At 43.5% G+C, this 143,463-nt stretch overlaps 47 non-coding genes across 47 annotated transcripts; all 47 read left to right on the forward strand.

The window, feature by feature from the left end:
• The first annotated feature begins 1,392 nt into the window (after positions 1–1,392).
• trnav-aac (transfer RNA valine (anticodon AAC)) lies at positions 1,393–1,467 on the forward strand. Its single transcript has one exon. It is a non-coding gene; the product is annotated as a tRNA-Val (tRNA).
• A 2,676-nt stretch (positions 1,468–4,143) lies between these two features.
• On the forward strand, positions 4,144–4,216 carry trnav-aac (transfer RNA valine (anticodon AAC)). Its single transcript has one exon. It is a non-coding gene; the product is annotated as a tRNA-Val (tRNA).
• A 2,674-nt stretch (positions 4,217–6,890) lies between these two features.
• trnav-aac (transfer RNA valine (anticodon AAC)) lies at positions 6,891–6,963 on the forward strand. Its single transcript has one exon. It is a non-coding gene; the product is annotated as a tRNA-Val (tRNA).
• Positions 6,964–9,637: 2,674 nt separating this feature from the next.
• On the forward strand, positions 9,638–9,710 carry trnav-aac (transfer RNA valine (anticodon AAC)). Its single transcript has one exon. It is a non-coding gene; the product is annotated as a tRNA-Val (tRNA).
• Positions 9,711–12,384: 2,674 nt separating this feature from the next.
• On the forward strand, positions 12,385–12,457 carry trnav-aac (transfer RNA valine (anticodon AAC)). The gene has a single exon. It is a non-coding gene; the product is annotated as a tRNA-Val (tRNA).
• A 2,674-nt stretch (positions 12,458–15,131) lies between these two features.
• On the forward strand, positions 15,132–15,204 carry trnav-aac (transfer RNA valine (anticodon AAC)). Its single transcript has one exon. It is a non-coding gene; the product is annotated as a tRNA-Val (tRNA).
• A 3,064-nt stretch (positions 15,205–18,268) lies between these two features.
• trnav-aac (transfer RNA valine (anticodon AAC)) lies at positions 18,269–18,341 on the forward strand. The gene has a single exon. It is a non-coding gene; the product is annotated as a tRNA-Val (tRNA).
• A 2,673-nt stretch (positions 18,342–21,014) lies between these two features.
• Positions 21,015–21,087, forward strand: trnav-aac (transfer RNA valine (anticodon AAC)). The gene has a single exon. It is a non-coding gene; the product is annotated as a tRNA-Val (tRNA).
• Positions 21,088–23,764: 2,677 nt separating this feature from the next.
• On the forward strand, positions 23,765–23,837 carry trnav-aac (transfer RNA valine (anticodon AAC)). Its single transcript has one exon. It is a non-coding gene; the product is annotated as a tRNA-Val (tRNA).
• Positions 23,838–26,510: 2,673 nt separating this feature from the next.
• trnav-aac (transfer RNA valine (anticodon AAC)) lies at positions 26,511–26,583 on the forward strand. Its single transcript has one exon. It is a non-coding gene; the product is annotated as a tRNA-Val (tRNA).
• Positions 26,584–29,260: 2,677 nt separating this feature from the next.
• Positions 29,261–29,333, forward strand: trnav-aac (transfer RNA valine (anticodon AAC)). Its single transcript has one exon. It is a non-coding gene; the product is annotated as a tRNA-Val (tRNA).
• Positions 29,334–32,006: 2,673 nt separating this feature from the next.
• On the forward strand, positions 32,007–32,079 carry trnav-aac (transfer RNA valine (anticodon AAC)). The gene has a single exon. It is a non-coding gene; the product is annotated as a tRNA-Val (tRNA).
• Positions 32,080–34,755: 2,676 nt separating this feature from the next.
• Positions 34,756–34,828, forward strand: trnav-aac (transfer RNA valine (anticodon AAC)). Its single transcript has one exon. It is a non-coding gene; the product is annotated as a tRNA-Val (tRNA).
• Positions 34,829–37,503: 2,675 nt separating this feature from the next.
• Positions 37,504–37,576, forward strand: trnav-cac (transfer RNA valine (anticodon CAC)). The gene has a single exon. It is a non-coding gene; the product is annotated as a tRNA-Val (tRNA).
• A 2,675-nt stretch (positions 37,577–40,251) lies between these two features.
• trnav-cac (transfer RNA valine (anticodon CAC)) lies at positions 40,252–40,324 on the forward strand. Its single transcript has one exon. It is a non-coding gene; the product is annotated as a tRNA-Val (tRNA).
• Positions 40,325–41,861: 1,537 nt separating this feature from the next.
• On the forward strand, positions 41,862–41,934 carry trnav-cac (transfer RNA valine (anticodon CAC)). The gene has a single exon. It is a non-coding gene; the product is annotated as a tRNA-Val (tRNA).
• A 2,675-nt stretch (positions 41,935–44,609) lies between these two features.
• trnav-cac (transfer RNA valine (anticodon CAC)) lies at positions 44,610–44,682 on the forward strand. The gene has a single exon. It is a non-coding gene; the product is annotated as a tRNA-Val (tRNA).
• Positions 44,683–46,219: 1,537 nt separating this feature from the next.
• trnav-cac (transfer RNA valine (anticodon CAC)) lies at positions 46,220–46,292 on the forward strand. The gene has a single exon. It is a non-coding gene; the product is annotated as a tRNA-Val (tRNA).
• A 1,537-nt stretch (positions 46,293–47,829) lies between these two features.
• Positions 47,830–47,902, forward strand: trnav-cac (transfer RNA valine (anticodon CAC)). The gene has a single exon. It is a non-coding gene; the product is annotated as a tRNA-Val (tRNA).
• Positions 47,903–49,439: 1,537 nt separating this feature from the next.
• On the forward strand, positions 49,440–49,512 carry trnav-cac (transfer RNA valine (anticodon CAC)). The gene has a single exon. It is a non-coding gene; the product is annotated as a tRNA-Val (tRNA).
• A 1,537-nt stretch (positions 49,513–51,049) lies between these two features.
• On the forward strand, positions 51,050–51,122 carry trnav-cac (transfer RNA valine (anticodon CAC)). Its single transcript has one exon. It is a non-coding gene; the product is annotated as a tRNA-Val (tRNA).
• A 1,537-nt stretch (positions 51,123–52,659) lies between these two features.
• trnav-cac (transfer RNA valine (anticodon CAC)) lies at positions 52,660–52,732 on the forward strand. The gene has a single exon. It is a non-coding gene; the product is annotated as a tRNA-Val (tRNA).
• Positions 52,733–58,603: 5,871 nt separating this feature from the next.
• Positions 58,604–58,676, forward strand: trnav-aac (transfer RNA valine (anticodon AAC)). The gene has a single exon. It is a non-coding gene; the product is annotated as a tRNA-Val (tRNA).
• Positions 58,677–61,349: 2,673 nt separating this feature from the next.
• On the forward strand, positions 61,350–61,422 carry trnav-cac (transfer RNA valine (anticodon CAC)). The gene has a single exon. It is a non-coding gene; the product is annotated as a tRNA-Val (tRNA).
• A 6,246-nt stretch (positions 61,423–67,668) lies between these two features.
• On the forward strand, positions 67,669–67,741 carry trnav-cac (transfer RNA valine (anticodon CAC)). The gene has a single exon. It is a non-coding gene; the product is annotated as a tRNA-Val (tRNA).
• Positions 67,742–70,413: 2,672 nt separating this feature from the next.
• Positions 70,414–70,486, forward strand: trnav-cac (transfer RNA valine (anticodon CAC)). The gene has a single exon. It is a non-coding gene; the product is annotated as a tRNA-Val (tRNA).
• A 2,669-nt stretch (positions 70,487–73,155) lies between these two features.
• On the forward strand, positions 73,156–73,228 carry trnav-aac (transfer RNA valine (anticodon AAC)). Its single transcript has one exon. It is a non-coding gene; the product is annotated as a tRNA-Val (tRNA).
• A 2,674-nt stretch (positions 73,229–75,902) lies between these two features.
• On the forward strand, positions 75,903–75,975 carry trnav-aac (transfer RNA valine (anticodon AAC)). Its single transcript has one exon. It is a non-coding gene; the product is annotated as a tRNA-Val (tRNA).
• A 2,674-nt stretch (positions 75,976–78,649) lies between these two features.
• Positions 78,650–78,722, forward strand: trnag-acc (transfer RNA glycine (anticodon ACC)). The gene has a single exon. It is a non-coding gene; the product is annotated as a tRNA-Gly (tRNA).
• A 2,677-nt stretch (positions 78,723–81,399) lies between these two features.
• On the forward strand, positions 81,400–81,469 carry trnav-aac (transfer RNA valine (anticodon AAC)). Its single transcript has one exon. It is a non-coding gene; the product is annotated as a tRNA-Val (tRNA).
• A 2,672-nt stretch (positions 81,470–84,141) lies between these two features.
• trnav-aac (transfer RNA valine (anticodon AAC)) lies at positions 84,142–84,214 on the forward strand. The gene has a single exon. It is a non-coding gene; the product is annotated as a tRNA-Val (tRNA).
• Positions 84,215–86,888: 2,674 nt separating this feature from the next.
• trnav-aac (transfer RNA valine (anticodon AAC)) lies at positions 86,889–86,961 on the forward strand. Its single transcript has one exon. It is a non-coding gene; the product is annotated as a tRNA-Val (tRNA).
• A 2,674-nt stretch (positions 86,962–89,635) lies between these two features.
• On the forward strand, positions 89,636–89,708 carry trnav-aac (transfer RNA valine (anticodon AAC)). Its single transcript has one exon. It is a non-coding gene; the product is annotated as a tRNA-Val (tRNA).
• A 2,564-nt stretch (positions 89,709–92,272) lies between these two features.
• Positions 92,273–92,345, forward strand: trnav-cac (transfer RNA valine (anticodon CAC)). The gene has a single exon. It is a non-coding gene; the product is annotated as a tRNA-Val (tRNA).
• A 2,674-nt stretch (positions 92,346–95,019) lies between these two features.
• Positions 95,020–95,092, forward strand: trnav-cac (transfer RNA valine (anticodon CAC)). The gene has a single exon. It is a non-coding gene; the product is annotated as a tRNA-Val (tRNA).
• Positions 95,093–97,768: 2,676 nt separating this feature from the next.
• trnav-cac (transfer RNA valine (anticodon CAC)) lies at positions 97,769–97,841 on the forward strand. The gene has a single exon. It is a non-coding gene; the product is annotated as a tRNA-Val (tRNA).
• A 2,675-nt stretch (positions 97,842–100,516) lies between these two features.
• On the forward strand, positions 100,517–100,589 carry trnav-cac (transfer RNA valine (anticodon CAC)). Its single transcript has one exon. It is a non-coding gene; the product is annotated as a tRNA-Val (tRNA).
• Positions 100,590–111,482: 10,893 nt separating this feature from the next.
• trnav-cac (transfer RNA valine (anticodon CAC)) lies at positions 111,483–111,555 on the forward strand. Its single transcript has one exon. It is a non-coding gene; the product is annotated as a tRNA-Val (tRNA).
• Positions 111,556–114,228: 2,673 nt separating this feature from the next.
• Positions 114,229–114,301, forward strand: trnav-cac (transfer RNA valine (anticodon CAC)). The gene has a single exon. It is a non-coding gene; the product is annotated as a tRNA-Val (tRNA).
• A 2,674-nt stretch (positions 114,302–116,975) lies between these two features.
• trnav-cac (transfer RNA valine (anticodon CAC)) lies at positions 116,976–117,048 on the forward strand. Its single transcript has one exon. It is a non-coding gene; the product is annotated as a tRNA-Val (tRNA).
• A 5,409-nt stretch (positions 117,049–122,457) lies between these two features.
• Positions 122,458–122,530, forward strand: trnav-cac (transfer RNA valine (anticodon CAC)). The gene has a single exon. It is a non-coding gene; the product is annotated as a tRNA-Val (tRNA).
• Positions 122,531–125,205: 2,675 nt separating this feature from the next.
• Positions 125,206–125,278, forward strand: trnav-cac (transfer RNA valine (anticodon CAC)). Its single transcript has one exon. It is a non-coding gene; the product is annotated as a tRNA-Val (tRNA).
• A 2,674-nt stretch (positions 125,279–127,952) lies between these two features.
• trnav-cac (transfer RNA valine (anticodon CAC)) lies at positions 127,953–128,025 on the forward strand. The gene has a single exon. It is a non-coding gene; the product is annotated as a tRNA-Val (tRNA).
• A 5,419-nt stretch (positions 128,026–133,444) lies between these two features.
• On the forward strand, positions 133,445–133,517 carry trnav-aac (transfer RNA valine (anticodon AAC)). Its single transcript has one exon. It is a non-coding gene; the product is annotated as a tRNA-Val (tRNA).
• A 5,405-nt stretch (positions 133,518–138,922) lies between these two features.
• Positions 138,923–138,994, forward strand: trnav-aac (transfer RNA valine (anticodon AAC)). The gene has a single exon. It is a non-coding gene; the product is annotated as a tRNA-Val (tRNA).
• A 2,672-nt stretch (positions 138,995–141,666) lies between these two features.
• Positions 141,667–141,739, forward strand: trnav-aac (transfer RNA valine (anticodon AAC)). The gene has a single exon. It is a non-coding gene; the product is annotated as a tRNA-Val (tRNA).
• A 1,393-nt stretch (positions 141,740–143,132) lies between these two features.
• On the forward strand, positions 143,133–143,205 carry trnav-aac (transfer RNA valine (anticodon AAC)). Its single transcript has one exon. It is a non-coding gene; the product is annotated as a tRNA-Val (tRNA).
• Positions 143,206–143,463: the final 258 nt, after the last annotated feature.

Here is a 143,463-nt window from a genome sequence, read left to right on the forward strand (position 1 = left end):
CTTCGGGGATCTGTGGACAAGCAATCCCAGTTACCTTTATCCTCTACACTTCTCAATGTCATACCAGTTGATGTGTATTCCCTTTCCTTGTTAGCCCTCCACAAATGCGCGATCTCTCACATCTCTGGATTAAATTCCATTTGCCACTGCTCTACCCCCTTATCAGTTGATTGATATCTTCCTGTAGTCTCCAGCTTTCTTCTTCATTATCAACCCACTGCCTATTTTAATAACACCTGAAAACTTCTTGATCATAACACCTATAATCAAGTTTAGATCATTGATAAATACCATAAAAGCAATTGATCTGGCACTGAAAACTGTGGAACCCCACTGGAAACATCCTTCCAGTCACAAAATCACCCATCAAACATTACCCTTTGCTTCCTGCCTCTGAGCCAAATTTGGAACCAATTTGCCACTTCGCCCTGAATCACATGGGCTTTTATTTAGAAAATGCATAATCATTAAATGTTATCCTGCCTTCATGGGAAAACATAATTAATTGACTGATGATCTTCATTTGCACAACTAAAGAAATGTTAACTGAAGGAGAATCCTTAATTGAATAACTTATCTGTGCTCTGCACTTTACCTCTGAATCCATAAACCATATTGGACAGTGTGCTTTAGAAGTCTGCTTCAAAATGTTCCTTGCTGGTAACATGTACATGGGACGTTGGAAACAGTGAGATAGACTGCAGTGCAAGGGACTGGTTATTGTGAAACAGCAAAGAAAATATACATTCTGGAAAAATACCATCGAAAAGAAGTGTGGCCCTAACAGCCAAAAAGAAGATAAAGTGCTGAGCCCTTTTCAGCAAAAAATTATTTTTCAAACATTTCTCTGACCGAATCTTCATAAAAGAAAAATGATGCTTTTAAAGTCATTAAACCCGAATTTTCGTGCACCCGAATCTTCTGAATCAGATGCCTCTCGTTGTGTCGACTGAATCCATGTCCCTTTCAATATTCTGCTGACATGCACACTATTAAATGTGCCACTAACTTATAGAATCAAAGAATAAGGGAATGGATGCAGCCCGTCGAGCCCATGCCAACTCTCAACAAGTCTCACTCCCCTGTCATTTACCCACAGCTGTGCAATTTTTTTCATTCGGATTCTTATCCAACTCCGTTTTGAAAGATAAGATTGAGTCTGACTCCACCGCCCTTTAGAGAAGTGTATTCCAGATTCTAACCACTTGCTGAGGAATGGCCACTCCTGTTCCTATGTATAAAGGCAGAGAAACACGGGATCAATTCCTGCCACACTCACAACCTTGCTAAATATCGCACCGTTATTCGATTCTCGTGACACAAGCTCCAGAAGTGTAGTCCAGCTGTTGAGGTTAAAGCTCTGGTTATGTTCCCAACGATGTTATTGCACCAGTTTTTCCGTAGTGTAGTGGTTATCACGTTCGCCTAACACGCGAAAGGTCCCCGGTTCAAAACCGGGTGGAAACATTATGCAAACGTGTTCAATTAATGATTAGATAAAATTAAATCATTCATATTAGTGGTTCAATGTTAACAGAGTGCAGTGTCTCACGATGCTGTTCCATTTGCTGATTTCTCTCTACAGTTCTGTTCACACTCAAATTCTACACAGTGTCTCTCACTCCCTCCCGCTTCCAGCCCTGACGCTGGAGAAACCATATCTCAAAGCTGCACATTCCGTGCATTCAGGTCAGCTGTGAGAGATTATTGAAGGATCCTGCCACGCCACCACGCTTCACAACAGAAAATTAAAGCCACAAACAAACCCATCGACTAATCGCTCTTCCTCAGCTCCAGAGTGAGTGAGGGCGGGACAAGCCCTAACTTCCGCTCCCACACTCTCCAATCAGCCGCTGCCGGCGGAAAGCGGAGAATGCAGCATCAAACAGCGGTTTACCGCCCTTCACTGGGCTGCAAAATGCCACCGTTCCAGACAACGCTCCCCGTGCTCCGAACAGCAGCCTCATAAGATGCTTCATCTCAGCTTCCTGAGTTCGAGCCCCAGCTTGCACGAACACTTCTTCACTGGAAACAGCATTAATTATCTGATTCCCACGTTTTGCATCATGAAAGTAATCCTAACCGATAATTATATAATCATAGAGGTTTACAGCATGGAAGGAGTCATTTACGCCCAACGTATCTGCACCGGCCAACAAATGCCCAGTTTCAGGTGTGTCCCCCTGCACCTTATTGCATTTCATGTGCACATCTAAGAACTTGTTAAAGGTGGTGAGGGTTTCTGCCTGCACCACACTTTCAGGCAGTGAGTTTGAAACCCCCACAAACATCTGCATGCAGAATGTTCACTTCAAATCCCCTTTAACCCTTACACTAATTACTTTTAAATTATGCAGCCTGGTTGTTGACCACTCCACTATGTGAAATAGACCCTTTTAATCAACAATATCTAGGCCTCTCCTATTTTTATACACCTCAATGCGGTCGCCCATCAGCCTCCTCTGTTCCAAGGAAAACAAACCCATCCTATCCAATCTGTCCTCATAGCAAAGTTGCTCCACTCCCGGCAACATCTACGTAAATACCTCCTCTGTTCCCTCTCCAGCGTATTCACGTTCTTCCTTCAATGCGGTGACCAGAACTGCACGCAGTACTCCAGCTGTGGCCTAACCAGAATTTTATACAGTTCTAGCACAACCCACTTGCTGTTCTGTTCCTTGCTTCTGCCAATAAATGCAATCATTCCACATGACTTCTTAATCAACTTTTCCAACTGGTCAGCTACTTTCAGGGATCTGTGGACAAGCAATCCCAGTTACCTTTGTTCCTCTACACTTCTCAATGTCATACCAGTTGATGTGTATTCCCTTTCCTTGTTAGCCCTCCACAAATGCGCGATCTCTCACATCTCTGGATTAAATTCAATTTGCCACTGCTCTACCCCCTTATCAGTTGATTGATATCTTCCTGGAGTCTCCAGCTTTCTTCTTCATTATCAACCACACTGCCTATTTTAATAACACCTGAAAACTTCGTAATCATAACACCTATATTCAAGTTTAGATCATTGATAAATACCATAAGAAGCAATGGATCTGGCACTGAAAACTGTGGAACCCCACTGGAAACATCCTTCCAGTCACAAAAACACCCATCAAACATTACCCTTTGCTTCCTGCCTCTGAGCCAAATTTGGATCCAATTTGCCACTTCGCCTTGAATCACATGGGCTTTTACTTAGAAAATGCATAATCATTAAATGTTATCCTGCCTTCATGGGAAAACATCATTAATTGACTTATGATCTTCATTTGCACAACTAAAGAAATGTTAACTGAAGGAGAATCCTTAATTGAATAACTTATCTGTGCTCTGCACTTTACCTCTGAATCCATAAACCATTTTGGACACTGTGCTTTAGAAGTCTGCTTCAAAATGTTCATTGCTGGTAACATGTATATGAGACGTTGGAAACAGTGAGATAGACTGCAGTGCAAGGGACTGGTTATTGTGAAACAGCAAAGAAAATATACATTCTGGAAGAATACCATCGAAAAGAAGTGTGGCCCTAACAGCCAAAAAGAAGATGAAGTGCTGAGCCCTTTTCAGCAAAAAATTCTTTTTCAAACATTTCTCTGACCGAATCTTCACAAAAGAAAAATGATGCTTTTAAAGTCATTAAACCCGAATTTTCATGCACCGGAATCTTCTGAATCAGATGCCTCTCGTTGTGCCGACTGAATCCATGTCCCTTTCAATATTCTGCTGACATGCACACTATTAAATGTGCCACTAACTTATAGAATCAAAGCATAAGGGAATGGATGCAGCCCGTCGAGCCCATGCCAACTCTCAACAAGTCTCACTCCCCTGTCATTTACCCACAGCTGTGCAATTTTTTTCATTCGGATACTTATCCAACTCCGTTTTGAAAGATAAGATTGAGTCTGACTCCACCACCCTTTAGAGAAGTGTATTCCAGATTCTAACCACTTGCTGAGGAATGGCCACTCCTGTTCCTATGTATAAAGGCAGATAAACACGGGATCAATTCCTGCCACACTCACAACCTTGCTAAATATAGCACCGTCATTCTATTCTCGTGACACAAGCTCCAGAAGTGTCGTCCAGCTGTTGAGGTTAAAGCTCTGGTTATGTTCCCAACAATGTTACTGCCACAGCGTTTCCGTAGTGTAGTGGTTATCACATTCGCCTAACACGCGAAAGGTCCCCGGTTTGAAACCGGGCGGAAACATTATGCAAACGTGTTCAATTCATGATAAGATAAAATTAAATCATTCATATTAGTGGTTCAATGTTAACAGAGTGCAGTGTCTCACGATGCTGTTCCATTTGCTGATTTCTCTCTGCAGTTCTCTTCACACTCAAATTCTACACAGTGTCTCTCACTCCCTCCCGTTTCCAGCCCTGACGCTGGAGAAACCATATCTCAAAGCTGCACATTCCGTGCATTCAGGTCAGCTGTGAGAGATTATTAAAGGATCTTGCCACGCCACCACGCTTCACAACAGAAAATTAAAGCCACAAACAAACCCATCGACTAATGGCTCTTCCCCAGCTCCAGAGTGAGTGAGGGCGGGACAAGCCCTAACTTCCGCTCCCACACTCTCCAATCAGCCGCTGCCGGCGGAAAGCGGAGAATGCAGCATCAAACAGCGGTTTACCGCCCTTCACTGGGCTTCAAAATGCCACCGTTCGAGACAACGCTCCACCTGCTCCGAACAACAGCCTCACAAGATGCTTGATCTCAGCTTCCTGAGTTCGAGCCCCAGCTTGCACGAACACTTCTTCACTGGAAACACCATTAATTATCTGATTGCCACGTTTTGCATCATGAAAGTAATCCTAACCGATAATTATATAATCATAGAGGTTTACAGCATGGAAGGAGTCATTTAAGCCCATCGTATCTGCACCGGCCAACAAATGCCCAGTTTTAGGTGTGTACCCCTGCACCTTATTGCATTTCATGTGCACATCTAAGAACTGGTTAAATGTGGTGAGGGTTTCTGCCTGCACCACACTTTCAGGCAGTGAGTTTGAGACCCCCACAAACATCTGCATGCAGAATGTTCACTTCAAATCCCCTTTAACCCTTACACTAATTACTTTTAAATTATGCAGCCTGGTTGTTGACCACTCCACTATGTGAAATAGACCCTTTTAATCAACAATATCTAGGCCCCTCCTATTTTTATACACCTCAATGCTGTCGCCCATCAGCCTCCTCTGTTCCAAGGAAAACAAACGCATCCTATCCAATCTGTCCTCATAGCAAAGTTGCTCCACTCCCGGCAACATCTACGTAAATCTCCTCTGTACCCTCTCCAGCGTATTCACGTTCTTCCATCAATGCGGTAAACAGAACTGCACGCAGTACTCCAGCTGTGGCCTAACCAGAATTTTATACAGTTCTAGCATAACCCACTTGCTGTACTCTTCCTTGCTTCTGCCAATAAATGCAACCATTCCATATGACTTCTTAACCAACTTTTCCAACTGGCCAGCTACCTTCAGGGATCTGTGGACAAGCAATCCCAGTTACCTTTGTTCCTCTACACTTCTCAATGTCATACCAGTTGATGTGTATTCCCTTTCCTTGTTAGCCCTCCACAAATGCGCGATCTCTCACATCTCTGGTTTAAATTCAATTTGCCACTGCACTACCCCCTTATCAGTTGATTGATGTCTTCCTGGAGTCTCCAGCTTTCTTCTTCATTATCAACCACACTGCCTATTTTAATAACACCTGAAAACTTCGTAATCATAACACCTATATTCAAGTTTAGATCATTGATAAATACCATAAATAGCAATGGATCTGGCACTGAAAACTGTGGAACCACACTGGAAACATCCTTCCAGTCACAAAAACACCCATCAAACATTACCCTTTGCTTCCTGCCTCTGAGCCAAATTTGGATCCAATTTGCCACTTCGCCCTGAATCACATGGGCTTTTACTTAGCAAATGCATAATCATTAAATGTTATCCTGCCTTCATGGGAAAACATCATTAATTGACTGATGATCTTCATTTGCACAACTAAAGAAATGTTATCTGAAGGAGAATCCTGAATTGAATAACTTATCTGTGCTCTGCACTTTACCTCTGAATCCATAAACCATTTTGGACACTGTGCTTTAGAAGTCTGCTTCAAAATGTTCATTGCTGGTAACATGTACATGAGACGTTGGAAACAGTGAGATAGACTGCAGTGCAAGGGACTGGTTATTGTGAAACAGCAAAGAAAATATACATTCTGGAAGAATACCATCGAAAAGAAGTGTGGCCCTAACAGCCAAAAAGAAGATGAAGTGCTGAGCCCATTTCAGCAAAAAATTCTTTTTCAAACATTTCTCTGACCGAATCTTCACAAAAGAAAAATGATGCTTTTAAAGTCATTAAACCCGAATTTACATGCACCGGAATCTTCTGAATCAGATGCCTCTCGTTGTGCCGACTGAATCCATGTCCCTTTCAATATTCTGCTGACATGCACACTATTAAATGTGCCACCATCTTATAGAATCAAAGAATAAGGGAATGGATGCAGCCCGTCGAGCCCATGCCAACTCTCAACAAGTCTCACTCCCCTGTCATTTACCCACAGCTGTGCAATTTTTTTCATTCGGATACTTATCCAACTCCGTTTTGAAAGATAAGATTGAGTCTGACTCCACCGCCCTTTAGAGAAGTGTATTCCAGATTCTAACCACTTGCTGAGGAATGGCCACTCCTGTTCCTATGTATAAAGGAAGAGAAACACGGGATCAATTCCTGCCACACTCACAACCTTGCTAAATATAGCACCGTTATTCGATTCTCGTGACACAAGCTCCAGAAGTGTAGTCCAGCTGTTGAGGTTAAAGCTCTGGTTAAGTTCCCAACGATGTTACTGCACCAGCGTTTCCGTAGTGTAGTGGTTATCACGTTCGCCTAACACGCGAAAGGTCCCCGGTTCGAAACCGGGCGGAAACATTATGCAAACGTGTTCAATTAATTATAAGATAAAATTAAATCATTCAGATTCGTGGTTCAATGTTAACAGAGTGCAGTGTCTCACGATGCTATTCCATTTGCTGATTTCTCTCCACAGTTCTGTTCACACTCAAATTCTACACAGTGTCTCTCACTCCCTCCCGTTTCCAATCCTGACGCTGGAGAAACCATATCTCAAAGCTGCACATTCCGTGCATTCAGGTCAGCTGTGAGAGATTATTAAAGGATCCTGCCACGCCACCACGCTTCACAACAGAAAATTAAAGCCACAAACAAACCCATCGACTAATCGCTCTTCCTCAGCTCCAGAGTGAGTGAGGGCGGGACAAGCCCTAACTTCCGCTCCCACACTCTCCAATCAGCCGCTGCCGGCGGAAAGCGGAGAATGCAGCATCAAACAGCGGTTTACCGCCCTTCACTGGGCTGCAAAATGGCACCATTCGAGACAACGCTCCCCGTGCTCCGAACAGCAGCCTCATAAGATGCTTCATCTCAGCTTCCTGAGTTCGAGCCCCAGCTTGCACGAACACTTCTTCACTAGAAACAGCATTAATTATCTGATTGCCACGTTTTGCATCATGAAAGTAATCCTAACCGATAATTATATAATCATAGAGGTTTTCAGCATGGAAAGAGTCATTTACGCCCATCGTATCTGCACCGGCCAACAAATGCCCAGTTTTAGGTGTGTACCCCTGCACCTTATTGCATTTCATGTGCACATCTACGAACTGGTTAAATGTGGTGAGGGTTTCTGCCTGCACCACACTTTCAGGCAGTGAGTTTGAGACCCCCACAAACATCTGCATGCAGAATGTTCACTTCAAATCCCCTTTAACCCTTACACTAATTACTTTTAAATTATGCAGCCTGGTTGTTGACCACTCCACTATGTGAAATAGACCCTTTTAATCAACAATATCTAGGCCCCTCCTATTTTTATACACCTCAATGCGGTCGCCCATCAGCTTCCTCTGTTCCAAGGAAAACAAACCCATCCTATCCAATCTGTCCTCATAGCAAAGTTGCTCCACTCCCGGCAACATCTACGTAAATCTCCTCTGTACCCTCTCCAGCGTATTCACATTCTTCCTTCAATGCGGTGACCAGAACTGCACGCAGAACTCCAGCTGTGGCCTAACCAGAATTTAATACAGTTCTAGCATAACCCACTTGCTGTTCTGTTCCTTGCTTCTGCCAATAAATGCAACCATTCCATATGAATTCTTAATCAACTTTTCCAACTGGTCAGCTACCTTCAGGGATCTGTGGACAAGCAATCCCAGTTACCTTTTTTCCTCTACACTTCTCAATGTCATACCAGTTGATGTGTATTCCCTTTCCTTGTTAGCCCTCCACAAATGCGCGATCTCTCACATCTCTGGATTAAATTCAGTTTGCCACTGCTCTACCCACTTATCAGTTGATTGATATCTTCCTGGAGTCTCCAGCTTTCTTCTTCATTATCAACCACACTGCCTATTTTAATAACACCTGAAAACTTCGCAATCATAACACCTATATTCAAGTTTAGATCATTGATAAATACCATAAAAAGCAATGGATCTGGCACTGAAAACTGTGGAACCACACTGGAAACATCCTTCCAGTCACAAAAACACCCATCAAACATTACCCTTTGCTTCCTGCCTCTGAGCCAAATTTGGATCCAATTTGCCACTTCGCCTTGAATCACATGGGCTTTTACTTAGAAAATGCATAATCATTAAATGTTATCCTGCCTTCATGGGAAAACATCATTAATTGACTGATGATCTTCATTTGCACAACTAAAGAAATATTATCTGAAGGAGAATCCTTAATTGAATAACTTATCTGTGCTCTGCACTTTACCTCTGAATCCATAAACCATTTTGGACACTGTGCTTTAGAAGTCTGCTTCAAAATGTTCATTGCTGGTAACATGTATACGAGACGTTGGAAACAGTGAGATAGACTGCAGTGCAAGGGACTGGTTATTGTGAAACAGCAAAGAAAATATACATTCTGGAAGAATACCATCGAAAAGAAGTGTGGCCCTAACAGCCAAAAAGAAGATGAAGTGCTGAGCCCTTTTCAGCAAAAAATTCTTTTTCAAACATTTCTCTGACCGAATCTTCACAAAAGAAAAATGATGCTTTTAAAGTCATTAAACCCGAATTTTCATGCACCGGAATCTTCTGAATCAGATGCCTCTCGTTGTGCCGACTGAATCCATGTCCCTTTCAATATTCTGCTGACATGCACACTATTAAATGTGCCACTAACTTATAGAATCAAAGCATAAGGGAATGGATGCAGCCCGTCGAGCCCATGCCAACTCTCAACAAGTCTCACTCCCCTGTCTTTTACCCACAGCTGTGCAATTTTTTTCATTCGGATACTTATCCAACTCCGTTTTGAAAGATAAGATTGAGTCTGACTCCACCGCCCTTTAGAGAAGTGTATTCCAGATTCTAACCACTTGCTGAGGAATGGCCACTCCTGCTCCTATGTATAAAGGCAGAGAAACACGGGATCAATTCCTGCCACACTCACAACCTTGCTAAATATAGCACCGTCATTCTATTCTCGTGACACAAGCTCCAGAAGTGTCGTCCAGCTGTTGAGGTTAAAGCTCTGGTTATGTTCCCAACAATCTTAATGCCACAGCGTTTCAGTAGTGTAGTGGTTATCACGTTCGCATAACACGCGAAAAGTCCCCGGTTCGAAACCGGGCGGAAACATTATGCAAACGTGTTCAATTAATGATAAGATAAAATTAAATCATTCATATTAGTTGTTCAATGTTAACAGAGTGCAGTGTCTCACGATGCTGTTCCATTTGCTGATTTCTCTCTACAGTTCTGTTCACACTCAAATTCTACACAGTGTCTCTCACTCCCTCCCGTTTCCAGCCCTGACGCTGGAGAAACCATATCTCAAAGCTGCACATTCCGTGCATTCAGGTCAGCTGTGAGAGATTATTAAAGGATCCTGCCACGCCACCACGCTTCACAACAGAAAATTAAAGCCACAAACAAACCCATCGACTAATCGCTCTTCCTCAGCTCCAGAGTGAGTGAGGGCGGGACAAGCCCTAACTTCCGCTCCCACACTCTCCAATCAGCCGCTGCCGGCGGAAAGCGGAGAATGCAGCATCAAACAGCGGTTTACCGCCCTTCACTGGGCTGCAAAATGCCACCGTTCCAGACAACGCTCCCCGTGCTCCGAACAGCAGCCTCATAAGATGCTTCATCTCAGCTTCCTGAGTTCGAGCCCCAGCTTGCACGAACACTTCTTCACTGGAAACAGCATTAATTATCTGATTGCCACATTTTGCATCATGAAAGTAATCCTAACCGATAATTATATAATCATAGAGGTTTACAGCATGGAATGAGTCATTTACGCCCATCGTATCTGCACCGGCCAACAAATGCCCAGTTTTAGGTGTGTACCCCTGCACCTTAATGCATTTCATGTGCACATCTAAGAACTGGTTAAATGTGGTGAGGGTTTCTGCCTGCACCACACTTTCAGGCAGTGAGTTTGAGACCTCCACAAACATCTGCATGCAGAATGTTCACTTCAAATCCCCTTTAAACCTTACACTAATTACTTTTAAATTATGCAGCCTGGTTGTTGACCACTCCACTATGTGAAATAGACCCTTTTAATCAACAATATCTAGGCCTCTCCTATTTTTATACACCTCAATGCGGTCGCCCATCAGCCTCCTCTGTTCCAAGGAAAATAAACCCATCCTATCCAACCTGTCCTCATAGCAAAGTTGCTCCACTCCCGGCAACATCTACGTAAATCTCCTCTGTACCCTCTCCAGCGTGTTCACGTTCTTCCTTCAATGCGGTGACCAGAACTGCACGCAGTACTCCAGCTGTGGCCTAACCAGAATTTTATACAGTTCTAGCACAACCCACTTGCTGTTCTGTTCCTTGCTTCTGCCAATAAATGCAACCATTCCATATGACTTCTTAATCAACTTTTCCAACTGGTCAGCTACCTTCAGGGATCTGTGGACAAGCAATCCCAGTTACCTTTGTTCCTCTACACTTCTCAATGTCATACCAGTTGATGTGTATTCCCTTTCATTGTTAGCCCTCCACAAATGCGCGATCTCTCACATCTCTGGTTTAAATTCAATTTGCCACTGCTCTACCCCCTTATCAGTTGATTGATATCTTCCTGGAGTCTCCAGCTTTCTTCTTCATTATCAACCACACTGCCTATTTTAATAACATCTGAAAACTTCGTAATCATAACACTTATATTCAAGTTGAGATCATTGATAAATACCATAAAAAGCAATGGATCTGGCACTGAAAACTGTGGAACCCCACTGGAAACATGCTTCCTGTCACAAAAACACCCATCAAACATTACCCTTTGCTTCCTGCCTGTGAGCCAAAGTTGGATCCAATTTGCCACTTCGCCCTGAATCACATGGGCTTTTACTTAGAAAATGCATAATCATTAAATGTTATCCTGCCTTCATGGGAAAACATCATTAATTGACTGATGATCTTCATTTGCACAACTAAAGAAATGTTAACTGAAGGAGAGTCCTTAATTGAATAACTTATCTGTGCTCTGCACTTTAGCTCTGAATCCATAAACCATTTTGGACACTGTGCTTTAGAAGTCTGCTTCAAAATGTTCATTGCTGGTAACATGTATATGAGACGTTGGTAACAGTGAGATAGACTGTAGTGCAAGGGACTGGTTATTGTGAAACAGCAAAGAAAATATACATTCTGGAAGAATACCATCGAAAAGAAGTGTGGCCCTAACAGCCAAAAAGAAGATGAAGTGCTGAGCCCTTTTCAGCAAAAAATTCTTTTTCAAACATTTCTCTGACCGAATCTTCACAAAAGAAAAATGATGCTTTTAAAGTCATTAAACCCGAATTTTCATGCACCGGAATCTTCTGAATCAGATGCCTCTCGTTCTGCCGACTGAATCCATGTCCCTTTCAATATTCTGCTGACATGCACACTATTAAATGTGCCACTAACTTTTCGAATCAATGAATAAGGGAATGGATGCAGCCCGTCGAGCCCATGCCAACTCTCAACAAGTCTCACTCCCCTGTCATTTACCCACAGCTGTGCAATTTTTTTCATTCGGATACTTATCCAACTCCGTTTTGAAAGATAAGATTGAGTCTGACTCCACCGCCCTTTAGAGAAGTGTATTCCAGATTCTAACCACTTGCTGAGGAATGGCCACTCCTGTTCCTATGTATAAAGGCAGAGAAACACGGGATCAATTCCTGCCACACTCACAACCTTGCTAAATATAGCACCGTTATTCTATTCTCGTGACACAAGCTCCAGACGTGTAGTCCAGCTGTTGAGGTTAAAGCTCTGGTTATGTTCCCAACAATGTTACTGCCACAGCGTTTCCGTAGTGTAGTGGTGATCACGTTCGCCTAACACGCGAAAGGTCCGCGGTTCGAAACCGGGCGGAAACATTTTGCAAACGTGTTCAATTAATGATAAGATAAAATTAAATCATTCACATTAGTGGTTCAATGTTAACAGAGTGCAGTGTCTCACGATGCTGTTCCATTTGCTGATTTCTCTCTACAGTTCTGTTCACACTCAAATTCTACACAGTGTCTCTCACTCCCTCCCGTTTCCAGCCCTGACGCTGGAGAAACCATATCTCAAAGCTGCACATTCCGTGCATTCAGGTCAGCTGTGAGAGATTATGAAAGTATCCTGCCACGCCACCACGCTTCACAACAGAAAATTAAAGCCACAAACAAACCCATCGACTAATCGCTCTTCCCCAGCTCCAGAGTGAGTGAGGGCGGGACAAGCCCTAACTTCCGCTCCCACACTCTCCAATCAGCCGCTGCCGGCGGAAAGCGGAGAATGCAGCATCAAACAGCGGTTTACCGCCCTTCACTGGGCTGCAAAATGCCACCGTTCCAGACAACGCTACCCGCACACCGAACAGCAGCCTCATAAGATGCTTCATCTCAGCTACCTGAGTTCGAGCCCCAGCTTGCACGAACACTTCTTCACTGGAAACAGCATTAATTATCTGATTGCCACGTTTTGCATCATGAAAGTAATCCTAACCGATAATTATATAATCATGGAGGTTTACAGCATGGAATGAGTCATTTACGCCCATCGTATCTGCACCGGCCAACAAATGCCCAGTTTTAGGTGTGTACCCCTGCACCTTAATGCATTTCATGTGCACATCTAAGAACTGGTTAAATGTGGTGAGGGTTTCTGCCTGCACCACACTTTCAGGCAGTGAGTTTGAGACCTCCACAAACATCTGCATGCAGAATGTTCACTTCAAATCCGCTTTAAACCTTACACTAATTACTTTTAAATTATGCAGCCTGGTTGTTGACCACTCCACTATGTGAAATAGACCCTTTTAATCAACAATATCTTGGCCTCTCCTATTTTTATACACGTGAATGCGGTCGCCCATCAGCCTCCTCTGTTCCAAGGAAAATAAACCCATCCTATCCAATCTGTCCTCATAGCAAAGTTGCTCCACTCCCGGCAACATCTACGTAAATCTCCTCTGTACCCTCTCCAGCGTATTCACGTTCTTCCTTCAATGCGGTGACCAGAACTGCACGCAGTACTCCAGCTGTGGCCTAACCAGAATTTTATACAGTTCTAGCACAACCCACTTGCTGTTCTGTTCCTTGCTTCTGCCAATAAATGCAACCATTCCATATGACTTCTTAATCAACTTTTCCAACTGGTCAGCTACCTTCAGGGATCTGTGGACAAGCAATCCCAGTTACCTTTGTTCCTCTACACTTCTCAATGTCATACCAGTTGATGTGTATTCCCTTTCATTGTTAGCCCTCCACAAATGCGCGATCTCTCACATCTCTGGTTTAAATTCAATTTGCCACTGCTCTACCCCCTTATCAGTTGATTGATATCTTCCTGGAGTCTCCAGCTTTCTTCTTCATTATCAACCACACTGCCTATTTTAATAACACCTGAAAACTTCGTAATCATAACACTTATATTCAAGTTGAGATCATTGATAAATACCATAAAAAGCAATGGATCTGGCACTGAAAACTGTGGAACCCCACTGGAAACATGCTTCCAGTCACAAAAACACCCATCAAACATTACACTTTGCTTCCTGCCTGTGAGCCAAATTTGGATCCAATGTGCCACTTCGCCCTGAATCACATGGGCTTTTACTTAGAAAATGCATAATCATTAAATGTTATCCTGCCTTCATGGGAAAACATCATTAATTGACTGATGATCTTCATTTGCACAACTAAAGAAATGTTAACTGAAGGAGAGTCCTTAATTGAATAACTTATCTGTGCTCTGCACTTTAGCTCTGAATCCATAAACCATTTTGGACACTGTGCTTTAGAAGTCTGCTTCAAAATGTTCATTGCTGGTAACATGTATATGAGACGTTGGTAACAGTGAGATAGACTGTAGTGCAAGGGACTGGTTATTGTGAAACAGCAAAGAAAATATACATTCTGGAAGAATACCATCGAAAAGAAGTGTGGCCCTAACAGCCAAAAAGAAGATGAAGTGCTGAGCCCTTTTCAGCAAAAAATTCTTTTTCAAACATTTCTCTGACCGAATCTTCACAAAAGAAAAATGATGCTTTTAAAGTCATTAAACCCGAATTTTCATGCACCGGAATCTTCTGAATCAGATGCCTCTCGTTGTGCCGACTGAATCCATGTCCCTTTCAATATTCTGCTGACATGCACACTATTAAATGTGCCACTAACTTTTCGAATCAATGAATAAGGGAATGGATGCAGCCCGTCGAGCCCATGCCAACTCTCAACAAGTCTCACTCCCCTGTCATTTACCCACAGCTGTGCAATTTTTTTCATTCGGATACTTATCCAACTCCGTTTTGAAAGATAAGATTGAGTCTGACTCCACCGCCCTTTAGAGAAGTGTATTCCAGATTCTAACCACTTGCTGAGGAATGGCCACTCCTGTTCCTATGTATAAAGGCAGAGAAACACGGGATCAATTCCTGCCACACTCACAACCTTGCTAAATATAGCACCGTTATTCTATTCTCGTGACACAAGCTCCAGACGTGTTGTCCAGCTGTTGAGGTTAAAGCTCTGGTTATGTTCCCAACAATGTTACTGCCACAGCGTTTCCGTAGTGTAGTGGTGATCACGTTCGCCTAACACGCGAAATGTCCGCGGTTCGAAACCGGGCGGAAACATTTTGCAAACGTGTTCAATTAATGATAAGATAAAATTAAATCATTCACATAAGTGGTTCAATGTTAACAGAGTGCAGTGTCTCACGATGCTGTTCCATTTGCTGATTTCTCTCTACAGTTCTGTTCACACTCAAATTCTACACAGTGTCTCTCACTCCCTCCCGTTTCCAGCCCTGACGCTGGAGAAACCATATCTCAAAGCTGCACATTCCGTGCATTCAGGTCAGCTGTGAGAGATTATGAAAGTATCCTGCCACGCCACCACGCTTCACAACAGAAAATTAAAGCGACAAGCAAACTCATCGACTCATCGCTCTTCCCCAGCTCCAGCGTGAGTGAGGGCGGGACAAGCCCTAACTTCCGCTCCCACACTCTCCAATCAGCCGCTGCCGGCGGAAAGCGGAGAATGCAGCATCAAACAGCGGTTTACCGCTCTTCACTGGGCTGCAAAATGCCAGCGTTCGAGAGAACGCTCCCCGTACACCGAACAGCAGCCTCATAAGATGCTTCATCTCAGCTTCCTGAGTTCGAGCCCCAGCTTGCACGAACACTTCTTCACTGGAAACACCATTAATTATCTGATTGCCACGTTTTGCATCATGAAAGTAATCCTAACCGATAATTATATAATCATAGAGGTTTACAGCATGGAAGGAGTCATTTAAGCCTATCGTATCTGCACCGGCCAACAAATGCCCAGTTTTAGGTGTGTACCCCTGCACCTTATTGCATTTCATGTGCACATCTCAGAACTGGTTAAATGTGGTGAGGGTTTCTGCCTGCACCACACTTTCAGGCAGTGAGTTTGAGACCCCCACAAACATCTGCATGCAGAATGTTCACTTCAAATCCCCTTTAACCCTTACACTAATTACTTTTAAATTATGCAGCCTGGTTGTTGACCACTCCACTATGTGAAATAGACCCATTTTAATCAACAATATCTAGGCCCCTCCTATTTTTATACACCTCAATGCGGTCGCCCATCAGCCTCCTCTGTTCCAAGGAAAACAAACCCATCCTATCCAATCTGTCCTACATAGAAACATAGAAACATAGAAAATAGGTGCAGGAGCAGGCCATTCAGCCCTTCTAGCCTGCACCGCCATTCAATGAGTTCATGGCTGAACATGAAACTTCAGTACCCCCTTCCTGCTTTCTCGCCATAACCCTTGATCCCCCGAGTAGTAAGGACTTCATCTAACTCCCTTTTGAATATATTTAGTGAATTGGCCTCAACTACTTTCTGTGGTAGAGAATTCCACAGGTTCACCACTCTCTGGGTGAAGAAGTTTCTCCTCATCTCGGTCCTAAATGGCTTACCCCTTATCCTCAGACTGTGACCCCTGGTTCTGGACTTCCCCAACATTGGGAACATTCTTTCTGCATCTAACCTGTCTAAACCCGTCAGAATTTTAAACGTTTCATAGCAAAGTTGCTCCACTCCCGGCAACATCTACGTAAATCTCCTCTGTACCCTCTCCAGCGTATTCACGTTCTTCCATCAATGCGGTGACCAGAGCTGCACGCAGTACTCCAGCTGTGGCCTAACCAGAATTTTATACAGTTCTAGCATAACCCACTTGCTTTTCTGTTCCTTGCTTCTGCCAATAAATGCAACCATTCCATATGAATTCTTCATCAACTTTTCCAACTGGCCAGCTACCTTCAGGGATCTGTGGACAAGCAATCCCAGTTACCTTTGTTTCTCTACACTTATCAATATCATACCAGTTGATGTGTATTCCCTTTCCTTGTTAGCCCTCCACAAATGCGCGATCTCTCACATCTCTGGATTAAATTCAATTTGCCACTGCTCTACCCCCTTATCAGTTGATTGATATCTTCCTGGAGTCTCCAGCTTTCTTCTTCATTATCAACCACACTGCCTATTTTAATAACACCTGAAAACTTCGTAATCATAATACTTATATTCAAGTTTAGATCATTGATAAATACCATAAAAAGCAATGGATCTGGCACTGAAAACTGTGGAACCACACTGGAAACATCCTTCCAGTCACAAAAACACCCATCAAACATTACCCTTTGCTTCCTGCCTCTGAGCCAAATTTGGATCCAATTTGCCACTTCGCCCTGAATCACATGGGCTTTTACTTAGAAAATGCATAATCATTAAATGTTATACTGCCTTCATGGGAAAACATCATTAATTGACTGATGATCTTCATTTGCACAACTAAAGAAATGTTAACTGAAGGAGAATCCTTAATTGAATAACTTATCTGTGCTCTGCACTTTACCTCTGAATCCATAAACCATTTTGGACACTGTGCTTTAGAAGTCTGCTTCAAAATGTTCATTGCTGGTAACATGTACATGAGACGTTGGAAACAGTGAGATAGACTGCAGTGCAAGGGACTGGATATTGTGAAACAGCAAAGAAAATATACATTCTGGAAGAATACCATCGAAAAGAAGTGTGGCCCTAACAGCCAAAAAGAAGATGAAGTGCTGAGCCCTTTTCAGCAAAAAATTCTTTTTCAAACATTTCTCTGACCGAATCTTCACAAAAGAAAAATGATGCTTTTAAAGTCATTAAACCCGAATTATCATGCACCGGAATCTTCTGAATCAGATGCCTCTCGTTGTGCCGACTGAATCCATGTCTCTTTCAATATTCTGCTGACATGCACACTATTAAATGTGCCACTAACTTATAGAATCAAAGAATAAGGGAATGGATGCAGCCCGTCGAGCCCATGCCAACTCTCAACAAGTCTCACTCCCCTGTCATTTACCCACAGCTGTGCAATTTTTTTCATTCGGATACTTATCCAACTCCGTATTGAAAGATAAGATTGAGTCTGACTCCACCGCCCTTTAGAGAAGTGTATTCCAGATTCTAACCACTTGCTGAGGAATGGTCACTCCTGTTCCTATGTATAAAGGCAGAGAAACACGGGATCGATTCCTGCCACACTCACAACCTTGCAAAGTGTAGCACCGTTATTCTATTCTCGTGACACAAGCTCCAGAAGTGTAGTCCAGCTGTTGAGGTTAAAGCTCTGGTTATGTTCCCAACAATGTTTACTGCCACAGTGTTTCTGTAGTGTAGTGGTTATCACGTTCGCCTAACACGCGAAAAGTCCCCGGTTCGAAACCGGGCGGAAACATTATGCAAACGTGTTCAATTAATGATAAGATAAAATTAAATCATTCATATTAGTGGTTCAATGTTAACAGAGTGCAGTGTCTCACGATGCTGTTCCATTTGCTGATTTCTCTCTACAGTTCTGTTCACACTCAAATTCTACACAGTGTCTCTCACTCCCTCCCGTTTCCAGCCCTGACGCTGGAGTAACCAGATCTCAAAGCTGCACATTCCGTGCATTCAGGTCAGCTGTGAGAGATTATTAAAGGATCCTGCCACGCCACCACGCTTCACAACAGAAAATTAAAGCCACAAACAAACCCATCGACTAATCGCTCTTCCTCAGCTCCAGAGTGAGTGAGGGCGGGACAAGCCCTAACTTCCGCTCCCACACTCTCCAATCAGCCGCTGCCGGCGGAAAGCGGAGAATGCAGCATCAAACAGCGGTTTACCGCCCTTCACTGGGCTGCAAAATGCCACCGTTCGAGACAACGCTCCCCGTACACCGAACAGCAGCCTCATAAGATGCTTCATCTCAGCTTCCTGAGTTCGAGCCCCAGCTTGCACGAACACTTCTTCACTGGAAACAGCATTAATTATCTGATTGCCACGTTTTGCATCATGAAAGTAATCCTAACCGATAATTATATAATCATAGAGGTTTACAGCATGGAAGGAGTCATTTACGCCCATCGTATCTGCACCGGCCAACAAATGCCCAGTTTTAGATGTGTACCTCTGCACCTTATTGCATTTCATGTGCACATCTAAGAACTGGTTAAATGTGGTGAGGGTTTCTGCCTGCACCACACTTTCAGGCAGTGAGTTTGAGACCCCCACAAACATCTGCATGCAGAATGTTCACTTCAAATCCCCTTTAACCCTTACACTAATTACTTTTAAATTATGCAGCCTGGTTGTTGACCACTCCACTATGTGAAATAGACCCTTTTAATCAACAATATCTAGGCCCCTCCTATTTTTATACACCTCAATGCGGTCGCCCATCAGGCTCCTCTGTTCCAAGGAAAACAAACCCATCCTATCCAATCTGTCCTCAAAGCAAAGTTGCTCCACTCCCGGCAACATCTACGTAAATCTCCTCTGTACCCTCTCCAGCGTATTCACGTTCTTCCTTCAATGCGGTGACCAGAACTGCACGCAGTACTCCAGCTGTGGCCTAACCAGAATTTTATACAGTTCTAGCATAACCCACTTGCTGTTCTCTTCCTTGCTTCTGCCAATAAATGCAACCATTCCATATGACTTCTTAACCAACTTTTCCAACTGGCCAGCTACCTTCAGGGATCTGTGGACAAGCAATCCCAGTTACCTTTGTTCCTCTACACTTCTCAATGTCATACCAGTTGATGTGTATTCCCTTTCCTTGTTAGCCCTCCACACAAATGCGCGATCTCTCACATTTCTGGTTTAAATTCAATTTGCCACTGCTCTACCCCCTTATCAGTTGATTGATATCTTCCTGGAGTCTCCAGCTTTCTTCTTCATTATCAACCACACTGCCTATTTTAATAACACCTGAAAACTTCGCAATCATAACACTTATATTCAAGTTTAGATCATTGATAAATACCATAAAAAGCAATGGATCTAGCACTGAAAACTGTGGAACCCCACTGGAAACATCCTTCCAGTCACAAAAACACCCATCAAACATTACCCTTTGCTTCCTGCCTGTGAGCCAAATTTGGATCCAATTTGCCACTGCGCCCTGAATCACATGGGCTTTTACTTAGAAAATGCATAATCATTAAATGTTATCCTGCCTTCATGGGAAAACATTAATTGACTGATGATCTTCATTTGCACAACTAAAGAAATGTTAACTGAAGGAGAGTCCTTAATTGAATAACTTATCTGTGCTCTGCACTTTAGCTCTGAATCCATAAACCATTTTGGACACTGTGCTTTAGAAGTCTGCTTCAAAATGTTCATTGCTGGTAACATGCACATGAGACGTTGGAAACAGTGAGATAGACTGTAGTGCAAGGGACTGGTTATTGTGAAACAGCAAAGAAAATATACATTCTGGAAGAATACCATCGAAAAGAAGTGTGGCCCGAACAGCCAAAAAGAAGATGAAGTGCTGAGCCCTTTTCAGCAAAAATTTATTTTTCAAACATTTCTCTGACCGAATCTTCATAAAAGAAAAATGATGCTTTTAAAGTCATTAATCCCGAATTTTCGTGCACCCGAATCTTCTGAATCAGATGCCTCTCGTTGTGTCGACTGAATCCATGTCCCTTTCAATATTCTGCTGACATGCACACTATTAAATGTGCCACTAACTTATAGAATCAAAGAATAAGGGAATGGATGCAGCCCGTCGAGCCCATGCCAACTCTCAACAAGTCTCACTCCCCTGTCATTTACCCACAGCTGTGCAATTTTTTTCATTCGGATACTTATCCAACTCCGTTTTGAAACATAAGATTGAGTCTGACTCCACCGCCCTTTAGAGAAGTTTATTCCAGATTCTAACCACTTGCTGAGGAATGGCCACTCCTGTTCCTATGTATAAAGGCAGAGAAACACGGGATCAATTCCTGCCACACTCACAACCTTGCTAAATATAGCACCGTTATTCTATTCTCGTGACACAATCTCGAGAAGTGTAGTCCAGCTGTTGAGGTTAAAGCTCTGGTTATGTTCCCAAGAATGTTACTGGCACAGCGTTTCTGTAGTGTAGTGGTTATCACGTTCGCCTAACACGCGAAAAGTCCCCGGTTCGAAACCGGGCGGAAACATTATGCAAACGTGTTCAATTAATGATAAGATAAAATTAAATCATTCATATTAGTGGTTCAATGTTAACAGAGTGCAGTGTCTCACGATGCTGTTCCATTTGCTGATTTCTCTCTACAGTTCTGTTCACACTCAAATTCGACACAGTGTCTCTCACTCCCTCCCGTTTACAGCCCTGACGCTGGAGAAACCATATCTCAAAGCTGCACATTCCGTGCATTCAGGTCAGCTGTGAGAGATTATTAAAGGATCCTGCCACGCCACCACGCTTCACAACAGAAAATTAAAGCCACAAACAAACCCATCGACTAATCGCTCTTCCTCAGCTCCAGAGTGAGTGAGGGCGGGACAAGCCCTAACTTCCGCTCCCACACTCTCCAATCAGCCGCTGCCGGCGGAAAGCGGAGAATGCAGCATCAAACAGCGGTTTACCGCCCTTCACTGGGCTGCAAAATGCCACCGTTCCAGACAACGCTCCCCGTGCTCCGAACAGCAGCCTCATAAGATGCTTCATCTCAGCTTCCTGAGTTCGAGCCCCAGCTTGCACGAACACTTCTTCACTGGAAACAGCATTAATTATCTGATTGCCACGTTTTGCATCATGAAAGTAATCCTAACCGATAATTATATAATCAGTGAGGTTTACAGCATGGAAGGAGTCATTTACGCCCATCGTATCTGCACCGGCCAACAAATGCCCAGTTTTAGGTGTGTACCCCTGCACCTTATTGCATTTCATGTGCACATCTAAGAACTGGTTAAATGTGGTGAGGGTTTCTGCCTGCACCACACTTTCAGGCAGTGAGTTTGAGACCCCCACAAACATCTGCATGCAGAATGTTCACTTCAAATCCCCTTTAACGCTTACACTAATTACTTTTAAATTATGCAGCCTGGTTGTTGACCACTCCACTATGTGAAATAGACCCCTTTAATCAACAATATCTAGGCCCCTCCTATTTTTATACACCTCAATGCGGTCGCCCATCAGGCTCCTCTGTTCCAAGGAAAACAAACCCATCCTATCCAATCTGTCCTCAAAGCAAAGTTGCTCCACTCCCGGCAACATCTACGTAAATCTCCTCTGTACCCTCTCCAGCGTATTCACGTTCTTCCTTCAATGCGGTGACCAGAACTGCACGCAGTACTCCAGCTGTGGCCTTACCAGAATTTTATACAGTTCTAGCATAACCCACTTGCTGTTCTCTTCCTTGCTTCTGCCAATAAATGCAACCATTCCATATGACTTCTTAACCAACTTTTCCAACTGGCCAGCTACCTTCAGGGATCTGTGGACAAGCAATCCCATTTACCTTTGTTCCTCTACACTTCTCAATGTCATACCAGTTGATGTGTATTCCCTTTCCTTGTTAGCCCTCCACACAAATGCGCGATCTCTCACATTTCTGGTTTAAATTCAATTTGCCACTGCTCTACCCCCTTATCAGTTGATTGATATCTTCCTGGAGTCTCCAGCTTTCTTCTTCATTATCAACCACACTGCCTATTTTAATAACACCTGAAAACTTCGCAATCATAACACTTATATTCAAGTTTAGATCATTGATAAATACCATAAAAAGCAATGGATCTAGCACTGAAAACTGTGGAACCCCACTGGAAACATCCTTCCAGTCACAAAAACACCCATCAAACATTACCCTTTGCTTCCTGCCTGTGAGCCAAATTTGGATCCAATTTGCCACTGCGCCCTGAATCACATGGGCTTTTACTTAGAAAATGCATAATCATTAAATGTTATCCTGCCTTCATGGGAAAACATCATTAATTGACTGATGATCTTCATTTGCACAACTAAAGAAATGTTAACTGAAGGAGAGTCCTTAATTGAATAACTTATCTGTGCTCTGCACTTTAGCTCTGAATCCATAAACCATTTTGGACACTGTGCTTTAGAAGTCTGCTTCAAAATGTTCATTGCTGGTAACATGCACATGAGACGTTGGAAACAGTGAGATAGACTGTAGTGCAAGGGACTGGTTATTGTGAAACAGCAAAGAAAATATACATTCTGGAAGAATACCATCGAAAAGAAGTGTGGCCCTAACAGCCAAAAAGAAGATGAAGTGCTGAGCCCTTTTCAGCAAAAAATTCTTTTTCAAACATTTCTCTGACCGAATCTTCACAAAAGAAAAATGATGCTTTTAAAGTCATTAAACCCGAATTATCATGCACCGGAATCTTCTGAATCAGATGCCTCTCGTTGTGCCGACTGAATCCATGTCTCTTTCAATATTCTGCTGACATGCACACTATTAAATGTGCCACTAACTTATAGAATCAAAGAATAAGGGAATGGATGCAGCCCGTCGAGCCCATGCCAACTCTCAACAAGTCTCACTCCCCTGTCATTTACCCACAGCTGTGAAATTTTTTTCATTCGGATACTTATCCAACTCCGTATTGAAAGATAAGATTGAGTCTGACTCCACCGCCCTTTAGAGAAGTGTATTCCAGATTCTAACCACTTGCTGAGGAATGGCCACTCCTGTTCCTATGTATAAAGGCAGAGAAACACGGGATCGATTCCTGCCACACTCACAACCTTGCAAAGTGTAGCACCGTTATTCTATTCTCGTGACACAAGCTCCAGAAGTGTAGTCCAGCTGTTGAGGTTAAAGCTCTGGTTATGTTCCCAACAATGTTTACTGCCACAGTGTTTCTGTAGTGTAGTGGTTATCACGTTCGCCTAACATGCGAAAAGTCCCCGGTTCGAAACCGGGCGGAAACATTATGCAAACGTGTTCAATTAATGATAAGATAAAATTAAATCATTCATATTAGTGGTTCAATGTTAACAGAGTGCAGTGTCTCACGATGCTGTTCCATTTGCTGATTTCTCTCTACAGTTCTGTTCACACTCAAATTCTACACAGTGTCTCTCACTCCCTCCCGTTTCCAGCCCTGACGCTGGAGTAACCAGATCTCAAAGCTGCACATTCCGTGCATTCAGGTCAGCTGTGAGAGATTATTAAAGGATCCTGCCACGCCACCACGCTTCACAACAGAAAATTAAAGCCACAAACAAACCCATCGACTAATCGCTCTTCCTCAGCTCCAGAGTGAGTGAGGGCGGGACAAGCCCTAACTTCCGCTCCCACACTCTCCAATCAGCCGCTGCCGGCGGAAAGCGGAGAATGCAGCATCAAACAGCGGTTTACCGCCCTTCACTGGGCTGCAAAATGCCACCGTTCGAGACAACGCTCCCCGTACACCGAACAGCAGCCTCATAAGATGCTTCATCTCAGCTTCCTGAGTTCGAGCCCCAGCTTGCACGAACACTTCTTCACTGGAAACAGCATTAATTATCTGATTGCCACGTTTTGCATCATGAAAGTAATCCTAACCGATAATTATATAATCATAGAGGTTTACAGCATGGAAGGAGTCATTTACGCCCATCGTATCTGCACCGGCCAACAAATGCCCAGTTTTAGATGTGTACCTCTGCACCTTATTGCATTTCATGTGCACATCTAAGAACTGGTTAAATGTGGTGAGGGTTTCTGCCTGCACCACACTTTCAGGCAGTGAGTTTGAGACCCCCACAAACATCTGCATGCAGAATGTTCACTTCAAATCCCCTTTAACCCTTACACTAATTACTTTTAAATTATGCAGCCTGGTTGTTGACCACTCCACTATGTGAAATAGACCCTTTTAATCAACAATATCTAGGCCCCTCCTATTTTTATACACCTCAATGCGGTCGCCCATCAGGCTCCTCTGTTCCAAGGAAAACAAACCCATCCTATCCAATCTGTCCTCAAAGCAAAGTTGCTCCACTCCCGGCAACATCTACGTAAATCTCCTCTGTACCCTCTCCAGCGTATTCACGTTCTTCCTTCAATGCGGTGACCAGAACTGCACGCAGTACTCCAGCTGTGGCCTAACCAGAATTTTATACAGTTCTAGCATAACCCACTTGCTGTTCTCTTCCTTGCTTCTGCCAATAAATGCAACCATTCCATATGACTTCTTAACCAACTTTTCCAACTGGCCAGCTACCTTCAGGGATCTGTGGACAAGCAATCCCAGTTACCTTTGTTCCTCTACACTTCTCAATGTCATACCAGTTGATGTGTATTCCCTTTCCTTGTTAGCCCTCCACACAAATGCGCGATCTCTCACATTTCTGGTTTAAATTCAATTTGCCACTGCTCTACCCCCTTATCAGTTGATTGATATCTTCCTGGAGTCTCCAGCTTTCTTCTTCATTATCAACCACACTGCCTATTTTAATAACACCTGAAAACTTCGCAATCATAACACTTATATTCAAGTTTAGATCATTGATAAATACCATAAAAAGCAATGGATCTAGCACTGAAAACTGTGGAACCCCACTGGAAACATCCTTCCAGTCACAAAAACACCCATCAAACATTACCCTTTGCTTCCTGCCTGTGAGCCAAATTTGGATCCAATTTGCCACTGCGCCCTGAATCACATGGGCTTTTACTTAGAAAATGCATAATCATTAAATGTTATCCTGCCTTCATGGGAAAACATTAATTGACTGATGATCTTCATTTGCACAACTAAAGAAATGTTAACTGAAGGAGAGTCCTTAATTGAATAACTTATCTGTGCTCTGCACTTTAGCTCTGAATCCATAAACCATTTTGGACACTGTGCTTTAGAAGTCTGCTTCAAAATGTTCATTGCTGGTAACATGCACATGAGACGTTGGAAACAGTGAGATAGACTGTAGTGCAAGGGACTGGTTATTGTGAAACAGCAAAGAAAATATACATTCTGGAAGAATACCATCGAAAAGAAGTGTGGCCCGAACAGCCAAAAAGAAGATGAAGTGCTGAGCCCTTTTCAGCAAAAATTTATTTTTCAAACATTTCTCTGACCGAATCTTCATAAAAGAAAAATGATGCTTTTAAAGTCATTAATCCCGAATTTTCGTGCACCCGAATCTTCTGAATCAGATGCCTCTCGTTGTGTCGACTGAATCCATGTCCCTTTCAATATTCTGCTGACATGCACACTATTAAATGTGCCACTAACTTATAGAATCAAAGAATAAGGGAATGGATGCAGCCCGTCGAGCCCATGCCAACTCTCAACAAGTCTCACTCCCCTGTCATTTACCCACAGCTGTGCAATTTTTTTCATTCGGATACTTATCCAACTCCGTTTTGAAAGATAAGATTGAGTCTGACTCCACCGCCCTTTAGAGAAGTTTATTCCAGATTCTAACCACTTGCTGAGGAATGGCCACTCCTGTTCCTATGTATAAAGGCAGAGAAACACGGGATCAATTCCTGCCACACTCACAACCTTGCTAAATATAGCACCGTTATTCTATTCTCGTGACACAATCTCGAGAAGTGTAGTCCAGCTGTTGAGGTTAAAGCTCTGGTTATGTTCCCAAGAATGTTACTGGCACAGCGTTTCTGTAGTGTAGTGGTTATCACGTTCGCCTAACACGCGAAAAGTCCCCGGTTCGAAACCGGGCGGAAACATTATGCAAACGTGTTCAATTAATGATAAGATAAAATTAAATCATTCATATTAGTGGTTCAATGTTAACAGAGTGCAGTGTCTCACGATGCTGTTCCATTTGCTGATTTCTCTCTACAGTTCTGTTCACACTCAAATTCGACACAGTGTCTCTCACTCCCTCCCGTTTACAGCCCTGACGCTGGAGAAACCATATCTCAAAGCTGCACATTCCGTGCATTCAGGTCAGCTGTGAGAGATTATTAAAGGATCCTGCCACGCCACCACGCTTCACAACAGAAAATTAAAGCCACAAACAAACCCATCGACTAATCGCTCTTCCTCAGCTCCAGAGTGAGTGAGGGCGGGACAAGCCCTAACTTCCGCTCCCACACTCTCCAATCAGCCGCTGCCGGCGGAAAGCGGAGAATGCAGCATCAAACAGCGGTTTACCGCCCTTCACTGGGCTGCAAAATGCCACCGTTCCAGACAACGCTCCCCGTGCTCCGAACAGCAGCCTCATAAGATGCTTCATCTCAGCTTCCTGAGTTCGAGCCCCAGCTTGCACGAACACTTCTTCACTGGAAACAGCATTAATTATCTGATTGCCACGTTTTGCATCATGAAAGTAATCCTAACCGATAATTATATAATCAGTGAGGTTTACAGCATGGAAGGAGTCATTTACGCCCATCGTATCTGCACCGGCCAACAAATGCCCAGTTTTAGGTGTGTACCCCTGCACCTTATTGCATTTCATGTGCACATCTAAGAACTGGTTAAATGTGGTGAGGGTTTCTGCCTGCACCACACTTTCAGGCAGTGAGTTTGAGACCCCCACAAACATCTGCATGCAGAATGTTCACTTCAAATCCCCTTTAACGCTTACACTAATTACTTTTAAATTATGCAGCCTGGTTGTTGACCACTCCACTATGTGAAATAGACCCCTTTAATCAACAATATCTAGGCCCCTCCTATTTTTATACACCTCAATGCGGTCGCCCATCAGGCTCCTCTGTTCCAAGGAAAACAAACCCATCCTATCCAATCTGTCCTCAAAGCAAAGTTGCTCCACTCCCGGCAACATCTACGTAAATCTCCTCTGTACCCTCTCCAGCGTATTCACGTTCTTCCTTCAATGCGGTGACCAGAACTGCACGCAGTACTCCAGCTGTGGCCTTACCAGAATTTTATACAGTTCTAGCATAACCCACTTGCTGTTCTCTTCCTTGCTTCTGCCAATAAATGCAACCATTCCATATGACTTCTTAACCAACTTTTCCAACTGGCCAGCTACCTTCAGGGATCTGTGGACAAGCAATCCCATTTACCTTTGTTCCTCTACACTTCTCAATGTCATACCAGTTGATGTGTATTCCCTTTCCTTGTTAGCCCTCCACACAAATGCGCGATCTCTCACATTTCTGGTTTAAATTCAATTTGCCACTGCTCTACCCCCTTATCAGTTGATTGATATCTTCCTGGAGTCTCCAGCTTTCTTCTTCATTATCAACCACACTGCCTATTTTAATAACACCTGAAAACTTCGCAATCATAACACTTATATTCAAGTTTAGATCATTGATAAATACCATAAAAAGCAATGGATCTAGCACTGAAAACTGTGGAACCCCACTGGAAACATCCTTCCAGTCACAAAAACACCCATCAAACATTACCCTTTGCTTCCTGCCTGTGAGCCAAATTTGGATCCAATTTGCCACTGCGCCCTGAATCACATGGGCTTTTACTTAGAAAATGCATAATCATTAAATGTTATCCTGCCTTCATGGGAAAACATCATTAATTGACTGATGATCTTCATTTGCACAACTAAAGAAATGTTAACTGAAGGAGAGTCCTTAATTGAATAACTTATCTGTGCTCTGCACTTTAGCTCTGAATCCATAAACCATTTTGGACACTGTGCTTTAGAAGTCTGCTTCAAAATGTTCATTGCTGGTAACATGCACATGAGACGTTGGAAACAGTGAGATAGACTGTAGTGCAAGGGACTGGTTATTGTGAAACAGCAAAGAAAATATACATTCTGGAAGAATACCATCGAAAAGAAGTGTGGCCCTAACAGCCAAAAAGAAGATGAAGTGCTGAGCCCTTTTCAGCAAAAAATTCTTTTTCAAACATTTCTCTGACCGAATCTTCACAAAAGAAAAATGATGCTTTTAAAGTCATTAAACCCGAATTATCATGCACCGGAATCTTCTGAATCAGATGCCTCTCGTTGTGCCGACTGAATCCATGTCTCTTTCAATATTCTGCTGACATGCACACTATTAAATGTGCCACTAACTTATAGAATCAAAGAATAAGGGAATGGATGCAGCCCGTCGAGCCCATGCCAACTCTCAACAAGTCTCACTCCCCTGTCATTTACCCACAGCTGTGCAATTTTTTTCATTCGGATACTTATCCAACTCCGTATTGAAAGATAAGATTGAGTCTGACTCCACCGCCCTTTAGAGAAGTGTATTCCAGATTCTAACCACTTGCTGAGGAATGGCCACTCCTGTTCCTATGTATAAAGGCAGAGAAACACGGGATCGATTCCTGCCACACTCACAACCTTGCAAAGTGTAGCACCGTTATTCTATTCTCGTGACACAAGCTCCAGAAGTGTAGTCCAGCTGTTGAGGTTAAAGCTCTGGTTATGTTCCCAACAATGTTTACTGCCACAGTGTTTCTGTAGTGTAGTGGTTATCACGTTCGCCTAACATGCGAAAAGTCCCCGGTTCGAAACCGGGCGGAAACATTATGCAAACGTGTTCAATTAATGATAAGATAAAATTAAATCATTCATATTAGTGGTTCAATGTTAACAGAGTGCAGTGTCTCACGATGCTGTTCCATTTGCTGATTTCTCTCTACAGTTCTGTTCACACTCAAATTCTACACAGTGTCTCTCACTCCCTCCCGTTTCCAGCCCTGACGCTGGAGTAACCAGATCTCAAAGCTGCACATTCCGTGCATTCAGGTCAGCTGTGAGAGATTATTAAAGGATCCTGCCACGCCACCACGCTTCACAACAGAAAATTAAAGCCACAAACAAACCCATCGACTAATCGCTCTTCCTCAGCTCCAGAGTGAGTGAGGGCGGGACAAGCCCTAACTTCCGCTCCCACACTCTCCAATCAGCCGCTGCCGGCGGAAAGCGGAGAATGCAGCATCAAACAGCGGTTTACCGCCCTTCACTGGGCTGCAAAATGCCACCGTTCGAGACAACGCTCCCCGTACACCGAACAGCAGCCTCATAAGATGCTTCATCTCAGCTTCCTGAGTTCGAGCCCCAGCTTGCACGAACACTTCTTCACTGGAAACAGCATTAATTATCTGATTGCCACGTTTTGCATCATGAAAGTAATCCTAACCGATAATTATATAATCATAGAGGTTTACAGCATGGAAGGAGTCATTTACGCCCATCGTATCTGCACCGGCCAACAAATGCCCAGTTTTAGATGTGTACCCCTGCACCTTATTGCATTTCATGTGCACATCTAAGAACTGGTTAAATGTGGTGAGGGTTTCTGCCTGCACCACACTTTCAGGCAGTGAGTTTGAGACCCCCACAAACATCTGCATGCAGAATGTTCACTTCAAATCCCCTTTAACCCTTACACTAATTACTTTTAAATTATGCAGCCTGGTTGTTGACCACTCCACTATGTGAAATAGACCCTTTTAATCAACAATATCTAGGCCCCTCCTATTTTTATACACCTCAATGCGGTCGCCCATCAGGCTCCTCTGTTCCAAGGAAAACAAACCCATCCTATCCAATCTGTCCTCAAAGCAAAGTTGCTCCACTCCCGGCAACATCTACGTAAATCTCCTCTGTACCCTCTCCAGCGTATTCACGTTCTTCCTTCAATGCGGTGACCAGAACTGCACGCAGTACTCCAGCTGTGGCCTAACCAGAATTTTATACAGTTCTAGCATAACCCACTTGCTGTTCTCTTCCTTGCTTCTGCCAATAAATGCAACCATTCCATATGACTTCTTAACCAACTTTTCCAACTGGCCAGCTACCTTCAGGGATCTGTGGACAAGCAATCCCAGTTACCTTTGTTCCTCTACACTTCTCAATGTCATACCAGTTGATGTGTATTCCCTTTCCTTGTTAGCCCTCCACACAAATGCGCGATCTCTCACATTTCTGGTTTAAATTCAATTTGCCACTGCTCTACCCCCTTATCAGTTGATTGATATCTTCCTGGAGTCTCCAGCTTTCTTCTTCATTATCAACCACACTGCCTATTTTAATAACACCTGAAAACTTCGCAATCATAACACTTATATTCAAGTTTAGATCATTGATAAATACCATAAAAAGCAATGGATCTAGCACTGAAAACTATGGAACCCCACTGGAAACATCCTTCCAGTCACAAAAACACCCATCAAACATTACCCTTTGCTTCCTGCCTGTGAGCCAAATTTGGATCCAATTTGCCACTGCGCCCTGAATCACATGGGCTTTTACTTAGAAAATGCATAATCATTAAATGTTATCCTGCCTTCATGGGAAAACATTAATTGACTGATGATCTTCATTTGCACAACTAAAGAAATGTTAACTGAAGGAGAGTCCTTAATTGAATAACTTATCTGTGCTCTGCACTTTAGCTCTGAATCCATAAACCATTTTGGACACTGTGCTTTAGAAGTCTGCTTCAAAATGTTCATTGCTGGTAACATGCACATGAGACGTTGGAAACAGTGAGATAGACTGTAGTGCAAGGGACTGGTTATTGTGAAACAGCAAAGAAAATATACATTCTGGAAGAATACCATCGAAAAGAAGTGTGGCCCGAACAGCCAAAAAGAAGATGAAGTGCTGAGCCCTTTTCAGCAAAAATTTATTTTTCAAACATTTCTCTGACCGAATCTTCATAAAAGAAAAATGATGCTTTTAAAGTCATTAATCCCGAATTTTCGTGCACCCGAATCTTCTGAATCAGATGCCTCTCGTTGTGTCGACTGAATCCATGTCCCTTTCAATATTCTGCTGACATGCACACTATTAAATGTGCCACTAACTTATAGAATCAAAGAATAAGGGAATGGATGCAGCCCGTCGAGCCCATGCCAACTCTCAACAAGTCTCACTCCCCTGTCATTTACCCACAGCTGTGCAATTTTTTTCATTCGGATACTTATCCAACTCCGTTTTGAAAGATAAGATTGAGTCTGACTCCACCGCCCTTTAGAGAAGTTTATTCCAGATTCTAACCACTTGCTGAGGAATGGCCACTCCTGTTCCTATGTATAAAGGCAGAGAAACACGGGATCAATTCCTGCCACACTCACAACCTTGCTAAATATAGCACCGTTATTCTATTCTCGTGACACAATCTCGAGAAGTGTAGTCCAGCTGTTGAGGTTAAAGCTCTGGTTATGTTCCCAAGAATGTTACTGCCACAGCGTTTCTGTAGTGTAGTGGTTATCACGTTCGCCTAACACGCGAAAAGTCCCCGGTTCGAAACCGGGCGGAAACATTATGCAAACGTGTTCAATTAATGATAAGATAAAATTAAATCATTCATATTAGTGGTTCAATGTTAACAGAGTGCAGTGTCTCACGATGCTGTTCCATTTGCTGATTTCTCTCTACAGTTCTGTTCACACTCAAATTCGACACAGTGTCTCTCACTCCCTCCCGTTTACAGCCCTGACGCTGGAGAAACCATATCTCAAAGCTGCACATTCCGTGCATTCAGGTCAGCTGTGAGAGATTATTAAAGGATCCTGCCACGCCACCACGCTTCACAACAGAAAATTAAAGCCACAAACAAACCCATCGAATAATCGCTCTTCCTCAGCTCCAGAGTGAGTGAGGGCGGGACAAGCCCTAACTTCCGCTCCCACACTCTCCAATCAGCCGCTGCCGGCGGAAAGCGGAGAATGCAGCATCAAACAGCGGTTTACCGCCCTTCACTGGGCTGCAAAATGCCACCGTTCCAGACAACGCTCCCCGTGCTCCGAACAGCAGCCTCATAAGATGCTTCATCTCAGCTTCCTGAGTTCGAGCCCCAGCTTGCACGAACACTTCTTCACTGGAAACAGCATTAATTATCTGATTGCCACGTTTTGCATCATGAAAGTAATCCTAACCGATAATTATATAATCAGTGAGGTTTACAGCATGGAAGGAGTCATTTACGCCCATCGTATCTGCACCGGCCAACAAATGCCCAGTTTTAGGTGTGTACCCCTGCACCTTATTGCATTTCATGTGCACATCTAAGAACTGGTTAAATGTGGTGAGGGTTTCTGCCTGCACCACACTTTCAGGCAGTGAGTTTGAGACCCCCACAAACATCTGCATGCAGAATGTTCACTTCAAATCCCCTTTAACGCTTACACTAATTACTTTTAAATTATGCAGCCTGGTTGTTGACCACTCCACTATGTGAAATAGACCCCTTTAATCAACAATATCTAGGCCCCTCCTATTTTTATACACCTCAATGCGGTCGCCCATCAGGCTCCTCTGTTCCAAGGAAAACAAACCCATCCTATCCAATCTGTCCTCAAAGCAAAGTTGCTCCACTCCCGGCAACATCTACGTAAATCTCCTCTGTACCCTCTCCAGCGTATTCACGTTCTTCCTTCAATGCGGTGACCAGAACTGCACGCAGTACTCCAGCTGTGGCCTTACCAGAATTTTATACAGTTCTAGCATAACCCACTTGCTGTTCTCTTCCTTGCTTCTGCCAATAAATGCAACCATTCCATATGACTTCTTAACCAACTTTTCCAACTGGCCAGCTACCTTCAGGGATCTGTGGACAAGCAATCCCATTTACCTTTGTTCCTCTACACTTCTCAATGTCATACCAGTTGATGTGTATTCCCTTTCCTTGTTAGCCCTCCACACAAATGCGCGATCTCTCACATTTCTGGTTTAAATTCAATTTGCCACTGCTCTACCCCCTTATCAGTTGATTGATATCTTCCTGGAGTCTCCAGCTTTCTTCTTCATTATCAACCACACTGCCTATTTTAATAACACCTGAAAACTTCGCAATCATAACACTTATATTCAAGTTTAGATCATTGATAAATACCATAAAAAGCAATGGATCTAGCACTGAAAACTGTGGAACCCCACTGGAAACATCCTTCCAGTCACAAAAACACCCATCAAACATTACCCTTTGCTTCCTGCCTGTGAGCCAAATTTGGATCCAATTTGCCACTGCGCCCTGAATCACATGGGCTTTTACTTAGAAAATGCATAATCATTAAATGTTATCCTGCCTTCATGGGAAAACATCATTAATTGACTGATGATCTTCATTTGCACAACTAAAGAAATGTTAACTGAAGGAGAGTCCTTAATTGAATAACTTATCTGTGCTCTGCACTTTAGCTCTGAATCCATAAACCATTTTGGACACTGTGCTTTAGAAGTCTGCTTCAAAATGTTCATTGCTGGTAACATGCACATGAGACGTTGGAAACAGTGAGATAGACTGTAGTGCAAGGGACTGGTTATTGTGAAACAGCAAAGAAAATATACATTCTGGAAGAATACCATCGAAAAGAAGTGTGGCCCGAACAGCCAAAAAGAAGATGAAGTGCTGAGCCCTTTTCAGCAAAAATTTATTTTTCAAACATTTCTCTGACCGAATCTTCATAAAAGAAAAATGATGCTTTTAAAGTCATTAATCCCGAATTTTCGTGCACCCGAATCTTCTGAATCAGATGCCTCTCGTTGTGTCGACTGAATCCATGTCCCTTTCAATATTCTGCTGACATGCACACTATTAAATGTGCCACTAACTTATAGAATCAAAGAATAAGGGAATGGATGCAGCCCGTCGAGCCCATGCCAACTCTCAACAAGTCTCACTCCCCTGTCATTTACCCACAGCTGTGCAATTTTTTTCATTCGGATACTTATCCAACTCCGTTTTGAGAGATAAGATTGAGTCTGACTCCACCGCCCTTTAGAGAAGTTTATTCCAGATTCTAACCACTTGCTGAGGAATGGCCACTCCTGTTCCTATGTATAAAGGCAGAGAAACACGGGATCAATTCCTGCCACACTCACAACCTTGCTAAATATAGCACCGTTATTCTATTCTCGTGACACAATCTCGAGAAGTGTAGTCCAGCTGTTGAGGTTAAAGCTCTGGTTATGTTCCCAAGAATGTTACTGGCACAGCGTTTCTGTAGTGTAGTGGTTATCACGTTCGCCTAACACGCGAAAAGTCCCCGGTTCGAAACCGGGCGGAAACATTATGCAAACGTGTTCAATTAATGATAAGATAAAATTAAATCATTCATATTAGTGGTTCAATGTTAACAGAGTGCAGTGTCTCACGATGCTGTTCCATTTGCTGATTTCTCTCTACAGTTCTGTTCACACTCAAATTCGACACAGTGTCTCTCACTCCCTCCCGTTTACAGCCCTGACGCTGGAGAAACCATATCTCAAAGCTGCACATTCCGTGCATTCAGGTCAGCTGTGAGAGATTATTAAAGGATCCTGCCACGCCACCACGCTTCACAACAGAAAATTAAAGCCACAAACAAACCCATCGACTAATCGCTCTTCCTCAGCTCCAGAGTGAGTGAGGGCGGGACAAGCCCTAACTTCCGCTCCCACACTCTCCAATCAGCCGCTGCCGGCGGAAAGCGGAGAATGCAGCATCAAACAGCGGTTTACCGCCCTTCACTGGGCTGCAAAATGCCACCGTTCCAGACAACGCTCCCCGTGCTCCGAACAGCAGCCTCATAAGATGCTTCATCTCAGCTTCCTGAGTTCGAGCCCCAGCTTGCACGAACACTTCTTCACTGGAAACAGCATTAATTATCTGATTCCCACGTTTTGCATCATGAAAGTAATCCTAACCGATAATTATATAATCAGTGAGGTTTACAGCATGGAAGGAGTCATTTACGCCCATCGTATCTGCACCGGCCAACAAATGCCCAGTTTTAGGTGTGTACCCCTGCACCTTATTGCATTTCATGTGCACATCTAAGAACTGGTTAAATGTGGTGAGGGTTTCTGCCTGCACCACACTTTCAGGCAGTGAGTTTGAGACCCCCACAAACATCTGCATGCAGAATGTTCACTTCAAATCCCCTTTAACGCTTACACTAATTACTTTTAAATTATGCAGCCTGGTTGTTGAACACTCCACTATGTGAAATAGACCCTTTTAATCAACAATATCTAGGCCCCTCCTATTTTTATACACCTCAATGCGGTCGCCCATCAGCCTCCTCTGTTCCAAGGAAAACAAACCCATCCTATCCAATCTGTCCTCATAGCAAAGTTGCTCCACTCCCGGCAACATCTACGTAAATCTCCTCTGTACCCTCTCCAGCGTATTCACGTTCTTCCTTCAATGCGGTGACCAGAACTGCACGCAGTACTCCAGCTGTGGCCTAACCAGAATTTTATACAGTTCTAGCATAACCCACTTGCTGTTCTGTTCCTTGCTTCTGCCAATAAATGCAACCATTCCATATGACTTCTTAATCAACTTTTCCAACTGGTCAGCTACATTCAGGGATCTGTGGACAAGCAATCCCAGTTACCTTTGTTCCTCTACACTTCTCAATGTCATACCAGTTGATGTGTATTCCCTTTCCTTGTTCGCCCTCCACAAATGCGCGATCTCTCACATCTCTGGATTAAATTCAATTTGCCACTGCTCTACCCCCTTATCAGTTGATTGATATCTTCCTGGAGACTCCAGCTTTCTTCTTCTTTATCAATCACACTGCCTATTTTAATAACACCTGAAAACTTCGTAATTATAACACCTATATTCAAGTTTAGTTCATTGATAAATACCATAAAAAGCAATGGATCTGGCACTGAAAACTGTGGAACCCCACTGGAAACATCCTTCCAGTCACAAAAACACCCATCAAACATTACCCTTTGCTTCCTGCCTCTGAGCCAAATTTGGATCCAATTTGCCACTTCGCCCTGAATCGCATGTGCTTTTACTTAGAAAATGCATAATCATTAAATGTTATCCTGCCTTCATGGGAAAACATCATTTATTGACTGATGATCTTCATTTGCACAACTAAAGAAATGTTAACTGAAGTGGAGTCCTTAATTGAATAACTTAGCTGTGCTCTGCACTTTACCTCTGAATCCATAAACCATTTTGGACACTGTGCTTTAGAAGTCTGCTTCAAAATGTTCATTGCTGGTAACATGTACATGAGACGTTCGAAACAGTGAGATAGACTGTAGTGCAAGGGACTGCTTATTGTGAAACAGCAAAGAAAATATGCATTCTGGAATAATAACATCGAAAAGAAGTGTGGCCCTAACAGCCAAAAAGAAGATGAAGTGCTGAGCCCTTCTCAGCAAAAAATTATTTTCCCAAACATTTCTCTGACCGAATCTTCACAAACCAAAAATGATGCTTTTAAAGTCATTAAACCCGAATTTTCGTGCACATGAATCTTCTGAATCAGATGCCTCTCGTTGTGCCGACTGAATCCATGTCCCTTTCAATATTCTGCTGACATGCACACTATTAAATGTGCCACTAACTTATAAAATCGAAGAATAAGGGAATGGTTGCAGCCCGTCGAGCCCATGCCAACTCTCAACAAGTCTCACTCCCCTGTCATTTACCCACAGCTGTGCAATTTTTTTCATTCGGATATTTATCCAACTCCGTTTTGAAAGATAAGATTGAGTCTGACTCCACCGCCCTTTGGAGCAGTGTATTCCAGATTCTAACCACTTGCTGAGGAATGGCCACTCCTGTTCCTATGTATAAAGGCAGAGAAACACGGGATCAATGCCTGCCACACTCACAACCTTGCTAAATATAGCACCGTCATTCTATTCTCGTGACACAAGCTCCAGAAGTGTGGTCCAGCTGTTGAGGTTAAAGCTCTGGTTATGTTCCCAACAATGTTACTGCCACAGCGTTTCCGTAGTGTAGTGGTTATCACGTTTGCCTCACACGCGAAAGGTCCCCGGTTCGAAACCGGGCGGAAACATTATGCAAACGTGTACAATTAATGATTAGATAAAATTAAATCATTCATATAGGTGGTTCAATATTAACAGAGTACAGTGTCTCACGATGCTGTTCCATTTGCTGATTTCTCTCTGCAGTTCTGTTCACACTCAAATTCTACACAGTGTCTCTCACTCCCTCCCGTTTCCAGCCCTGACGCTGGAGAAACCATATCTCAAAGCTGCACATTCCGTGCATTCAGGTCAGCTGTGAGAGATTATTAAAGGATCCTGCCACGCCACCACGCTTCACAACAGAAAATTAAAGCCACAAACAAACCCATCGAATAATCGCTCTTCCCCAGCTCCAGAGTGAGTGAGGGCGGGACAAGCCCTAACTTCCGCTCCCACACTCTCCAATCAACCGCTGCCGGCGGAAAGCGGAGAATGCAGCATCAAACAGCGGTTTACCGCTCTTCACTGGGCTGCAAAATGCCAGCGTTCGAGAGAACGCTCCCCGTACACCGAACAGCAGCCTCATAAGATGCTTCATCTCAGCTTCCTGAGTTCGAGCCCCAGCTTGCACGAACACTTCTTCACTGGAAACACCATTAATTATCTGATTGCCACGTTTTGCATCATGAAAGTAATCCTAACCGATAATTATATAATCATAGAGGTTTACAGCATGGAAGGAGTCATTTAAGCCTATCGTATCTGCACCGGCCAACAAATGCCCAGTTTTAGGTGTGTACCCGTGAACCTTATTGCATTTCATGTGCACATCTAAGAACTGGTTAAATGTGGTGAGGGTTTCTGCCTGCACCACACTTTCAGGCAGTGAGTTTGAGACCCCCAAAAACATCTGCATGCAGAATGTTCACTTCAAATCCCCTTTAACGCTTACACTAATTACTTTTAAATTATGCAGCCTGGTTGTTGACCACTCCACTATGTGAAATAGACCCTTTTAATCAACAATATCTAGGCCCCTCCTATTTTTATACACCTCAATGCGGTCGCCCATCAGCCTCCTCTGTTCCAAGGAAAACAAACCCATCCTATCCAATCTGTCCTCATAGCAAAGTTGCTCCACTCCCGGCAACATCTACGTAAATCTCCTCTGTACCCTCTCCAGCGTATTCACGTTCTTCCTTCAATGCGGTGACCAGAACTGCACGCAGTACTCCAGCTGTGGCCTAACCAGAATTTTATACAGTTCTAGCATAACCCACTTGCTGTTCTGTTCCTTGCTTCTGCCAATAAATGCAACCATTCCATATGACTTCTTAATCAACTTTTCCAACTGGTCAGCTACATTCAGGGATCTGTGGACAAGCAATCCCAGTTACCTTTGTTCCTCTACACTTCTCAATGTCATACCAGTTGATGTGTATTCCCTTTCCTTGTTCGCCCTCCACAAATGCGCGATCTCTCACATCTCTGGATTAAATTCAATTTGCCACTGCTCTACCCCCTTATCAGTTGATTGATATCTTCCTGGAGTCTCCAGCTTTCTTCTTCTTTATCAATCACACTGCCTATTTTAATAACACCTGAAAACTTCGTAATTATAACACCTATATTCAAGTTTAGTTCATTGATAAATACCATAAAAAGCAATGGATCTGGCACTGAAAACTGTGGAACCCCACTGGAAACATCCTTCCAGTCACAAAAACACCCATCAAACATTACCCTTTGCTTCCTGCCTCTGAGCCAAATTTGGATCCAATTTGCCACTTCGCCCTGAATCGCATGTGCTTTTACTTAGAAAATGCATAATCATTAAATGTTATCCTGCCTTCATGGGAAAACATCATTTATTGACTGATGATCTTCATTTGCACAACTAAAGAAATGTTAACTGAAGTGGAGTCCTTAATTGAATAGCTTAGCTGTGCTCTGCACTTTACCTCTGAATCCATAAACCATTTTGGACACTGTGCTTTAGAAGTCTGCTTCAAAATGTTCATTGCTGGTAACATGTACATGAGACGTTCGAAACAGTGAGATAGACTGTAGTGCAAGGGACTGCTTATTGTGAAACAGCAAAGAAAATATGCATTCTGGAATAATAACATCGAAAAGAAGTGTGGCCCTAACAGCCAAAAAGAAGATGAAGTGCTGAGCCCTTATCAGCAAAAAATTATTTTCCCAAACATTTCTCTGACCGAATCTTCACAAAACAAAAATGATGCTTTTAAAGTCATTAAACCCGAATTTTCGTGCACCCGAATCTTCTGAATCAGATGCCTCTCGTTGTGCCGACTGAATCCATGTCCCTTTCAATATTCTGCTGACATGCACACTATTAAATGTGCCACTAACTTATAAAATCGAAGAATAAGGGAATGGTTGCAGCCCGTCGAGCCCATGCCAACTCTCAACAAGTCTCACTCCCCTGTCATTTACCCACAGCTGTGCAATTTTTTTCATTCGGATATTTATCCAACTCCGTTTTGAAAGATAAGATTGAGTCTGACTCCACCGCCCTTTGGAGCAGTGTATTCCAGATTCTAACCACTTGCTGAGGAATGGCCACTCCTGTTCCTATGTATAAAGGCAGAGAAACACGGGATCAATGCCTGCCACACTCACAACCTTGCTAAATATAGCACCGTCATTCTATTCTCGTGACACAAGCTCCAGAAGTGTGGTCCAGCTGTTGAGGTTAAAGCTCTGGTTATGTTCCCAACAATGTTACTGCCACAGCGTTTCCGTAGTGTAGTGGTTATCACGTTTGCCTCACACGCGAAAGGTCCACGGTTCGAAACCGGGCGGAAACATTATGCAAACGTGTACAATTAATGATTGTATAAAATTAAATCATTCATATAGGTGGTTCAATATTAACAGAGTACAGTGTCTCACGATGCTGTTCCATTTGCTGATTTCTCTCTGCAGTTCTGTTCACACTCAAATTCTACACAGTGTCTCTCACTCCCTCCCGTTTCCAGCCCTGACGCTGGAGAAACCATATCGCAAAGCTGCACATTCCGTGCATTCAGGTCAGCTGTGAGAGATTATTAAAGGATCCTGCCACGCCACCACGCTTCACAACAGAAAATTAAAGCCACAAACAAACCCATCGAATAATCGCTCTTCCCCAGCTCCAGAGTGAGTGAGGGCGGGACAAGCCCTAACTTCCGCTCCCACACTCTCCAATCAACCGCTGCCGGCGGAAAGCGGAGAATGCAGCATCAAACAGTGGTTTACCGCCCTTCACTGGGCTGCAAAATGCCACCGTTCGAGACAACGCCCCCCGTACACCGAACAGCAGCCTCATAAGATGCTTCATCTCAGCTTCCTGACTTCGAGCCCCAGCTTGCACGAACACTTCTTCACTGGAAACACCATTAATTATCTGATTGCCACGTTTTGCATCATGAAAGTAATCCTTACCGATAATTATATAATCATAGAGGTTTACAGCATGGAAGGAGTCATTTAAGCCCATCGTATCTGCACCGGCCAACAAATGCCAAGTTTTAGGTGTGTACCCCTGCACCTTATTGCATTTCATGTGCACGTCTAAGAACTTGTTAAATGTGGTGAGGGTTTCTGCCTGCTTCAAAATGTTCATTGCTGGTAACATGTACATGGGAAGTTGGAAACAGTGAGATAGACTATAGTGCAAGGGACTGATTATTGTGAAACAGCAAAGAAAATATACATTCTGGAAGAATACCATCGAAAAGAAGTGTGACCCTAACAGCCAAAAAGAAGATGAAGTGCTGAGTTCTTTTCAGCAAAAAATTATTTTCCCAAACATTTCTCTGACCGAATCTTCACAAAACAAAACTGATGCTTTTAAAGTCATTAAACCCGAATTTTCGTGCACCCGAATCTTCTGAATCAGATGCCTCTCGTTGTGCCTACTGAATCCATGTCCCTTTCAATATTCTGCTGACATGCACACTATTAAATGTGCCACTAACTTATAAAATCAAAGAATAAGGGAATGGTTGCAGCCCGTCGAGCCCATGCCAACTCTCAACAAGTCTCACTCCCCTGTCATTTACCCACAGCTGTGCAATTTTTTTCATTCGGATATTTATCCAACTCCGTTTTGAAAGATAAGATTGAGTCTGACTCCACCGCCCTTTAGAGCAGTGTATTCCAGATTCTAACCACTTGCTGAGGAATGGCCACTGCTGTTCCTATGTATAAAGGCAGAGAAACACGTGATCAATGCCTGCCACACTCACAACCTTGCTTAATATTGCACCGTCATTCGATTCTCGTGACACAAGCTCCAGAAGTGTAGTCCAGCTGTTGAGGTTAAAGCTCTGGTTATGTTCCCAACAATGTTACTGCCACAGCGTTTCCGTAGTGTAGTGGTTATCACGTTTGCCTCACACGCGAAAGGTCCCCGGTTCGAAACCGGGCGGAAACATTATGCAAACGTGTTCAATTAATGATTGTATAAAATTAAATCATTCATATTAGTGGTTCAATATTAACAGAGTACAGTGTCTCACGATGCTGTTCCATTTGCTGATTTCTCTCTGCAGTTCTGTTCACACTCAAATTCTACACAGTGTCTCTCACTCCCTCCCGTTTCCAGCCCTGACGCTGGAGAAACCATATCTCAAAGCTGCACATTCCGTGCATTCAGGTCAGCTGTGAGAGATTATTAAAGGATCCTGCCACGCCACCACGCTTCACAACAGAAAATTAAAGCCACAAACAAACCCATCGAATAATCGCTCTTCCCCAGCTCCAGAGTGAGTGAGGGCGGGACAAGCCCTAACTTCCGCTCCCACACTCTCCAATCAGCCGCTGCCGGCGGAAAGCGGAGAATGCAGCATCAAACAGCGGTTTACCGCCCTTCACTGAGCTGCAAAATGCCACCGTTCGAGACAACGCTCCCCGTACACCGAACAGCAGCCTCATAAGATGCTTCATCTCAGCTTCCTGACTTCGAGCCCCAGCTTGCACGAACACTTCTTCACTGGAAACACCATTAATTATCTGATTGCCACGTGTTGCATCATGAAAGTAATCCTTACCGATAATTATATAATCATAGAGGTTTACAGCATGGAAGGAGTCATTTAAGCCCATCGTATCTGCACCGGCCAACAAATGCCCAGTTTTAGGTGTGTCCCCCTGCACCTTATTGCATTTCATGTGCACATCTCAGAACTTGTTAAATGTGGTGAGGGTTTCTGCCTGCACCACACTTTCAGGCAGTGAGTTTGAGACCCCCACAAACATCTGCATGCAGAATGTTCACTTCAAATCCCCTTTAACCCTTACACTAATTACTTTTAAATTATGCAGCCTGGTTGTTGACCACTCCACTATGTGAAATAGACCCTTTTACTCAACAATATCTAGGCCCCTCCTATTTTTATACACCTCAATGCTGTCGCCCATCAGGCTCCTCTGTTCCAAGGAAAACAAACCCATCCTATCCAATCTGTCCTCATAGCAAAGTTGCTCCACTCCCGGCAACATCTACGTAAATCTCCTCTGTACCCTCTCCAGCGTATTCACGTCCTTCCTTCAATGCGGTGACTAGAACTGCACGCAGTACTCCAGCTGTGGCCTAACCAGAATTTTATACAGTTCTAGCATAACCCACTTGCTGTTCTGTTCCTTGCTTCTGCTATTTAAATGCAACCATTCCATATGACTTCTTAACCAACTTTTCCAACTTTCCAGCTACCTTCAGGGATCTGTGGACAAGCAATCCCAGTTACCTTTGTTCCTCTACACTTCTCAATGTCATACCAGTTGATGTGTATTCCCTTTCCTTGTTAGCCCTCCACAAATGCGCGATCTCTCACATCTCTGGATTAAATTCCATTTGCCACTGCTCTACCCCCTTATCAGTTGATTGATATCTTCCTGGAGTCTCCAGCTTTCTTCTTCATTATCAACCCACTGCCTATTTTAATAACACCTGAAAACTTCGTCATCATAACACCTATATTCAAGTTTAGATCATTGATAAATACCATAAAAAGCAATGGATCTGGCACTGAAAACTGCGGAACCCCACTGGAAACATACTTCCAGTCACAAAAACACCCATCAAACATTACCCTTTGCTTCCTGCCTCTGAGCCAAATTTGGATCCAATGTGCCACTTCGCCCTGAATCACATGGGCTTTTACTTAGAAAATGCATAATCATTAAATGTTATCCTGCCTTCATGGGAAAACATCCTTAATTGACTGATGATCTTCATTTGCACAACTAAAGAAATGTTAACTGAAGGAGAGTCCTTAATTGAATAACTTATCTGTGCTCTGCACTTTACCTCTGAATCCATAAACCATTTTGGACACTGTGCTTCAGAAGTCTGCTTCAAAATGTTCATTGCTGGTAACATGTACATGGGAAGTTGGAAACAGTGAGATAGACTATAGTGCAAGGGACTGATTATTGTGAAACAGCAAAGAAAATATACATTCTGGAAGAATACCATCGAAAAGAAGTGTGACCCTAACAGCCAAAAAGAAGATGAAGTGCTGAGTCCTTTTCAGCAAAAAATTCTTTTCCCAAACATTTCTCTGACCGAATCTTCACAAAACAAAAATGATGCTTTTAAAGTCATTAAACCCGAATTTTCGTGCACCCGAATCTTCTGAATCAGATGCCTCTCGTTGTGCCTACTGAATCCATGTCCCTTTCAATATTCTGCTGACATGCACACTATTAAATGTGCCACTAACTTATACAATCAAAGAATAAGGGAATGGTTGCAGCCCGTCGAGCCCATGCCAACTCTCAACAAGTCTCACTCCCCTGTCATTTACCCACAGCTGTGCAATTTTTTGCATTCGGATACTTATCCAACTCCGTTTTAAAAGATAAGATTGAGTCTGACTCCACCGCCCTTTAGAGCAGTGTATTCCAGATTCTAACCACTTGCTGAGGAATGGCCACTTCTGTTCCTATGTATAAAGACAGAGAAACACGGGATCAATTCCTGCCACACTCACAACTTTGCTAAATATAGCACCGTCATTCTGTTCTCGTGACACAAGCTCCAGAAGTGCAGTCCAGCTGTTGAGGTTAAAGCTCTGGTTATGTTCCCAACAATGTTACTGCCACAGCGTTTCCGTAGTGTAGTGGTTATCACGTTCGCCTCACACGCGAAAGGTCACCGGTTCGAAACCGGGTGGTAACATTATGCAAACGTGTTCAATTAATGATGAGATAAAATTAAATCATTCATATTCGTGGTTCAATATTAACAGAGTGCAGTGTCTCACGATGCTGTTCCATTTGCTGACTTCTCTCTACAGTTCTGTCCACACTAAAATTCAACACAGTGTCTCTCACTCCCTCCCGTTTCCAGCCCTGACGCTGGAGAAACCATATCTCAAAGCTGCACATTCCGTGCATTCAGGTCAGCTGTGAGAGATTATTAAAGGATCCTGCCACGCCACCACGCTTCACAACAGAAAATTGAAGCCACAAACAAACCCATCGACGAATCGCTCTTCCCCAGCTCCAGAGTGAGTGAGGGCTGGACAAGCCCTAACTTCCGCTCCCACACTCTCCAATCAGCCGCTGCCGGCGGAAAGCGGAGAATGCAGCATCAAACAGCGGTTTACCGCCCTTCACTGGGCTGCAAAATGCCACCGTTCGATCGAACGCTCCCCGTACACCGAACAGCAGCCTCATAAGATGCTTCATCTCAGCTTCCTGAGTTCGAGCCCCAGCTTGCACGAACACTTCTTCACTGGAAACACCATTAATTATCTGATTGCCACGTTTTGCATTATGAAAGTAATCCTAACCGATAATTATATAATCATAGAGGTTTACAGCATGGAAGGAGTCATTTAAGCCCATCGTATCTGCACCGGCCAACAAATGCCAAGTTTTAGGTGTGTACCCCTGCACCTTATTGCATTTCATGTGCACGTCTAAGAACTTGTTAAATGTGGTGAGGGTTTCTGCCTGCTTCAAAATGTTCATTGCTGGTAACATGTACATGGGAAGTTGGAAACAATGAGATAGACTCTAGTGCAAAAGACTGATTATTGTGAAACAGCAAAGAAAATATACATTCTGGAAGAATACCATCGAAAAGAAGTGTGACCCTAACAGTCAAAAAGAAGATGAAGTGCTGAGTCCTTTTCAGCAAAAAATTCTTTTCCCAAACATTTCTCTGACCGAATCTTCACAAAACAAAAATGATGCTTTTAAAGTCATTAAACCGGAATTTTCGTGCACCCGAATCTTCTGAATCAGATGCCTCTCGTTGTGCCTACTGAATCCATGTCCCTTTCAATATTCTGCTGACATGCACACTATTAAATGTGCCACTAACTTATACAATCAAAGAATAAGGGAATGGTTGCAGCCCGTCGAGCCCATGCCAACTCTCAACAAGTCTCACTCCCCTGTCATTTACACACAGCTGTGCAATTTTTTGCATTCGGATGCTTATCCAACTCCGTTTTAAAAGATAAGATTGAGTCTGACTCCACCGCCCTTTAGAGCAGTGTATTCCAGATTCTAACCACTTGCTGAGGAATGGCCACTCCTGTTCCTATGTACAAAGGCAGAGAAACACGTGATCAATTCCTGCCACACTCACAACCTTGCTAAATATCGCACCGTTGTTCTCTTCTCGTGACACAAGCTCCAGAAGTGTAGTCCAGCTGTTGAGGTTAAAGCTCTGATTATGTTCCCAACAATGTTTCTGCCGCAGCGTTTCCGTAGTGTAGTGGTTATCACGTTCACCTCACACGCGAAAGGTCCCCGGTTCGAAACCGGGTGGAAACATTATGCAAACGTGTTCAATTAATGATTAGATAAAATTAAATCATTCATATTCGTGGTTCAATATTAACAGAGTGCAGTGTCTCACGATGCTGTTCCATTTGATGATTTCTCTCTACAGTTCTGTTCACACTCAAATTCGACACAGTGTCTCTCACTCCCTCCCGTTTCCAGCCCTGACGCTGGAGAAACCATATCTCAAAGCTGCACATTCCGTGCATTCAGGTCAGCTGTGAGAGATTATTAAAGGATCCTGCCACGCCACCACGCTTCACACCAGAAAATTAAAGCCACAAACAAACCCATCGACTAATCGCTCTTCCCCAGCTCCAGAGTGAGTGAGGGCGGGACAAGCCCTAACTTCCGCTCCCACACTCTCCAATCAGCCGCTGCCGGCGGAAAGCGGAGAATGCAGCATTAAACAGCGGTTTACCGCCCTTCACTGGGCTGCAAAATGCCACCGTTCGAGACAACGCTACCCGTACACCGAACAGCAGCCTCATAAGATGCTTCATCTCAGCTACCTGAGTTCGAGCCCCAGCTTGCACGAACACTTCTTCACTGGAAACACCATTAATTATCTGATTGCCACGTTTTGCATCATGAAAGTAATCCTAACCGATAATTATATAATCATAGAGGTTTACAGCATGGAAGGAGTCATTTAAGCCCATCGTATCTGCACCGGCCAACAAATGCCAAGTTTTAGGTGTGTACCCCTGCACCTTATTGCATTTCATGTGCACGTCTAAGAACTTGTTAAATGTGGTGAGGGTTTCTGCCTGCTTCAAAATGTTCATTGCTGGTAACATGTACATGGGAAGTTGGAAACAGTGAGATAGACTATAGTGCAAGGGACTGATTATTGTGAAACAGCAAAGAAAATATACATTCTGGAAGAATACCATCGAAAAGAAGTGTGACCCTAACAGCCAAAAAGAAGATGAAGTGCTGAGTCCTTTTCAGCAAAAAATTGTTTTCCCAAACATTTCTCTGACCGAATCTTCACAAAACAAAAATGATGCTTTTAAAGTCATTAAACCCGAATTTTCGTGCACCCGAATCTTCTGAATCAGATGCCTCTCGTTGTGCCTACTGAATCCATGTCCCTTTCAATATTCTGCTGACATGCACACTATTAAATGTGCCACTAACTTATACAATCAAAGAATAAGGGAATGGTTGCAGCCCGTCGAGCCCATGCCAACTCTCAACAAGTCTCACTCCCCTGTCATTTACCCACAGCTGTGCAATTTTTTGCATTCGGATACTTATCCAACTCCGTTTTAAAAGATAAGATTGAGTCTGACTCCACCGCCCTTTAGAGCAGTGTATTCCAGATTCTAACCACTTGCTGAGGAATGGCCACTTCTGTTCCTATGTATAAAGACAGAGAAACACGGGATCAATTCCTGCCACACTCACAACTTTGCTAAATATAGCACCGTCATTCTGTTCTCGTGACACAAGCTCCAGAAGTGCAGTCCAGCTGTTGAGGTTAAAGCTCTGGTTATGTTCCCAACAATGTTACTGCCACAGCGTTTCCGTAGTGTAGTGGTTATCACGTTCGCCTCACACGCGAAAGGTCACCGGTTCGAAACCGGGCGGTAACATTATGCAAACGTGTTCAATTAATGATGAGATAAAATTAAATCATTCATATTCGTGGTTCAATATTAACAGAGTGCAGTGTCTCACGATGCTGTTCCGTTTGCTGACTTCTCTCTACAGTTCTGTCCACACTAAAATTCAACACAGTGTCTCTCACTCCCTCCCGTTTCCAGCCCTGACGCTGGAGAAACCATATCTCAAAGCTGCACATTCCGTGCATTCAGGTCAGCTGTGAGAGATTATTAAAGGATCCTGCCACGCCACCACGCTTCACAACAGAAAATTGAAGCCACAAACAAACCCATCGACGAATCGCTCTTCCCCAGCTCCAGAGTGAGTGAGGGCTGGACAAGCCCTAACTTCCGCTCCCACACTCTCCAATCAGCCGCTGCCGGCGGAAAGCGGAGAATGCAGCATCAAACAGCGGTTTACCGCCCTTCACTGGGCTGCAAAATGCCACCGTTCGATCGAACGCTCCCCGTACACCGAACAGCAGCCTCATAAGATGCTTCATCTCAGCTTCCTGAGTTCGAGCCCCAGCTTGCACGAACACTTCTTCACTGGAAACACCATTAATTATCTGATTGCCACGTTTTGCATTATGAAAGTAATCCTAACCGATAATTATATAATCATAGAGGTTTACAGCATGGAAGGAGTCATTTAAGCCCATCGTATCTGCACCGGCCAACAAATGCCAAGTTTTAGGTGTGTACCCCTGCACCTTATTGCATTTCATGTGCACGTCTAAGAACTTGTTAAATGTGGTGAGGGTTTCTGCCTGCTTCAAAATGTTCATTGCTGGTAACATGTACATGGGAAGTTGGAAACAATGAGATAGACTCTAGTGCAAAAGACTGATTATTGTGAAACAGCAAAGAAAATATACATTCTGGAAGAATACCATCGAAAAGAAGTGTGACCCTAACAGCCAAAAAGAAGATGAAGTGCTGAGTCCTTTTCAGCAAAAAATTCTTTTCCCAAACATTTCTCTGACCGAATCTTCACAAAACAAAAATGATGCTTTTAAAGTCATTAAACCCGAATTTTCGTGCACCCGAATCTTCTGAATCAGATGCCTCTCGTTGTGCCTACTGAATCCATGTCCCTTTCAATATTCTGCTGACATGCACACTATTAAATGTGCCACTAACTTATACAATCAAAGAATAAGGGAATGGTTGCAGCCCGTCGAGCCCATGCCAACTCTCAACAAGTCTCACTCCCCTGTCATTTACACACAGCTGTGCAATTTTTTGCATTCGGATGCTTATCCAACTCCGTTTTAAAAGATAAGATTGAGTCTGACTCCACCGCCCTTTAGAGCAGTGTATTCCAGATTCTAACCACTTGCTGAGGAATGGCCACTCCTGTTCCTATGTACAAAGGCAGAGAAACACGTGATCAATTCCTGCCACACTCACAACCTTGCTAAATATCGCACCGTTGTTCTCTTCTCGTGACACAAGCTCCAGAAGTGTAGTCCAGCTGTTGAGGTTAAAGCTCTGATTATGTTCCCAACAATGTTTCTGCCGCAGCGTTTCCGTAGTGTAGTGGTTATCACGTTCACCTCACACGCGAAAGGTCCCCGGTTCGAAACCGGGTGGAAACATTATGCAAACGTGTTCAATTAATGATTAGATAAAATTAAATCATTCATATTCGTGGTTCAATATTAACAGAGTGCAGTGTCTCACGATGCTGTTCCATTTGATGATTTCTCTCTACAGTTCTGTTCACACTCAAATTCTACACAGTGTCTCTCACTCCCTCCCGTTTCCAGCCCTGACGCTGGAGAAACCATATCTCAAAGCTGCACATTCCGTGCATTCAGGTCAGCTGTGAGAGATTATTAAAGGATCCTGCCACGCCACCACGCTTCACACCAGAAAATTAAAGCCACAAACAAACCCATCGACTAATCGCTCTTCCCCAGCTCCAGAGTGAGTGAGGGCGGGACAAGCCCTAACTTCCGCTCCCACACTCTCCAATCAGCCGCTGCCGGCGGAAAGCGGAGAATGCAGCATTAAACAGCGGTTTACCGCCCTTCACTGGGCTGCAAAATGCCACCGTTCGAGACAACGCTACCCGTACACCGAACAGCAGCCTCATAAGATGCTTCATCTCAGCTACCTGAGTTCGAGCCCCAGCTTGCACGAACACTTCTTCACTGGAAACACCATTAATTATCTGATTGCCACGTTTTGCATCATGAAAGTAATCCTAACCGATAATTATATAATCATAGAGGTTTACAGCATGGAAGGAGTCATTTAAGCCCATCGTATCTGCACCGGCCAACAAATGCCAAGTTTTAGGTGTGTACCCCTGCACCTTATTGCATTTCATGTGCACGTCTAAGAACTTGTTAAATGTGGTGAGGGTTTCTGCCTGCTTCAAAATGTTCATTGCTGGTAACATGTACATGGGAAGTTGGAAACAGTGAGATAGACTATAGTGCAAGGGACTGATTATTGTGAAACAGCAAAGAAAATATACATTCTGGAAGAATACCATCGAAAAGAAGTGTGACCCTAACAGCCAAAAAGAAGATGAAGTGCTGAGTCCTTTTCAACAAAAAATTGTTTTCCCAAACATTTCTCTGACCGAATCTTCACAAAACAAAAATGATGCTTTTAAAGTCATTAAACCCGAATTTTCGTGCACCCGAATCTTCTGAATCAGATGCCTCTCGTTGTGCCTACTGAATCCATGTCCCTTTCAATATTCTGCTGACATGCACACTATTAAATGTGCCACTAACTTATACAATCAAAGAATAAGGGAATGGTTGCAGCCCGTCGAGCCCATGCCAACTCTCAACAAGTCTCACTCCCCTGTCATTTACCCACAGCTGTGCAATTTTTTGCATTCGGATACTTATCCAACTCCGTTTTAAAAGATAAGATTGAGTCTGACTCCACCGCCCTTTAGAGCAGTGTATTCCAGATTCTAACCACTTGCTGAGGAATGGCCACTTCTGTTCCTATGTATAAAGACAGAGAAACACGGGATCAATTCCTGCCACACTCACAACTTTGCTAAATATAGCACCGTCATTCTGTTCTCGTGACACAAGCTCCAGAAGTGCAGTCCAGCTGTTGAGGTTAAAGCTCTGGTTATGTTCCCAACAATGTTACTGCCACAGCGTTTCCGTAGTGTAGTGGTTATCACGTTCGCCTCACACGCGAAAGGTCACCGGTTCGAAACCGGGCGGTAACATTATGCAAACGTGTTCAATTAATGATGAGATAAAATTAAATCATTCATATTCGTGGTTCAATATTAACATAGTGCAGTGTCTCACGATGCTGTTCCATTTGCTGACTTCTCTCTACAGTTCTGTCCACACTAAAATTCAACACAGTGTCTCTCACTCCCTCCCGTTTCCAGCCCTGACGCTGGAGAAACCATATCTCAAAGCTGCACATTCCGTGCATTCAGGTCAGCTGTGAGAGATTATTAAAGGATCCTGCCACGCCACCACGCTTCACAACAGAAAATTGAAGCCACAAACAAACCCATCGACGAATCGCTCTTCCCCAGCTCCAGAGTGAGTGAGGGCTGGACAAGCCCTAACTTCCGCTCCCACACTCTCCAATCAGCCGCTGCCGGCGGAAAGCGGAGAATGCAGCATCAAACAGCGGTTTACCGCCCTTCACTGGGCTGCAAAATGCCACCGTTCGATCGAACGCTCCCCGTACACCGAACAGCAGCCTCATAAGATGCTTCATCTCAGCTTCCTGAGTTCGAGCCCCAGCTTGCACGAACACTTCTTCACTGGAAACACCATTAATTATCTGATTGCCACGTTTTGCATTATGAAAGTAATCCTAACCGATAATTATATAATCATAGAGGTTTACAGCATGGAAGGAGTCATTTAAGCCCATCGTATCTGCACCGGCCAACAAATGCCAAGTTTTAGGTGTGTACCCCTGCACCTTATTGCATTTCATGTGCACGTCTAAGAACTTGTTAAATGTGGTGAGGGTTTCTGCCTGCTTCAAAATGTTCATTGCTGGTAACATGTACATGGGAAGTTGGAAACAATGAGATAGACTCTAGTGCAAAAGACTGATTATTGTGAAACAGCAAAGAAAATATACATTCTGGAAGAATACCATCGAAAAGAAGTGTGACCCTAACAGCCAAAAAGAAGATGAAGTGCTGAGTCCTTTTCAGCAAAAAATTCTTTTCCCAAACATTTCTCTGACCGAATCTTCACAAAACAAAAATGATGCTTTTAAAGTCATTAAACCCGAATTTTCGTGCACCCGAATCTTCTGAATCAGATGCCTCTCGTTGTGCCTACTGAATCCATGTCCCTTTCAATATTCTGCTGACATGCACACTATTAAATGTGCCACTAACTTATACAATCAAAGAATAAGGGAATGGTTGCAGCCCGTCGAGCCCATGCCAACTCTCAACAAGTCTCACTCCCCTGTCATTTACATACAGCTGTGCAATTTTTTGCATTCGGATGCTTATCCAACTCCGTTTTAAAAGATAAGATTGAGTCTGACTCCACCGCCCTTTAGAGCAGTGTATTCCAGATTCTAACCACTTGCTGAGGAATGGCCACTCCTGTTCCTATGTACAAAGGCAGAGAAAAACGTGATCAATTCCTGCCACACTCACAACCTTGCTAAATATCGCACCGTTGTTCTCTTCTCGTGACACAAGCTCCAGAAGTGTAGTCCAGCTGTTGAGGTTAAAGCTCTGATTATGTTCCCAACAATGTTTCTGCCGCAGCGTTTCCGTAGTGTAGTGGTTATCACGTTCACCTCACACGCGAAAGGTCCCCGGTTCGAAACCGGGTGGAAACATTATGCAAACGTGTTCAATTAATGATTAGATAAAATTAAATCATTCATATTCGTGGTTCAATATTAACAGAGTGCAGTGTCTCACGATGCTGTTCCATTTGATGATTTCTCTCTACAGTTCTGTTCACACTCAAATTCTACACAGTGTCTCTCACTCCCTCCCGTTTCCAGCCCTGACGCTGGAGAAACCATATCTCAAAGCTGCACATTCCGTGCATTCAGGTCAGCTGTGAGAGATTATTAAAGGATCCTGCCACGCCACCACGCTTCACACCAGAAAATTAAAGCCACAAACAAACCCATCGACTAATCGCTCTTCCCCAGCTCCAGAGTGAGTGAGGGCGGGACAAGCCCTAACTTCCGCTCCCACACTCTCCAATCAGCCGCTGCCGGCGGAAAGCGGAGAATGCAGCATTAAACAGCGGTTTACCGCCCTTCACTGGGCTGCAAAATGCCACCGTTCGAGACAACGCTACCCGTACACCGAACAGCAGCCTCATACGATGCTTCATCTCAGCTACCTGAGTTCGAGCCCCAGCTTGCACGAACACTTCTTCACTGGAAACACCATTAATTATCTGATTGCCACGTTTTGCATCATGAAAGTAATCCTAACCGATAATTATATAATCATAGAGGTTTACAGCATGGAAGGAGTCATTTAAGCCCATCGTATCTGCACCGGCCAACAAATGCCAAGTTTTAGGTGTGTACCCCTGCACCTTATTGCATTTCATGTGCACGTCTAAGAACTTGTTAAATGTGGTGAGGGTTTCTGCCTGCTTCAAAATGTTCATTGCTGGTAACATGTACATGGGAAGTTGGAAACAGTGAGATAGACTATAGTGCAAGGGACTGATTATTGTGAAACAGCAAAGAAAATATACATTCTGGAAGAATACCATCGAAAAGAAGTGTGACCCTAACAGCCAAAAAGAAGATGAAGTGCTGAGTCCTTTTCAGCAAAAAATTGTTTTCCCAAACATTTCTCTGACCGAATCTTCACAAAACAAAAATGATGCTTTTAAAGTCATTAAACCCGAATTTTCGTGCACCCGAATCTTCTGAATCAGATGCCTCTCGTTGTGCCTACTGAATCCATGTCCCTTTCAATATTCTGCTGACATGCACACTATTAAATGTGCCACTAACTTATACAATCAAAGAATAAGGGAATGGTTGCAGCCCGTCGAGCCCATGCCAACTCTCAACAAGTCTCACTCCCCTGTCATTTACCCACAGCTGTGCAATTTTTTGCATTCGGATACTTATCCAACTCCGTTTTAAAAGATAAGATTGAGTCTGACTCCACCGCCCTTTAGAGCAGTGTATTCCAGATTCTAACCACTTGCTGAGGAATGGCCACTTCTGTTCCTATGTATAAAGGCAGAGAAACACGGGATCAATTCCTGCCACACTCACAACCTTGCTAAATATAGCATTGTCATTCTGTTCTCGTGACACAAGCTCCAGAAGTGTAGTCCAACTGTTGAGGTTAAAGCTCTGGTTATGTTCCCAACAATGTTACTGCCACAGCGTTTCCGTAGTGTAGTGGTTATCACGTTCGCCTCACACGTGAAAGGAAACCGGGCGGTAACATTATGCAAACGTGTTCAATTAATGATTAGATAAAATTAAATCATTCATATTAGTGGTTCAATATTAACAGAGTGCAGTGTCTCACGATGCTGTTCCATTTGCTGACTTCTCTCTACAGTTCTGTCCACACTAAAATTTAACACAGTGTCTCTCACTCCCTCCCGTTTCCAGCCCTGACGCTGGAGAAACCATATCTCAAAGCTGCACATTCCGTGCATTCATGTCAGCTGTGAGAGATTATTAAAGGATCCTGCCACGCCACCACGCTTCACAACAGAAAATTGAAGCCACAAACAAACCCATCGACGAATCGCTCTTCCCCAGCTCCAGAGTGAGTGAGGGCGGGACAAGCCCTAACTTCCGCTCCCACACTCTCCAATCAGCCGCTGCCGGCGGAAAGCGGAGAATGCAGCATCAAACAGCGGTTTACCGCCCTTCACTGGGCTGCAAAATGCCACCGTTCGATAGAACGCTCCCCGTACACCGAACAGTAGCCTCATAAGATGCTTCATCTCAGCTTCCTGTGTTCGGGCCCCAGCTTGCACGAACACTTCTTCACTGGAAACACCATTAATTATCTGATTGCCACGTTTTGCATTATGAAAGTAATCCTAACCGATAATTATATAATCATAGAGGTTTACAGCATGGAAGGAGTAATTTAAGCCCATCGTATCTGCACCGGCCAACAAATGCCAAGTTTTAGGTGTGTACCCCTGCACCTTATTGCATTTCATGTGCACGTCTAAGAACTTGTTAAATGTGGTGAGGGTTTCTGGCTGCTTCAAAATGTTCATTGCTGGAAACATGTACATGGGAAGTTGGAAACAGTGAGATAGACTGTAGTGCAAGGGACTGATTATTGTGAAACAGCAAAGAAAATATACATTCTGGAAGAATACCATCGAAAAGAAGTGTGACCCTAACAGCCAAAAAGAAGATGAAGTGCTGAGTTCTTTTCAGAAAAAAATTCTTTTCCCAAACATTTCTCTGACCGAATCTTCACAAAACAAAAATGATGCTTTTAAAGTCATTAAACCCGAATTTTCGTGCACCCGAATCTTCTGAATCAGATGCCTCTCGTTGTGCCTACTGAATCCATGTCCCTTTCAATATTCTGCTGACATGCACATTATTAAATGTGCCACTAACGCATACAATCAAAGAATAAGGGAATGGTTGCAGCCCGTCGAGCCCATGCCAACTCTCAACAAGTCTCACTCCCCTGTCATTTACCCACAGCTGTGCAATTTTTTGCATTCGGATACTTATCCAACTCCGTTTTAAAAGATAAGATTGAGTCTGACTCCACCGCCCTTTAGAGAAGTGTATTCCAGATTCTAACCACTTGCTGAGGAATGGCCACTCCTGTTCCTATGTATAAAGGCAGAGAAACACGTGATCAATTCCTGCCACACTCACAAACTTGCTAAATATCGCACCGTTATTCTATTCTCGTGACACAAGCTCCAGAAGTGTAGTCCAGCTGTTGAGGTTAAAGCTCTGGTTATGTTCCCAACAAGGTTACTGCCACAGCGTTTCCGTAGTGTAGTGGTTATCACGTTCGCCTCACACGCGAAAGGAAACCGGGTGGAAACATTATGCAAACGTGTTCAATTAATGATTAGATAAAATTAAATCATTCATATTAGTGGTTCAATATTAACAGAGTGCAGTGTCTCACGATGATGTTCCATTTGCTGATTTCTCTCTGCAGTTCTGTTCACACTAAAATTCGACACAGTGTCTCTCACTCCCTCCCGTTTCCAGCCCTGACGCTGGAGAAACCATATCTCAAAGCTGCACATTCCGTGCATTCAGGTCAGCTGTGAGAGATTATTAAAGGATCCTGCCACGCCACCACGCTTCACAACAGAAAATTAAAGCCACAAACAAACCCATCGACTAATCGCTCTTCACCAGCTCCAGAGTGAGTGAGGGCGGGACAAGCCCTAACTTCCGCTCCCACACTCTCCAATCAGCCGCTGCCGGCGGAAAGCGGAGAATGCAGCATCAAACAGCGCTTTACCGCTCTTCACTGGGCTGCAAAATGCCAGCGTTCGAGAGAACGCTCCACCTGCTCCGAACAACAGCCTCACAAGATGTTTGATCTCAGCTTCCTGAGTTCGAGCCCCAGCTTGCACGAACACTTCTTCACTGGAAACGCCATTAATTATCTGATTGCCACTTTTTGCATCATGAAAGTAATCCTAACCGATAATTATATAATCATAGAGGTTTACAGCATGGAAGGAGTCATTTACGCCCATCGTATCTGCACCGGCCAACAAATGCCCAGTTTTAGGTGTGTACCCCTGCACCTTATTGCATTTCATGTGCACATCTAAGAACTGGTTAAATGTGGTGAGGGTTTCTGCCTGCACCACACTTTCAGGCAGTGAGTTTGAGACCCCCACAAACATCTGCATGCAGAATTTTCACTTCAAATCCCCTTTAACCCTTACACTAATTACTTTTAAATTATGCAGCCTGGTTGTTGACCACTCCACTATGTGAAATAGACCCTTTTAATCAACAATATCTAGGCCCCTCCTATTTTTATACACCTCAATGCTGTCGCCCATAAGCCTCCTCTGTTCCAAGGAAAACAAACCCATCCTATCCAATCTGTCCTCATAGCAAAGTTGCTCCACTCCCGGCAACATCTACGTAAATCTCCTCTGTACCCTCTCCAGCGTATTCACGTTCTTCCATCAATGCGGTGAACAGAACTGCACGCAGTACTCCAGCTGTGGCCTAACCAGAATTTTATACAGTTCTAGCATAACCCACTTGCTGTACTCTTCCTTGCTTCTGCCAATAAATGCAACCATTCCATATGACTTCTTAACCAACTTTTCCAACTGGCCAGCTACCTTCAGGGATCTGTGGACAAGCAATCCCAGTTACCTTTGTTCCTCTACACTTCTCAATGTCATACCAGTTGATGTGTATTCCCTTTCCTTGTTAGCCCTCCACAAATGCGCGATCTCTCACATCTCTGGTTTAAATTCAATTTGCCACTGCTCTACCACCTTATCAGTTGATTGTTATCTTCCTGGAGTCTCCAGCTTTCTTCTTCATTATCAACCACACTGCCTATTTTAATAACACCTGAAAACTTCGGAATCATAACATCTATATTCAAGTTTAGATCATTGATAAATACCATAAAAAGCAATGGATCTGGCACTGAAAACTGTGGAACCCCACTGGAAACATCCTTCCAGTCACAAAAACACCCATCAAACATTAGCCTTTGCTTCCTGCCTCTGAGCCAAATTTGGATCCAATTTGCCACTTCGCCCTGAATCACATGGGCTTTTACTTAGAAAATGCATAATCATTAAATGTTATCCTGCCTTCATGGGAAAACATCATTAATTGTCTGATGATCTTCATTTGCACAACTAAAGAAATGTTAACTGAAGGAGAGTCCTTAATTGAATAAGTTAGCTGTGCTCTGCACTTTAACTCTGAATCCATAAACCATTTTGGACACTGTGCTTTAGAAGTCTGTTTCAAAATGTTCCTTGCTGGTAACATGTACATGGGACGTTGGAAACAATGAGATAGACTGTAGTGCAAGGGACTGGTTATTGTGAAACAGCAAAGAAAATATACATTCTGGAAGAATACCATCGAAAAGAAGTGTGGCCCTAACAGCCAAAAAGAAGATGAAGTGCTGAGCCCTTTTCAGCAAAAAATGCTTTTCCCAAACATTTCTCAGACCGAATCTTCACAAAACAAAAATTATGCTTTTAAAGTCATTAAACCCGAATTTTCGTGCACCCGAATCTTCTGAATCAGATGCCTCTCGTTGTGCCGACTGAATCCATGTCCCTTTCAATATGCTGCTGACATGCACACTATTAAATGTGCCACAACTTATAGAATCAAAGAATAAGGGAATGGTTGCAGCCCGTCGAGCCCATGCCAACTCTCAACAAGTCTCACTCCCCTGTCATTTACCCAAAGCTGTGCAATTTCTTTCATTAGGATACTTATCCAACTCGGTTTGAAAGATAAGATTGAGTCTGACTCCACCGCCCTTTAGAGCAGTGTATTCCAGATTCTAACCACTTGCTGAGGAATGGCCACTCCTGTTCCCATGTATAAAGGCAGAGAAACACGGGATCAATTCCTGCCACACTCACAACCTTGCTAAATTTCGCACCGTCATTCTATTCTCGTGACACAAGCTCCATAAGTGTAGTCCAGCTGTTGAGGTTAAAGCTCTGGTTATGTTCCCAACAATGCTGCTGCCACAGCATTTCCGTAGTGTAGTGGTTATCACGTTCGCCTAACACGCGAAAGGTCCCCGGTTCGAAACCGGGCGGAAACATTATGCAAACGTGTTCAATTTATGATTAGATAAAATTAAATCATTCATATTCGTGGTTCAATAATAACAGAGTGCAGTGTCTCACGATGCTGTTCCATTTGCTGATTTCTCTCTGCAGTTCTGTACACACTCAAATTCTGCACAGTGTCTCTCACTCCCTCCCGTTTCCAGCCCTGACGCTGGAGAAACCATATCTCAAAGCTGCACATTCCGTGCATTCAGGTCAGCTGTGAGAGATTATTAAAGGATCCTGCCACGCCACCACGCTTCACAACAGAAAATTAAAGCCACAAACAAACCCATCGACTAATCGCTCTTCCCCAGCTCCAGAGTGAGTGAGGGCGGGACAAGCCCTAACTTCCGCTCCCACACTCTCCAACCAGTGGCAGCCGGTGGAGAGCGGAGAATGCAACATCAAACAGCGGTTTACCACCCTTCACTGGGCTGCAAAATGCCACCGTCCGAGACAACGCTCCCCGTACACCAAACAGCAGCCTCATAAGATGCTTCATCTCAACTTCCTGAGTTCGAGCCCCAGCTTGCACGAACACTTCTTCACTGGAAACACCATTAATTATCTAATTGCCACGTTTTGCATCATGAAAGTAATCCTAACCGATAATTATATAATCATAGATGTTTACAGCATGGAAGGAGTCATTTAAGCCCATCGTATCTGCACCGGCCAACAAATGCCCAGTTTTAGGTGAGTACCCATTCACCTTATTGCATTTCATGCGCACATCTAAGAACTTGTTAAATGTGGTGATGGTTTCTGCCTGCACCACACTTTCAGGCAGTGAGTTTGAGACCCTCACAAACATCTGCTTGCAGAATGTTCACTTCAAATCCCCTTTAACCCTTACACTAATTACTTTTAAATTATGCAGCCTGGTTGTTGACCACTCCACTCTGTGAAATAGAACCTTTCAATCTACAATATCTAGGCCCCTCCTATTTTTATAAACCTCAATGCTGTCGCCCATCAGCCTCCTCTGTTCCAAGGAAAACAAACCCATCCTATCCAATCTGTCCTCATAGCAAAGTTGCTCCACTCCCGGCAACATCTACGTAAATCTCCTCTGTACCCTCTCCGGCGTATTCACGTCCTTCCTTCAATGCGGTGACCAGAACTGCACGCAGTACTCCAGCTGTGGCCTAACCAGAATTTTATACAGTTCTAGCATAACCCACTTGCTGTTCTGTTCCTTGCTTCTGCCAATAAAGGCTACCATTCCATATGACTTCTTAACCAACTTTTCCAACTGGCCAGCTACATTCAGGGATTTGTGGACAAGCAATCCCAGTTACCTTTGTTCCTCTACACTTCTCAATGTCATACCAGTTGATGTGTATTCCCTTTCCTTGTTAGCCCTCCACAAATGCGCTATCACTCACATCTCTGGATGAAATTCCATTTGCCACTGCTCTACCCCCTTATCAGTTGATTGATATCTTCCTGGAGTCTCCAGCTTTCTTCTTCATTATCAACCCACTGCCTATTTTAATAACATCTGAAAACTTCGAAATCATAACACCTATATTCAAGTTTAGATCATTGATAAATACCATAAAAAGCAATGGATCTGGCTCTGAAAACTGCGGAACCCCACTGGAATCATCCTTCCAGTCACAAAAACACCCATCAAACATTACCCTTTGCTTACTGCCTCTGAGCAAAATTTGGATCCAATATGCCACTTCGCCCTGAATCACATGGGCATTTACTTAGAAAATGCATAATCATTAAATGTTATCCTGCCTTCATGGGAAAACATCATTAATTGACTGATGATCTTCATTTGCACAACTAAAGAAATGTTAACTGAAGGAGAGTCCTTAATTGAATAACTTATCTGTGCTCTGCACTTTACCTCTGAATCCATAAACCATATTGGACAGTGTGCTTTAGAAGTCTGCTTCAAAATGTTCCTTGCTGGTAACATGTACATGAGACGTTGGAAACAGTGAGATAGACTGTAGTGCAAGGGACTGGTTATTGTGAAACAGCAAAGAAAATATACATTCTGGAAGAATACCATCGAAAAGAAGTGTGACCCGAACAGCCAAAAAGAAGATGAAGTGCTGAGCCCTTTTCAGCAAAAAATTCTTTTCCAAAACATTTTTCTGACCGAATCTTCACAAAACAAAAATGATGCTTTTAAAGTCATTAAACCCGAATTTTCGTGCACCCAAATCTTCTGAATCAGATGCCTCTCGTTGTGCCGACTGAATCCATGTCCCTCTCAATATTCTGCTGACATGCACACTATTAAATGTGCCACTAACTTATACAATCAAAGAATAAGGGAATGGTTGCAGCCCGTCGAGCCCATGCCAACTCTCAACAAGTCTCACTCCCCTGTCATTTACACACAGCTGTGCAATTTTTTTCATTCGGATACTTATCCAACTCGTTTTGAAAGATAAGAATGAGTCTGACTCCACCGCCCTTTCGAGCAGTGTATTCCAGATTTTAACCACTTGCTGAGGAATGGCCACTCCTGTTCCTATGTATAAAGGCAGAGAAACACGGGATCAATTCCTGCCACACTCACAACCTTGCTAAATATAGCACCGTCATTCTATTCTCGTGACACAAGCTCCATAAGTGTAGTCCAGCTGTTGAGGTTAAAGCTCTGGTTATGTTCCCAACAATGCTACTGCCACAGCGTTTCCGTAGTGTAGTGGTTATCACGTTCGCCTCACACGCGAAAGGTCCCCGGTTCGAAACCGGGCGGAAACATTATGCAAACGTGTTCAATTAATGATAAGATAAAATTAAATCATTCATATTAGTGGTTCAATGTTAACAGAGTGCAGTGTCTCACGATGCTGTTCCATTTGCTGATTTCTCTCTGCCGTTCTGTTCACACTCAAATTCTTCACAGTGTCTCTCACTCCCTCCCGTTTCCAGCCCTGACGCTGGAGAAACCATATCTCAAAGCTTCACATTCCGTGCATTCAGGTCAGCTGTGAGCTTTTATTAAAGGATCCTGCCACGCCACCACGCTTCACAACAGAAAATTAAAGCCACAAACAAACCCATCGACTAATCGCTCTTCCCCAGCTCCAGAATGAGTGAGGGAGGGACAAGCCCTAACTTCCGCTCCCACACTCTCCAATCAGCCGCTGCCGGCGGAAAGCGGAGAATGCAGCATCAAACAGCGGTTTACCGCCCTTCACTGGGCTGCGAAATGCCACCGTTCGAGACAACGCTCCCCGTACACCGAACAGCAACCTCATAAGATGCTTCATCTCAGCTTCCTGAGTTCGATCCCCAGCTTGCACGAACACTTCTTCACTGGAAACACCATTAATTATCTGATGCCACGTTTTGCATCATGAAAGTAATCCTAACCGATAATTATATAATCATAGAGGTTTACAGCATGGAAGGAGTCATTTAAGCCCATCGTATCTGCACCGGCCAACAAATGCCCAGTTTTAGGTGTGTCCCCCTGCACCTTATTGCATTTCATGTGCACATCTCAGAACTTGTTAAATGTGGTGAGGGTTTCTGCCTGCACCACACTTTCAGGCAGTGAGTTTGAGACCCCCACAAACATCTGCATGCAGAATGTTCACTTCAAATCCCCTTTAACCCTTACACTAATTACTTTTAAATTATGCAGCCTGGTTGTTGACCACGCCGCTATGTGAAATAGACCCTTTTAAACAACAATATCTAGGCCCTTCCTATTTTTATACACCTCAATACTGTCGCCCATCAGCCTCCTCTGTTCCAAGGAAAACAAACCCATCCTATCCAATCTGTCCTCATAGCAAAGTTGCTCCACTGCCGGCAACAACTACGTAAAGCTCCTCTGTACCCTCTCCAGCGTATTCACGTCCTTCCTTCAATGCGGTGTCTAGAACTGCACGCAGTACTCCAGCTGTGGCCTAACCAGAATTTTATACAGTTCTAGCATAAACCACTTGCTGTTCTGTTCCTTGCTTCTGCCAATAAATGCAACCATTCCATATGACTTCTTAACCAACTTTTCCAACTGGCCAGCTACCTTCAGGGATCTGTGGACAAGCAATCCCAGTTACCTTTGTTCCTCTACACTTCTCAATGTCATACCAGTTGATGTGTATTCCCTTTCCTTGTTAGCCCTCCACAAATGCGCGATCTCTCACATCTCTGGATTAAATTCCATTTGCCACTGCTCTACCCCCTTATCAGTTGATTGATATCTTCCTGTAGTCTCCAGCTTTCTTCTTCATTATCAACCCACTGCCTATTTTAAAAACACCTGAAAACTTCGTGATCATAACACCTATAATCAAGTTTAGATCATTGATAAATACCATAAAAGCAATGGATCTGGCACTGAAAACTGTGGAACCCCACTGGAAACATCCTTCCAGTCACAAAATCACCCATCAAACATTACCCTTTGCTTCCTGCCTCTGAGCCAAATTTGGATCCAATTTGCCACTTCGCCCTGAATCACATGGGCTTTTACTTAGAAAATGCATAATCATTAAATGTTATCCTGCCTTCATGGGAAAACATCATTAATTGACTGATGATCTTCATTTGCACAACTAAAGAAATGTTAACTGAAGGAGAGTCCTTAATTGAATAACTTATCTGTGCTCTGCACTTTACCTCTGAATCCATAAACCATATTGGACAGTGTGCTTTAGAAGTCTGCTTCAAAATGTTCCTTGCTGGTAACATGTACATGGGACGTTGGAAACAGTGAGATAGACTGTAGTGCAAGGGACTGGTTATTGTGAAACAGCAAAGAAAATATACAGTCTGGAAGAATACCATCGAAAAGAAGTGTGACCCTAACAGCCAAAAAGAAGATGAAGTGCTGAGCCCTTTTCAGCAAAAAATTCTTTTCCCAAACATTTTTCTGACCGAATCTTCACAAAACAAAAATGATGCTTTTAAAGTCATTAAACCCGAATTTTCGTGCACCCAAATCTTCTGAATCAGATGCCTCTCGTTGTGCCGACTGAATCCATGTCCCTTTCAATATTCTGCTGACATGCACACTATTAAATGTGCCACTAACTTATACAATCAAAGAATAAGGGAATGGTTGCAGCCCGTCGAGCCCATGCCAACTCTCAACAAGTCTCACTCCCCTGTCATTTACCCACAGCTGTGCAATTTTTTTCATTCGGATATTTATCCAACTCGTTTTGAAAGATAAGAATGAGTCTGACTCCACCGCCCTTTAGAGCAGTGTATTCCAGATTTTAACCACTTGCTGAGGAATGGCCACTCCTGTTCCGATGTATAAAGGCAGAGAAACACGGGATCAATTCCTGCCACACTCACAACATAGAAAATAGGTGCAGGAGCAGGATATTCAGCCCTTCTAGCCTGCACCGCCATTCAATGAGTTCATGGCTGAACATGAAACTTCAGTACCCCCTTCCTGCTTTCTCGCCATAACCCTTGATCCCCCGAGTAGTAAGGACTTCATCTAACTCCCTTTTGAATATATTTAGTGAATTGGCCTCAACTACTTTCTGTGGTAGAGAATTCCACAGGTTCACCACTCTCTGGGTGAAGAAGTTTCTCCTCATCTCGGTCCTAAATGGCTTACCCCTTATCCTCAGACTGTGACCCCTGGTTCTGGACTTCCCCAACATTGGGAACATTCTTTCTGCATCTAACCTGTCTAAACCCGTCAGAATTTTAAACGTTTCTATGAGGTCCCCTCTCATTCTTCTGAACTCCAGTGAATACAAGCCCAATTGATCCAATCTTTCTTGATAGGTCAGTCCCGCCATCCCGGGAATCAGTCTGGTGAACCTTCGCTGCACTCCCTCAATAGCAAGAATGTCCTTCCTCAAGTTAGGAGACCAAAACTGTACACAATACTCCAGGTGTGGCCTCACCAAGGCCCTGTACAACTGTAGCAACACCTCCCTGCCCCTGTATTCAAATCCCCTCGCTATGAAGGCCAACATGCCATTTGCTTTCTTAACCGCCTGCTGTACCTGCATGCCAACCTTCAATGACTGATGTACCATGACACCCAGGTCTCGTTGCACCTTCCCTTTTCCTAATCTGTCACCATTCAGATAATAGTCTGTCTCTCTGTTTTTACCACCAAAGTGGATAACCTCACATTTATCCACATTATACTTCATCTGCCATGCATTTGCCCACTCACCTAACCTATCCAAGTCACTCTGCAGCCTAATAGCATCCTCCTCGCAGCTCACACTGCCACCCAACTTAGTATCATCCGCAAATTTGGAGATACTGCATTTAATCCCCTCGTCTAAATCATTAATGTACAATGTAAACAGCTGGGGCCCCAGCACAGAACCTTGCGGCACTCCACTAGTCACTGCCTGCCATTCTGAAAAGTACCCGTTTACTCCTACTCTTTGCTTCCTGTCTGACAACCAGTTCTCAATCCACGTCAGCACACTACCCCCAATCCCATGTGCTTTAACTTTGCACATTAATCTCTTGTGTGGGACCTTGTCGAAAGCCTTCTGAAAGTCCAAATATACCACATCAACTGGTTCTCCTTTGTCCACTTTACTGGAAACATCCTCAAAAAATTCCAGAAGATTTGTCAAGCATGATTTCCCTTTCACAAATCCATGCTGACTTGGACCTATCATGTCACCATTTTCCAGATGCACTGCTATGACATCCTTAATAATTGATTCCATCATTTTACCCACTACTGAGGTCAGGCTGACCGGTCTATAATTCCCTGTTTTCTCTCTCCCTCCTTTTTTAAAAAGTGGGGTTACATTGGCTACCCTCCACTCCATAGGAACTGATCCAGAGTCAATGGAATGTTGGAAAATGACTGTCAATGCATCCGCTATTTCCAAGGCCACCTCCTTAAGTACTCTAGGATGCAGGCCATCAGGCCCTGGGGATTTATCTGCCTTCAATCCCATCAATTTCCCCAACACAATTTCCCGACTAATAAAGATTTCCCTCAGTTCCTCTTCCTTACTAGACCCTCTGACCCCTTTTATATCCGGAAGGTTGTTTGTATCCTCCTTAGTGAATACCGAACCAAAGTACTTGTTCAATTGATCCGCCATTTCTTTGTTCCCCGTTATGACTTCCCCTGATTCTGACTGCAGGGGACCTACGTTTGTCTTCACCAACCTTTTTCTCTTTACATACCTATAGAAACTTTTGCAATCCGCCTTAATGTTCCCTGCAAGCTTCTTCTCGTACTCCATTTTCCCTGTCCTAATCAAACCCTTTGTCCTCCTCTGCTGAGTTCTAAATTTCTCCCAGTCCCCAGGTTCGCTGCTATTTCTGGCCAATTTGTATGCCACTTCCTTGGCTTTAATACTATCCCTGATTTCCCTAGATAGCCACGGTTGAGCCACCTTCCCCTTTTTATTTTTACGCCAGACAGGAATGTACAATTGTTGTACTTCATCCATGCGGTCTCTAAATGTCTGCCATTGCCCATCCACAGTCAACCCCCTAAGTATCATTCGCCAATCTATCCTAGCCAATTCACGCCTCATACCTTCAAAGTTACCCTTCTTTAAGTTCTGGACCATGGTCTCTGAAATTACTGTTTCATTCTCCATCCTAATGCAGAATTCCACCATATTATGGTCACTCTTCCCCAAGGGGCCTCGCACAATGAGATTGCTAATTAATCCTCTCTCATTACACAACACCCAGTCTAAGATGGCCTCCCCCCTAGTTGGTTCCTCAACATATTGGTCTAGAAAACCATCCCTTATGCACTCCAGGAAATCCTCCTCCACCGTATTGCTTCCAGTTTGGCTAGCCCAATCTATGTGCATATTAAAGTCACCCATTATAACTGCTACACCTTTATTGCATGCACCCCTAATTTCCTGTTTGATGCCCTCCCCAACATCCCTATTACTGTTTGGAGGTCTGTACACAACTCCTACTAACATTTTTTGCCCTTTGGTGTTCTGCAGCTCTACCCATATAGATTCCACATCATCCAAGCTAATGTCTTTCCTAACTATTGCATTAATCTCCTCTTTAACCAGCAATGCTACCCCACCTCCTTTTCCTTTTATTCTATCCTTCCTGAATGTTGAATACCCCTGAATGTTGAGTTCCCAGCCCTGATCATCCTGGAGCCACGTCTCCGTAATCCCAATCACATCATATTTGTTAACATCTATTTGCACAATTAATTCATCCACCTTATTGCGGATACTCCTTGCATTAAGACACAAAGCCTTCAGGCTTGTTTTATTAACACCCTTTGTCCTTTTAGAATTTTGCTGTACAGTGGCCCTTTTTGTTCTTTGCCTTGGGTTTCTCTGCCCTACACTTTTCCTCATCTCCTTTCTGTCTTTTGCTTTTGGCTCCTTTTTGTTTCCCTCTGTCTCCCTGCATTGGTTCCCATCCCCCTGCCATATTAGTTTAAATCCTCCCCAACAGCACTAGCAAACACTCCCCCGAGGACATTGGTTCCAGTCCTGCCCAGGTGCAGACCGTCCGGTTTGTACTGGTCCCACCTCCCCCAGAACCGGTCCCAATGCCCCAGGAATTTGAATCCCTCCCTGCTGCACCACTGCTCAAGCCACGTATTCATCTGCGCTATCCTGCGATTCCTACTCTGACTATCACGTGGCACTGGTAGCAATCCCGAGATTACTACTTTTGAGGTCCTACTTTTTAATTTAGCTCCTAGCTCCTTAAATTCGTTTCGTAGGACCTCATCCCTTTTTTTGCCTATGTCGTTGGTACCAATGTGCACCACGACAACTGGCTGTTCTCCCTCCCATTTCAGAATGTCCTGCACCCGCTCCGAGACATCCTTGACCCTTGCACCAGGGAGGCAACATACCATCCTGGAGTCTCGGTTGCGGCCGCAGAAACGCCTATCTATTCCCATCACAATTGAATCCCCTATCACTATCGCTCTTGCTAAATTTCGCACCGTCATTCTATTCTCGTGACACAAGCTCCATAAGTGTAGTCCAGCTGTTGAGGTTAAAGCTCTGGTTATGTTCCCAACAATGCTACTGCCACAGCGTTTCCGTAGTGTAGTGGTTATCACGTTCGCCTCACACGCGAAAGGTCCCCGGTTCGAAACCGGGCGGAAACATTATGCAAACGTGTTCAATTAATGATTCGATAAAATTAAATCATTCATATTAGTGGTTCAATATTAACAGAGTGCAGTGTCTCACGATGCTGGTCCATTTGCTGATTTCTCTCTGCCGTTCTGTTCACACTCAAATTCTTCACAGTGTCTCTCACTCCCTCCCGTTTCCAGCCCTGACGCTGGAGAAACCATATCTCAAAGCTTCACATTCCGTGCATTCAGGTCAGCTGTGAGCTTTTATTAAAGGATCCTGCCACGCCACCACGCTTCACAACAGAAAATTAAAGCCACAAACAAACCCATCGGCTAATCGCTCTTCCCCAGCTCCAGAATGAGTGAGGGAGGGACAAGCCCTAACTTCCGCTCCCACACTCTCCAATCAGCCGCTGCCGGCGGAAAGCGGAGAATGCAGCATCAAACAGCGGTTTACCGCCCTTCACTGGGCTGCAAAATGCCACCGTTCGAGACAACGCTCCCCGTACACCGAACAGCAACCTCATAAGATGCTTCATCTCAGCTTCCTGAGTTCGAACCCCAGCTTGCACGAACACTTCTTCACTGGAAACACCATTAATTATCTGATGCCACGTTTTGCATCATGAAAGTAATCGAAACCGATAATTATATAATCATAGAGGTTTACAGCATGGAAGGAGTCATTTAAGCCCATCGTATCTGCACCGGCCAACAAATGCCCAGTTTTAGGTGTGTCCCCCTGCACCTTATTGCATTTCATGTGCACATCTCAGAACTTGTTAAATGTGGTGAGGGTTTCTGCCTGCACCACACTTTCAGGCAGTGAGTTTGAGACCCCCACAAACATCTGCATGCAGAATGTTCACTTCAAATCCCCTTTAACCCTTACACTAATTACTTTTAAATTATGCAGCCAGGTTGTTGACCACGCCGCTATGTGAAATAGACCCTTTTAAACAACAATATCTAGGCCCTTCCTATTTTTATACACCTCAATACTGTCGCCCATCAGCCTCCTCTGTTCCAAGGAAAACAAACCCATCCTATCCAATCTGTCCTCATAGCAAAGTTGCTCCACTGCCGGCAACAACTACGTAAAGCTCCTCTGTACCCTCTCCAGCGTATTCACGTCCTTCCTTCAATGCGGTGACTAGAACTGCACGCAGTACTCCAGCTGTGGCCTAACCAGAATTTTATACAGTTCTAGCATAAACCACTTGCTGTTCTGTTCCTTGCTTCTGCCAATAAATGCAACCATTCCATATGACTTCTTAACCAACTTTTCCAACTGGCCAGCTACCTTCAGGGATCTGTGGACAAGCAATCCCAGTTACCTTTGTTCCTCTACACTTCTCAATGTCATACCAGTTGATGTGTATTCCCTTTCCTTGTTAGCCCTCCACAAATGCGCGATCTCTCACATCTCTGGATTAAATTCCATTTGCCACTGCTCTACCCCCTTATCAGTTGATTGATATCTTCCTGCAGTCTCCAGCTTTCTTCTTCATTATCAACCCACTGCCTATTTTAATAACACCTGAAAACTTCGTAATCATAACACCTATATTCAAGTTTAGATCATTGATAAATACCATAAAAAGCAATGGATCTGGCACTGAAAACTGCAGAACCCCACTAGAAACATCCTTCCAGTCACAAAAACACCCATCAAACATTACCGTTTGCTTACTGCCTCTGAGCCAAATTTGGATCCAATATGCCACTTCGCCCTGAATCACATGGGCATTTACTTAGAAAATGCATAATCATTAAATGTTATCCTGCCTTCATGGGAAAACATCATTAATTGACTGATGATCTTCATTTGCACAACTAAAGAAATGTTAACTGAAGGAGAGTCCTTAATTGAATAACTTATCTGTGCTCTGAACTTTACCTCTGAATCCATAAACCATTTTGGACAGTGTGCTTTAGAAGTCTGCTTCAAAATGTTCCTTGCTGGTAACATGTACATGGGACGTTGGAAACAGTGAGATAGACTGTAGTGCAAGGGACTGGTTATTGTGAAACAGCAAAGAAAATATACATTCTGGAAGAATACCATCGAAAAGAAGTGTGACCCTAACAGCCAAAAAGAAGATGAAGTGCTGAGCCCTTTTAAGCAAAAAATTCGTTTCCCAAACATTTTTCTGACCGAATCTTCACAAAACAAAAATGATGCTTTTAAAGTCATTAAACCCGAATTTTCGTGCACCCAAATCTTCTGAATCAGATGCCTCTCGTTGTGCCGACTGAATCCATGTCCCTTTCGATATTCTGCTGACATGCACACTATTAAATGTGCCACTAACTTATACAATCAAAGAATAAGGGAATGGTTGCAGCCCGTCGAGCCCATGCCAACTCTCAACAAGTCTCACTCCCCTGTCATTTACACACAGCTGTGCAATTTTTTTCATTCGGATACTTATCCAACTCGTTTTGAAAGATAAGAATGAGTCTGACTCCACCGCCCTTTAGAGCAGTGTATTCCAGATTTTAACCACTTGCTGAGGAATGGCCACTCCTGTTCCTCTGTATAAAGGCAGAGAAACACGGGATCAATTCCTGCCACACTCACAACCTTGCTAAATATAGCACCGTCATTCTATTCTCGTGACACAAGCTCCATCAGTGTAGTCCAGCTGTTGAGGTTAAAGCTCTGGTTATGTTCCCAACAATGCTACTGCCACAGCATTTCCGTAGTGTAGTGGTTATCACGTTCGCCTCACACGCGAAAGGTCTCTGGTTCGAAACCGGGAGGAAACATTATGCAAACGTTTTAATGAATGATTAGCTAAAATTAAATCATTCATATTCGTGGTTCAATATTAACAGAGTGCAGTGTCTCACGATGCTGGTCCATTTGCTGATTTCTCTCTGCAGTTCTGTTCACACTCAAATTCTTCACAGTGTCTCTCACTCCCTCCCGTTTCCAGCCCTGACGCTGGAGAAACCATATCTCAAAGCTGCACATTCCGTGCATTCAGGTCAGCTGTGAGAGATTATTAAAGGATCCTGCCACGCCACCAAGCTTCACAACAGAAAATTAAAGCCACAAACAAACCCATCGACTAATCGCTCTTCCCCAGCTCCAGAATGAGTGAGGGCGGGACAAGCCCGAACTTCCGCTCCCACACTCTCCAATCAGCCGCTGCCGGCGGAAAGCGGAGAATGCAGCATCAAACAGCGGTTTACCGCCCTTCACTGGGCTGCAAAATGCCACCGTTCGAGACAACGCCCCCCGTACACCGAACAGCAGCCTCATAAGATGCTTCATCTCAGCATCCTGAGTTCGAGCCCCAGCTTGCACGAACACTTCTTCACTGGAAACACCATTAATTATCTGATTGCCACGTTTTGCATTATGAAAGTAATCCTAACCGATAATTATATAATCATAGAGGTTTACAGCATGGAAGGAGTCATTTAAGCCCATCGTATCTGCACCGGCCAACAAATGCCCAGTTTTAGGTGTGTCCCCCTGCATCTTATTGCATTTCATGTGCACATCTAAGAACTTGTTAAATGTGGTGAGGGTTTCTGCCTGCACCACACTTTCAGGCAGTGAGTTTGAGACCCCCACAAACATCTGCATGCAGAATTTTCACTTCAAATCCCCTTTAACCCTTACACTAATTACTTTTAAATTATGCAGCCTGGTTGTTGACCACTCCGCTATGTGAAATAGACCCTTTTAAACAACAATATTTAGGCCCCTCCTATTTTTATACACCTCAATACTGTCGCCCATCAGCCTCCTCTGTTCCAAGGAAAACAAACCCATCCTATCCAATCTGTCCTCATCGCAAAGTTGCTCCACTGCCGGCAACAACTACGTAAAGCTCCTCTGTACCCTCTCCAGCGTATTCACGTCCTTCCTTCAATGCGGTGACTAGAACTGCACGCAGTACTCCAGCTGTGGCCTAACCAGAATTTTATACAGTTCTAGCATAAACCACTTGCTGTTCTGTTCCTTGCTTCTGCCAATAAATGCAACCATTCCATATGACTTCTTAACCAACTTTTCCAACTGGCCAGCTACCTTCGGGGATCTGTGGACAAGCAATCCCAGTTACCTTTATCCTCTACACTTCTCAATGTCATACCAGTTGATGTGTATTCCCTTTCCTTGTTAGCCCTCCACAAATGCGCGATCTCTCACATCTCTGGATTAAATTCCATTTGCCACTGCTCTACCCCCTTATCAGTTGATTGACATCTTCCTGTAGTCTCCAGCTTTCTTCTTCATTATCAACCCACTGCCTATTTTAATAACACCTGAAAACTTCTTGATCATAACACCTATAATCAAGTTTAGATCATTGATAAATACCATAAAAGCAATTGATCTGGCACTGTAAACTGTGGAACCCCACTGGAAACATCTTTCCAGTCACAAAAACACCCATCAAACATTACCCTTTGCTTCCTGCCTGTGAGCCAAATTTGGATCCAATTTGCCACTGCGCCCTGAATCACATGGGCTTTTACTTAGAAAATGCATAATCATTAAATGTTTTCCTGCCTTCATGGGAAAACATCATTAATTGACTGATGATCTTCATTTGCACAACTAAAGAAATGTTAACTGAAGGAGAGTCCTTAATTGAATAACTTATCTGTGCTCTGCAGTTTTGCTCTGAATCCATAAACCATTTTGGACACTGTGCTTTAGAAGTCTGCTTCAAAATGTTCATTGCTGGTAACATGTACATGAGACGTTGGAAACAGTGAGATAGACTGTAGTGCAAGGGACTGGTTATTGTGAAACAGCAAAGAAAATATACATTCTGGAAGAATACCATCGAAAAGAAGTGTGGCCCTAACAGCCAAAAGAAGATGAAGTGCTGAGCCCTTTTCAGCAAAAAATTATTTTTCAAACATTTCTCTGACCGAATCTTCATAAAAGCAAAATGATGCTTTTAAAGTCATTAAACCCGAATTTTCGTGCACCCGAATCTTCTGAATCAGATGCCTCTCGTTGTGTCGACTGAATCCATGTCCCTTTCAATATTCTGCTGACATGCGCACTATTAAATGTGCCACTAACTTATAGAATCAAAGAATAAGGGAATGGATGCAGCCCGTCGAGCCCATGCCAACTCTCAACAAGTCTCACTCCCCTGTCATTTACCCACAGCTGTGCAACTTTTTTCATTCGGATACTGATCCAACTCCGTTTTGAAAGATAAGATTGAGTCTGACTCCACCGCCCTTTAGAGAAGTGTATTCCAGATTCTAACCACTTGCTGAGGAATGGCCACTCCTATTCCTATGTATAAAGGCAGAGAAACATGGGATCAATTCCTGCCACACTCACAACCTTGCTAAATATAGCACCGTTATTCTATTCTCGTGACACAAGCTCCAGAAGTGTAGTCCAGCTGTTGAGGTTAAAGCTCTGGTTATGTTCCCAACAATGGTACTGCCACAGCGTTTCTGTAGTGTAGTGGTTATCACGTTCGCCTAACACGCGAAAAGTCCCCGGTTCGAAACCGGGCGGAAACATTATGCAAACGTGTTCAATTAATGATAAGATAAAATTAAATCATTCATATTAGTGGTTCAATGTTAACAGAGTGCAGTGTCTCACGATGCTGGTCCATTTGCTGATTTCTCTCTGCAGTTCTGTTCACATTCAAATTCTACACAGTGTCTCTCACTCCCTTCCGTTTACAGCCCTGACGCTGGAGAAATCATATCTCAAAGCTGCACATTCCTTGCATTCAGGTCAGCTGTGAGAGATTATTAAAGGATCCTGCCACGCCACCACGCTTCACAACAGAAAATTAAAGCCACAAACAAACCCATCGACTAATCGCTCTTCCTCAGCTCCAGAGTGAGTGAGGGCGGGACAAGCCCTAACTTCCGCTCCCACACTCTCCAATCAGCCGCTGCCGGCGGAAAGCGGAGAATGCAGCATCAAACAGCGGTTTACCGCCCTTCACTGGGCTGCAAAATGCCACCGTTCCAGACAACGCTCCCCGTGCTCTGAACAGCAGCCTCATAAGATGCTTCATCTCAGCTTCCTGAGTTCGAGCCCCAGCTTGCACGAACACTTCTTCACTGGAAACAGCATTAATTATCTGATTGCCACGTTTTGCATCATGAAAGTAATCCTAACCGATAATTATATAATCATAGAGGTTTACAGCATGGAAGGAGTCATTTACGCCCATCGTATCTGCACCGGCCAAAAAATGCCCAGTTTTAGGTGTGTACCCCTGCACCTTATTGCATTTCATGTGCACATCTAAGAACTGGTTAAATGTGGTGAGGGTTTCTGCATGCACCACAGTTTCAGGCAGTGAGTTTGAGACCCCCACAAACATCTGCATGCAGAATGTTCACTTCAAATCCCCTTTAACCCTTACACTAATTACTTTTAAATTATGCAGCCTGGTTGTTGACCACTCCACTATGTGAAATAGACCCTTTTAATCAACAATATCTAGGCGTCTCCTATTTTTATACACCTCAATGCGGTCGCCCATCAGCCTCCTCTGTTCCAAGGAAAACAAACCCATCCTATCCAATCTGTCCTCATAGCAAAGTTGCTCCACTCCCGGCAACATCTACGTAAATCTCCTCTGTACCCTCTCCAGCGTATTCACGTTCTTCCTTCAGTGCGGTGACCAGAACTGCACGCAGTACTCCAGCTGTGGCCTAACCAGAATTTTATACAGTTCTAGCATAACCCACTTGCTGTTCTGTTCCTTGCTTCTGCCAATAAATGCAACCATTCCATATGACTTCTTAATCAACTTTTCCAACTGGTCAGCTACCTTCAGGGATCTGTGGACAAGCAATCCCAGTTACCTTTGTTCCTCTACACTTCTCAATGTCATACCAGTTGATGTGTATTCCCTTTCCTTGTTAGCCCTCCACAAATGCGCGATCTCTCACATCTCTGGATTAAATTCAATTTGCCACTGCTCTACCCCCTTATCAGTTGATTGATATCTTCCTGGAGTCTCCAGCTTTCTTCTTCATTATCAACCACACTGCCTATTTTAATAACACCTGAAAACTTCGTAAGCATAACACCTATATTCAAGTTTAGATCATTGATAAATACCATAAAAAGCAATGGATCTGGCACTGAAAACTGTGGAACCCCACTGGAAACATCCTTCCAGTCACAAAAACACCCATCAAACATTACCGTTTGCTTCCTGCCTCTGAGCCAAATTTGGATCCAATTTGCCACTTCGCCCTGAATCACATGGGCTTTTACTTAGAAAATGCATAATCATTAAATGTTATCCTGCCTTTGTGGGAAAACATCATTAATTGACTGATGATGTTCATTTGCACAACTACAGAAATGTTAACTGAAGGAGAATCCTTAATTGAATAACTTATCTGTGCTCTGCACTTTAGCTCTGAATCCATAAACCATTTTGGACACTGTGCTTTAGAAGTCTGCTTCAAAATGTTCATTGCTGGTAACATGTACATGAGACGTTGGAAACAGTGAGATAGACTGTAGTGCAAGGGACTGGTTATTGTGAAACAGCAAAGAAAATATACATTCTGGAAGAATACCATCGAAAAGAAGTGTGGCCCTAACAGCCAAAAAGAAGATAAAGTGCTGAGCCCTTTTCAGCAAAAAATTATTTTTCAAACATTTCTCTGACCGAATCTTCATAAAAGAAAAATGATGCTTTTAAAGTCATTAAACCCGAATTTTCGTGCACCCGAATCTTCTGAATCAGATGCCTCTCGTTGTGTCGACTGAATCCATGTCCCTTTCAATATTCTGCTGACATGCACACTATTAAATGTGCCACTAACTTATAGAATCAAAGAATAAGGGAATGGATGCAGCCCGTCGAGCCCATGCCAACTCTCAACAAGTCTCACTCCCCTGTCATTTACCCACAGCTGTGCAATTTTTTTCATTCGGATACTTATCCAACTCCGTTTTGAAAGATAAGATTGAGTCTGACTCCACCGCCCTTTAGAGAAGTGTATTCCAGATTCTAACCACTTGCTGAGGAATGGCCACTCCTGTTCCTATGTATAAAGGCAGAGAAACACGGGATCAATTCCTGCCACACTCACAACCTTGCTAAATATAGATCCGTCATTCTGTTCTCGTGACACAAGCTCCAGAAGTGTCGTCCAGCTGTTGAGGTTAAAGCTCTGGTTATGTTCCCAACAATGTTACTGCCACAGCGTTTCCGTAGTGTAGTGGTTATCACGTTCGCCTAACACGCGAAAAGTCCCCGGTTCAAAACCGGGCGGAAACATTATGCAAACGTGTTCAATTCATAATAAGATAAAATTAAATCATTCATATCAGTTGTTCAATGTTAACAGAGTGCAGTGTCTCACGATGCTGTTCCATTTGCTGATTTCTCTCTGCAGTTCTGTTCACACTCAAATTCTACACAGTGTCTCTCACTCCCTCCCGTTTCCAGCCCTGACGCTGGAGAAACCATATCTCAAAGCTGCACATTCCGTGCATTCAGGTCAGCTGTGAGAGATTATTAAAGGATCCTGCCACGCCACCACGCTTCACAACAGAAAATTAAAGCCACAAACAAACCCATCGACTAATCCCTCTTCCTCAGCTCCAGAGTGAGTGAGGGCGGGACAAGCCCTAACTTCCGCTCCCACACTCTCCAATCAGCCGCTGCCGGCGGAAAGCGGAGAATGCAGCATCAAACAGCGGTTTACCGCCCTTCACTGGGCTGCAAAATGCCACCGTTCCAGACAACGCTCCCCGTGCTCCGAACAGCAGCCTCATAAGATGCTTCATCTCAGCTTCCTGAGTTCGAGCCCCAGCTTGCACGAACACTTCTTCACTGGAAACAGCATTAATTATCTGATTGCCACGTTTTGCATCATGAAAGTAATCCTAACCGATAATTATATAATCATAGAGGTTTACAGCATGGAATGAGTCATTTACGCCCATCGTATCTGCACCGGCCAACAAATGCCCAGTTTTAGGTGTGTACCCCTGCACCTTAATGCATTTCATGTGCACATCTAAGAACTGGTTAAATGTGGTGAGGGTTTCTGCCTGCACCACACTTTCAGGCAGTGAGTTTGAGACCTCCACAAACATCTGCATGCAGAATGTTCACTTCAAATCCCCTTTAAACCTTACACTAATTACTTTTAAATTATGCAGCCTGGTTGTTGACCACTCCACTATGTGAAATAGACCCTTTTAATCAACAATATCTAGGCCTCTCCTATTTTTATACACCTCAATGCGCTCGCCCATCAGCCTCCTCTGTTCCAAGGAAAATAAACCCATCCTATCCAATCTGTCCTCATAGCAAAGTTGCTCCACTCCCGGCAACATCTACGTAAATCTCCTCTGTACCCTCTCCAGCGTATTCACGTTCTTCCTTCAATGCGGTGACCAGAACTGCACGCAGTACTCCAGCTGTGGCCTAACCAGAATTTTATACAGTTCTAGCACAACCCACTTGCTGTTCTGTTCCTTGCTTCTGCCAATAAATGCAACCATTCCATATGACTTCTTAATCAACTTTTCCAACTGGTCAGCTACGTTCAGGGATCTGTGGACAAGCAATCCCAGTTACCTTTGTTCCTCTACACTTCTCAATGTCATACCAGTTGATGTGTATTCCCTTTCCTTGTTAGCCCTCCACAAATGCGCGATCTCTCACATCTCTGGATTAAATTCAATTTGCCACTGCTCTACCCCCTTATCAGTTGATTGATATCTTCCTGGAGTCTCCAGCTTTCTTCTTCATTATCGACCACACTGCCTATTTTAATAACACCTGAAAACTTCGTAATCATAACACCTATATTCAAGTTTAGATCATTGATAACTACCATAAAAAGCAATGGATCTGGCACTGAAAACTGTGGAACCCCACTGGAAACATCCTTCCAGTCACAAAAACACCCATCAAACATTACCTTTTGCTTCCTGCCTCTGAGCCAAATTTGGATCCAATTTGCCACTTCGCCCTGAATCACATGGGCTTTTACTTAGAAAATGCATAATCATTAAATGTTATCCTGCCTTCATGGGAAAACATCATTAATTGACTGATGATCTTCATTTGCACAACTAAAGAAATGTTAACTGAAGGAGAATCCTTAATTGAATAACTTATCTGTGCTCTGCACTTTACCTCTGAATCCATAAACCATTTTGGATACTGTGCTTTAGAAGTCTGCTTCAAAATGTTCATTGCTGGTAACATGTATACGAGACGTTGGAAACAGTGAGATAGACTGCAGTGCAAGGGACTGGTTATTGTGAAACAGCAAAGAAAATATACATTCTGGAAGAATACCATCGAAAAGAAGTGTGGCCCTAACAGCCAAAAAGAAGATGAAGTGCTGAGCCCTTTTCAGCAAAAAATTATTTTTCAAACATTTCTCTGACCGAATCTTCACAAAAGAAAAATGATGCTTTTAAAGTCATTAAACCCGAATTTTCATGCACCGGAATCTTCTGAATCAGATGCCTCTCGTTGTGCCGACTGAATCCATGTCCCTTTCAATATTCTGCTGACATGCACACTATTAAATGTGCCACTAACTTATAGAATCAAAGCATAAGGGAATGGATGCAGCCCGTCGAGCCCATGCCAACTCTCAACAAGTCTCACTCCCCTGTCTTTTACCCACAGCTGTGCAATTTTTTTCATTCGGATACTTATCCAACTCCGTTTTGAAAGATAAGATTGAGTCTGACTCCACCGCCCTTTAGAGAAGTGTATTCCAGATTCTAACCACTTGCTGAGGAATGGCCACTCCTGTTCCTATGTATAAAGGCAGAGAAACACGGGATCAATTCCTGCCACACTCACAACCTTGCTAAATATAGCACCGTCATTCTATTCTCGTGACACAAGCTCCAGAAGTGTCGTCCAGCTGTTGAGGTTAAAGCTCTGGTTATGTTCCCAACAATCGTAATGCCACAGCGTTTCCGTAGTGTATTGGTTATCACGTTCGCCTACCACGCGAAAAGTCCCCGGTTCGAAACCGGGCGGAAACATTATGCAAACGTGTTCAATTAATGATAAGATAAAATTAAATCATTCATATTAATTGTTCAATGTTAACAGAGTGCAGTGTCTCACGATGCTGTTCCATTTGCTGATTTCTCTCTACAGTTCTGTTCACACTCAAATTCTACACAGTGTCTCTCACTCCCTCCCGTTTCCAGCCCTGACGCTGGAGAAACCATATCTCAAAGCTGCACATTCCGTGCATTCAGGTCAGCTGTGAGAGATTATTAAAGGATCCTGCCACGCCACCACGCTTCACAACAGAAAATTAAAGCCACAAACAAACACATCGACTAATCGCTCTTCCTCAGCTCCAGAGTGAGTGAGGGCGGGACAAGCCCTAACTTCCGCTCCCACACTCTCCAATCAGCCGCTGCCGGCGGAAAGCGGAGAATGCAGCATCAAACAGCGGTTTACCGCCCTTCACTGGGCTGCAAAATGCCACCGTTCCAGACAACGCTCCCCGTGCTCCGAACAGCAGCCTCATAAGATGCTTCATCTCAGCTTCCTGAGTTCGAGCCCCAGCTTGCACGAACACTTCTTCACTGGAAACACCATTAATTATCTGATTGCCACGTTTTGCATCATGAAAGTAATCCTAACCGATAATTATATAATCATAGAGGTTTACAGCATGGAATGAGTCATTTACGCCCATCGTATCTGCACCGGCCAACAAATGCCCAGTTTTAGGTGTGTACCCCTGCACCTTAATGCATTTCATGTGCACATCTAAGAACTGGTTAAATGTGGTGAGGGTTTCTGCCTGCACCACACTTTCAGGCAGTGAGTTTGAGACCTCCACAAACATCTGCATGCAGAATGTTCACTTCAAATCCCCTTTAAACCTTACACTAATTACTTTTAAATTATGCAGCCTGGTTGTTGACCACTCCACTATGTGAAATAGACCCTTTTAATCAACAATATCTAGGCCTCTCCTATTTTTATACACCTCAATGCGCTCGCCCATCAGCCTCCTCTGTTCCAAGGAAAATAAACCCATCCTATCCAATCTGTCCTCATAGCAAAGTTACTCCACTCCCGGCAACATCTACGTAAATCTCCTCTGTACCCTCTCCAGCGTATTCACATTCTTCCTTCAATGCGGTGACCAGAACTGCACGCAGAACTCCAGCTGTGGCCTAACCAGAATTTAATACAGTTCTAGCATAACCCACTTGCTGTTCTGTTCCTTGCTTCTGCCAATAAATGCAACCATTCCATATGAATTCTTAATCAACTTTTCCAACTGGTCAGCTACCTTCAGGGATCTGTGGACAAGCAATCCCAGTTACCTTTTTTCCTCTACACTTCTCAATGTCATACCAGTTGATGTGTATTCCCTTTCCTTGTTAGCCCTCCACAAATGCGCGATCTCTCACATCTCTGGATTAAATTCAGTTTGCCACTGCTCTACCCCCTTATCAGTTGATTGATATCTTCCTGGAGTCTCCAGCTTTCTTCTTCATTATCAACCACACTGCCTATTTTAACAACACCTGAAAACTTCGTAATCATAACACCTATATTCAAGTTTAGATCATTGATAAATACCATAAAAAGCAATGGATCTGGCACTGAAAATTGTGGAACCACACTGGAAACATCCTTCCAGTCACAAAAACACCCATCAAACATTACCCTTTGCTTCCTGCCTCTGAGCCAAATTTGGATCCAATTTGCCACATCGCCTTGAATCACATGGGCTTTTACTTAGAAAATGCATAATCATTAAATGTTATCCTGCCTTCATGGGAAAACATCATTAATTGACTGATGATCTTCATTTGCACAACTAAAGAAATATTATCTGAAGGAGAATCCTTAATTGAATAACTTATCTGTGCTCTGCACTTTACCTCTGAATCCATAAACCATTTTGGACACTGTGCTTTAGAAGTCTGCTTCAAAATGTTCATTGCTGGTAACATGTACATGAGACGTTGGAAACAGTGAGATAGACTGCAGTGCAAGGGACTGGTTATTGTGAAACAGCAAAGAAAATATACATTCTGGAAGAATACCATCGAAAAGAAGTGTGGCCCTAACAGCCAAAAAGAAGATGAAGTGCTGAGCCCTTTTCAGCAAAAAATTCTTTTTCAAACATTTCTCTGACCGAATCTTCACAAAAGAAAAATGATGCTTTTAAAGTCAATAAACCCGAATTTTCATGCACCGGAATCTTCTGAATCAGATGCCTCTCGTTGTGCCGACTGAATCCATGTCCCTTTCAATATTCTGCTGACATGCACACTATTAAATGTGCCACTAACTTATAGAATCAAAGAATAAGGGAATGGATGCAGCCCGTCGAGCCCATGCCAACTCTCAACAAGTCTCACTCCCCTGTCATTTACCCACAGCTGTGCAATTTTTTTCATTCGGATACTTATCCAACTCCGTTTTGAAAGATAAGATTGAGTCTGACTCCACCGCCCTTTAGAGAAGTGTATTCCAGATTCTAACCACTTGCTGAGGAATGGCCACTCCTGTTCCTATGTATAAAGGCAGAGAAACACGGGATCAATTCCTGCCACACTCACAACCTTGCTAAATATAGCACCGTTATTCGATTCTCGTGACACAAGCTCCAGAAGTGTAGTCCAGCTGTTGAGGTTAAAGCTCTGGTTATGTTCCCAACGATGTTACTGCACCAGCGTTTCCGTAGTGTAGTGGTTATCACGTTCGCCTAACACGCGAAAGGTCCCCGGTTCGAAACCGGGCTGAACATTATGCAAACGTGTTCAATTAATTATAAGATAAAATTAAATCATTCAGATTAGTGGTTCAATGTTAACAGAGTGCAGTGTCTCACGATGCTGTTCCATTTGCTGATTTCTCTCTACAGTTCTGTTCACACTCAAATTCGACACAGTGTCTCTCACTCGCTCCCGATTCCAGCCCTGACGCTGGAGAAACCATATCTCAAAGCTGCACATTCCGTGCATTCAGGTCAGCTGTGAGAGATTATTAAAGGATCCTGCCACGCCACCACGCTTCACAACAGAAAATTAAAGCCACAAACAAACCCATCGACTAATCGCTCTTCCTCAGCTCCAGAGTGAGTGAGGGCGGGACAAGCCCTAACTTCCGCTCCCACACTCTCCAATCAGCCGCTGCCGGCGGAAAGCGGAGAATGCAGCATCAAACAGCGGTTTACCGCCCTTCACTGGGCTGCAAAATGCCACCGTTCCAGACAACGCTCCCCGTGCTCCGAACAGCAGCCTCATAAGATGTTTCATCTCAGCTTCATGAGTTCGAGCCCCAGCTTGCACGAACACTTCTTCACTGGAAACAGCATTAATTATCTGATTGCCACGTTTTGCATCATGAAAGTAATCCTAACCGATAATTATATAATCATAGAGGTTTACAGCATGGAAGGAGTCATTTACGCCCATCGTATCTGCACCGGCCAACAAATGCCCAGTTTTAGGTGTGTTCCCCTGCACCTTATTGCATTTCATGTGCACATCTAAGAACTGGTTAAATGTGGTGAGGGTTTCTGCCTGCACCACACTTTCAGGCAGTGAGTTTGAGACCCCCACAAACATCTGCATGCAGAATGTTCACTTCAAATCCCGTTTAACCCTTACACTAATTACTTTTAAATTATGCAGCCTGGTTGTTGACCACTCCACTATGTGAAATAGACCCTTTTAATCAACAAAATCTAGGCCTCTCCTATTTTTATACACCTCAATGCGGTCGCCCATCAGCCTCCTCTTTCCAAGGAAAACAAACCCATCCTATCCAATCTGTCCTCATAGCAAAGTTGCTCCACTCCCGGCAACATCTACGTAAATCTCCTCTGTACCCTCTCCAGCGTATTCACGTTCTTCCTTCAATGCGGTGACCAGAACTGCACGCAGTACTCCAGCTGTGGCCTAACCAGAATTTTATACAGTTCTAGCACAACCCACTTGCTGTTCTGTTCCTTGCTTCTGCCAATAAATGCAACCATTCCATATGACTTCTTAATCAACTTTTCCAACTGGTCAGCTACCTTCAGGGATCTGTGGACAAGCAATCCCAGTTACCTTTGTTCCTCTACACTTCTCAATGTCATACCAGTTGAAGTGTATTCCCTTTCCTTGTTAGCCCTCCACAAATGCGCGATCTCTCACATCTCTGCATTAAATTCAATTTGCCACTGCTCTACCCCCTTATCAGTTGATTGATATCTTCCTGGAGTCTCCAGCTTTCTTCTTCATTATCAACCACACTGCCTATTTTAATAACACCTGAAAACTTCGTAATCATAACACCTATATTCAAGTTTAGATCATTGATAACTACCATAAAAAGCAATGGATCTGGCACTGAAAACTGTGGAACCCCACTGGAAACATCCTTCCAGTCACAAAAACACCCATCAAACATTACCTTTTGCTTCCTGCCTCTGAGCCAAATTTGGATCCAATTTGCCACTTCGCCCTGAATCACATGGGCTTTTACTTAGAAAATGCATAATCATTAAATGTTATCCTGCCTTCATGGGAAAACATCATTAATTGACTGATGATCTTCATTTTCACAACTAAAGAAATGTTAACTGAAGGAGAATCCTTAATTGAATAACTTATCTGTGCTCTGCACTTTACCTCTGAATCCATAAACCATTTTGGACACTGTGCTTTAGAAGTCTGCTTCAAAATGTTCATTGCTGGTAACATGTATACGAGAGGTTGGAAACAGTGAGATAGACTGCAGTGCAAGGGACTGGTTATTGTGAAACAGCAAAGAAAATATACATTCTGGAAGAATACCATCGAAAAGAAGTGTGGCCCTAACAGCCAAAAAGAAGATGAAGTGCTGAGCCCTTTTCAGCAAAAAATTATTTTTCAAACATTTCTCTGACCGAATCTTCACAAAAGAAAAATGATGCTTTTAAAGTCATTAAACCCGAATTTTCATGCACCGGAATCTTCTGAATCAGATGCCTCTCGTTGTGCCGACTGAATCCATGTCCCTTTCAATATTCTGCTGACATGCACACTATTAAATGTGCCACTAACTTATAGAATCAAAGCATAAGGGAATGGATGCTGCCCGTCGAGCCCATGCCAACTCTCAACAAGTCTCACTCCCCTGTCTTTTACCCACCGCTGTGCAATTTTTTTCATTCGGATACTTATCCAACTCCGTTTTGAAAGATAAGATTGAGTCTGACTCCACCGCCCTTTAGAGAAGTGTATTCCAGATTCTAACCACTTGCTGAGGAATGGCCACTCCTGTTCCTATGTATAAAGGCAGAGAAACACGGGATCAATTCCTGCCACACTCACAACCTTGCTAAATATAGCACCGTCATTCTATTCTCGTGACACAAGCTCCAGAAGTGTCGTCCAGCTGTTGAGGTTAAAGCTCTGGTTATGTTCCCAACAATCTTAATGCCACAGCGTTTCCGTAGTGTAGTGGTTATCACGTTCGCCTAACACGCGAAAAGTCCCCGGTTCGAAACCGGGCGGAAACATTATGCAAACGTGTTCAATTCATGATAAGATAAAATTAAATCATTCATATTAGTTGTTCAATGTTAACAGAGTGCAGTGTCTCACGATGCTGTTCCATTTGCTGATTTCTCTCTACAGTTCTGTTCACACTCAAATTCTACACAGTGTCTCTCACTCCCTCCCGTTTCCAGCCCTGACGCTGGAGAAACCATATCTCAAAGCTGCACATTCCGTGCATTCAGGTCAGCTGTGAGAGATTATTAAAGGATCCTGCCACGCCACCACGCTTCACAACAGAAAATTAAAGCCACAAACAAACCCATCGACTAATCGCTCTTCCTCAGCTCCAGAGTGAGTGAGGGCGGGACAAGCCCTAACTTCCGCTCCCACACTCTCCAATCAGCCGCTGCCGGCGGAAAGCGGAGAATGCAGCATCAAACAGCGGTTTACCGCCCTTCACTGGGCTGCAAAATGCCACCGTTCCAGACAACGCTCCCCGTGCTCCGAACAGCAGCCTCATAAGATGCTTCATCTCAGCTTCCTGAGTTCGAGCCCCAGCTTGCACGAACACTTCTTCACTGGAAACATCATTAATTATCTGATTGCCACGTTTTGCATCATGAAAGTAATCCTAACCGATAATTATATAATCATAGAGGTTTACAGCATGGAATGAGTCATTTACGCCCATCGTATCTGCACCGGCCAACAAATGCCCAGTTTTAGGTGTGTACCCCTGCACCTTAATGCATTTCATGTGCACATCTAAGAACTGGTTAAATGTGGTGAGAGATTCTGCCTGCACCACACTTTCAGGCAGTGAGTTTGAGACCTCCACAAACATCTGCATGCAGAATGTTCACTTCAAATCCCCTTTAAACCTTACACTAATTACTTTTAAATTATGCAGCCTGGTTGTTGACCACTCCACTATGTGAAATAGACCCTTTTAATCAACAATATCTAGGCCTCTCCTATTTTTATACACCTCAATGCGGTCGCCCATCAGCCTCCTCTGTTCCAAGGAAAATAAACCCATCCTATCCAATCTGTCCTCATAGCAAAGTTGCTCCACTCCCGGCAACATCTACGTAAATCTCCTCTGTACCCTCTCCAGCGTATTCACGTTCTTCCTTCAATGCGGTGACCAGAACTGCACGCAGTACTCCAGCTGTGGCCTAACCAGAATTTTATACAGTTCTAGCACAACCCACTTGCTGTTCTGTTCCTTGCTTCTGCCAATAAATGCAACCATTCCATATGACTTCTTAATCAACTTTTCCAACTGGTCAGCTACCTTCAGGGATCTGTGGACAAGCAATCCCAGTTACCTTTGTTCCTCTACACTTCTCAATGTCATACCAGTTGATGTGTATTCCCTTTCCTTGTTAGCCCTCCATAAATGCGAGATCTCTCACTTCTCTGGTTTAAATTCAATTTGCCACTGCTCTACCCCCTTATCAGTTGATTGATATCTTCCTGGAGTCTCCAGCTTTCTTCTTCATTATCAACCACACTGCCTATTTTAATAACACCTGAAAACTTCGTAATCATAACACTTATATTCAAGTTGAGATCATTGATAAATACCATAAAAAGCAATGGATCTGGCACTGAAAACTGTGGAACCCCACTGGAAACATGCTTCCAGTCACAAAAACACCCATCAAACATTACCCTTTGCTTCCTGCCTGTGAGCCAAATTTGGATCCAATTTGCCACTTCGCCCTGAATCACATGGGCTTTTACTTAGAAAATGCATAATCATTAAATGTTATCCTGCCTTCATGGGAAAACATCATTAATTGACTGATGATCTTCATTTGCACAACTAAAGAAATGTTAACTGAAGGAGAGTCCTTAATTGAATAACTTATCTGTGCTCTGCACTTTAGCTCTGAATCCATAAACCATTTTGGACACTGTGCTTTAGAAGTCTGCTTCAAAATGTTCATTGCTGGTAACATGTATATGAGACGTTGGTCACAGTGAGATAGACTGTAGTGCAAGGGACTGGTTATTGTGAAACAGCAAAGAAAATATACATTCTGGAAGAATACCATCGAAAAGAAGTGTGGCCCTAACAGCCAAAAAGAAGATGAAGTGCTGAGCCCTTTTCAGCAAAAAATTATTTTTCAAACATTTCTCTGACCGAATCTTCACAAAAGAAAAATGATGCTTTTAAAGTCATTAAACCCGAATTTTCATGCACCGGAATCTTCTGAATCAGATGCCTCTCGTTGTGCCGACTGAATCCATGTCCCTTTCAATATTCTGCTGACATGCACACTATTAAATGTGCCACTAACTTATAGAATCAATGAATAAGGGAATGGATGCAGCCCGTCGAGCCCATGCCAACTCTCAACAAGTCTCACTCCCCTGTCATTTACCCACAGCTGTGCAATTTTTTTCATTCGGATACTTATCCAACTCCGTTTTGAAAGATAAGATTGAGTCTGACTCCACCGCCCTTTAGAGAAGTGTATTCCAGATTCTAACCACTTGCTGACGAATGGCCACTCCTGTTCCTATGTATAAAGGCAGAGAAACACGGGATCAATTCCTGCCACACTCACAACCTTGCTAAATATAGCACCATTATTCTATTCTCGTGACACAAGCTCCAGAAGTGTAGTCCAGCTGTTGAGGTTAAAGCTCTGGTTATGTTCCCAACAATGTTACTGCCACAGCGTTTCCGTAGTGTAGTGGTTATCACATTCGCCTAACACGCAAAAGGTCCCCGGTTTGAAACCGGGCGGAAACATTTTGCAAACGTGTTCAATTAATGATAAGATAAAATTAAATCATTCACGTTAGTGGTTCAATGTTAACAGAGTGCAGTGTCTCACGATGCTGTTCCATTTGCTGATTTCGCTCTACAGTTCTGTTCACACTCAAATTCTACACAGTGTCTCTCACTCCCTCCCGTTTCCAGCCCTGACGCTGGAGAAACCATATCTCAAAGCTGCACATTCCGTACATTCGGGTCAGCTGTGAGAGATTATGAAAGCATCCTGCCACGCCACCACGCTTCACAACAGAAAATTAAAGCCACAAACAAACCCATCGACTAATCGCTCTTCCCCAGCTCCAGCGTGAGTGAGGGCGGGACAAGCCCTAACTTCCGCTCCCACACTCTCCAATCAGCCGCTGCCGGCGGAAAGCGGAGAATGCAGCATCAAACAGCGGTTTACCGCTCTTCACTGGGCTGCAAAATGCCAGCGTTCGAGAGAACGCTCCCCGTACACCGAACAGCAGCCTCATAAGATGCTTCATCTCAGCTTCCTGAGTTCGAGCCCCAGCTTGCACGAACACTTCTTCACTGGAAACACCATTAATTATCTGATTGCCACGTTTTGCATCATGAAAGTAATCCTAACCGATAATTATATAATCATAGAGGTTTACAGCATGGAAGGAGTCATTTAAGCCTATCGTATCTGCACCGGCCAACAAATGCCCAGTTTTAGGTGTGTACCCCTGCACCTTATTGCATTTCATGTGCACATCTCAGAACTGGTTAAATGTGGTGAGGGTTTCTGCCTGCACCACACTTTCAGGCAGTGAGTTTGAGACCCCCACAAACATCTGCATGCAGAATGTTCACTTCAAATCCCCTTTGACCCTTACACTAATTACTTTTAAATTATGCAGCCTGGTTGTTGACCACTCCACTATGTGAAATAGACCCTTTTAATCAACAATATCTAGGCCCCTCCTATTTTTATACACCTCAATGCGGTCGCCCATCAGCCTCCTCTGTTCCAAGGAAAACAAACCCATCCTATCCAATCTGTCCTCATAGCAAAGTTGCTCCACTCCCGGCAACATCTACGTAAATCTCCTCTGTACCCTCTCCAGCGTATTCACGTTCTTCCTTCAATGCGGTGACCAGAACTGCACGCAGTACTCCAGCTGTGGCCTAACCAGAATTTTATACAGTTCTAGCACAACCCACTTGCTGCTCTGTTCCTTGCTTCTGCCAATAAATGCAATCATTCCATATGACTTCTTAATCAACTTTCCAAACTGGTCAGCTACTTTCAGGGATCTGTGGACAAGCAATCCCAGTTACCTTTGTTCCTCTACACTTCTCAATGTCATACCAGTTGATGTGTATTCCCTTTCCTTGTTAGCCCTCCACAAATGCGCGATCTCTCACATCTCTGGATTAAATTCAATTTGCCACTGCTCTACCCCCTTATCAGTTGATTGATATCTTCCTGGAGTCTCCAGCTTTCTTCTTCATTATCAACCACACTGCCTATTTTAATAACACCTGAAAACTTCGTAATCATAATACTTATATTCAAGTTTAGATCATTGATAAATACCATAAAAAGCAATGGATCTGGCACTGAAAACTGTGGAACCACACTGGAAACATCCTTCCAGTCACAAAAACACCCATCAAACATTACCCTTTGCTTCCTGCCTCTGAGCCAAATTTGGATCCAATTTGCCACTTCGCCCTGAATCACATGGGCTTTTACTTAGAAAATGCATAATCATTAAATGTTATACTGCCTTCATGGGAAAACATCATTAATTGACTGATGATCTTCATTTGCACAACTAAAGAAATGTTAACTGAAGGAGAATCCTTAATTGAATAACTTATCTGTGCTCTGCACTTTACCTCTGAATCCATAAACCATTTTGGACACTGTGCTTTAGAAGTCTGCTTCAAAATGTTCATTGCTGGTAACATGTACATGAGACGTTGGAAACAGTGAGATAGACTGCAGTGCAAGGGACTGGTTATTGTGAAACAGCAAAGAAAATATACATTCTGGAAGAATACCATCGAAAAGAAGTGTGGCCCTAACAGCCAAAAAGAAAATGAAGTGCTGAGCCCCTTTAAGCAAAAAATTCTTTTTCAAACATTTCTCTGACCGAATCTTCACAAAAGAAAAATGATGCTTTTAAAGTCATTAAACCCGAATTTTCGTGCACCCGAATCTTCTGAATCAGATGCCTCTCGTTGTGCCGACTGAATCCATGTCCCTTTCAATATTCTGCTGACATGCACACTATTAAATGTGCCACTAACGTATAGAATCAAAGAATAAGGGAATGGATGCAGCCCGTCGAGCCCATGCCAACTCTCAACAAATCTCACGCCCCTGTCAGTTACACACAGCTGTGCAATTTTTTTCATTCGGATACTTATCCAACTCCGTTTTGAAAGATAAGATTGAGTCTGACTCCACCGCCCTTTAGAGAAGTGTATTCCAGATTCTAACCACTTGCTGAGGAATGGCCACTCCTGTTCCTATGTATAAAGGCAGAGAAACACGGGATCAATTCCTGCCACACTCACAACCTTGCTAAATGTAGCACCGTTATTCGATTCTCGTGACACAAGCTCCAGAAGTGTAGTCCAGCTGTTGAGGTTAAAGCTCTGGTTATGTTCCCAACAATGTTAATGCAACAGCGTTTCCATAGTGTAGTGGTTATCACGTTCGCCTAACACGCGAAAGGTCCCCGGTTCGAAACTGGGCGGAAACATTATGCAAACGTGTTCAATTAATGATTAGATAAAATTAAATCATTCATATTAGTGGTTCAATATTAACAGAGTGCAGTGTCTCACGATGCTGTTCCATTTGCTGATTTCTCTCGACAGTTCTGTTCACACTCAAATTCTACACAGTGTCTCTCACTCCCTCCCGTTTCCAGCCCTGACGCTGGAGAAACCATATCTCAAAGCTGCACATTCCGTGCATTCAGGTCAGCTGTGAGAGATTATTAAAGGATGCTGCCACGCCACCACGCTTCACAACAGAAAATTAAAGCCACAAACAAACCCAGCGACTAATCGCTCTTCCCCAGCTCCAGAGTGAGTGAGGGCGGGACAAGCCCTAACTTCCGCTCCCACACTCTCCAATCAGCCGCTGCCGGCGGAAAGCGGAGAATGCAGCATCAAACAGCGGTTTACCGCCCTTCACTGGGCTGCAAAATGCCACCGTTCCAGACAACGCTCCCCGTACACCGAACAGCAGCCTCATAAGATGCTTCATCTCAGCTTCCTGAGTTCGAGCCCCAGCTTGCACGAACACTTCTTCACTGGAAACACCATTAATTATCTGATTGCCACGTTTTGCATTATGAAAGTAATCCTAACCGATAATTATATAATCATAGAGGTTTACAGCATGGAAGGAGTCATTTAAGCCCATCGTATCTGCACCGGCCAACAAATGCCAAGTTTTAGGTGAGCACCCCTGCACCTTATTGCATTTCATGTGCACATCTAAGAACTTGTTAAATGTGGTGAGGGTTTCTGTCTGCTTCAAAATGTTCATTGCTGGTAACATGTACATGGGACTTTGGAAACAGTGAGATAGACTGTAGTGCAAGGGACTGTTTATTGTGAAACAGCAAAGAAAATATACATTCTGGAAGAATACCATCGAAAAGAAGTGTGAGCCTAACAGCCAAAAAGAAGATGAAGTGCTGAGTCCTTTTCAGCAAAAAATTCTTTTCCCAAACATTTCTCTGACCGAATCTTCACAAAACAAAAATGATGCTTTTAAAGTCATTAAACCGGAATTTTCGTGCACCCGTATCTTCTGAATCAGATGCCTCTCGTTGTGCCGACTGAATCCATGTCCCTTTCAATATTCTGCTGACATGCACACTTCTTAACCAACTTTTCCAACTCGCCAGCTCCCTTCAGGGATCTGTGGACAAGCAATCCCAGTTGCCTTTGTTCCTCTACACTTCTCAATGTCATACCAGTTGATGTGTATTCCCTTTCCTTGTTAGCCCTCCACAAATGAGCGATCTCTCACATCTCTGGATTAAATTCCATTTGCCACTGATCTACCCCCTTATCAGTTGATTGATATCTTCCTGGAGTCTCCAGCTTTCTTCTTCATTATCAACCACACTGCCTATTTTAATAACACCTGAAAACTTCGTAATCATAACACCGATAATCAAGTTTCGATCATTGATAAATACCATAAAAAGCAATGGATCTGGCACTAAAAACTGTGGAACCCCACTAGAAACATCCTTCCAGTCACAAAAACACCCATCAAACATTACCGTTTGCTTCCTGCCTCTGAGCCAAATTTGGATCCAATTTGCCACTGTGCCCTGAATCACATGGGCTTTTACTTAGAAAATGCATAATCATTAATTGTTATCCTGCCTTCATGGGAAAACATCATTAACTGACTGATGATCTTCATTTGCACAACTAAAGAAATGTTAACTGAAGGAGAGTCCTTAATTGAATAACTTATCTGTGCTCTGCACTTTACCTCTGAATCCATAAACCATTTTGGACACTGTGCTTTAGAAGTCTGCTTCAAAATGTTCCTTGCTGGTAACATGTACATGGGACGTTGGAAACAGTGAGATAGACTGTAGTGCAAGGGACTGGTTATTGTGAAACAGCAAAGAAAATATACATTCTGGAAGAATACCATCGAAAAGAAGTGTGGCCCTAACAGCCAAAAAGAAGATGAAGTGCTGAGCCCTTTTCAGCAAAAGAATCTTTGCCCAAACATTTCTCTGACCGAATCTTCACAAAACAAAAATGATGCTTTTAAAGTCATTAAACCCGAATTTTCGTGCACCCGAATTTTCTGAATCAGATGCCTCTCGTTGTGCCTACTGAATCCATGTCCCTTTCAATATTCTGCTGACATGCACACTATTAAATATGCCACTAACTTATAGAATCAAAGAATAAGGGAATGTTTGCAGCCCGTCGAGCCCATGCCAACTCTCAACAAGTCTCACTCCCCTGTCATTTACCCACAGCTGTGCAATTTTTTTTCATTCGGATACTTATCCAACTCCGTTTTGAAAGATAAGATTGAGTCTGACTCCACCGCCCTTTAGAGCAGTGTATTCCAGATTCTAACCACTTGCTGAGGAATGGCCACTCCTGTTCCGATGTATAAAAACAGAGAAACACAGGATCAATTCCTGCCACACTCACAACCTTGCTAAATATAGCACCGTCATTCTATTCTCGTGACACAAGCTGCAGAAGTGTAGTCCAGTTGTTGAGGTTGAAGCTCTGGTTATGTTCCCAACAATGTTATTGCCGCAGCGTTTCCGTAGTGTAGTGGTTATCACGTTCGCCTCACAAGCGAAAGGTCCCCGGTTCGAAACCGGGTGGAAACATTATGCAAACGTGTTCAATTAATGATTGGATAAAATTAAATCATTCATATTAGTGTTTCAATATTAACAGAGTGCAGTGTCTCACGATGCTGGTCCATTTGCTGATTTCTCTCTGCAGTTCTGTTCACACTCAAATTCTACACAGTGTCTCTCACTCCCTCCCGTTTCCAGCCCTGACGCTGGAGAAACCATATCTCAAAGCTGCACATTCCGTGCATTCAGGTCAGCTGTGAGAGATTATTAAAGGATCCTGCCACGCCACCACGCTTCACAACAGAAAATTGAAGCCACAAACAAACCCATCGACGAATCGCTCTTCCCCAGCTCCAGAGTGAGTGAGGGCGGGACAAGCCCTAACTTCCGGTCCCATACTCTCCAATCAGCCGCTGCCGGCGGAAAGCGGAGAATGCAGCATCAAACAGCGGTTTGCCGCCCTTCACTGGGCTGCAAAATGCCACCGTTCGAGACAACGCTCCCCGTACACCAAACAGCAGCCTCATAAGATGCTTCATTTCAGCTTCCTGATTTCGAGCCCCAGCTTGCACGAACACTTCTTCACTGGAAACACCATTAATTATCTGATTGCCACGTTTTGCATCATGAAAGTAATCCTAACCGATAATTATATAATCATAGAGGTTTACAGCATGGAAGGAGTCATTTAAGCCCATCGTATCTGCACCGGCCAACAAATGCCCAGTTTTAGGTGTGTACCCCTGCACCTTATTGCATTTCATGTGCACATCGAAGAACTTGTTAAATGTGGTGAGGGTTTCTGCCTGCACCACACTTTCAGGCAGTGAGTTTGAGACCCCCACAAACATCTGCATGCAGAATGTTCACTTCAAATCCCCTTTAACCCTGACACTAATTACTTTTAAATTATGCAGCCTGGTTGTTGACCACTCCACTATGTGAAATAGACCCTTTTAATCAACAATATCTAGGCCCCTCCTATTTTTATACACCTCAATGCTGTCGCCCATCAGCCTCCTCTGTTCCAAGGAAAACAAACCCATCCTATCCAATCTGTCCTCATAGCATAGTTGCTCCACTCCCGGCAACATCTACGTAAATCTCCTCTGTACCCTCTCCAGCGTATTCACGTTCTTCCATCAATGCGGTGAACAGAACTGCACGCAGTACTCCAGCTGTGGCTTAACCAGAATTTTATACAGTTCTAGCATAACCCACTTGCTGTTCTGTTCCTTGCTTCTGCCAATAAATGCAACCATTCCATATGACTTCTTAACCAAATTTTCCAACTCGCCAGCTACCTTCAGGGATCTGTGGACAAGCAATCCCAGTTGCCTTTGTTCCTCTACACTTCTCAATGTCATACCAGTTGATGTGTATTCTCTTTCCTTGTTAGCCCACCACAAATGCGCGATCTCTCACATCTCTGGATTAAATTCCATTTGCCACTGCTCTACCCCCTTATCAGTTGATTGATATCTTCCTGGAGTCTCCAGCTTTCTTCTTCATTATCAACCACACTGCCTATTTTAATAACACCTGAAAACCTCGTAATCACAACACCGATATTCAAGTTTAGATCATTGATAAATACCATAAAAAGCAATGGATCTGGCACTGAAAACTGTGGAACCCCACTAGAAACATCCTTCCAGTCACAAAAACACCCATCAAACATTACCGTTTGCTTCCTGCCTCTGAGCCAAATTTGATCCAATTTGCCACTGCGCCCTGAATCACATGGGCTTTTACTTAGAAAATGCATAATCATTAAATGTTATCCTGCCTTCATGGGAAAACATCATTAATTGACTGATGATCTTCATTTGCACAACTAAAGAAATGTTAACTGAAGGAGAGTCCTTAATTGAATAACTTATCTGTGCTCTGCACTTTACCTCTGAATCCATAAACCATTTTGGACACTGTGCTTTAGAAGTCTGCTTCAAAATGTTCCTTGCTGGTAACATGTACATGGGACGTTGGAAACAGTGAGATAGACTGTAGTGCAAGGGACTGGTTATTGTGAAACAGCAAAGAAAATATACATTCTGGAAGAATACCATCGAAAAGAAGCGTGGCCCTAACAGCCAAAAAGAAGATGAAGTGCTGAGCCCTTTTCAGCAAAAAAATCTTTGCCCAAACATTTCTCTGACCGAATCTTCACAAAACAAAAATGATGCTTTTAAAGTCATTAAACCCGAATTTTCGTGCACCCGAATTTTCTGAATCAGATGCCTCTCGTTGTGCCGACTGAATCCATGTCCCTTTCAATATTCTGCTGACATGCACACTATTAAATATGCCACTAACTTACAGAATCAAAGAATAAGGGAATGTTTGCAGCCCGTCGAGCACATGCCAACTCTCAACAAGTCTCACTCCCCTGTCATTTACCCACAGCTGTGCAATTTTTTTCATTCGGATACTTATCCAACTCCGTTTTGAAAGATAAGATTGAGTTTGACTCCACCGCCCTTTAGAGCATTGTATTCCAGATTCTAACCACTTGCTGAGGAATGGCCACTCCTGTTCCGATGTATAAAAACAGAGAAACACAGGATCAATTCCTGCCACACTCACAACCTTGCTAAATATAGCACCGTCATTCTATTCTCGTGACACAAGCTGCAGAAGTGTAGTCCAGTTGTTGAGGTTGAAGCTCTGGTTATGTTCCCAACAATCTTGCTGCCGCAGCGTTTCCGTAGTGTAGTGGTTATCACGTTCGCCTCACACGCGAAAGGTACCCGGTTTGAAACCGGGTGGAAACATTATGCAAACGTGTTCAATTAATGATTAGATAAAATTAAATCATTCATATTAGTGGTTCAATATTAACAGAGTGCAGTGTCTCACGATGCTGTTCCATTTGATGATTTCTCTCTGCAGTTCTGTTCACACTCAAATTCTACACAGTGTCTCTCACTCCCTCCCGTTTCCAGCCCTGACGCTGGAGAAACCATATCTCAAAGCTGCACATTCCGTGCATTCAGGTCAGCTGTGAGAGATTATTAAAGGATCCTGCCACGCCACCACGCTTCACAACAGAAAATTAAAGCCACAAACAAACTCATCGACGAATCGCTCTTCCCCAGCTCCAGAGTGAGTGAGGGCGGGACAAACCCTAACTTCCGCTCCCACACTCTCCAATCAGCCGCTGCCGGCGGAAAGCGGAGAATGCAGCATCAAACAGCGGTTTACCGCCCTTCACTGATCTGCAAAATGCCACTGTTCGAGACAACGTTCCCCGCACACCGAACAGCAGCCTCATAAAATGCTTCATCTCAGCTTCCTGAGTTCGAGCCCCAGCTTGCACGAACACTTCTTCAATGGAAACACCATTAATTATCTGATTGCCACGTTTTGCATCATGAAAGTAATCCTAACCGATATTTATATAATCATAGAGGTTTACAGCATGGAAGGAGTCATTTAAGCCCATCGTATCTGCACCGGACAACAAATGCCCAGTTTTAGGTGTGTCCCCCTGCACCTTATTGCATTTCATGTGCACATCTCAGAACTTGTTAAATGTGGTGAGGGTTTCTGCCTGCACCACACTTTCAGGCCGTGAGTTTGAGACCCCCACAAACATCTGCATGCAGAATGTTCACTTCAAATCCCCTTTAACCCTTGCACTAATTTCTTTTAAATTATGCAGCCTGGTTGTTGACCACTCCACTATGTGAAATAGACCCTTTTAATCAACAATATCTAGGCCCCTCCTTTTTATTTACACCTTAATGCTGTCGCCCATCAGCCTCCTCTGTTCCAAGGAAAACAAACCCATCCTATCCAATCTGTCCTCAGAGCAAAGTTGCTCCACTCCCGGCAACATCTACGTAAATCTCCTCTGTACCCTCTCCAGCGTATTCACGTCCTTCCTTCAATGCGGTGACTAGAACTGCACGCAGTACTCCAGCTGTGGCCTAACCAGAATTGTATACAGTTCTAGCAAAACCCACTTGCTGTTCTGTTCCTTGCTTCTGCCAATAAATGCAACCATTCCATATGACTTCTTAACCAACTTTTCCAACTGACCAGCTACCTTCAGGGATCTGTGGACAAGCAATCCCAGTTACCTTTGTTCCTCTACACTTCTCAATTTCATACCAGTTGATGTGTATTCCCTTTCCTTGTTAGCCCTCCACAAATGCGCGATCTCTCACATCTCTGGATTAAATTCCATTTGCCACTGCTCTACCCCCTGATCAGTTGATTGATATCTTCCTGGAGTCTCCAGCTTTCTTCTTCATTATCAATCACACTGCCTATTTTAATAACACCTGAAAACTTCGTAATCATAACACTTATATTCAAGTTTAATTCATTGATAAATAGCATAAAAAGCAATGGATCTGGCACTGAAAACTGTGGAACCCCACTGGAAACATCCTTCCAGTCACAAAAACACCCATCAACCATTACCCTTTGCTTCCTGCCTCTGAGCCAAATTTGGATCCAATTTGCCACTTCGCCCTGAATCACATGGGCTTTTACTTAGAAAATGCATAATCATTAAATGTTATCCTGCCTTCATGGGAAAACATCATTTATTGACTGATGATCTTCATTTGCACAACTAAAGAAATGTTAACTGAAGGAGAGTCCTTAATTGAATAACTTAGCTGTGCTCTGCACTTTACCTCTGAATCCATAAACCATTTTGGACACTGTGCTTTAGAAGTCTGCTTCAAAATGTTCATTGCTGGTAACATGTACATGAGACGTTGGAAACAGTGAGATAGACTGTAGTGCAAGGGACTGCTTATTGTGAAACAGCAAAGAAAATATGCATTCTGGAAAAATAACATCGAAAAGAAGTGTGGCCCTAACAGCCAAAAAGAAGATGAAGTGCTGAGCCCTTCTCAGGAAAAACTTCTTTTCCCAAACATTTCTCTGACCGAATCTTCACAAAACAAAAATTATGCTTTTAAAGTCATTAAACCCGAATTTTCGTGCACCCGAATCTTCTGAATCAGATGCCTCTCGTTGTGCCGACTGAATCCATGTCCCTTTCAATATTCTGCTGACATGCACACTATTAAATGTGCCACTAACTTATAGAATCAAAGAATAAGGGAATGGTTGCAGCCCGTCGAGCCCATGCCATCTCTCAACAAGTCTCACTCCCCTGTCATTTACCCACAGCTGTGCAACTTTTTTTCATTCGGATACTGATCCAACTCCGTTTTGAAAGATAAGATTGAGTCTGACATTCCCGCCCTTTAGAGCAGTGTATTCCAGATTCTAACCACTTGCTGAGGAATGGCCACTCCTGTTCCTATGTATAAAGGCAGAAAAACACGGGATCAATTCCTGCCTCACTCACAACCTTGCTAAATATAGCACCGTCATTCTATTCTCGTGACACAAGCTCCAGAAGCGTAGTCCAGCTGTTGAGGTTAAAACTCTGGTTATATTCCCAACAATGTTACTGGCACAGCGTTTCCGTAGTGTAGTGGTTATCACGTTCGCCCCACTCGCGAAAGATCCCCGGTTCGAAACTGGGCGGAAACATTATGCAAACGTGTTCAATTAATGATTAGATAAAATTAAATCATTCATATTTGTGGTTCAATAATAACAGAGTGCAGTGTCTCACGATGCTGGTCCATTTTCTGATTTCTCTCTGCAGTTCTGTTCACACTCAAATTCTACACAGTGTCTCTCACTCCCTCCCGTTTCCAGCCCTGACGCTGGAGAAACAATATCTCAAAGCTGCACATTCCGTGCATTCAGGTCAGCTGTGAGAGATTATTAAAGGATCCTGCCACGCCACCACGCTTCACAACAGAAAATTAAAGCCACAAACAAACCCATCGAATAATCGCTCTTCCCCAGCTCCAGAGTGAGTGAGGGCGGGACAAGCCCTAACTTCCGCTCCCACACTCTCCAATCAGCCGCTGCCGGCGGAAAGCGGAGAATGCAGCATCAAACAGCGGTTTACCGCCCTTCACTGGGCTGCAAAATGCCACCGTTCGAGACAACGCTCCCCGTACACCAAACAGCAGCCTCATAAGATGCTTCATCTCAGCTTCCTGAGTTCGAGCCCCAGCTTGCACGAACACTTCTTCACTGGAAACACCATTAATTATCTGATTGCCACGTTTTGCATCATGAAAGTAATCCTAACCGATAATTATATAATCATAGAGGTTTACAGCATGGAAGGAGTCATTTAAGCCCATCGTATCTGCACCGGCCAACAAATGTCCAGTTTTAGATGTGTCCCCCTGCACCTTATTGCATTTCATGTGCACATCTCAGAACTAGTTAAATGTGGTGAGGGTTTCTGCCTGCACCACACTTTCAGGCAGTGAGTTTGAGACCCCCACAAACATCTGCATGCAGAATGTTCACTTCAAATCCCCTTTAACCCTTACACTAATTACTTTTAAATTATGCAGCCTGGTTGTTGACCACTCCACTATGTGAAATAGACCCTGTTAATCAACAATATCTAGGCCCCTCCTTTTTATATACACCTTAATGCTGTCGCCCATCAGCCTCCTCTGTTCCAAGGAAAACAAACCCATCCTATCCAATCTGTCCTCATAGCAAAGTTGCTCTACTCCCGGCAACATCTACGTAAATCTCCTCTGTATCCTCTCCAGCGTATTCACGTCCTTCCTTCAATGCGGTGACTAGAACTGCACGCAGTACTCCAGCTGTGGCCTAACCAGAATTTTATACAGTTCTAGCAAAACCCACTTGCTGTTCTGTCCCTTGCTTCTGCCAATAAATGCAACCATTCCATATGACTTCTTAACCAACTTTTCCAACTGACCAGCTACCTTCAGGGATCTGTGGACAAGCAATCCCAGTTACCTTTGTTCCTCTACACTTCTCAATGTCATACCAGTTGATGTGTATTCCCTTTCCTTGTTAGCCCTCCACAAATGCGCGATTTCTCACATCTCTGGATTAAATTCCATTTGCCACTGCTCTACTTCCTTATCAGTTGATTGATTTCTTCCTGGAGTCTCCAGCTTTCTTCTTCATTATCAATCACACTGCCTATTTTAATAACACGTGAAAACTTCGTAATCATAACACCTATATTCAAGTTTAGTTCATTGATAAATACCATAAAAAGCAATGGATCTGGCACTGAAAACTGTGGAACCCCACTGGAAACATCCTTCCAGTCACAAAAACACCCATCAAACATTACCCTTTGCTTCCTGCCTCTGAGCCAAATTTGGATCCAATTTGCCACTTCGCCCTCAATCACATGGGCTTTTACTTAGAAAATGCATAATCATTAAATGTTATCCTGCCTTCATGGGAAAATATCATTAATTGACTGATGATCTTCATTTGCACAACTAAAGAAAAGTTAACTGAAGGAGAGTCCTCAATTGAATAACTTAGCTGTGCTCTGCACTTTACCTCTGAATCCATAAACCATTTTGGACACTGTGCTTTAGAAGTCTGCTTCAAAATGTTCATTGCTGGAAACATGTACATGAGACGTTGGAAACAGTGAGATAGACTGTAGTGCAAGGGACTGGTTATTGTGAAACAGCAAAGAAAATATACATTCTGGAAGAATACCATCGAAAAGCAGTGTGGCCCGAACAGCCAAAAAGAAGATGAAGTGCTGAGCCCTTTTCAGCAAAAAATTATTTTCCCAAACATTTCTCCGACCGAATCTTCACAAAACAAAAATTATGCTTTTAAAGTCATTAAACCCGAATTTTCGTGCACCCGAATCTTCTGAATCAGATGCCTCTCGTTGTGCCGACTGAATCCATGTTCCTTTCAATATTCTGCTGACATGCACACTATTAACTGTGCCACTAACTTATAGAATCAAAGAATAAGGGAATGGTTGCAGCCCGTCGAGCCCATGCCAACTCTCAACAAGTCTCACTCCCCTGTCATTTACCCACAGCTGTGCAATTTTTTTCATTCGGATACTTATCCAGCTCCGTTTTGAAAGATAACATTGAGTCTGACTCCACCGCCCTTTAGAGCAGTGTATTCCAGATTCTAACCACTTGCTGAGGAATGGCCACTCCTGTTCCTATGTATAAAGGCAGAGAAACACGGGATCAATTCCTGCCTCACTCACAACCTTGCTAAATATAGCACCGTCATTCTATTCTCGTGACACAAGCTCCAGAAGCGGAGTGCAGCTGTTGAGGTTAAAGCTCTGGTTATGTTCCCAACAATGTTACTGGCACAGCGTTTCCGTAGTGTAGTGGTTATCACGTTCGCCTCACACGCGAAAGATCCCTGGTTCGAAACCGGGCGGAAACATTATGCAAACGTGTTCAATTAATGATTAGATAAAATTAAATCATTCATATTATTGGTTCAATATTAACAGAGTGCAGTGTCTCACGATGCTGGTCCATTTTCTGATTTCTCTCTACAGTTCTGTTCACACTCAAATTCTACACAGTGTCTCTCACTCCCTCCCGTTTCCAGCCCTGACGCTGGAGAAACAATATCTCAAAGCTGCACATTCCGTGCATTCAGGTCAGCTGTGAGAGATTATTAAAGGATCCTGCCACGCCACCACGCTTCACAACAGAAAATTAAAGCCACAAACAAACCCATCGAATAATCGCTCTTCCCCAGCTCCAGAGTGAGTGAGGGCGGGACAAGCCCAAACTTCCGCTCCCACACTCTCCAATCAGCCGCTGCCGGCGGAAAGCGGAGAATGCAGCATCAAACAGCGGTTTACCGCCCTTCACTGGGCTGCAAAATGCCACCGTTCGAGACAACGCTCACCGTACACCGAACAGCAGCCTCATAAGATGCTTCATCTCAGCTTCCTGACTTCGAGCCCCAGCTTGCACGAACACTTCTTCACTGGAAACACCATTAATTATCTGATTGCCACGTTTTGCATCATGAAAGTAATCCTTACCGATAATTATATAATCATAGAGGTTTACAGCATGGAAGGAGTCATTTAAGCCCATCGTATCTGCACCGGCCAACAAATGTCCAGTTTTAGGTGTGTCCCCCTGCACCTTATTGCATTTCATGTGCACATCTCAGAACTTGTTAAATGTGGTGAGGGTTTCTGCCTGCACCACACTTTCAGGCCGTGAGTTTGAGACCCCCACAAACATCTGCATGCAGAATGTTCACTTCAAATCCCCTTTAACCCTTACACTAATTTCTTTTAAATTATGCAGCCTGGTTGTTGACCACTCCACTATGTGAAATAGACCCTTTTAATCAACAATATCTAGGCCCCTCCTTTTTATTTACACCTTAATGCTGTCGCCCATCAGCCTCCTCTGTTCCAAGGAAAACAAACCCATCCTATCCAATCTGTCCTCAGAGCAAAGTTGCTCCACTCCCGGCAACATCTACGTAACTCTCCTCTGTACCCTCTCCAGCGTATTCACGTCCTTCCTTCAATGCGGTGACTAGAACTGCACGCAGTACTCCAGCTGTGGCCTAACCAGAATTGTATACAGTTCTAGCAAAACCCACTTGCTGTTCTGTTCCTTGCTTCTGCCAATAAATGCAACCATTCCATATGACTTCTTAACCAACTTTTCCAACTGACCAGCTACCTTCAGGGATCTGTGGACAAGCAATCCCAGTTACCTTTGTTCCTCTACACTTCTCAATTTCATACCAGTTGATGTGTATTCCCTTTCCTTGTTAGCCCTCCACAAATGCGCGATCTCTCACATCACTGGATTAAATTCCATTTGCCACTGCTCTACCCCCTGATCAGTTGATTGATATCTTCCTGGAGTCTCCAGCTTTCTTCTTCATTATCAATCACACTGCCTATTTTAATAACACCTGAAAACTTCGTAATCATAACACCTATATTCAAGTTTAGTTCATTGATAAATAGCATAAAAAGCAATGGATCTGGCACTGAAAACTGTGGAACCCCACTGGAAACATCCTTCCAGTCACAAAAACACCCATCAAACATTACCCTTTGCTTCCTGCCTCTGAGCCAAATTTGGATCCAATTTGCCACTTCGCCGTGAATCACATGGGCTTTTACTTTGAAAATGCATAATCATTAAATGTTATCCTGCCTTCATGGGAAAACATAATTTATTGACTGATGATCTTCATTTGCACAACTAAAGAAATGTTCACTGAAGGAGAGTCCTTAATTGAATAACTTAGCTGTGCTCTGCACTTTACCTCTGAATCCATAAACCATTTTGGACACTGTGCTTTAGAAGTCTGCTTCAAAATGTTCCTTGCTGGTAACATGTACATGAGACGTTGGAAACAGTGAGATAGACTGTAGTGCAAGGGACTGCTTATTGTGAAACAGCAAAGAAAATATGCATTCTGGAAAAATACCATCGAAAAGAAGTGTGGCCCTAACAGCCAAAAAGAAGATGAAGTGCTGAGCCCTTCTCAGGAAAAACTTCTTTTCCCAAACATTTCTCTGACCGAATCTTCACAAAACAAAAATTATGCTTTTAAAGTCATTAAACCCGAATTTTCGTGCACCCGAATCTTCTGAATCAGATGCCTCTCGTTGTGCCGACTGAATCCATGTCCCTTTCAATATTCTGCTGACATGCACACTATTAAATGTGCCACTAACTTATAGAATCAAAGAATAATGGAATGGTTGCAGCCCGTCGAGCCCATGCCAACTCTCAACAAGTCTCACTCCCCTGTCATTTACCCACAGCTGTGCAACTTTTTTTCATTCGGCTACTGATCCAACTCCGTTTTGAAAGATAAGATTGAATCTGACTCCACCGCCCTTTAGAGCAGTGTAATCCAGATTCTAACCACTTGCTGAGGAATGGCCACTCCTGTTCCGATGTATAAATGCAGAGCAACACGTGATCAATTCCTGCCACACTCACAACCTTGCTAAATACAGCACCGTCATTCTATTCTCGTGACACAAGCTCCAGAAGTGTAGTCCAGCTGTTGAGGTTAAAGCTCTGGTTATGTTCCCAACAGTGTTACTTCCACAGCGTTTCCGTAGTGTAATGGTTTTCACGTTCGCCAAACACGCGAAATGTCCCCGGTTCGAAACCGGGCGAAAACATTATGCAAACGTGTTCAATTAATGATTAGAAAAAATTAAATAATTCATATTAGTGGTTCAATATTAACAGAGTGCAGTGTCTCACGATGCTGTTCCGTTTGCTGATTTCTCTCTGCAGTTCTGTTCACACTCAAATTCTACACAGTGTCTCTCACTCACTCCCGTTTCCAGCCCTGACGCTGGAGAAACCATATCTCAAAGCTGCACATTCCGTGCATTCAGGTCAGCTGTGAGAGATTATTAAAGGATCCTGTCACGCCGCCACGCTTCACAACAGAAAATTAAAGCCACAAACAAACCCATCGACTACTCACTATTCCCCAGCTCCAGAGTGAGTGAGGGCGGGAGAGGACCTAACTTCTGCTCCAACACTCTCCAATCAGCCGCTGCCGGCGGGAAGCGGAGAATGCAGCATCAAACAGCGGTTTACCGCGCTTCATTGGGCTGCAAAATGCCACCGTTCCAGACAACGCTCCCCGTAGCATAAGATGCTTCATCTCAGCTTCCTGAGTTCGAGCCCCAGCTTGCACAAACACTTCTTCACTGGAAACGCCATTAATTTTCTGATTGCCACGTTTTGCCCCATGAAAGTAATCCTAACCGATAATTATATAATCATAGAGGTTTACAGCATGGAAGGAGTCATTTAAGCCCATCGTATCTGCACCGGCCAACAAATGCCGAGTTTTAGGCGTGTACCCTTGCACCTTATTGCATTTCATGTGCACATCTAAGAACTTGTTAAATGTGGTGAGGGTTTCTGCCTGCACCACACTTTCAGGCAGTGAGTTTGAGACCCTCACAAACATCTGCATGCAGAATGTTCACCTCAAATCCCCTTTAAACCTGACACTAATTACTTTTAAATTATGCAGCCTGGTTGTTGACCACTCCACTCTGTGAAATAGACCCTTTTAATCAACAATATCTAGGCCGCTCTTATTTTTATACACCTCAATGCTGTCGCCCATCAGCCTCCTCTGTTCCAAGGAAAACAAACCCATCCGAATCAATCTGTCCTCCTAGCAAAGTTGCTCCACTCCCTGTAACATCTACGTAAATCTCCTCTGTTCCCGCTCTAGCTTATTCATGTTCTTCCTTCAATGCGGTGACCAGAACTGCACGCTGTACTCCAGCTGTGGCCTAACCAGAATTTTATACAGGTCTAGCATAACCCACTTGCTGTTCTGTTCCTTGCTTCTGCCAATAAATGCAACCATTCCATATGACTTCTTAACCAACTTTTCCAACTGGCCAGCTACCTTCAGGGATCTGTGGACAAGCAATCCCAGTTACCTTTGTTCCTCAACACTTCTCAATGTCATACCAGTTGATGTGTATTCCCTTTCCTTGTTAGCCCTTCACAAATGCGCGATCTCTCACATCTCTGGATTAAATTCCATTTGCCACTGCTCTACCCCCTTATCAGTTGATTGATATCTTCCTGGAGTCTCCAGCTTTCTTCTTCATTATCAACCGCACTGCTATTTTAATAACACCTGAAAACTTCGTAATCATAACACCTATATTCAAGTTTAGATCATTGATAAATACCATAAAAAGCAATGGATCTGGCACTGAAAACTGCGGAACCCCACTGGAAACATCCTTCCAGTCACAAAAACACCCATCAAACATTACCCTTTGCTTCCTGCCTCTGAGCCAAATTTGGATCCAATATGCCACTTCGCCCTGAATCACATGGGCTTTTACTTAGAAAGTGCATAATCATTAAATGTTATCCTGCCTTCATGGGAAAACATCATTAATTGACTTGATGATCTTCATTTGCAAAACTAAAGAAATGTTAACTGAAGGAGAGTCCTTAATTGAATAACTTATCTGTGCTCTGCACTTTACCTATGAATCAATAAACCATTTTGGGCACTGTGCTTTAGAAGTCTGCTTCAAAATGTTCCTTGCTGGTAACATGTACATGGGACGTTGGAAACAGTGAGATAGACTGTAGTGCAAGGGACTGGTTATTGTGAAACAGCAAAGAAAATGTACATTCTGGAAGAATACCATCGAAAAGATGTGTGGCCCTAACAGCCAAAAAGAAGATGAAGTGCTGAGCCCTTTTCAGCAAAAAATTATTTTCCCAAACATTTCTCTGACCGAATCTTCACAAAACAAAAATGATGCTTTTAAAGTCATGAAACCCGAATTTTCGTGCACCCGAATCTTCTGAATCAGATACCTCTCGTTTGCCGACTGAATCCATGTCCCTTTCAATATTCTGCTGACTTGCACACTATTAAATGTGCCATTAACTTATAGAATCAAAGAATAAGGGAATGGTTGCAGCCCGTCGAGCCCATGCCAATTCTCAACAAGTCTCACTCCCCTGTCATTTGCCCACAGCTGTGCAATTTTTTTCATTCGGAGACTTATCCAACTCCGTTTTGAAAGATAAGATTGAGTCTGACTCTACCGCCCTTTGGAGCAGTGTATTCCAGATTCTAACCACTTGCTGAGGAATGGCCACTCCTGTTCGTATGTATAAAGGCAGAGAAACACGGGATCAATTCCTGCCACACTCACAACCTTGCTAAATATCGCACCGTCATTCTATTCTCGTGACACAAGCTCCAGAAGTGTAGTCCAGCTGTTGAGGTTAAAGCTCTGGTTATGTTCCCAACAATGTTAATGTCACAGCGTTTCAGTAGTGTAGTGGTTATTATGCTAGCCTCACAAGCGAAAGGTCCCCGGTTCGAAACGGGGTGGAATCATTATGCAAACGTGTTCAATTAATGATTAGATAAAATTAAATCATTCATATTAGTGGTTCAATATTAACAGAGTGCAGTGTCTCACGATGCTGGTCCATTTGCTGATTTCTCTCCACAGTTCTGTCCACACTCAAATTCTACACAGTGTATCTCACTCCCTCCCGTTTCCAGCCCTGACGCTGGAGAAACCATATCTCAAAGCTGCACATTCCGTGCATTCAGGTCAGCTGTGAGAGATTATTAAAGGATCCTGCCACGCCACCACGCTTCACAACAGAAACTTAAAGCCTCAAACAAACCCATCGACTAATCGCTCTTCCCCACCTCCAGAGTGAGTGAGGGCGGGACAAGCCCTAACTTCCGCTCCCACACTCTCCCATCAGCCGCTGCCGGCGGAAAGCGGAGAATACAGCATCAAACAGCGGTTTACCGCCCTTCACTGGGCTGCAAAATGCCACCGTTCGAGACAACGCTCCCCGTACACCGAACAGCAGCCTCATAAGATGCTACATCTCAGCTTCCTGAGTTCAAGCCCCAGCTTGCACGAACACTTTTTCACTGGAAACACCATTAATTATCTGATTGCCACGTTTTGCATCATGAAAGTAATCCTAACCGATAATTATATAATCATAGAGGTTTACAGCATGGAAGGAGTCATTTAAGCCCATCGTATCTGCACCGGCCAACAAATGCCCAGTTTTAGGTGTGTACCCCTGCACCTTATTGCATTTCATGTGCACATCTAAGAACTGGTTAAATGTGGTGAGGGTTTCTGCCTGCACCACACTTTCAGGCAGTGAGTTTGAGACCCCCACAAACATCTGCATGCAGAATGTTCACTTCAAATCCCCTTTAACCCTTACACTAATTACTTTTAAATTATGCAGCCTGGTTGTTGACCACTCCACTATGTGAAATAGACCCTTTTAATCAACAATATCTAGGCCCCTCCTATGTTTAGACACCTCAATGCTGCCGCCCATCAGCCTCCTCTGTTCCAAGGAAAACAAACCCATCCTATCCAATCTGTCCTCATAGCAAAGTTGCTCCACTCCCGGCAACATCTACGTAAATCTCCTCTGTACCCCCTCCAGCGTATTCACGTTCTTCCTTCAATGCGGTGACCAGAACTGCACGCAGTACTCCAGCTGTGGCCTAACCAGAATTTTATACAGTTCTAGCATAACCCACTTGCTGTTCTGTTCCTTGCTTCTGGCAATAAATCCAACCATTCCATATGACTTCTTAACCAACTTTTCCAACTGGCCAGCTACCTTCAGGGAGCTGTGGACAAGCAAACCCAGTTACCTTTGTTCCTCTACACTTCTCAATGTCATACCAGTTGATGTGTATTCCCTTTCGTTGTTAGCCCTCCACAAATGCGCGATCTCTCACATCTCTGGATTAAATTCCATTTGCCACAACTCTACCCTCTTATCAGTTGATTGATATCTTCCTGGAGTCTCCAGCTTTCTTCTTCATTATCAACCCACTGCCTATTTTAATAACACCTGAAAACTTCGTAATCATAACACATATATTCAAGTTTAGATCATTGGTAAATACCATAAAAAGCAATGGATCTGGCACTGAAAACTGCGGAACCCCACTGGAATACATCCTTCCAGTCACAAAAACACCCATCAAATATTACCCTTTGCTTCCTGCCTCTGAGCCAAATTTGGATCCAATTTGCCACTTCGCCCTGAATCACATGGGCTTTTACTTAGAAAGTGCATAATCATTAAATGTTATCCTGCCTTCATGGGAAAACATCATTAATTGACTTGATGATCTTCATTTGCAAAAGTAAAGAAATGTTAACTGAAGTTGAGTCCTTAATTAAATAACTTATCTGTGCTCTGTACTTTACCTCTGAATCCAGAAACCATTTTGGACACTGTGCTTTAGAAGACTGCTTCAAAATGTTCATTGCTGGTAACATGTACATGAGACGTTGGAAACAGTGAGATAGACTGGAGTGCAAGGGACTGGTTATTGTGAAACAACAAAGAAAATATACATTCTGGAAGAATACCATCGAAAAGAAATGTGACCCTAACAGCCAAAAAGAAGATGAAGTGCTGAGCCCTGTTCAGCAAAAAATTATTTTCCCAAACATTTCTCTGACCGAATCTTCACAAAACAAAAATTATGCTTTTAATGTCATTAAACCCGAATTTTCGTGCACCCGAATCTTCTGAATTAGATGCCTCTCGTTGTGCCGACTGAATCCATGTCCCTTTCAATATTCTGCTGACATGCACACTATTAAATGTGCCACTAAATTATAGAATCAAAGAATAAGGGAATGGTTGCAGCCCGTCGAGCCCATGCCAACTCTCAACAAGTCTCACTCCCCTGTCATTTACCCACAGCTGTGCAATTTTTTTCATTCGGATACTTATCCAACTCCGTTTTGAAAGATAAGATTGAGTCTGACTCCACCGCCCTTTTGAGCAGTGTAATCCAGATTCTAACCACTTGCTGAGGAATGGCCACTCCTGTTCCTATGTATAAAGGCAGAGAAACACGGGATCAATTTCTGCCACACTCACAACCTTGCTAAATATAGCACCGTCATACTATTCTCGTGACACAAGCTCCAGAAGTGTAGTCCAGCTGTTGAGGTTAAACCTCTGGTTATGTTCCCAACAGTGTTACTGCCACAGCGTTTCCGTAGTGTAATGGTTATCACGTTCGCCTGCACGCGAAATGTCCCCGGGCCGAAACATTATGCAAACGTGTTCAATTAATGATTATATAAAATTAAATCATTCATATTAGTGGTTCAATATTAACAGAGTGCAGTGTCTCACGATGCTGTTCCATTTGCTGATTTCTCTCGAAAGTTCTGTACACACTCAAATTCTACACAGTGTCTCTCACTCCCTCCCGTTTCCAGCCCTGATGCTGGAGAAACCATATCTCAAAGCTGCACATTCCGTGCATTCAGGTCAGCTGTGAGAGATTATTAAAGGATCCTGCCACGCCACCACGCTTCACAACAGAAAATTAAAGCCACAAACAAACCCATCGACTAATCACTATTCCCCAGCTCCAGAGTGAGTGAGGGCGGGACAGGACCTAACTTCCGCTCCAACACTCTCCAATCAGCCGCTGCCGGCGGGAAGCGGAGAATGCAGCATCAAACAGCGGTTTACCGCCCTTCACTGGGCTGCAAAATGCCACCGTTCGAGACAACGCTCCCCGTACACCAAACAGCAGCCTCATAAGATGCTTCATTTCAGCTTCCTGAGTTCGAGCCCCAGCTTGCACGAACACTTCTTCACTGGAAACACCATTAATTATCTGATTGCCACGTTTTGCGTCATGAAAGTAATCCTAACCGATAATTATATAATCATCGAGGTTTACAGCATGGAAGCAGTCATTTAAGCCCATCGTATCTGCACCGGCCAACAAATGCTCAGTTTTAGGTGTGTACCTCTGTACCTTATTGCATTTCATGTGCACATCTAAGAACTTGTTAAATGTGGTGAGGGTTTCTGCCTGCACCACACGTTCAGGCAGTGAGTTTGAGACCCCCACAAACATCTGCATGCAGAATGTTCACTTCAAATCCCCTTTAACCTTTGCACTAATTACTTTGAAATTATGCAGCCTGGTTGTTGACCACTCCACTATGTGAAATAGACCCTTTTAATCAACAATATCTAGACCCCTCCTATTTTTATACACCTCAATGCTGTCGCCCATCAGCCTCCTCTGTTCCAAGGAAAACAAACCCATCCTATCCAATCTGTCCTCATAGCAAAGTTGCTCCACTCCCGGCAACATCTACGTAAATCTCCTCTGTACCCTCTCCAGCGTATTTACGTCCTTCCTTCAATGCGGTGACTAGAACTGCAGGCAGTACTCCAGCTGTGGCCTAACCAGAATTTTATACAATTTCTAGCATAACCCACTTGCTGTTCTGTTCCTTGCTTCTGCCAATAAATGCAACCATTCCATATGACTTCTTAACCAACTTTTCCACCTGACCAGCTACCTTCAGGGATCTGTGGACAAGCAATCCCAGTTACCTTTGTTCTTCTACACTTCTCAATGTCATACCAGTTGATGTGTATTCCCTTTCCTTGTTAGCCCTCCACAAATGCGCGATTTCTCACATCTCTGGATTAAATTCCATTTGCCACTGCTCTACCTCCTTATCAGTTGATTGATATCTTCCTGGAGTCTCCAGCTTTCTTCTTCATTATCAACCACACTGCCTATTTTAATAACACCTGAAAACTTCGTAATCATAACACCTATATTCAAGTTTAGATCATTGATAAATACCATAAAAAGCAATGGATCTGGCACTGAAAACTGCGGAACCCCACTGGAAACATCCTTCCAGTCACAAAAACACCCATCAAACATGACCCTTTGCTTCCTGCCGCTGAGCCAAATTTGGATCCAATATGCCACTTCGCCCTGAATCACATGGGCTTTTACTTAGAAAATGCATAATCATTAAATGTTATCCTGCCTTCATGGGAAAACATCATTAATTGACTGATGATCTTCATTTGCACAACGAAAGAAATGTTAACTGAAGGTGAGTCCTTAATTGAATAACTTAGCTGTGCTCTGCACTTTACCTCTGAATCCATAAACCATTTTGGACACTGTGCTTTAGATGTCTGCTTCAAAATGTTCGTTGCTGGTAACATGTACATGAGACGTTGGAAACAGTGAGATAGACTGTAGTGCAAGGGACTGGTTATTGTGAAACAGCAAAGAAAATATACATTCTGAAAGAATACCATCGAAAAGCAGTGTGGACCGAACAGGCAAAAAGAAGATGAAGTGCTGAGCCCTTTTCGGCAAAAAATTATTTTCCCAAACATTTCTCCGACCGAATCTTCACAAATCAAAAATTATGCTTTTAAAGTCATTAAACCCGAATTTTTGTGCACCCGAATCTTCTGAATCAGATGCCTCTCGTTGTGTCGACTGAATCCATGGCCCTTTCAATATTCTGCTGACATGCACACTATTAAATGTGCCACTAACTTATAGAATCAAAGAATAAGGGATGGTTGCAGCCCGTCGAGCCCATGCCAACTCTCAACAAGTCTCACTCCCCTGTCATTTACCCACAGCTGTGCAATTTTTTTCATTCGGATACTTATCCAGCTCCGTTTTGAAAGATAAGATTGAGTCTGACTGCACCGCCCTTTAGAGCAGTGTATTCCAGATTCTAACCACTTGCTGAGGGATGGCCACTCCTGTTCCTATGTATAAAGGCAGAGAAACACGGGATCAATTCCTGCCTCACTCACAACCTTGCTAAATACAGCACCGTCATTCTATTCTCGTGACACAAGCTCCAGAAGCGTAGTCCAGCTGTTGAGGTTAAAGCTCTGGTTATGTTCCCAACAATGTTACTGGCACAGCGTTTCCGTAGTGTAGTGGTTATCACGTTCACCTCACACGTGAAAGATCCCCGGTTCGAAACCGGGCGGAAACATTATGCAAACGTGTTCAATTAATGATTAGATAAAATTAAATCATTCATATTATTGGTTCAATATTAACAGAGTGCAGAGTCTCACGATGCTGGTCCATTTTCTGATTTCTCTCTACAGTTCTGTTCACACTCAAATTCTTCACAGTGTCTCTCACTCCCTCCCGTTTCCAGCCCTGACGCTGGAGAAACAATATCTCAAAGCTGCACATTCCGTGCATTCTGGTCAGCTGTGAGAGATTATTAAAGGATCCTGCCACGCCACCACGCTTCACAACAGAAAATTAAAGCCACAAACAAACCCATCGAATAATCGCTCTTCCCAGCTCCAGAGTGAGTGAGGGCGGGACAAGCCCTAACTTCCGCTCCCACACTCTCCAATCAGCCGCTGCCGGCGGAAAGCGGAGAATGCAGCATCAAACAGCGGTTTACCGCCCTTCACTGGGCTGCAAAATGCCACCTTTCGAGACAACGCTCCCCGTACACCGAACAGCAGCCTCATAAGATGCTTCATCTCAGCTTCCTGACTTCGAGCCCCAGCTTGCACGAACACTTCTTCACTGGAAACACCATTAATTATCTGATTGCCACGTTTTGCATTATGAATGTAATCCTTACCGATAATTATATAATCATAGAGGTTTACAGCATGGAAGGAGTCATTTAAGCCCATCGTATCTGCACCGACCAACAAATGCCCAGTTTTAGGTGTGTCCCCATGCACCTTATTGCATTTCATGTGCACATCTAAGAACTTGTTAAATGTGGTGAGGGTTTCTGCCTGCACCACACTTTCAGGCAGTGAGTTTGAGACCCCCACAAACATCTGCATGCAGAATGTTCACTTCAAATCCCCTTTAACCCTTCCACTAATTACTTTTAAATTATGCAGCCTGGTTGTTGACCACTCCACTATGTGAAATAGACCCTTTTAATCAACAATATCTAGGCCCCTCCTATTTTTATACACCTCAATGCTGTCGCCCATCAGCCTCCTCTGTTCCAAGGAAAACAAACCCATCCTATCCAATCTGTCCTCATAGCAAAGTTGCTCCACTCCCGGCAACATCTACGTAAATCTCCTCTGTACCCTCTCCAGCGTATTCACGTCCTTCCTTCAATGCGGTGACTAGAACTGCACGCAGTACTCCAGCTGTGGCCTAACCAGAATTTTATACAGTTCTAGCAAAACCCACTTGCTGTTCTGTTCCTTGCTTCTGCCAATAAATGCAACTATTCCATATAACTTCTTAACCAACTTTTCCAACTTACCAGCTACTTTCAGGGATCTGTGGACAAGCAATCCCAGTTACCTTTGTTCCTCTACACTTCTCAATGTCATACCAGTTGATGTGTATTCCCTTTCCTTGTTAGCCCTCCACAAATGCGCGATCTCTCACATCTCTGGATTAAATTCCATTTGCCACTGCTCTACCCCCTTATCAGTTGATTGATATCTTCCTGGAGTCTCCAGCTTTCTTCTTCATTATCAATCACACTGCCTATTTTAATAACACCTGAAAACTTCGTAATCATAACAGCTATATTCAAGTTTAGTTCATTGATAAATACCATAAAAAGCAATGGATCTGGCACTGAAAACTGTGGAACCCCACTGGAAACATCCATCCAGTCACAAAAACACCCATCAAACATTACCCTTTGCTTCCTGCCTCTGAGCCAAATTTGGATCCAATATGCCACTCCCCCTGAATCACATGGGCTTTTACTTAGAAAATGCATAATCATTAAATGTTATCCTGCCTTCATGGGAAAACATCATTAATTGACTGATGATCTTCATTTGCACAACTAAAGAAATGTTAAATGAAGGAGAGTCCTTAATTGAATAACTTAGCTGTGCTCTGCACTTTACCTCTGAATCCATAAACCATTTTGGACACTGTGCTTTAGAAGTCTGCTTCAAAATGTTCATTGCTGGTAACATGTACATGAGACGTTGGAAACAGTGAGATAGACTGTAGTGCAAGGGACTGGTTATTGTGAAACAGCAAAGAAAATATACATTCTGGAAGAATACCATCGAAAAGAAGTGTGACCCTAACAGCCAAAAAGAAGATGAAGTGCTGAGCCCTTTTCAGCAAAAAATTATTTTCCCAAACATTTCTCTGACCGAATCTTCACAAAACCAAAATGATGCTTTTAAAGTCATTAAACCCGAATTTTCGTGCACCCGAATCTTCTGAATCAGATGTATCTCGTTGTGCCGACTGAATCCATGTCCATTTCAATATTCTGCTGACATGCACACTATTAAATGTGCCACTAACTTCTAGAATCAAAGAATAAGGGAATGGTTGCAGCCCGTCGAGCCCATGCCAACTCTCAACATGTCTCACTCCCCTGTCACTTACCCACAGCTGTGCAATTTTTTTCATTCGGATACTTATCCAAATCTGTTTTGAAAGATAAGATTGAGTCTGACTCCACCGCCCTTTAGAGAAGTGTATTCCAGATTCTAACCACTTGCTGAGGAATGGCCACTCCTGTTCCTATGTATAAAGGCAGAGAAACACGGGATCAATTCCTGCCTCACTCACAACCTTGCGAAATATAGCACCGTCATTCTATTCTCGTGGCACAAGCTCGAGAAGTGCAGTCCAGCTGTTGAGGTTAAAGCTCTGGTTATGTTCCCAACAACGTTACTGGCACAGCGTTTCAGTAGTGTAGTGGTTATCACGTTCGCCTCACACGCGAAAGGTCCCCGGTTCGAAACCGGGTGGAAACATTATGCAAACGTGTTCTATTAATGATTAGATAAAATTAAATCATTCATAATCGTGGTTCAATATTAACAGAGTGCAGTGTCTCACGATGCTGGTCCATTTGCTGATTTCTCTCTGCAGTTCTGTTCACACTCAAATTCTACACAGTGTCTCTCACTCCCTCCCGTTTCCAGCCCTGACGCTGGAGAAACCATATCTCAAAGCTGCACATTCCGTGCATTCAGGTCAGCTGTGAGAGATTATTAAAGGATCCTGCCACGCCACCACGCTTCACAACAGAAAATTAAAGCCACAAACAAACCCATCGACTAATCGCTCTTCCCCAGCTCCAGAGTGAGTGAGGGCGGGACAAGCCCTAACTTCCGCTCCCACACTCTCCAATCAGCCGCTGCCGGCGGAAAGCGGAGAATGCAGCATCAAACAGCGGTTTACCCCCCTTCACTGGGCTGCAAAATGCCACCGTTCGAGACAACGCTCCCCGTACACCAAACAGCAGCCTCATAAGATGCTTCATATCAGCTTCCTGAGTTCGAGCCCCAGCTTGCACGAACACTTCTTCACTGGAAACACCATTAATTATCTGATTGCCACGTTTTGCATCATGAAAGTAATCCTAACCGATAATTATATAATCATAGAGGTTTACAGCATGGAAGGAGTCATTTAAGCCCATCGTATCTGCACCGGCCAACAAATGTCCAGTTTTAGATGTGTCCCCCTGCATCTTATTGCATTTCATGTGCACATCTCAGAACTTGTTAAATGTGGTGAGGGTTTCTGCCTGCACCACACTTTCAGGCAGTGAGTTTGAGACCCCCACAAACATCTGCATGCAGAATGTTCACTTCAAATCCCCTTTAACCCTTACACTAATTACTTTGAAATTATGCAGCCTGGTTGTTGACCACTCCACTATGTGAAATAGACCCTTTTAATCAACAATATCTAGGCCCCTCCTTTTTATATACACCTTAATGCTGTCGCCCATCAGCCTCCTCTGTTCCAAGGAAAACAAACCCATCCTATCCAATCTGTTCTCATAGCAAAGTTGCTCCACTACCGGCAACATCTACGTAAATTTCCTCTGTACCCTCTCCAGCGTATTCACGTCCTTCCTTCAATGCGGTGACTAGAACTGCACGCAGTACTCCAGCTGTGGCCTAACCAGAATTTTATACAGTTCTAGCAAAACCCACTTGCTGTTCTGTTCCTTGCTTCTGCCAATAAATGCAACCATTCCATATAACTTCTTAACCAACTTTTCCAACTGACCAGCTACCGTCAGGGATCTGTGGACAAGCAATCCCAGTTACCTTTGTTCCTCTACACTTCTCAATGTCATACCAGTTGATGTGTATTCCCTTTCCTTGTTAGCCCTCCACAAATGCGCGATCTCTCACATCTCTGGATTAAATTCCATTTGCCACTGCTCTACCCCCTTATCAGTTGATTGATATCTTCCTGGAGTCTCCAGCTTTCTTCTTCATTATCAACCCACTGCCTATTTTAATAACACCTGAAAACTTCGTCATCATAACACCTATATTCAAGTTTAGATCATTGATAAATACCATAAAAATCAATGGATCTGGCACTGAAAACTGCGGAACCCCACTGGAAACATACTTCCAGTCACAAAAACACCCATCAAACATTACCCTTTGCTTCCTGCCTCTGAGCCAAATTTGGTTCCAATATGCCACTTCGCCCTGAATCACATGGGCATTTACTTAGAAAATGCATAATCATTAAATGTTATCCTGCCTTCATGGGAAAACATCATTAATTGACTGATGATCTTCATTTGCACAACTAAAGAAATGTTAACTGAAGGAGAGTCCTTAATTGAATAACTTAGCTGTGCTCTGCACTTTACCTCTGAATCCATAAACCATTTTGGACACTGTGCTTTAGAAGTCTGCTTCAAAATGTTCATTGCTGGTAACATGTACATGAGACGTTGGAAACAGTGAGATAGACTGTAGTGCAAGGGACTGGTTATTGTGAAACAGCAAAGAAAATATACATTCTGGAAGAATACCATCGAAAAGAAGTGTGACCCTAACAGCCAAAAAGAAGATGAAGTGCTGAGCCCTTTTCAGCAAAAAATTATTTTCCCAAACATTTCTCTGGCCGAATCTTCACAAAACCAAAATGATGCTTTTAAAGTCATTAAACCCGAATTTTCGTGCACCCGAATCTTCTGAATCAGATGCCTCTCGTTGTGCCGACTGAATCCATGTCCCTTTCAATATTCTGCTGACATGCACACTATTAAATGTGCCACTAACTTATAGAATCAAAGAATAAGGGAATGGTTCCAGCCAGTCGAGCCCATGCCAACTCTCAACATGTCTCACTCCCCTGTCACTTACCCACAGCTGTGCAATTTTTTTCATTCGGATACTTGTCCAGCTCCGTTTTGAAAGATAAGATTGAGTCTGACTCCACCGCCCTTTAGAGCAATGTATTCCAGATTCTAACTACTTGCTGAGGAATGGCCACTCCTGTTACTATGTATAAAGGCAGAGAAACACGGGATCAATTCCTGCCTCACTCACAACCTTGCGAAATATAGCACCGTCATTCTATTCTCGTGACACAAGCTCGAGAAGTGTAGTCCAGCTGTTGAGGTTAAAGCTCTGGTTATGTTCCCAACAACGTTACTGGCACAGCATTTCCGTAGTGTAGTGGTTATCACGTTCGCCTCACACGCGAAAGGTTCCCGGTTCGAAACCGGGCGTAAACATTATGCAAACGTGTTCAATTAATGATTAGATAAAATTAAATCATTCATATTTGTGGTTCAATATTAACACAGTGCAGTGTCTCACGATGCTGGTCCATTTGCTGATTTCTCTCTGCAGTTCTGTTCACACTCAAATTCTACACAGTGTCTCTCACTCCCTCCCGTTTCCAGCCCTGACGCTGGAGAAACCATATCTCAAAGCTGCACATTCCGTGCATTCAGGTCAGCTGTGAGAGATTATTAAAGGATCCTGCCACGCCACCACGCTTCACAACAGAAAATTAAAGCCACAAACAAACCCATCGACTAATCGCTCTTCCCCAGCTCCAGAGTGAGTGAGGGCGGGACAAGCCCTAACTTCCGCTCCCACACTCTCCAATCAGCCGCTGCCGGCAGAAAGCGGAGAATGCAGCATCAAACAGCGGTTTACCGCCCTTCACTGGGCTGCAAAATGCCACCGTTCGAGACAACGCTCCCCGTACACCATAAGATGCTTCATATCAGCTTGCTGAGTTCGAGCCCCAGCTTGCACGAACACTTCTTCACTGGAAACACCATTAATTATCTGATTGCCACGTTTTGCATCATGAAAGTAATCCTAACCGATAATTATATAATCATAGAGGTTTACAGCATGGAAGGAGTCATTTAAGCCCATCGTATCTGCACCGGCCAACAAATGTCCAGTTTTAGATGTGTCCCCCTGCATCTTATTGCATTTCATGTGCACATCTCAGAACTTGTTAAATGTGGTGAGGGTTTCTGCCTGCACCACACTTTCAGGCAGTGAGTTTGAGACCCCCACAAACATCTGCATGCAGAATGTTCACTTCAAATCCCCTTTAACCCTTACACTAATTACTTTGAAATTATGCAGCCTGGTTGTTGACCACTCCACTATGTGAAATAGACCCTTTTAATCAACAATATATAGGCCCCTCCTTTTTATATACACCTTAATGCTGTCGCCCATCAGCCTCCTCTGTTCCAAGGAAAACAAACCCATCCTATCCAATCTGTTCTCATAGCAAAGTTGCTCCACTCCCGGCAACATCTACGTAAATTTCCTCTGTACCCTCTCCAGCGTATTCACGTCCTTCCTTCAATGCGGTGACTAGAACTGCACGCAGTACTCCAGCTGTGGCCTAACCAGAATTTTATACAGTTCTAGCAAAACCCACTTGCTGTTCTGTTCCTTGCTTCTGCCAATAAATGCAACCATTCCATATAACTTCTTAACCAACTTTTCCAACTGACCAGCTACCTTCAGGGATCTGTGGACAAGCAATCCCAGTTACCTTTGTTCCTCTACACTTCTCAATGTCATACCAGTTGATGTGTATTCCCTTTCCTTGTTAGCCCTCCACAAATGCGCGATCTGTCACATCTCTGGATTAAATTCCATTTGCCACTGCTCTACCCCCTTATCAGTTGATTGATATCTTCCTGGAGTCTCCAGCTTTCTTCTTCATTATCAACCCACTGCCTATTTTAATAACACCTGAAAACTTCGTCATCATAACACCTATATTCAAGTTTAGATCATTGATAAATACCATAAAAATCAATGGATCTGGCACTGAAAACTGCGGAACCCCACTGGAAACATACTTCCAGTCACAAAAACACCCATCAAACATTACCCTTTGCTTCCTGCCTCTGAGCCAAATTTGGTTCCAATATGCCACTTCGCCCTGAATCACATGGGCATTTACTTAGAAAATGCATAATCATTAAATGTTATCCTGCCTTCATGGGAAAACATCATTAATTGACTGATGATCTTCATTTGCACAACTAAAGAAATGTTAACTGAAGGAGAGTCCTTAATTGAATAACTTAGCTGTGCTCTGCACTTTACCTCTGAATCCATAAACCATTTTGGACACTGTGCTTTAGAAGTCTGCTTCAAAATGTTCATTGCTGGTAACATGTACATGAGACGTTGGAAACAGTGAGATAGACTGTAGTGCAAGGGACTGGTTATTGTGAAACAGCAAAGAAAATATACATTCTGGAAGAATACCATCGAAAAGAAGTGTGACCCTAACAGCCAAAAAGAAGATGAAGTGCTGAGCCCTTTTCAGCAAAAAATTATTTTCCCAAACATTTCTCTGACCGAATCTTCACAAAACCAAAATGATGCTTTTAAAGTCATTAAACCCGAATTTTCGTGCACCCGAATCTTCTGAATCAGATGCCTCTCGTTGTGCCGACTGAATCCATGTCCCTTTCAATATTCTGCTGACATGCACACTATTAAATGTGCCACTAACTTATAGAATCAAAGAATAAGGGAATGGTTCCAGCCAGTCGAGCCCATGCCAACTCTCAACATGTCTCACTCCCCTGTCACTTACCCACAGCTGTGCAATTTTTTTCATTCGGATACTTGTCCAGCTCCGTTTTGAAAGATAAGATTGAGTCTGACTCCACCGCCCTTTAGAGCAATGTATTCCAGATTCTAACTACTTGCTGAGGAATGGCCACTCCTGTTACTATGTATAAAGGCAGAGAAACACGGGATCAATTCCTGCCTCACTCACAACCTTGCGAAATATAGCACCGTCATTCTATTCTCGTGACACAAGCTCGAGAAGTGTAGTCCAGCTGTTGAGGTTAAAGCTCTGGTTATGTTCCCAACAACGTTACTGGCACAGCATTTCCGTAGTGTAGTGGTTATCACGTTCGCCTCACACGCGAAAGGTTCCCGGTTCGAAACTGGGCGTAAACATTATGCAAACGTGTTCAATTAATGATTAGATAAAATTAAATCATTCATATTTGTGGTTCAATATTAACACAGTGCAGTGTCTCACGATGCTGGTCCATTTGCTGATTTCTCTCTGCAGTTCTGTTCACACTCAAATTCTACACAGTGTCTCTCACTCCCTCCCGTTTCCAGCCCTGACGCTGGAGAAACCATATCTCAAAGCTGCACATTCCGTGCATTCAGTTCAGCTGTGAGAGATTATTAAAGGATCCTGCCACGCCACCACGCTTCACAACAGAAAATTAAAGCCACAAACAAACCCATCGACTAATCGCTCTTCCCCAGCTCCAGAGTGAGTGAGGGCGGGACAAGCCCAAACTTCCTCTCCCACACTCTCCAATCAGCCGCTGCCGGCGGAAAGCGGAGAATGCAGCATCAAACAGCGGTTTACCGCCCTTCACTGGGCTGCAAAATGCCACCGTTCGAGACAACGCTCCCCGTACACCAAACAGCAGCCTCATAAGATGCTTCATCTCAGCTTCCTGAGTTCGAGCCCCAGCTTGCACGAACACTTCTTCACTGCAAACACCATTAATTATCTGATTGCCACGTTTTGCATCATGAAAGTAATCCTAAGCGATAATTATATAATCATAGAGGTTTACAGCATGGAAGGAGTCATTTAAGCCCATCGTATCTGCACCGGCCAACAAATGTCCAGTTTTAGGTGTGTCCCCCTGCACCTTATTGCATTTCATGTGCACATCTCAGAACTTGTTAAATGTGGTGAGGGTTTCTGCCTGCACCACACTTTCAGGCAGTGAGTTTGAGACCCCCACAAACATCTGCATGCAGAATGTTCACTTCAAATCCCCTTTAACCCTTACACTAATTACTTTTAAATTATGCAGCCTGGTTGTTGACCACTCCACTATGTGAAATAGACCCTTTTAATCAACAATATCTAGGCCCCTCCTTTTTATATACACCTTAATGCTGTCGCCCATCAGCCTTCTCAGTTCCAAGGAAAACAAACCCATCCTATCCAATCTGTCCTCATAGCAAAGTTGCTCCACTCCCGGCAACATCTACGTAAATCTCCTCTGTACCCTCTCCAGCGTATTCACGTCCTTCCTTCAATGCGGTGACTAGAACTGCACGCAGTACTCCAGCTGTGGCCTAACCAGAATTTTATACAGTTCTAGCAAAACCCACTTGCTGTTCTGTTCCTTGCTTCTGCCAATAAATGCAACCATTCCAGATGACTTCTTAACCAACTTTTCCAACTGACCAGCTACCTTCAGGGATCTGTGGACAAGCAATCCCAGTTACCTTTGTTCCTCTACACTTCTCAATGTCATACCAGTTGATGTGTATTCCCTTTCCTTGTTAGCCCTCCACAAATGCGCGATCTGTCACATCTCTGGATTAAATTCCATTTGCCACTGCTCTACCCCCTTATCAGTTGATTGATATCTTCCTGGAGTCTCCAGCTTTCTTCTTCATTATCAATCACACTGCCTATTTTAATAACACCTGAAAACTTCGTAATTATAACACCTATATTCAAGTTTAGTTCATTGATAAATACCATAAAAAGCAATGGATCTGGCACTGAAAACTGTGGAACCCCACTGGAAACATCCTTCCAGTCACAAAAACACCCATCAAACATTACCCTTTGCTTCCTGCCTCTGAACCAAATTTGGATCCAATTTGCCACTTCGCCCTGAATCGCATGTGCTTTTAGTTAGAAAATGCATAATCATTAAATGTTATCCTGCCTTCATGGGAAAACATCAATTATTGACTGATGATCTTCATTTGCACAACTAAAGAAATGTTAACTGAAGTGGAGTCCTTAATTGAATAACTTAGCTGTGCTCTGCACTTTACCTCTGAATCCATAAACCATTTTGGACACTGTGCTTTAGAAGTCTGCTTCAAAATGTTCATTGCTGGTAACATGTACATGAGACGTTCGAAACAGTGAGATAGTCTGTAGTGCAAGGGACTGCTTATTGTGAAACAGCAAAGAAAATATGCATTCTGGAATAATAACATCGAAAAGAAGTGTGGCCCTAACAGCCAAAAAGAAGATGAAGTGCTGAGCCCTTCTCAGCAAAAAATTATTTTCCCAAACATTTCTCTGACCGAATCTTCACAAAACAAAAATGATGCTTTTAAAGTCATTAAACACGAATTTTCGTGCACCCGAATCTTCTGAATCAGATGCCTCTCGTTGTGCCGACTGAATCCATGTCCCTTTCAATATTCTGCTGACATGCACACTATTAAATGTGCCACTAACTTATAAAATCGAAGAATAAGGGAATGGTTGCAGCCCGTCGAGCCCATGCCAACTCTCAACAAGTCTCACTCCCCTGTCATTTACCCACAGCTGTGCAATTTTTTTCATTCGGATATTTATCCAACTCCGTTTTGAAAGATAAGATTGAGTCTGACTCCACCGCCCTTTGGAGCAGTGTATTCCAGATTCTAACCACTTGCTGAGGAATGGCCACTCCTGTTCCTATGTATAAAGGCAGAGAAACACGGGATCAATGCCTGCCACACTCACAACCTTGCTAAATATAGCACCGTCATTCTATTCTCGTGACACAAGCTCCAGAAGTGTCGTCCAGCTGTTGAGGTTAAAGCTCTGGTTATGTTCCCAACAATGTTACTGGCACAGCGTTTCTGTAGTGTAGTGGTTATCACGTTTGCCTCACACGCGAAAGGTCCCCGGTTCGAAACCGGGCGGAAACATTATGCAAACGTGTTCAATTAATGATTGTATAAAATTAAATCATTCATATTAGTGGTTCAATATTAACAGAGTACAGTGTCTCACGATGCTGTTCCATTTGCTGATTTCTCTCTGCAGTTCTGTTCACACTCAAATTCTACACAGTGTCTCTCACTCCCTCCCGTTTCCAGCCCTGACGCTGGAGAAACCATATCTCAAAGCTGCACATTCCGTGCATTCAGGTCAGCTGTGAGAGATTATTAAAGGATCCTGCCACGCCACCACGCTTCACAACAGAAAATTAAAGCCACAAACAAACCAATCGACTAATCGCTCTTCCCCAGCTCCAGAGTGAGTGAGGGCGGGACAAGCCCTAACTTCCGCTCCCACACTCTCCAATCAACCGCTGCCGGCGGAAAGCCGAGAATGCAGCATCAAACAGCGGTTTACCGCCCTTCACTGGGCTGCAAAATGCCACCGTTCGAGACAACGCTCCCCGTACACCGAACAGCAGCCTCATAAGATGCTTCATCTCAGCTTCCTGACTTCGAGCCCCAGCTTGCACGAACACTTCTTCACTGGAAACACCATTAATTATCTGATTGCCACGTTTTGCATCATGAAAGTAATCCTTACCGATAATTATATAATCATAGAGGTTTACAGCATGGAAGGAGTCATTTAAGCCCATCGTATCTGCACCGGCCAACAAATGCCCACTTTTAGGTGTGTCCCCCTGCACCTTATTGCATTTCATGTGCACATCTCAGAACTTGTTAAATGTGGTGAGGGTTTCTGCCTGCACCACACTTTCAGGCAGTGAGTTTGAGACCCCCACAAACATCTGCATGCAGAATGTACACTTCAAATTCACTTTAACCCTTACACTAATTACTTTTAAATTATGCAGCCTGGTTGTTGACCACTCCACTATGTGAAATAGACCCTTTTACTCAACAATATCTAGGCCCCTCCTATTTTTATACACCTCAATGCTGTCGCCCATCAGGCTCCTCTGTTCCAAGGAAAACAAACCCATCCTATCCAATCTGTCCTCATAGCAAAGTTGCTCCACTCCCGGCAACATCTACGTAAATCTCCTCTGTACCCTCTCCAGCGTATTCACGTCCTTCCTTCAATGCGGTGACTAGAACTGCACGCAGTACTCCAGCTGTGGCCTAACCAGAATTTTATACAGTTCTAGCATAACCCACTTGCTGTTCTGTTCCTTGCTTCTGCCAATAAATGCAACCATTCCATATGACCTTCTTAACCAACTTTTCCAACTTTCCAGCTACCTTCAGGGATCTGTGGACAAGCAATCCCAGTTACCTTTGTTCCTCTACACTTCTCAATGTCATACCAGTTGATGTGTATTCCCTTTCCTTGTTAGCCCTCCACAAATGCGCGATCTCTCACATCTCTGGATTAAATTCCATTTGCCACTGCTCTACCCCCTTATCAGTTGATTGATATCTTCCTGGAGTCTCCAGCTTTCTTCTTCATTATCAACCCACTGCCTATTTTAATAACACCTGAAAACTTCGTCATCATAACACCTATATTCAAGTTTAGATCATTGATAAATACCATAAAAAGCAATGGATCTGGCACTGAAAACTGCGGAACCCCACTGGAAACATACTTCCAGTCACAAAAACACCCATCAAACATTACCCTTTGCTTCCTGCCTCTGAGCCAAATTTGGATCCAATATGCCACTTCGCCCTGAATCACATGGGCTTTTACTTAGAAAATGCATAATCATTAAATGTTATCCTGCCTTCATGGGAAAACATCATTAATTGACTGATGATCTTCATTTGCACAACTAAAGAAATGTTAACCGAAGGAGAGTCCTTAATTGAATAACTTAGCTGTGCTCTGCACTTTACCTCTGAATCCATAAACCATTTTGGACACTGTGCTTTAGAAGTCTGCTTCAAAATGTTCATTGCTGGTAACATGTACATGAGACGTTGGAAACAGTGAGATAGACTGTAGTGCAAGGGACTGGTTATTGTGAAACAGCAAAGAAAATATACATTCTGGAAGAATACCATCGAAAAGAAGTGTGACCCGAACAGCCAAAAAGAAGATGAAGTGCTGAGCCCCTTTCAGCAAAAAATTCTTTTCCCAAACATTTCTCTGACCGAATCTTCACAAAACAAAAATGATGCTTTTAAAGTCATTAAACCCGAATTTTCGTGCACCCGAATCTTCTGAATCAGATGCCTCTCGTTGTGCCGACTGAATCCATGTCCCTTTCAATATTCTGCTGACATGCACACTATTAAATGTGCCACTAACTTATAGAATCAAAGAATAAGGGAATGGATGCAGCCCGTCGAGCCCATGCCAACTCTCAACAAATCTCACGCCCCTGTCATTTACACACAGCTGTGCAATTTTTTTCATTCGGATACTTATCCAGCTCCGTTTTGAAAGATAAGATTGAGTCTGACTCCACCGCCCTTTAGAGCAATGTATTCCAGATTCTAACTACTTGCTGAGGAATGGCCACTCCTGTTCCTATGTATAAAGGCAGAGAAACACGGGATCAATTCCTGCCTCACTCACAACCTTGCGAAATATAGCACCGTCATTCTATTCTCGTGACACAAGCTCGAGAAGTGTAGTCCAGCTGTTGAGGTTAAAGCTCTGGTTATGTTCCCAACAACGTTACTGGCACAGCGTTTCCGTAGTGTAGTGGTTATCACGTTCGCCTCACACGCGAAAGGTCCCTGGTTCGAAACCGGGCGGAAACATTATGCAAACGTGTTCAATTAATGATTAGATAAAATTAAATCATTCATATTTGTGGTGCAATATTAACACAGTGCAGTGTCTCACGATGCTGGTCCATTTGCTGATTTCTCTCTGCAGTTCTGTTCACACTCAAATTCTACACAGTGTCTCTCACTCCCTCCCGTTTCCAGCCCTGACGCTGGAGAAACCATATCTCAAAGCTGCACATTCCGTGCATTCAGGTCAGCTGTGAGAGATTATTAAAGGATCCTGCCACGCCACCACGCTTCACAACAGAAAATTAAAGCCACAAACAAACCCATCGACTAATCGCTCTTCCACAGCTCCAGAGTGAGTGAGGGCGAGACAAGCCCTAACTTCCGCTCCCACACTCTCCAATCAGCCGCTGCCGGCGGAAAGCGGAGAATGCAGCATCAAACAACGGTTTGCCGCCCTTCACATGGCTGCAAAATGCCACCGTTCGAGACAACGCTCTCCGTACACCAAACAGCAGCCTCATAAGATGCTTCATCTCAGCTTCCTGAGTTCGAGCCCCAGCTTGCACGAACACTTCTTCACTGGAAACACCATTAATTATCTGATTGCCACGTTTTGCATCATGAAAGTAATCCTAACCGATAATTATATAATCATAGAGGTTTACAGCATGGAAGGAGTCATTGAGGCCCATCGTATCTGCACCGGCCAACAAATGTCCAGTTTTATGTGTGTCCCCCTGCACCTTATTGCATTTCATGTGCACATCTCAGAACTTGTTAAATGTGGTGAGGGTTTCTGCCTGCACCACACTTTCAGGCAGTGAGTTTGAGACCCCCACAAACATCTGCATGCAGAATGTTCACTTCAAATCCCCTTTAACCCTTACACTAATTACTTTTAAATTATGCAGCCTGGTTGTTGACCACTCCACTATGTGAAATAGACCCTTTTAATCAACAATATCTAGGCCCCTCCTTTTTATATACACCTTAATGCTGTCGCCCATCAGCCTCCTCTGTTCCAAGGAAAACAAACCCATCCTATCCAATCTGTCCTCATAGCAAAGTTGCTCCACTCCCGGCAACATCTACGTAAATCTCCTCTGTACCCTCTCCAGCGTATTCACGTCCTTCCTTCAATGCGGTGACTAGAACTGTACGCAGTACTCCAGCTGTGGCCTAACCAGAATTTTATACAGTTCTAGCAAAACCCACTTGCTGTTCTGTTCCTTGCTTCTGCCAATAAATGCAACCATTCCATATGACTTCTTAACCAACTTTTCCAACTGACCAGCTACCTTCAGGGATCTGTGGACAAGCAATCCCAGTTACCTTTGTTCCTCTACACTTCTCAATGTCATACCAGTTGATGTGTATTCCCTTTCCTTGTTAGCCCTCCACAAATGCGCGATCTCTCACGTCTCTGGATTAAATTCCATTTGCCACTGCTCTACCCCCTTATCAGTTGATTGATATCTTCCTGGAGTCTCCAGCTTTCTTCTTCATTATCAATCACACTGCCTATTTTAATAACACCTGAAAACTTCGTAATTATAACACCTATATTCAAGTTTAGTTCATTGATAAATACCATAAAAAGCAATGGATCTGGCACTGAAAACTGTGGAACCCCACTGGAAACATCCTTCCAGTCACAAAAACACCCATCAAACATTACACTTTGCTTCCTGCCTCTGAGCCAAATTTGGATCCAATTTGCCACTTCGCCCTGAATCGCATGTGCTTTTACTTAGAAAATGCATAATCATTAAATGTTATCCTGCCCTCATGGGAAAACATCATTTATTGACTGATGATCTTCATTTGCACAACTAAAGAAATGTTAACTGAAGTGGAGTCCTTAATTGAATAACTTAGCTGTGCTCTGCACTTTACCTCTGAATCCATAAACCATTTTGGACACTGTGCTTTAGAAGTCTGCTTCAAAATGTTCATTGCTGGTAACATGTACATGAGACGTTCGAAACAGTGAGATAGACTGTAGTGCAAGGGACTGCTTATTGTGAAACAGCAAAGAAAATATGCATTCTGGAATAATAACATCGAAAAGAAGTGTGGCCCTAACAGCCAAAAAGAAGATGAAGTGCTGAGCCCTTCTCAGCAAAAAATTATTTTCCCAAACATTTCTCTGACCGAATGTTCACAAAACAAAAATGATGCTTTTAAAGTCATTAAACCCGAATTTTCGTGCACCCGAATCTTCTGAATCAGATGCCTCTCGTTGTGCCGACTGAATCCATGTCCCTTTCAATATTCTGCTGACATGCACACTATTAAATGTGCCACTAACTTATAAAATCAAAGAATAAGGGAATGGTTGCAGCCCGTCGAGCCCATGCCAACTCTCAACAAGTCTCACTCCCTGTCATTTACCCACAGCTGTGCAATTTTTTTCATTCGGATATTTATCCAACTCCGTTTTGAAAGATAAGATTGAGTCTGACTCCACCGCCCTTTAGAGCAGTGTATTCCAGATTCTAACCACTTGCTGAGGAATGGCCACTCCTGTTCCTATGTATAAAGGCAGAGAAACACGTGATCAATGCCTGCCACACTCACAACCTTGCTTAATATAGCACCGTCATTCGATTCTCGTGACACAAGCTCCAGAAGTGTAGTCCAGCTGTTGAGGTTAAAGCTCTGGTTATGTTCCCAACAATGTTACTGCCACAGCGTTTCCGTAGTGTAGTGGTTATCACGTTTGCCTCACACGCGAAAGGTCCCCGGTTCGAAACCGGGCGGAAACATTATGCAAACGTGTTCAATTAATGATTGTATAAAATTAAATCATTCATATTAGTGGTTCAATATTAACAGAGTACAGTGTCTGACGATGCTGTTCCATTTGCTGATTTCTCTCTGCAGTTCTGTTCACACTCAAATTCTACACAGTGTCTCTCACTCCCTCCCGTTTCCAGCCCTGACGCTGGAGAAACCATATCTCAAAGCTGCACATTCCGTGCATTCAGGTCAGCTGTGAGAGATTATTAAAGGATCCTGCCATGCCACCACGCTTCACAACAGAAAATTAAAGCCACAAACAAACCCATCGAATAATCGCTCTTCCCCAGCTCCAGAGTGAGTGAGGGCGGGACAAGCCCTAACTTCCGCTCCCACACTCTCCAATCAGCCGCTGCCGGCGGAAAGCGGAGAATGCAGCATCAAACAGCGGTTTACCGCCCTTCACTGAGCTGCAAAATGCCACCGTTCGAGACAACGCTCCCCGTACACCGAACAGCAGCCTCATAAGATGCTTCATCTCAGCTTCCTGACTTCGAGCCCCAGCTTGCACGAACACTTCTTCACTGGAAACACCATTAATTATCTGATTGCCACGTGTTGCATCATGAAAGTAATCCTTACCGATAATTATATAATCATAGAGGTTTACAGCATGGAAGGAGTCATTTAAGCCCATCGTATCTGCACCGGCCAACAAATGCCCAGTTTTAGGTGTGTCCCCCTGCACCTTATTGCATTTCATGTGCACATCTCAGAACTTGTTAAATGTGGTGAGGGTTTCTGCCTGCACCACACTTTCAGGCAGTGAGTTTGAGACCCCCACAAACATCTGCATGCAGAATGTTCACTTCAAATCCCCTTTAACCCTTACACTAATTACTTTTAAATTATGCAGCCTGGTTGTTGACCACTCCACTATGTGAAATAGACTCTTTTACTCAACAATATCTGGGCCCCTCCTATTTTTATACACCTCAATGCTGTCGCCCATCAGGCTCCTCTGTTCCAAGGAAAACAAACCCATCCTATCCAATCTGTCCTCATAGCAAAGTTGCTCCACTCCCGGCAACATCTACGTAAATCTCCTCTGTACCCTCTCCAGCGTATTCACGTCCTTCCTTCAATGCGGTGACTAGAACTGCACGCAGTACTCCAGCTGTGGCCTAACCAGAATTTTATACAGTTCTAGCATAACCCACTTGCTGTTCTGTTCCTTGCTTCTGCCAATAAATGCAACCATTCCATATGACTTCTTAACCAACTTTTCCAACTTTCCAGCTACCTTCAGGGATCTGTGGACAAGCAATCCCAGTTACCTTTGTTCCTCTACACTTCTCAATGTCATACCAGTTGATGTGTATTCCCTTTCCTTGTTAGCCCTCCACAAATGCGCGATCTCTCACATCTCTGGATTAAATTCCATTTGCCACTGCTCTACCCCCTTATCAGTTGATTGATATCTTCCTGGAGTCTCCAGCTTTCTTCTTCATTATCAACCCACTGCCTATTTTAATAACACCTGAAAACTTCGTCATCATAACACCTATATTCAAGTTTAGATCATTGATAAATACCATAAAAAGCAATGGATCTGGCACTGAAAACTGTGGAACCCCACTGGAAACATCTTTCCAGTCACAAAAACACCCATCAAACATTACCCTTTGCTTCCTTGTCTGAGCCAAATTTGGATCCAATTTGCCACTCCGCCCTGAATCACATGGGCTTTTACTTATAAAATGCATAATCATTAAATGTTATCCTGCCTTCATAGGAAAACATCATTAATTGACTGATGATCTTCATTTGCACAACTAAAGAAATGTTAACTGAAGGAGAGTCCTTAATTGAATAACTTAGCTGTGCTCTGCACTTTACCTCTGAATCCATAAACCATTTTGGACACTGTGCTTTAGAAATCTGCTTCAAAATGTTCATTGCTGGTAACATGTACATGAGACGTTGGAAACAGTGAGATAGACTGTAGTGCAAGGGACTGGTTATTGTGAAACAGCAAAGAAAATATGCATTCTGGAATAATAACATCGAAAAGAAGTGTGGCCCTAACAGCCAAAAAGAAGATGAAGTGCTGAGCCCTTCTCAGCAAAAAATTATTTTCCCAAACATTTCTCTGACCGAATCTTCACAAAACAAAAATGATGCTTTTAAAGTCATTAAACCCGAATTTTCGTGCACCCGAATCTTCTGAATCAGATGCCTCTCGTTGTGCCGACTGAATCCATGGCCCTTTCAATATTATGCTGACATGCACACTATTAAATGTGCCACTAACTTATAAAATCAAAGAATAAGGGAATGGTTGCAGCCCGTCGAGCCCATGCCAACTCTCAACAAGTCTCACTCCCCTGTCATTTACCCACAGGTGTGGAATTTCTTTCATTCGGATACTTATCCAACTCCGTTTTGAAAGATAAGATTGAGTCTGACTCCACCGCCCTTTAGAGCAGTGTATTCCAGATTCTAACCACTTGCTGAGGAATGGCCACTCCTGTTCCTATGTATAAAGGCAGAGAAACACGGGATCAATTCCTGCCACACTCACAACCTTGCTAAATATCGCACCGTCATTCTATTCTCGTGACACAAGCTCCAGAAGTGTAGTCCAGCTGTTGAGGTTAAAGCTCTGGTTATGTTCCCAACAATATTACTGGCACAGCGTTTCCGTAGTGTAGTGGTTATCACGTTCGCCGAACGCATGAAAGTCCCCGGTTTGAAACCGGACGGAAACATTATGCAAACGTGTTCAATTAATGATTCGATAAAATTAAATCATTCATATCAGTGGTTCAATATTAACAGAGTGCAGTGTCTCACGCTGCTGTTCCATTTGCTGATTTCTCTTCACAGTTCTGTACACACTCAAATTCTACACACTGTCTCTCACTCCCTCCCGTTTCCAGCCCTGACGGTGGAGAAAACATATCTCAAAGCTGCACATTCCGTGCATTCAGTTCAGCTGTGAGAGATTATTAAAGGTTCCCACCACGCCGCCACGCATCACAGCAGAAAATTAAAGCCACAAACAAACCCATCGACTAATCGCTCTTCCCCAGCTCCAGAGTGAGTGAGGGCGGGACAAGCCCTAACTTCCGCTCCCACACTCTCCAATCAGCCGCTGCCGGCGGAAAGCGGAGAATGCAGCATCAAACAGCGTTTTACCGCCCTTCACTGGGCTGCAAAATGTCACCATTCGAGACAACGCTCCCTGTACACCGAACAGCAGCCTCATAAGATGCTTCATCTCAGCTTCCTGAGTTCGAGCCCCAGCTTGCACAAACACTTCTTCACTGGAAACACCATTAATTATCTGATTGCCATGTTTTGCATCATGAAAGTAATCCTAACCGATAATTATATAATCATAGAGGTTTACAGCATGGAAGGAGTCATTTAAGCCCATCGTATCTGCACCGGCCAACAAATGCCCAGTTTTAGGCGTGTACCCTTGCACCTTATTGCATTTCATGTGCACATCTAAGAACTTGTTAAATGTGGTGAGGGTTTCTGCCTGCACCACACTTTCAGGCAGTGAGTTTGAGACCCCCACAAACATCTGCATGCAGAATGTTCACTTCAAATCCCCTTTAACCCTTACACTGCTTACGTTTAAATTATGCAGCCTGGTTGTTGACCACTCCACTCTGTGAAATAGACCCTATTAATCAACAATATCTAGGCCCCTCCTATTTTTATACACCTCAATGCTGTCGCCCATCAGCCTCCTCTGTTCCAAGGAAAACAAACCCATCCTATCCAATCTGTCCTCATAGCAAAGTTGCTCCACTCCCGGCAACATCTACGTAAATCTCGTCTGTACCCTCTCCAGCGTATTCACGTTCTTCCTTCAATGCGGTGACCAGAACTGCACGAAGTACTCTAGCTGTGGCCTACCCAGAATTTTATACAGTTCTAGCATAACCCACTTGCTGTTCTGTTCCTTGCTTCTGCCAATAAATGCTACCATTCCATATGACTTCTTAACCAACTTTTCCAACTGGCCAGCTACCTTCAGGGATCTGTGGACAAGCAATCCCAGTTACCTTTGTTCCTCTACACTTCTCAATGTCATACCAGTTGATGTGTATTCCCTTTCCTTGTTAGCCCTCCACAAATGCGCGATCTCTCACATCTCTGGATTAAATTCCATTTGCCACTGCTCTACCCCCTTATCAGTTGATTGATATCTTCCTGGAGTCTCCAGCTTTCTTCTTCATTATCAACCGCACTGCTATTTTAATAACACCTGAAAACTTCGTAATTATAACACCTAGATTCAAGTTTAGATCATTGATAAATACCGTAAATAGCAATGGATCTGGCACTGAAAACTGCGGAACCCCACTGGAAACATCCTTCCAGTCACAAAAACACCCATCAAACATTACCCTTTGCTTCCTGCCTCTGAGCCAAATTTGGATCCAATTTGCCACTTCGCCCTGAATCACATGGGCTTTTACTTAGAAAATGCATAATCATTAAATGTTATCCTGCCTTCATGGGAAAACATCATTAATTGACTGATGATCTTCATTTGCACAACTAAAGAAATGTTAACTGAAGGAGAGTCCTTAATTGAATAACTTATCTGTGCTCTGCACTTTACCTCTGAATCCATAAACCATTTTGGACACTGTGCTTTAGAAGTCTTTTTCAAAATGTTCCTTGCTGGTAACATGTACATGGGACGTTGGAAACAGTGAGATAGACTGTAGTGCAAGGGACTGGTTATTGTGAAACAGCAAAGAAAATATACATTCTGGAAGAATACCATCGAAAAGAAGTGTGGCCCTAACAGCCAAAAAGAAGATGAAGTGCTGAGCCCTTTTCAGCAAAAAATTATTTTCCCAAACATTTCTCAGACCGAATCTTCACAAAACAAAAATGATGCTTTTAAAGTCATTAAACCCAAATTTTCGTGCACCCGAATCTTCTGAATCAGATGCCTCTCGTTGTGCCGAGTGAATCCATGTCCCTTTCAATATTCTGCTGACATGCACACTATTAAATGTGCCACTAACTTATAGAATCAAAGAATAAGGGAATGGTTGCAGCCCGTCGAGCCCATGCCAAGTCTCAACAAGTCTCACTCCCCTGTCATTTACCCACAGCTGTGCAATTTTTTACATTCGGATACTTATCCAACTCCGTTTTGAAAGATAAGATGGAGTCTGACTCCACCGCCCTTTAGAGCAGTGTAATCCAGATTCTAACCACTTGCTGAGGAATGGCCACTCCTGTTCCGATGTATAAATGCAGAGAAACACGTGATCAATTCCTGCCACACTCACAACCTTGCTAAATACAGCACCGTCATTCTATTCTCGTGACACAAGCTCCAGAAGTGTAGTCCAGCTGTTGAGGTTAAAGCTCTGGTTATGTTCCCAACAGTGTTACTTCCACAGCGTTTCCGTAGTGTAATGGTTTTCACGTTCGCCTAACATGCGAAAGGTCCCCGGTTCGAAACCGGGTGAAAACATTATGCAAACGTGTTCAATTAATGATTAGAAAAAATTAAATAATTCATATTCGTGGTTCAATATTAACAGAGTGCAGTGTCTCACGATGCTGTTCCATTTGCTGATTTCTCTCTGCAGTTCTGTACACTCTCAAATTCTACACAGTATCTCTCACTCCCTCCCGTTTCCAGCCCTGACGCTGGAGAAACCATATCTCAAAGCTGCACATTCCGTGCATTCAGGTCAGCTGTGAGAGATTATTAAAGGATCCTGCCATGCCGCCACGCTTCACAACAGAAAATTAAAGCCACAAACAAACCCATCGACTAATCACTATTCCCCAGCTCCAGAGTGAGTGAGGGCGGGACAAGCCCTAACTTCCGCTCCAACACTCTCCAATCAGCCGCTGCCGGCGGATAGCGGAAAATGCAGCATCAAACAGCGGTTTACCGCCCTTCATTGGCTGCAAAATGCCACCGTTCGAGACAACGCTCCCCGTACACCGAACAGCAGCCTCATAAGATGCTTCATCTCAGCTTCCTGAGTTCGAGCCCCAGCTTGCACGAACACTTCTTCACTGGAAACACCATTAATTATCTGATTGCCACGTTTTGCATCATGAAAGTAATCCTAACCGATAATTTCTAATCATAGAGGTTTACAGCTTGGAAGGAGTTATTTAAGCCCATCGTCTCTGCACCGGCCAACAAATGCCCAGTTTGAGGCGTGTACCCCTGCACCTTATTGCATTTCATGTGCACATCTAAGAACTTGTTAAATGTGGTGATGGTTTCTGCCTGCACCACACTTTCAGGCAGTGAGTTTGAGACCCTCACAAACATCTGCATGCAGAATGTTCACTTCAAATCCCCTTTAACCCTTACACTAATTAATTTTAAATTATGCAGCCTGGTTGTTGACCACTCCACTATGTGAAATAGACCCTTTTAATCAACAATATCTAGGCCCCTCCTATTTTTATACACCTCAATGCTGTCGCCCATCAGCCTCCTCTGTTCCAAGGAAAACAAACCCATCCTATCCAATCTGTCCTCATAGCAAAGTTACTCCACTCCCGGCAATATCTACGTAAATCTCCTCTGTACCCACTCCAGCGTATTCACGTCCTTCCTTCAATGCGGTGACTAGAACTGCACGCAGTACTCCAGCTGTGGCCTAACCAGAATTTTATACAGTTCTAGCATAACCCACTTGCTGTTCTGTTCCTTGCTTCTGCCAATAAATGCAACCATTCCATATGACTTCTTAACCAACTTTTCCAACTGGCCAGCTACCTTCAGGGATCTGTGGACAAGCAATCCAGGTTACCTTTGTTCCTCTACACTTCTCAATGTCATACCAGTTGATGTGTATTCCCTTTCCTTGTTAGCCCTCCACAAATGCGCGATCTCTCACACCTCTGGATTAAATTCCATTTGACACTTCTCTACCCGCTTATCTGTTGATTGATATCTTCCTGTAGTCTCCTGCTTTCTTCTTCATTATCAACCACACTGCCTATTTTAATAACACCTGAAAACTTCGTAATCATAACACCTATATTCAAGTTTAGATCATTGATAAATACCATAAAAAGCAATGGATCTGGCACTGAAAACTGCGGAACCCCACTGGAAGCATCCTTCCAGTCACGAAAACACCCATCAAACATTACCCTTTGCTTCCTGCCTCTGAGCCAAATTTGGATCCAATTTGCCACTTCGCCCTGAATCACATGGGCTTTTACTTAGAAAATGCATCATCATTAAATGTTATCCTGCCTTCATGGGAAAACATCATTAATTGACTGATGATCTTCATTTGCACAACTAAAGAAATGTTAACTGAAGGAGAGTCCTTAAATGAATAACTTATCTGTGCTCTGCACTTGACCTCTGAATCCATAAACCATTTTGGACACTGTGCTTTAGAAGTCTGCTTCAAAATGTTCATTGTTGGTAACATGTACATGGGACGTTGGAAACAGTGAGAAAGACTGTAGTGCAAGGGACTGGTTATTGTGAAACAGCAAAGCAAGAATACCATCGAAAAGAAGTGTGACCCTAACAGCCAAAAAGAAGATGAAGTGCAGAGTCCTTTTCAGCAAAAAATGCTTTTCCCAAACATTTCTCTGACCGAATCTTCACAAAACAAAAATGATGCTTTTAAAGTCATTAAACCCGAATTTTCGTGCACCCGAATCTTCTGAATCAGATGCCTCTCGTTGTGCCGACTGAATCCATGTCCCTTTCAATATTCTGCTGACATGCACACTATTAAATGTGCCACTAACTTATAGAATCAAAGAATAAGGCAATGGTTTCAGCCCGTTCGAGCCCATGCCAACTCTCAACAAGTCTCACTCCCCTGTCATTTACCCATAGCTGTGCAATTTTTTTCATTTGGATACTTATCCAACTCCGCTTTGAAAGATAAGATTGTGTCTGACTCCACCGCCAAGTCGAGAATTGTATTCCAGATTCTAACCACTTGCTGAGGAATGGCCACTCCTGTTCCTATGTATAAAGGCAGAGAAACACGGGATCAATTCCTGCCACACTCACAACCTTGCTAAATATAGCACCGTTATTCTATTCTCGTGACACAAGCTCCAGAAGTGTAGTCCAGCTCTTGAGGTTAAAGCTCTGGTTATGTTCCCAATAATGTTACTGCCGCAGCGTTTCCGTAGTGTAGTGGTTATCACGTTCGACTAATACGCGAAAGGACCCGGTTGGAAACCGGGCGGAAACATTATGCAAACGTGTTCAATTAATGATAAGATAAAATTAAATCATTCATATTAGTGGTTCAATGTTAACAGAGTGCAGTGTCTCACGATGCTGTTCCATTTGCTGATTTCTCTCTACAGTTCTGTTCACACTCAAATTCTGCACAGTGTCTCTCACTCCCTCCCGTTTCCAGCCCTGACGCTGGAGAAACCATATCTCAAAGCTTCACATTCGGTACATTCAGGTCAGCTGTGAGAGATTATTAAAGGATCCTGCCACGCCACCACGCTTCACAACAGAAAATTAAAGCCACAAACAAACCCATCGACTAATCGCTCTTCCTCAGCTCCAGAGTGAGTGAGGGCGGGACAAGCCCTAACTTCCGCTCCCACACTCTCCAATCAGCCGCTGCCGGCGGAAAGCGGAGAATGCAGCATCAAACAGCGGTTTACCGCCCTTCACTGGGCTGCAAAATGCCACCGTTCGAGACAACGCTCCCCGTACACCGAACAGCAGCCTCATAAGATGCTTCATCTCAGCTTCCTGAGTTCGAGCCCCAGCTTGCACGAACACTTCTTCACTGGAAACAGCATTAATTATCTGATTGCCACGTTTTGCATCATGAAAGTAATCCTAACCGATAATTATATAATCATAGAGGTTTACAGCATGGAAGGAGTCATTTAAGCCCATCGTATCTGCACCGGCCAACAAATGCCCAGTTTTAGGTGTGTACCCCTGCACCTTATTGCATTTCATGTGCACATCTAAGAACTGGTTAAATGTGGTGAGGGTTTCTGCCTGCACCACACTTTCAGGCAGTGAGTTTGAGACCCCCACAAACATCTGCATGCAGAATGTTCACTTCAAATCCCCTTTAACCCTTACACTAATTACTTTTAAATTATGCAGCCTGGTTGTTGACCACTCCACTATGTGAAATAGACCCTTTTAATCAACAATATCTAGGCGTCTCCTATTTTTATACACCTCAATGCGGTCGCCCATCAGCCTCCTCTGTTCCAAGGAAAACAAACCCATCCTATCCAATCTGTCCTCATAGCAAAGTTGCTCCACTCCCGGCAACATCTACGTAAATCTCCTCTGTACCCTCTCCAGCGTATTCACGTTCTTCCTTCAATGCGGTGACCAGAACTGCACGCAGTACTCCAGCTGTGGCCTAACCAGAATTTTATACAGTTCTAGCATAACCCACTTGCTTTTCTCTTCCTTGCTTCTGCCAATAAATGCAACCATTCCATATGAATTCTTCATCAACTTTTCCAACTGGCCAGCTACCTTCAGGGATCTGTGGACAAGCAATCCCAGTTTCCTTTGTTTCTCTACACTTCTCAATGTCATACCAGTTGATGTGTATTCCCTTTCCTTGTTAGCCCTCCACAAATGCGCGATCTCTCACATCTCTGGATTAAATTCAATTTGCCACTGCTCTACCCCCTTATCAGTTGATTGATATCTTCCTGGAGTCTCCAGCTTTCTTCTTCATTATCAACCACACTGCCTATTTTAATAACACCTGAAAACTTCGTAATCATAACACCTATATTCAAGTTTAGATCATTGATAAATACCATAAAAAGCAATGGATCTGGCACTGAAAACTGTGGAACCCCACTGGAAACATCCTTCCAGTCACAAAACCACCCATCAAACATTACCGTTTGCTTCCTGCCTCTGAGCCAAATTTGGATCCAATTTGCCACTTCGCACTGAATCACATGGGCTTTTACTTAGAAAATGCATAATCATTAAATGTTATCCTGCCTTTATGGGAAAACATCATTAATTGTCTGATGATCTTCATTTGCACAACTAAAGAAATGTTAACTGAAGGAGAATCCTTAATTGAATAACTTATCTGTGCTCTGCACTTTAGCTCTGAATCCATAAACCATTTTGGACACTGTGCTTTAGAAGTCTGCTTCAAAATGTACATTGCTGGTAACATGTACATGAGACGTTGGAAACAGTGAGATAGACTGTAGTGCAAGGGACTGGTTGTTGTGAAACAGCAAAGAAAATATACATTCTGGAAGAATACCATCGAAAAGAAGTGTGGCCCTAACAGCCAAAAAGAAGATGAAGTGCTGAGCCCTTTTCAGCAAAAAATTACTTTTCAAACATTTCTCTGACCGAATCTTCACAAAAGAAAAATTATGCTTTTAAAGTCATTAAACCCGAATTTTCGTGCACCCGAATCTTCTGAATCAGATGCCTCTCGTTGTGTCGACTGAATCCATGTCCCTTTCAATATTCTGCTGACATGCACACTATTAAATGTGCCACTAACTTATAGAATCAAAGAATAAGGGAATGGATGCAGCCCGTCGAGCCCATGCCAACTCTCAACAAGTCTCACTCCCCTGTCATTTACCCACAGCTGTGCAATTTTTTTCATTCGGATACTTATCCAACTCCGTTTTGAAAGATAAGATTGTGTCTGACTCCACCGCCCTTTAGAGAAGTGTATTCCAGATTCTAACCACTTGCTGAGGAATGGCCACTCCTGTTCCTATGTATAAAGGCAGAGAAACACGGGATCAATTCCTGCCACACTCACAACCTTGCTAAATATCGCACCGTTATTCTATTCTCGTGACACAAGCTCCAGAAGTGTAGTCCAGCTGTTGAGGTTAAAGCTCTGGTTATGTTCCCAACAATGTTACTGCCACAGCGTTTCTGTAGTGTAGTGGTTATCACGTTCGCCTAACACGCGAAAAGTCCCTGGTTCGAAACGGGCGGAAACATTATGCAAACGTGTTCAATTAATGATAAGATAAAATTAAATCATTCATATTGGTGGTTCAATGTTAACAGAGTGCAGTGTCTCACGATGCTGTTCCATTTGCTGATTTCTCTCCACAGTTCTGTTCACACTCAAATTCTGCACAGTGTTTCTCACTCCCTCCCGTTTCCAGCCCTGACGCTGGAGAAACCATATCTCAAAGCTGCACATTCCGTGCATTCAGGTCAGCTGTGAGAGATTATTAAAGGATCCTGCCACGCCACCACGCTTCACAACAGAAAATTAAAGCCACAAACAAACCCATCGACTAATCGCTCTTCCTCAGCACCAGAGTGAGTGAGGGCGGGACAAGCCCTAACTTCCGCTCCCACACTCTCCAATCAGCCGCTGCCGGCGGAAAGCGGAGAATGCAGCATCAAACAGCGGTTTACCGCCCTTCACTGGGCTGCAAAATGCCACCGTTCGAGACAACGCTCCCCGTGCTCCGAACAGCAGCCTCATAAGATGCTTCATCTCAGCTTCCTGAGTTCGAGCCCCAGCTTGCACGAACACTTCTTCACTGGAAACAGCATAATTATCTGATTGCCACGTTTTGCATCATGAAAGTAATCCTAACCGATAATTATATAATCATAGAGGTTTACAGCATGGAAAGAATCATTTACACCCATCGTATCTGCACCGGCCAACAAATGCCCAGTTTTAGGTGTGTACCCCTGCACCTTATTGCATTTCATGTGCACATCTAAGAACTGGTTAAATGTGGTGAGGGTTTCTGCCTGCACCACACTTTCAGGCAGTGAGTTTGAGACCCCCACAAACATCTGCATGCAGAATGTTCACTTCAAATCCCCTTTAACCCTTACACTAATTACTTTTAAATTATGCAGCCTGGTTGTTGACCACTCCACTATGTGAAATAGACCCTTTTAATCAACAATATCTAGGCCCCTCCTATTTTTATACACCTCAATGCGGTCGCCCATCAGCCTCCTCTGTTCCAAGAAAACAAACCCATCCTATCCAATCTGTCCTCATAGCAAAGTTGCTCCACTCCCGGCAACATCTACGTAAATCTCCTCTGTACCCTCTCCAGCGTATTCACGTTCTTCCTTCAATGCGGTGACCAGAACTGCACGCAGAACTCCAGCTGTGGCCTAACCAGAATTTGATACAGTTCTAGCATAACCCACTTGCTGTTCTGTTCCTTGCTTCTGCCAATAAATGCAACCATTTCATATGAATTCTTAATCAACTTTTCCAACTGGTCAGCTACCTTCAGGGATCTGTGGACAAGCAATCCCAGTTACCTTTGTTTCTCTACACTTATCAATGTCATACCAGTTGATGTGTATTCCCTTTTCTTGTTAGCCCTCCACAAATGCGCGATCTCTCACATCTCTGGATTAAATTCAATTTGCCACTGCTCTACCCCCTTATCAGTTGATTGATATCTTCCTGGAGTCTCCAGCTTTCTTCTTCATTATCAACCACACTGCCTATTTTAATAACACCTGAAAACTTCGGAATCATAACACCTATATTCAAGTTTGGATCATTGATAAATACCATAAAAAGCAATGGATCTGGCACTGAAAACTGTGGAACCCCACTGGAAACATCCTTCCAGTCACAAAAACACCCATCAAACATTACCCTTTGCTTCCTGCCTCTGAGCCAAATTTGGATCCAATTTGCCACTTCGCCCTGAATCACATGGGCTTTTACTTAGAAAATGCACAATCATTAAATGTTATCCTGCCTTCATGGGAAAACATCATTAATTGACTGATGATCTTCACTTGCACAACTAAAGAAATGTTAACTGAAGGAGAATCCTTAATTGAATAACTTATCTGTGCTCTGCACTTTACCTCTGAATCCATAAACCATTTTGGACACTGTGCTTTAGAAGTCTGCTTCAAAATGTTCATTGCTGGTAACATGTATATGAGACGTTGGAAACAGTGAGATAGACTGCAGTGCAAGGGACTGGTTATTGTGAAACAGCAAAGAAAATATACATTCTGGAAGAATACCATCGAAAAGAAGTGTGGCCCTAACAGCCAAAAAGAAGATGAAGTGCTGAGCCCTTTTCAGCAAAAAATTCTTTTTCAAACATTTCTCTGACCGAATCTTCACAAAAGAAAAATGATGCTTTTAAAGTCATTAAACCCGAATTTTCATGCACCGGAATCTTCTGAATCAGATGCCTCTCGTTGTGCCGACTGAATCCATGTCCCTTTCAATATTCTGCTGACATGCACACTATTAAATGTGCCACTAACTTATAGAATCAAAGCATAAGGGAATGGATGCAGCCCGTCGAGCACATGCCAACTCTCAACAAGTCTCACTCCCCTGTCTTTTACCCACAGCTGTGCAATTTTTTTCATTCGGATACTTATCCAACTCCGTTTTGAAAGATAAGATTGAGTCTGACTCCACCGCCCTTTAGAGCAGTGTATTCCAGATTCTAACCACTTGCTGAGGAATGGCCACTCCTGTTCCTATGTATAAAGGCAGAGAAACACGGGATCAATTCCTGCCACACTCACAACCTTGCTAAATATAGCACCGTTATTCTATTCTCGTGACACAAGCTCCAGAAGTGTAGTCCAGCTGTTGAGGTTAAAGCGCTGGTTACGTTCCCAACGATGCTACTGCACCAGCGTTTCCGTAGTGTAGTGGTTATCACGTTCGCCTAACAAGCGAAAGGTCCCCGGTTCAAAACCGGGCGGAAACATTATGCAAACGTGTTCAATTAATTCTAAGATAAAATTAAATCATTCAGATTAGTGGTTCAATGTTAACAGAGTGCAGTGTCTCACGATGCTGTTCCATTTGCTGATTTCTCTCTACAGTTCTGTTCACACTCAAATTCTACACAGTGTCTCTCACTCCCTCCCGTTTCCAGCCCTGACGCTGGAGAAACCATATCTCAAAGCTGTGCATTCAGGTCAGCTGTGAGAGATTATTAAAGGATCCTGCCACGCCACCACGCTTCACAACAGAAAATTAAAGCCACAAACAAACCCATCGACTAATCGCTCTTCCTCAGCTCCAGAGTGAGTGAGGGCGGGACAAGCCCTAACTTCCGCTCCCACACTCTCCAATCAGCCGCTGCCGGCGGAAAGCGGAGAATGCAGCATCAAACAGCGGTTTACCGCCCTTCACTGGGCTGCAAAATGCCACCGTTCCAGACAACGCTCCCCGTGCTCCGAACAGTAGCCTCATTAGATGCTTCATCTCAGCTTCCTGAGTTCGAGCCCCAGCTTGCACGAACATTTCTTCACTGGAAACAGCATTAATTATCTGATTGCCACGTTTTGCATCATGAAAGTAATCCTAACCGATAATTATATAATCATGGAGGTTTACAGCATGGAAGGAGTCATTTACGCACATCGTATCTGCACCGGCCAACAAATGCCCAGTTTTAGGTGTGTACCCCTGCACCTTATTGCATTTCATGTGCACATCTAAGAACTGGTTAAATGTGGTGAGGGTCTCTGCCTGCACCACACTTTCAGGCAGTGAGTTTGAGACCCCCACAAACATCTGCATGCAGAATGTTCACTTCAAATCCCCTTTAACCCTTACACTAATTACTTTTAAATTATGCAGCCTGGTTGTTGACCACTCCACTATGTGAAATAGACTCTTTTGAATCAGATGCCTCTCGTTGTGTCGACTGAATCCATGTCCCTTTCAATATTCTGCTGACATGCACAGTATTAAATGTGCCACTAACTTATAGAATCAAAGAATAAGGGAATGGATGCAGCCCGTCGAGCCCATGCCAACTCTCAACAAGTCTCACTCCCCTGTCATTTACCCACAGCTGTGCAATTTTTTTCATTCGGATACTTATCCAACTCCGTTTTGAAAGATAAGATTGTGTCTGACTCCACCGCCCTTTAGAGAAGTGTATTCCAGATTCTAACCACTTGCTGAGGAATGGCCACTCCTGTTCCTATGTATAAAGGCAGAGAAACACGGGATCAATTCCTGCCACACTCACAACCTTGCTAAATATAGCACCGTTATTCTATTCTCGTGACACAAGCTCCAGAAGTGTAGTCCAGCTGTTGAGGTTAAAGCTATGGTTATGTTCCCAACAATGTTACTGCCACAGAGTTTCCGTAGTGTAGTGGTTATCACGTTCGCCTAACACGCGAAAGGTCCCCGGTTCGAAACCGGGCGGAAACATTATGCAAACGTGTTCAATTAATGATAAGATAAAATTAAATCATTCATATTAGTGGTTCAATGTTAACAGAGTGCAGTGTCTCACGATGCTGTTCCATTTGCTGATTTCTCTCTACAGTTCTGTTCACACTCAAATTCTGCACAGTGTCTCTCACTCCCTCTCGTTTCCAGCCCTGACGCTGGAGAAACCATATCTCAAAGCTGCACATTCCGTGCATTCAGGTAAGCTGTGAGAGATTATTAAAGGATCCTGCCACG

The sequence above is a fragment of the Pristiophorus japonicus genome, chromosome 3 (genome assembly GCF_044704955.1).
Source record: "Pristiophorus japonicus isolate sPriJap1 chromosome 3, sPriJap1.hap1, whole genome shotgun sequence".
NCBI classification, from domain to species: domain Eukaryota; kingdom Metazoa; phylum Chordata; class Chondrichthyes; family Pristiophoridae; genus Pristiophorus; species Pristiophorus japonicus.